The 115,524-nt window shown below is 41.4% G+C and overlaps 1 protein-coding gene and 1 long non-coding RNA gene across 3 annotated transcripts; one reads left to right on the top strand and one right to left on the bottom strand.

The window, feature by feature from the left end:
* Nucleotides 1-4,787: 4,787 nt before the first annotated feature.
* Nucleotides 4,788-101,419, bottom strand: UBASH3B (ubiquitin associated and SH3 domain containing B). 2 transcript variants are annotated; one of them, XM_072156636.1, is made up of 14 exons: nt 101,286-101,419; nt 52,074-52,127; nt 51,751-51,937; nt 44,303-44,501; nt 42,869-43,038; nt 41,187-41,395; nt 40,724-40,853; nt 34,891-35,008; nt 21,754-21,876; nt 21,465-21,557; nt 20,577-20,721; nt 19,951-20,057; nt 17,760-17,869; nt 4,788-11,834 (listed from the first exon to the last, which is right to left on the bottom strand). In XM_072156636.1, exons 1-14 carry the CDS (start codon nt 101,411-101,413, stop codon nt 11,697-11,699), a joined length of 1,911 nt encoding a protein of 636 aa, XP_072012737.1. In that variant the 5' UTR covers nt 101,414-101,419; the 3' UTR covers nt 4,788-11,696. The 2 variants fall into 2 exon arrangements, with proteins under 2 accessions (XP_072012737.1, XP_072012738.1); XM_072156637.1 differs by having other exon boundaries at nt 19,957-20,057.
* Nucleotides 30,290-101,407, top strand: LOC140135315 (uncharacterized). Its single transcript, XR_011856496.1, has 3 exons — nt 30,290-30,921; nt 55,150-55,324; nt 100,953-101,407. It is a non-coding gene; the product is annotated as an uncharacterized lncRNA (long non-coding RNA).
* Nucleotides 101,420-115,524: the final 14,105 nt, after the last annotated feature.

The following is a 115,524-nucleotide window of genomic DNA, read 5'->3' as shown; positions in this document are numbered from 1 at the left end:
GCTTTTTCTTGTTCCTTTTATGCTTTTTCCCATAAGGTATGTGTTTCTCACAGGACTTTTTCAGAATATATGAGAAAAAGTCCCATTTTTGGGGGGGGCTTTTGTCCTTGAGAGCATTATCCCAGTCTATGCCTTTAAGGTCTTCCCTTAGTTGCTGAAAATTTGCCCTCCTGAAGTTTAGAGTGTTGGTTGCCCCTTCACTAACGCTCTTAGTAAAGCGTAATACAAAATCAATGATATTATGGTCACTATTCCCCAGGTTCCCCCCAACCTGTAGTTTTGATATCCTATCAGGTCTGTTGGTAAGGATAAGGTCCAGCAGTGCCCCCCCTCTTGTTGGCTCCAGGACTAGTTGCGACAGGTAATTGTCTTTTGTTGTTGACAAGAACCTGCTACCTTTGAAGGACCTGCAGGTTTCTGCCCCCCAGTCAATATCTGGGTAATTGAAGTCCCCCATGATAAGTACTTCACCATGCTTTGAAGCCGCATCCATTTCACTTATCAGCATTTCCTCTGCTGCCTCCATTATATTTGGAGCCTTATAACAGACCCCTAGTAATATTTTATTATTCTTTTTCCCTCCTCTTATCTCCACCCATAGGGACTCCACATTTGCGTTACTGATGTCATCTCGCAAGACGGGCTTGAGGCAAGAATTCACATATAAACAAACCCCTCCCCCTTTTTTATTTATACGATCCTTTCTAAAAAGACTATAACCATCTATAGTAACAGCCCAGTCATAGCTACTGTCCAGCCATGTCTCGCTGATACCCACTATATCATATTTCCGTTCCAACATCAAGAGTTCCAGTTCCTCCATTTTGTTTGTGAGGCTTCTGGCATTTGTGTACATACACTTTATATGGTTTTCCCTGTCCCTATTCCTTTTGTCCTTATTCCCCAATCTCATTCCAGCCCCCCTTCCTCCCCCATGGACTATGACCCTTCCCAGCTCTCTATGTACACCGTCTATTTGCCCTGCACAAGTGTAATTGCCCTCCCCCCAGGTCTCTAGTTTAAACACTCCTCCAACCTTCTAGCCATTTTTTCCCCTAAAACAGCGGCCCCCTCCCCATTGAGGTGCAGCCCATCCCTACTGTAGAGCCTGTAGCCCACAGAAAAGTCATCCCAGTTCTCCATGAACCCAAACCCCTCCTTCCTACACCAACTTTTGAGCCACTTATTTACCTCCTTGATCTCCCGCTGCCTTTCTGGTGTGGCACGTGGTACAGGCAGTATTTTGGAGAAAATTACCTTTGAGGTCCTTGCCCTGAGCTTATGGCCTAAATCTCTGAAATCATTTTTAAGGACCTTCCACCTACCTGTTACTTTGTCATTAGTGCCAATGTGGACCATGACCGCTGGTTCCTCACCAGCCCCTCCCAGTAATCCGTCAACCCGATCCGCAACATGCCGAACCCGAGCACCCGGCAAACAACACACTGTTCGGTATGCACGGTCTTTGTGACAGATTGCCCTGTGTGTTCCCCTAATAATGGAATCTCCCACTACCAGCACCTGTCTGACTTTGCCTTTGCTCCCATTACCCTTCTTACTGGAGCAGACAGTCCCCTGGTTGCTAGCGGCCATGTCTTTCTGCAGCATTGCTACCCCAGAGCTGATATCCCCCTCATCCACCAGCCTGGCAAACTTATTGGGGTGCACCAGATCAGGACTAGACTCTCTACAACTCTTCCCTCTACCCCGCCTTCTACATGTTACCCAACTAGCTGCCCCCTCATTCTGCACCTCCATACTTCCCTCCCCACAACCATCTTCCCCAGAGAGTTTGTGCTCCAGGAGCAGCAAACTTCGTTCCATATTATCAATTGCCCGCAGCCTTGAAACTTGCTCATTTAGATCCAGAATCTGGGCTTCCAGATGAGCAATTTTCACACACCCCACACAGCAGTATTCCCCCTCGAACGGCTGTTCAAGGAAAGCATACATGGCACAGGATGTACACCGTGTAGCAATGCCACTTATGGAGTCCATAATTCTAATGGGGATTACAATATAAATATGCACAGAAAGAAGAATTTACAGTCAAAGTAACACAAAACACAGAAGTTACCTACTAAAGCCCCTCAAACTTAAGTCCCTTAAACCTAAGTCACACTTATGACACTGCACACACTTGGGATCAGTGCACACTCGCTGCCAAGCTCACACACTCGCTTTGCTAATGCTTTTTTTTTAAAGTTATCGGCCACAAAAATCTGCAGAGCTCACTGCACAAGATCTGGCTGCAAAACCCAATGCGATTAATGCGGTGAGTGGATTAAGAAATTATTTGCTGGTGAATGCAATCAATTTTATCTTTAAAGTAGATGGCCAGACCTTCAGCCCCAAGGACTGTGACAGGTGACTGCACCTTTGGTGTAAGTAATGAGTGAAGAATATCGAAGAGCCTTCTGGGATTGTTATAGAGAGAGGATATGATATTGGTGAAATAAACCTGTTTAACAAAGTGAATGGCAGAGTTATAGGTTTTGAGTATAAATTTGAAGTGTATAAAGTCTGGAGATGTGTGCGATTTTCTCCACCGACATTTGGCACTCCTGGAGCACTGCCGAAGGGAACAGGTTTTGTCCGTTTGCCAAGGTTGTCTGCGTCTGTATTGAAGATTTCCATATCATCCCAACTTGGAGGATGCCACTTGACCTCTATAGGGACAGGAAGAAGAGAGGTTAAAAGCCTTTCTTCCTCCAGTGTTCTACAGCAGTCAAGTCAAGAGAGGATCTTTGTCCTCCTAGTGAAGGGGGGGGGGGGGCGATGTGTCTGCTTACTTGGGTTATGCTGTTCCAACTGGACGAAATTCCCCACTGGACGGGGTCCTCATTAGACTTAGGAACTCCCTGCTCCCTCCAAACTCCAGATTAATCTGTTCCTGGAGCGATTTGTCCCAAGCAGGGCGCGACTGGAAGTGACATAGAAATCACACGGAGCAAGCCAGAATGCCATTGCTGAGCCTACTGCAAGGGGGATGGGCTCCCCAATAAGGTTGGGTCAACAGTGTGGTCACATTGACCTGCGGTCTCAGTTGGTGTATGCAGTGTTCCATGCCATCCCAGACAAGATCAGAGGGTTCCGATAAAGCTAGCAGTTTAACACTGCTACATCTGATGTAGGAGCTGCTTACCGAGTCTTGGTGTAAAGAACGTAACCTCTTTATTCAATTCCAGGGGAAGAACAGAGGGAACAAGGCGTCCAAGATGACCATAGCAAGATGGCAAAAGACAACAATTACTTCTTGGTACACTGAACCGGGTAAGCCAGTTCCCTCTAACTTAAAAGTACACTCAACATGTGCCATGTCTACCTTATGGGCAGAAAAAATGGTGGAGCAGATTTGTAGGGCAGCAACTAAATCCTCGCCATCCACCTTTACGAAACACTACCACCTGGCAAAATGATCACTAGTAGGGTGAGCCAGGAGGATGGTATACTACAGCTACAAGAGAGAATTGGCGAAAAGCCAGAGCAAGTGGACCTCAAAAGATGGGAAAGTGAGGCAGGGTACAGGAGGAAGGACCTGGAAAGTGCACCATGGAGAGAGGAGTATGCCTACCCCTCCCACATTTATCTCTGCTTCCAGGTGTGAATAGCATATTCTATGGATGTCCAACACTTCTAACTCTACTCTTAGGTTAAGGAACATGCACTTAGGGGCTGTAGTCCCAAGGATCTGAAGCAGCATCATCCCTCAGATGTCATCCAGCATATATCTGGTGATCTATACATAGTTGCAGTTCTCGGGAGTAAATGAGAACAGACCGGTTCTAGTGTTATCTGCTTTATACTATTTATATATCTCTAGTATGATATCTACTTTCAAGTGTCATACATTGTGTGATCAATCCTCTACCAAAACTTTACATAGCCAGGATCTTTATCTTAGCAAAATGTTCATTTCCTGGAGTTCTCATGCAGCATGGCTTTTTCACCCTTAAGATAATTGTATTGCTTCAAAACTATACAAGGATAGTTCTTATCCTTATATAAGCAGTCCAGTGGGGATTGATTGATTTAATTGATGATTACTTACTGAATAGCATCCACCAATTTGTATTTGTGGTGCTTGAGTACTCCAGATAAATTTTCATTCCTTTCATAGATATGGTAAAGAACCAAATTTCCTCTATAGGTATGGTTACAGAAACAAGTTTCCTATGTTTACGGTGACCAAACCAAACTTAATATTTAGCAATGGTAATAGAACCAAGATTACTTTTTTCCTGGATCTACCAAAACCAACTATTACCTCAGGTGGTTTTATAGACAGATCTCATCTGTATTATCACATTTATACTGTGCGTCTGTGATGGCTATAACTACTGAACACTTGTGTCTGCCTATTATTACCTGGACCAGGCTTCAATGGTAACTCATTACCTGGTAATGATCAATCCAAAAGAAGGGTCTGTCTGAGTTTTGACAAAATGTGGCATTTTTGTTGTAAAAATTATAATTATAATTGATGTCCACCTGTCACAGACTTAAGGGGGATAATGGGATTCTAGTGTATATACATTTTGTAGAGGGCTCCATCTAGTGGTGACTGTAAGTAGCTAGTATTGTATCCAGTAACTATAGACAATATATGCATTTCTGTAGTAAGAAAAAAATAGCTGAGACCCTATGTACTTCTCTACAACTGGGGTGGCAGATGTGGAAGGACAAGTTTACAGTATCCCAACTACAAAGTTTGGACTCAATGTCCTGATTCTCCCAGTATCCCATCATTATTTCTGGATGTACCATAAATTATAAGGGCTACAGCCTTCGAGACACATTGTCACATTTATTTCAGGAGTCCAAAGCATTAATGACACAATACAGAAGTGGCACATAAACTGAAAAAGGGAAGATTTTAATGTCTTTTCCTTTCAGTGGTTGCAGATTGTTCACGTCCCCTTCCCCCATTAATGCTTTGAAGATCTTCCAAGCAGATTAGCAGCCGGCAAAGCGTAAAAAGTGCAACATTTAAAAAGGCGCTCTCCGGTCGCAGTGATGTTGAATGGGTCCACAGTAATGTTCCTGAATCAGTTGAGATATTTTTCACTGTTTTTTTTTTTAATATATAATCTTCCAACCATGTCCATTGGTATTTAAAGGGAAATGTCCTTGTTCCGCTCTCTGAGACCTTCCAGGAGGCAGTTACTCTACTGCAGTGTTAACAATCCATCTCAATATTTATTACAGAGACCTCACTGGGGTAAAACACTGAGAACATAAAACATCATAAAATAATAAACACATTGTCCTCCCCGATTGACCAGCATTAAGCAATGTAAAATCAAGGTAATGTCTAAGGCAGAACCTTAAGACAACTTGCTGTTCTTTCAGGCAACTTTTACATTTACATATAACCAGAAACTTTTCAAACACTTTGATTAACTTTCTTCTCCTGAAGGAAAATTGGACTAAAACAGATCTAAATCCTTATAGGATATTTAGTAATTGTTTGCATACAATTACTGGTGTAAACTACTGATTAAATACTGGCATGTGAAATCTGCCTACTACATGATGCACTACCCAAAGGCCACTGGTAAAATATATTTAACCAATTGCATCCGAAAAAGCAAAGGGGTATTTCCATTGTTTGTATAATCAAAATTTCTACACTTTCCCAATTAACTTTCAATATCAATTTCTAACAGTTTTCTAGATTTCTGCTTGCTGTCATTATATAAGTAGCTTCTATGTTTGCTACCAATGGACAGATATCTGACCACGGTCACACAGGTGCACACAGCTCTTATTACTCTCTGTGATACAACTAGCCCTGCACCTGTGTGACCATAGTCAGATTTCTGTCCACTGGAAGGAAACATTTTTATAGAATGACAGCAAGCAGAGATCTAGAAAACCATCAGGAATTGATAATGAAAGTTTATTGGAAAATTGAATAAATTTTCATCAAACAAACAATAACATTAATTTGCTAAAATGGGAATACCCCTTTAATTTCATTTATATTCAAACAAAAAAAATTGAAAATGCAGAGTAAAAAGGATAGCACCTAATAAAATATATCAAATGTTACTCAATGTTCACCTGATAGATCTTTTAGAAAGAAAAATATTATTTTGATATTATAATCAATTGAAGTATTTACCGCCCAATAGGCACATATAGGAAATGATGTCTGGTAAAAGTTACAGAAAGATTTTCACAGAATAGAAGTCAAAGTTGTCTGAAGGTTGATTGTCCCACTGATCACATTGCAGCAGTTACTGTACAATAATCTGATAGACATCAAAACATTATACATATTTCACATTATACATAAGTCAGAATTTTTGGTTTTTGATTGTCATCCTTTAAATAAAAAATATATCATAATACTCTGTAATACAGTGCAATAGTAATAAGCAACGTGTGGGAAATTTCCTATGGTGGAAACTGTGAGGAGTTATCTTCCATAGGTGCTAGCCACTGTTTTCTTATGGCCTGGGCTACACATCAACCCCAAGGGGTGGCACCAAAAGCGACACAGTGACCAGGGCACCTTCTGTTGATGTGCAGTGTAGGTCCGAAATTGCTCTGACTGGATTTTTTTTGCAGGTAGGTAAGTATAATATGTGCAAACTGACATATAGACAAATAGTTTACTTACTATCACAAAGAGCAATGTTAATTCTTGTATATTCACCACCTAACTGCATAAGTAACCTGTTCTATACCTGTGTCTTCTGTGGTGCCCCTTATATTTACCCCTACAGTCGTCTCTATACATCCCATTGTAGCCCTTCTGAAGTTCACTTGAGGCCTACTGTATGGCCCCATACTGAGAAGACTGATATAACATAGGTCGACATGTGAAGCTGCGGTGCGGCTGTGCAACTTTTAAAGAACAGTAGTTCTTTCCCCTTCCCTGCAATAGATCACAATGAAGAAACTACATATAAATGGAACCTGTCAGTAGAAATTGACCTAATAAACCGCTAGCAGTATGTCATCTAGCACCTAAACACCTTCCAGATCATATCTATTTCATGGCCCAGCGCGTTGGCATGGTGCAAAAAATCAACTTTGAAGTGAGATGCAATTTAGTTGTCTAAAGTCAAGGAGGAGGAGAGTATAACACTGAGGTCTAGCTTTTCTAACTTCAGAAAGCCCTCTGCACTCTAATTGATGGTCCAGCATCTAGACACATGACTCCTTCATTGTGAGGTGAGGAAAGCTTGACTTCAATGCTGAGCTCTCCGCCTCCATGACTTTATACACCCAATTTACATCTCACTTCATAGTTGATTTTCTGAATGATGCCACAACACTGGACCATGAAAGAAACATGATCAGGAAGGTGTTAATCTGCTTCACAACATAATGGTAATTGTTAATTAGGTCAAATTCTGATGACGGGTTCCCTGTAAAGACTTCTATTTGCATCTCACCATTATGACAGACTAGTGAAGTAGGTACATACCCTGTCTATCAACACTTAAGGGGTTTGAAAGATAGGGGCCTAGTATTGTCTATGTCTGCCCCTGAAACAATTCTTGTTATATGAAAGTCTGATTAATACTGTTTGCTATGCAATTGACCTAAAATAATAAGATTCCCACTTATTCTGCTGCCCATTATTAACATTATGGTGCAACAAAAATTTCCACAAGAGACAACCAATATGGCTGCAAATAAAGCTTCACTTATAGCTTCAAGCACTAAGTGAAAAATCTGCATACTGATGCAATAATATACATAAATATGAGTGTAAATATAATTACCACCCAGGTTTCCAAGGAACAGATATCAACATTAGTGAATGAACAGAATGCCAGCCACAGAAGATTATCTTTAAGTTTATATATTCTTATGTTCTTCTAATACTTAAAGGAAATCTAGTGTCAGGATTCTATTTACTAGATCGAGACAGTAGTTTTCCCAAATAAGGCTAATCCCTATTCACCTTTTACTATTTTTAAATAATACTTTATTTAAATAAAAGCATCTATTTTATTTATCTGCTAATTAGGGGCGTGGAGAAGCATGTGTGAGCTCCTGGGTCTACTGTTACTAAAGTAGCCTTAGCCCCTTGGGAGCTCACAGAGGCTAATCCATGCCTCTAGTAGCCTCTGCAGCTAATGAGCATATACAGAAAATAAAGTATTTAAACAGGCTATGTTTTAGAAAATGGTAAAAGGTGTATAGGGATGAGTTAGAATTGGGGAATCTACCATCAGAACATACTAGGCAAGTAGATTTCCTTTAAAGGTAATCTGTCACCACAATTTACCTACCTGAACTAACTGCTATATACATGTCATCCATACCTTTGTTTTAATTGTTTAGCTGCTCCTTCCTTGCCAAATGTTCACTTTAGAAATATGAAAATTAGGCTGAAGTGCTTTGGCAGAGCACCTCAGGACTTTGACTCCCCATCTCACTGGACCCTGGAGTGAAGTAGCTGAAGGTAAATTGTGGTGACGGATTCCCTTTAATTAATCAGTTTACTGCAATCACCCACAGTGTTTTTGTGATTATTGCTAAAAATAATCATCAAAATCAGGATTATTATCATTATCATAAAACAAGCCAATGTGAACCCACGGGTTACTGAATCTGTGAGAATTTAGTATACCAATGTATTTATGTAACATTGGAATACAAACATGTATGAGGGCTATTGCTGATTACCCTTAGCTGCCACTTACAGAAGACGACTCCACTAATTGTACCGTATCATCAGACTGTTACATTATTTTACCCTGCAACAACTATGGTTGTCACAAGGCAGTAGTTTGAAGGTATTCATTTCATTAAAGGGCATCTACCACCAGGATGAAAGACTCTATGCAAATGAACCTGAGGGGATCCAGGATACATGGATGTTAATGGAACCTGGAGCCCCTCAAACTCATTTGCATTGAGTCTTTCATCCGGGTGTTAGATGTCCTTTAAAGGAGTTTTCCAGAGGTTGCAGGTATTGAAACTTGGTTCCATTCATCTACATGCAGAGTGTAACACCAGGACAAACCATGGTCAGGAGTGGTACTGTTTTTGGAAGAAAGCAGCCATGTTTTTCAACCTCTAGACAACCCCTTTTAAGAAGTTATTAATTTCCCAATATAATGCTATTATTTATACTGCTCCATTTTTAAGGTGTCTGATTTTTTTAGGGCTAAGGAATTAAAATAGACTGCTTAGATGTTATACACACGACCATAATGGGGGCTGTAATCTTTGTCCACAATTTGTGGCCAGGACACAACCCCAATAGAGGTCTATGACAACCGATCACGTTTCAGTGAACACACTGTGACCTGGCCAGGCCACTCGGCTTACTATGGAGAGGGGATGGGTGAGGAGCGCTCACCCCCCTTTCTTCCGCATGGCCATGTGCAGCACTCAGTTAGCAGCCCGGCTGAGGAGCCATGCTATAATCTATTAATTATCTGGCACCTCAATCATACTGTCCTATGTCTGCATACTAGATGAACAGATGGAAGTCTAGCAATGTCCTACAGGAGTATATTGAGCAAGTACAAATGGATTATAATGCAGCATTGGAATTGCAAAAAGAAGGGGTTGTAAACTTAAGGAATCGCCTTCAGCTATTAGCCACAACTTTCTCAAACGCAATGGTGGCCACAGATAGGCCACTTAAGCAACACCATGAAAAGGCCTTCAGACTAGTAATACTGCCAGGATTTTGGTGTGGTGTGGTATAATGCACAGCAGCTGGACCCCTCTAGCCTTCAAGCAGCCAGTGAGACCTAAATATGTCACCATGGCCTGCAGCTTTTCCAGATCTGTTTGACTCGAACACATCTGAGACTTCTCTGATTGGCAAACACAAAGGGAGTAGTAAATTTTGATGAATTTCTTATTCGAGTGCATTCAGCGTAGCAAAACATTCTTACAACCATATATAACATCACCAATAACAAACCAAAGCAAGAAAGTGCATGTATTCAATGTTTGACGCTCATGCTCGATGCTGAATAGATTAAGAGGTTCTGAATATTTTGTTTTGCATAATCACTACTTGTCTATGGATCTTATTTTCCATAACTCTTAATTTCCAGTCTCCTGTGACTAGGAACATACTGCAGGAGTTGCTGAGTTTTGTGCCACCTCCCTTTTTAATGCAACTCTGCTCCAGCATAGCTTAACCGCACTGATGGATCCTGCAAGATGACGCTGAAATGTAATGTAAATATGTCTTTTCAATGGCTCAACAATGGAAATGTAACATATAAAGTGAGTAGTTATAGCTCATCTCACTGGCTGGATGGTTATCTATACTGCAAATTTTTTTTTTTCAGAATTCTGTATAACCCCTCGAGGTCTGGGGAAGGTTCCATAAAAAAGGAAAATTACCCTGCAATGGCTCCTTAGTCCATTGGCTCACTGGCACTTCCAGGATAGATTAATGACCTCATGGTCCATCAGCATCCTGGGCATGGTGTAAAGGGTGACGTTATTGGGGTCTGCTGTGGTCACAGATTCACTTCACTGGTCCTTGACACTTTTGGCCCAGCTGGAAATGTCAATGAACCAGTAAGAGTTGCAATCCTGGAACTTTGAGATAGAATACTGTAAGTATACTTATTTTTTACTGTTTTACTGGGGTTTCATCCAAATCTCCAGTGGGAGAGTGGTTTAAGTTGGTCAATAAAATTTACATATAAAATTTGGGATTTTCTGGTCAAATTTATAGAAGGTGCAAATATAGACTAGAAAGTTTTAAACTATGCGAGGAACTATGCCCCTTTCAGATTGCCGTAGTGGAGATGTATATCCGACCGTGAGCATGTCCCCATAGATGCCCTGCAGCAGTACGGTGCCGTGCATGGGGACAGCGTACATCGCTCCATGCATCGCTGTGGAGAGAGCAGCACTCACCCCTCCTCCTCTCCAGTGCACTGCAGTTTGCTCACCCAGGCTATGGCAACATGTCATTTCATTGCTATGGCTCGCAGTGAAGAAATCCACCCTTACAATGCAAAGGTTGATCTCTATATCCCTGCCATAGCAAAGTTGCTGCACAAAACACGTCAGCTAATTTGACTGGTTTGTGATAATTACAGAATGGCTGTGGAAAAACCACAGCAGTAAATTCCACCGCCATTCCACAACATGTGCAGTTGGCCCAATGGTGGAGGATGAACATACATGTAAATTTCAGCATCTCTGGAGAGGATCATCCTGAGTGATATGTTTCAGAATGCTCTATAAACCAGTAAAAATATTTTGTCACTCTGCCATACAGGTACTGGTGCTGAACTATACTAAACCATAGTAAGCTCTACAGCTAGGAAGCCACAAATGAGAAATGGACACATCACAGAACGGAATGAAGACTAGGAAGACGGTAAATGTCTATCAGTTCAATGCCAGGAAGCTCCACGTACAGGACATAAGCTGCATACTGACTCATAGACTTTGTGTTGAGGTTATACCTTTATAAAGTGGCTGCAGATTCATGCCCTATTGTACTCCCAACAAATAGATATCAGTTTAATATACAGATCTATCACTTTGACCTGGTAAATATTAATTCTCAACAAAAATATCTATTAGAAACCTCACATAAATTTATATTTATATATATATATATAGTAGGCAAAACGTAGAATGCATTGGTATATTTGGGATGCATCTGACAATTTGCCTGCATTTGCATCCCGAGGCGATATGTTCTACAGTTTCATAAATAGCTTGGTCCATCCAACTTCTTATTCTTGGAGTAAAGTCTCTCTCCAGTTAAATCCACCAGTTGGTCCATGAGTTAAAGGAAGTATTGGAGGATCATTCAATTGCCAAAGACCAGACTCTCCTAGTTCTTCACAACAGCAGAATCCAAGGTAGGGGATCTGCAAAAAGGGAGACAGGAGATTGGAGTATAATGTTACTTGTGATCATAAATATACCTCTAGGTCAGTGGTGGCGAACCTATGGCACGCGTGCCAGAGAGGGCACGCAGAGCCCTCTCTGCTGGCACGCGTACCATCTCCCCAATCCCATCAAAGTGGGCACCGACACCTGCTGGGTACCTGCGCTCCGATACCTGCGCGGCCCCGTTGCACTCCGATGCCTGCCGGGTCACAGCGCTCTACTGCCTGCGCGGCCCCGGCATCCCGCTGCCTGCTCGTTCACGGCGCGCTGCCTGTGGAGTCCCGTGGTCGCAGCGCGCCGATGTCTGCGCGGCCCCGGACCGCTGCCTGTGGAGTCGCGGGGTCCCAGTGCGCCGATGTCTGCGCGGCCCCGGACCGCTGCCTGTGGAGTCGCGGCGTCCCAGTGCGCCGATGTCTGCGCGGCCCCGGACCGCTGCCTGTGGAGTCGTGGGGTCCCAGTGCGCTGATGTGTGCACAGCCCCGTCCCACTGCATGCGGAGTTGCGGGGCCCAGCGCGCCGACATCTACTTAGCCGGGGTCCCGGCGCCCGATGCCTGCTCCTGTGCTGTGGCGGTGATGTCACCGCATCCTCAGCGGCACTTGGTAAGGCCCTCTGTGTTTGTCTGTCTATATTGGGGTGAAGGGTGAGGCCCTATTTCTATACTGAGGTGGGGGTGATGCCCTGTCTATATACTGGCTACTGGAGGGACTGGGTATTACCCCTAAACTCACAATGCTGCAGCATTTCTCCAGTGTTGTGTATGTTATTTTCGGAGAAAATAAAACTTTTACTTAAAGAGCTACAGCCACAGTACACAGCCATACACGGAGCGACAGCCGCAGTACACAGCCATACATGGAGCTACAGCCGCAGTACACAGACTTACACGGAGCTACAGCCGCAGTACACAGCCATACACGGAGCTACAGCCGCAGTACACAGCCATACACGGAGCTACAGCCGCAGTACACAGCCATACACGGAGCTACAGCCGCAGTACACAGCCATACACGGAGCTACAGCCGCAGTACACAGCCATACACGGAGCTACAGCCGCAGTACACAGCCATACACGGAGCTACAGCCGCAGTACACAGCCATACACGGAGCTACAGCCGCAGTACACAGCCATACACGGAGCTACAGCCGCAGTACACAGCCATACACGGAGCTACAGCCGCAGTACACAGCCATACACGGAGCTACAGCCGCAGTACACAGCCATACACGGAGCTACAGGAGCCCCCCAAAATTTTTCTCTGGTGGGCCCAAGGTACACCAGTCCGACAGTGATGGCAGTAATACAGTATTCATCACTATATCAGCTTCTAGTATAGTGTTATTATTGGTAATGTTGACCTTTCTATAGTGGTCTTTATAACCAGAATTCTGCTATTTATGTGGTTGTAATGGTGGCCTCATGATGTCACAATGTTATTTGTCTCTTGTATAGTGGTATTGTGGCGCTATTGGGCTAAATTGCTGTGTTGGCACCTTGCACTAGAAACGTCGCCTTTGGTTTGCAGTTTGGGCACTCGGCCTCTTAAAGGTTCGCCATCACTGCTCTAGGTGCTCCATAGATCCTTATAATCAGTGTTGGCTGCATAAGAGCACGACTATGATCAGTTAAAGTGCATTGCATATCTCCCAACATTTGGGCGAGAGAAAGATGGACAAAAAGTTCCTCCCCTTTTTTTTCTAAACCATGTCCATTGCCCCGCCTGCAAACATAGTATAATAGACCTTAGCATATATAGACCTTAAAGGCCCAAACATATTAAAATACCCCCTTACTGTGGCTAAACACCCTATGGAACTATATAATGCCCCCACGTTAATTTTATCCTCCCTCTATATTTGGTACTCCACTTTTATTTACCTCCCCAAACTTATCATGCCCAAGCTTTCTGTGCTCCTACCCCCACCCCTCCTCACATGGTGTGGCACCTGTCTTCCATCCCACCCATATTGTGGGCTCTTATCCTCTATCCTACCCCATGTCCTCCATCCTCCCTCATATTGTGGCCTCCTGTCCTTCATCCTCCTTCATATTGTGGCCTTCTGTCCTCCATCCTCCCTCATATTGTAGACCCCTGTCCTCCATCCTCCCTCATATTGTGGACCCCTGTCCTTCATCCTCCCTCATATTGTGGACCCCTGTCCTTCATCCTCCCTCATATTGTGGCCTTCTGTCCTCCATCCTCCCTCATATTGTAGACCCCTGTCCTCCATCCTCCCTCATATTGTGGACCCCTGTCCTTCATCCTCCCTCATATTGTGGCCCCTGTCCTATATCCTCCTCATACTGTGGCCTCGTGTCCTCCATTACCCTCATTGGGTGGCCTCCTGTACTCCATCCTCCTCTTACTGTGGCCCCCTGTCCTCCATCCTCCTAATATTGAGGCCTTGTCTCTCGCATCCTCCTCATATCGGTATCCTCTACAGGGGAGGAGCTACCTCCACACATGAGTCCTACATATATGTGAGGAGGTAGCAGGGAGCTGCAGCTGTAATGTATAGGACCAGGAGGAGGCGGGACAAACCAGGGCAGAGAGCCTGGGACATTCTCTCAACTGCCCGGGATGGCTGGACAGCAGTACTGGGTGGCCACCTTGATGGATTCACACTAGGAGGATAACATTGCTTCCTTAATTCCACCATAAAGCCAGAGAGAAAAATGAGGGAGTACAAGTGCATTCTGGTGGAGGTACTCGTAGCAAATCAGTCTCGATCGTGGCAGCTAAGGAGAGAGAAAGAGGGAACATGGCCACTCCCCTGGTACCCCTCAGTGCAATCTGGGGGTTGCCATGTCAGCCGGAGGTCTGACAAAGACCTCTGTGTCTGCCATGTACAGTGGCCTATTAGGCCCAGTCCAAGACTCTAAAACACTGACATATACAATACATTGCAGTACAGAAGTAAAAATTTAATATTTTTTAAATGAAAAAAACACACCTTTTCCTTATATATAATTATATGTTGTGCAAAAAAATAAATAACACCCACACACACAAAATTGGTATTGTCGCATCCTTAACCACCTTGGCCATGCAGCTATTAAATTATTATAGTCCTTCTGTCAGGGGTATAAAAAATACAAATAAAAAAACTAATTAACTAAATTAACCCATTGGAAATACAAATCTTACCCCAAAAAACAAGCCTTCATATACAGATGTCAGATAAAAAAAAAAGGGTTACGTCTTTTTAAATTTGAGCACGGAAAAAAAGGTCCTGACAACAATTTTAGACTGTGTCCTTAAAGCGGTATTCCCACAAATTAATTTTATTGTTTGTATGACGAAAAATAATACAGTTTTTCAATATACTTTTGGTATCAGTTCCTCACGTTTTTTTTAACTACTCTGCTTGCTGTCCTTCTATAGAAAGCACGGCTTGTTATATCACATGGAATAATCAGAGCTGTGAGATATAACAGGCTGTGCACCTGTGTGACCATGGTCAGATTTCTGTGAAGTAAACATAGAAGCTTTCTTTAGCAGGACAGCAAGCAGAGACCTTTAAAATAAAACAGTGAGGAATTGATACAGAAAGTATATTGGAAAATGGTATAACTTTTCATTATTCAAACAATATCCATTACTTGTTTAAATCAGAACACCCCTTTAAGGTGTTAGGCCCCTTTCACACTTGCGGTTTTCACGCGCGTTTTCTGCGCGTGCTTTTGACGCGCAAAACTTGCATTGCACTCTGACCCATTGTAATCAATGGGTCTTTTCAGACTTGCATTTTTTTTCACGCACACACGCGCGTTTTTTTTAACGCACGTTTAAATCTCGACATGCTCTACTTTTGCAAGTCACGCGCGTGAAAAGCGCACCATACAAGTCTATGGAGATGCATCAAAAACGCATTGCACTCTGAGACACTTGCAAGTGCAATGCAAGTGCAATGCGTTTTTCACGCATCAATTGCCATAGAAAAGATAGAGCTCAACCCTGAGTCCATTTCACGCGCATTTTCTGCGCGTGAAAAATGCATTGAAATTGCATTGAAATTGCATCAAAAACACGCGTGAAAAACTGAGACACTGAACAAACTCTGACTGAAAACTGATTGCACTCTGATGCAAAATGTGCGTTTTTCACTGACCAAAAACTGATCGCACCCTGATCAAACTCTGACGTGATCTGCAACGCAAGTGTGGAAGGGGCCTTAAAGTACTTTCCCTAGCCATTGTTGCATGAGAATTGCCTGTGGCCCTCTATCCCTTACTACACCTATTTTTGGTCACAAAAGTTGGATTTATTAGGGATTCAATTCAATTCAAATCAGGGTCACAAAACCAAACTTTTTTCAGAGCGTGGAAGAACTTGTCAAACCCAAACTTTGAGGGGTTGGCTCAACATGAATTATAAGTCAGAACTCACGAATATGCATTGCTAAAAACCTATACTTTCATTAAAAAAAACAGTTTGTCAGTGATCTAAGGGGGGCTGAGAAGTTTATTTTCCATAGCAGTAAGTAATTCTTTTAGGCTACATTCACATGATGTATGCCCGCCGTACCATAGTACTGCGGGCATACATCGGCGCTGCGGAGAGGAGCAGGGGATGAGCGCAGCTCACCCCCGCCCCTCTCCATAGGAAGATACAGAGCAGGGCGCCGTATCACGGGAAAAGATAGGACATGTCCTATCTTTTCCCGGGCTAAGGAGCGCTACGGTGCCGCACGTGTACCGTACACGTGTACCGTACCGCTCCCGTACAGGGCCGTGAGCCCATAGAGTGGTAGGGGGGGACGTATATCGGCTGTATATACGTCCCCCATACATGTGTGTGAATGTAGCCTTACTATGTAAAATGAACAGATCTGTAGGTGTTGGGAACACAGTATGCCCCAGGCTCTAAGGCAGTGATGGCGGACCTTTTTGAGACCGAGTGCCCAGACTACAACCAAAACCCACGCACTTATCACAAAGTGCCAATATAAGCAGTAATTTGTTTATTTGTTGAACTGTTCTCCTAACATACCAGCCTATGGAGGACACAGATACAATTGAAAGCAGGAGGGCAAATGCGGACTATCACTGTAGCTTCTCTCCAGATTCCCACTGTACAGGAAGAGTTGTGGGGCCAGCAGGAGGACTTTCAAAGATATTCTGGTCCTCTCTGCACCTTCTCGCTTTTCCTTCAGTCCCAAGCTGCCAAGAGATTCTAGGTGCCAGGGATCTAAAGTTATGGCTCCTATTTTCCAGGATGTATCTCATACATGCGTGGCCACTGAGGTGCCACCCTGTGAGGACATATGAGATACTTCCTTAAGGGTTAAACTTGACTTGTGTGGAACTGCAGTTAGATTCTTTGAGTCCTGTCTGGTGAACTCTGTGCTGAGCTTAAGTGCCCACAGAGAGCAGTCTGAGTGCCACCTCTGGCACCCGTGCCATAGGTTCGCCACCACTGACCTAAGGAATAGAGTATAACCATGTGACTCTTATAACACAATGCATAACAACTACTCATATTGACACATTTACAATGTTGAATGTGATATTCAGGCTTTAAAGCCCACTTTGTAGCCCTTTGTTTTTGGACTGTCATGTTCCTAGGGGTCCAGTCAGTTGGCTAACGCTTGATATGTACATGCTGAATATCTGCAAGAAGTATAGTGTGTATTCTGCCATGAACAAATCCCTGTATGAGAGCTAGTGATCCATTGGAGAATTCACCTGTTCACCACTGAGTAGAACCAAGGGATGAATTAAGGCTTACAATGATTAAGCAAAAAAGAATAAGAATAACCCTTTAATCCCTGAGCTTGTTCTGTAGCTGCTTTTTGTTGTAGCCCGTTCCAGCTCTTCCAGTAAGATCACATCTCGTGCTGTAAATGATATTGTCCTGGCATGGAAGTAAATTTGTGAATGTTACCCCTCTGGTGATTACCTTTCTGACAACCTGCACAAAGTCCTTGGAGTTCTGTGGTGTGAGGCCCTGTAGCTGCCGGGTACAGGCTTCCAGGGAAGAGGCATGGGCAACAATAAGGATGTTATTACCTGAAGAAAAAGAGATTTATTTCTCTAAACATGATGATAACACATAAGTATAATTAAAACTCATCATAGACTGTAAGCTCTTGAAAGCAGGACCCTCAATCCTTTTGTTCCATCTGACCAAGTCATTATTCTGTAATATATTATTTTATTTATACAAGTACCCCATCATCTGTTAAGTGCTGTGATATATGATGGTTCTATTTATATAAAGATTTACTATTAACCAAAATCATTGTTTCACCAGAATTAAAAAGTCATGTGCCATTGAAAGCAACTCATAAACAGAATACATGATCTATTACTGCTGACCAGCCTCTAAATCATGGTGTCCAAAACAAGGCCTTTTGTTATCTGGTCTGTCTCCCTGTTCCTATGCTGTGCTAGTCAGGAGAGCAGCATAGGGGCTAGGGTTAAAAAAAAAACTCACCTTGCTCCACTGAAGCAGCACCAGTCTCCTCTCTTCTCCTCTGTGCAGCTGCTGTTCGTGGCACTGAAGATGGCAGACATGATGATGTCATCACGTTGCATTGCCAGCTACAGAAGCACCGTACAGAGAAGAAGAAAAGATGAATGCTGCTGCATGAGTAGAAAGGTGTTTTTTTTCTACATTGGCACATAAATCAGAGAGGGGAGCAGGGGAGTGTACACACAGAGCCATTACACTCACCGGCCACTTTATTAGGTACACCATGCTAGTAACGGGTTGGACCCCCTTTTGCCTTCAGAATTGCCTCAATTCTTCGTGGCATAGATTCAACAAGGTGCTGGAAGCATTCCTCAGAGATTTTGGTCCATATTGACATGATGGCATCACACAGTTGCCGCAGATTTGTCGGCTGCACATCCATGATGCGAATCTCCCGTTCCACCACATCCCAAAGATGCTCTATTGGATTGAGATCTGGTGACTGTGGAGGCCATTTGAGTACAGTGAACTCATTGTCATGTTCAAGAAACCAGTCTGAGATGATTCCAGCTTTATGACATGGCGCATTATCCTGCTGAAAGTAGCCATCAGATGTTGGGTACATTGTGGTCATAAAGGGATGGACATGGTCAGCAACAATACTCAGGTAGGCTGTGGCGTTGCAACGATGCTCAATTGGTACCAAGGGGCCCAAAGAGACTCATCAGACCAGGCAACGTTTGTCCAATCTTCTACTGTCCAATTTCGATGAGCTTGTGCAAATTGTAGCCTCAGTTTCCTGTTCCTAGCTGAAAGGAGTGGCATCCGGTGTGGTCTTCTGCTGCTGTAGCCTATCTGCCTCAAAGTTCGACGTACTGTGCGTTCAGAGATGCTCTTCTGTCTACCTTGGTTGTAACGGGTGGCGATTTGAGTCTCTGTTGCCTCTCTATCAGCTCGAACCAGTCTGCCCATTCTCCTCTGACCTCTGGCATCAACAAGGCATTTCCGCCCACAGAACTGCCGCTCACTGGATGTTTTTTCTTTTTCGGACCATTCTCTGTAAATGGTTGTGCATGAAAATCCCAGTAGATCAGCAGTTTCTGAAATACTCAGACCAGCCCTTCTGGCACCAACAACCATGCCACGTTCAAAGGCACTCAAATCACCTTTCTTCCCCATACTGATGCTCGGTTTGAACTGCAGGAGATTGTCTTGACCATGTCTACATGCCTAAATGCACTGAGTTGGCTGATTAGAAATTAAGTGTTAACGAGCAGTTGGACAGGTGTACTTAATAAAGTGGCCGGTGAGTGTATATGTGATGGGAATAAAGAAAAGGGACATTACAATGTCCCCCACCAGCTGTGACTATTGGCGACCGGGCACAATGGACTATTAGCTGAAACTGCAACTATTTATTAAAGCTGTGGTAGGTACTGTGACTATTTGCCACTGTAGGAACACATACTGGCCATGCTGTTGTCTCTGGTTATTTAACAATATGATAATTAATGGTAACTGCTTGAGTATATACATTTAAGGCAACCTAAGGCCCATTTGATACCCCCTACTCTAAATCATGAATCATGAGTTGTCAGAGCCCTGCCCCCTGTTACTGACCACACTGAATGTAATAGTTATAATATTACATTGTGATCAGACATATTGATCTTACCCTTACTTCTACATTCCCCCAGAATGTCCTTGGTCACTTGGTAGCTGCGGTTCATATATGTTTCATAGGTTTCTGACACCACCAGCTTACTGATCGGTATGTGAGGTCTGTAAAAGATACATTACAAAAACAACTAGTAAGTAATTTTTTTAGTTATCCTTGTATCAGTCTTCACTATATCTCATATACTTTTTAGGTCTGTTTTGTATTTTGGTTATAAGTGGGATTTGCTTAGATGTGGGAGCAAACTAATTTTCAAGGATGGTTGGCTGGTATTCGTTGGCTTAAGAGAACATTTTGTTATTGCAGGCATTATTGAAGTGAATATGTAACAGAACACATGATATTGTAAATAGAGCTGTCAGACAATTATTTTCCTAACAATATACCTAAGGGCATATTCAGACCTCCATATTAATAATAAAAAATGTAACATAAGCAACAATGGGAATTATTTTGTGTGTTGGTGCTGTGCATCTATGGATGAGGTTACTGGGAGGATGCTGGAGATAATGGTGTCCAGTTGTCTCCCGGTCATTCACAGCATACATGCATCATACTACAAAACGTACAACAAGACCTGTTCATAGCTGCTTACAATCTTGGATTTTTGGTCAGTATTTTACCTGTATGTTGTATCAACACTGAGATTTGCAGACGCTAATTCGGCAGGGGTGAGCCAGGCGGGCAAGGTAGTGCCAGATACCCACTTTGTCCATTCAAATAAACCCGGCTCAATGCGAATTTTGCTTTTATTATCTTGTTTGAGCCCTGGGGAATGTGATTTGTATAGGTCAGTGATGACATTTTTGTGAACTATAAGCACATACAATGTCATACATACTGCTTGTAAGTCTCATTATATTTACTCTAGTCACATCCAAAAAATATATATATTTGTTTTGTATTAGCTCTAGGGCTTTGTTCAAATTTAGCTTTTTGGACCTGTTCAGCCTAAATGCCAGGAAAGATCCCAGAGTATACTCTGAACACTATTCATATATGTTATCTTTATGCCTAGTAGTTATCCTCTCTGCACTCTGCATCTGTTATTTGCAGTTTCTCTTACCTAGCTACTGGGACTCACTCCTCCTATATGATACCTATGCAGAGGATAGGGCATAACTTATCACTAAGACCCTGACCGATCAGCAGGTTATACCCTATCCTGTGGATAGGGCTTAACTTGATTTGTGGGAAAACCGCCAGAGCAGAGAGTTTGGTATACACTATTATAGTTATTCAAGGGGTTGGCTGGTAAGAACATCCCTTTTAGTTACAGTATAATACATATATTATTAATGTAAATAAGCTTGAAAGGCTTCTTCAAGAAAAAAAAGGCTGTTGAAAATGTCAACCGTTAAGGTGCAGTAGGGTGCCATTTCATCTCCTGTAGATGTGAACCTAAGCTTGTACTTTGACCACACCCACCTGTCAGTCAATGTAACAGATAGAAAGGGCTATAAGAAGCTACAAAGGAGAAGAATGTCTGTGGCTGTCTCTGTGCAACTCACCTTTGAGAATGTTGTGTGCAGTTTGGACACAGCGCAACGATGGAGAACAATATACAAAATCTACAGCAGTGTTACTTTCCAGCAAAGCTTCTCCTGTAATACAGATAATTGCCATCAGAAAAAGTAAAGCAAAACAATTGAACTGCTAGGAAACAAGTGCAGAATACGCATTGTGCCGACGCAATTCTATAGGCACATGTGCGTCCTACGTGTCTCTTGGGTATCTACTGCAAACACACTACAAGCTTTATAAAAATTTACAATGTAAAAACAAATCCCTATAACTTACCAACTAATTTTGCTTGTGTGCATCCAAAGACAGTTATGGGCGCATCCTTCTCATAGTCTCTATATCCGCCACTTCTCTGCGGTAAGCTAGGGGGCATATTTAGGTTTGTTCTGATGTAGCGACCTGTAACAGCACAGAACAAGGTAAGGATCCTACAAGTTTTGCTTATTTTATAAAAGCTCTGTGAAGGATTGTTATATGTTTAAAGGGGTTATGCCACGAAACAATTGACTGCAAAAAGCTGTTAAAGGTTAAAATATTTCAAAAATCTATTGGTAATGGTTACCTGGAAGTAAAAATACATTTCTATTTGTTATTATGATGCTTTTTTTTAAAAAAAAGTTTTTAATATTTCAACACACTATAACAATAGGAGTACACTTCATTCCATCAGGTGCAAATTCTTTTTACATTTTCCATATACACCTATTATAAGAATCCTTAACAGCTCATTATGAAGATACATTATTAATCTTTCACAAATACATATAAATATATACATTTTTTAATTATTATATCCCACTACTTCTCCCTCCCCCCCTCCCCAACGACTGGCGAAACCTAGTTAGCCCCTGTCTATACTCTCTTTCCCTAATTCCTCTATTCCTATATACACTTCTTATTTCTCCAGAGCTTCCTCAGCATCAAGTGTTCTCATATGATCCATTCTAGTTCGCCACACTTGAGACCTAGGTGGGTCTTTGTTTTTCCAATTATACAATATCACTTTACGTGCCATTAACAGCCCTTCCAGGGCCTCTCGTTTGCCCTTCCTTGTACCACTTAGCCCAATTTCTGTTCCCAAGATACAATTTTTAGCACTATATGGGACACTGCAACCACTGAGCATTCTTATGCCCTCTATTATGGTTTCCCAGTATCGTTCTAATTTTGGGCACCTCCATATCATATGTATTAAATCTGCATCCACAAGCTCACACCTTGGGCATCTCTCTTTCCTCGATTTACAAAATTTATTTAACAACTTTGGTGTATAGTGCACCCTATGCACCAAAAATATTTGAGATATCCTATATGACAGATTTTTGGTTGAGCGCTTTATCATACACAATGAGTCATTCCATTCCTCTATTGATAGATCCGGCAAGTCCTTTTTCCATTTCTCATAACAATATAGTGCATTTCCCTCTATTTTATCGCTGTCCAAACCCTTACATAATTTTGATACCAAACCTTTAGAGTTTTTTTGCAACCTCACCGTGTGCAAGATCGGATGTCGTGTCTCCCTAAAGCTTACTCTTGTTAAGGACGAACTGAAGGCAGACCTAAGTTGGGCATATCGTAGCCAATCCCTATCCTCCAGCTCGAATTCCTGTGTCATTTCTGCTAATGTTTTAAATCTATTTTCGTGTATTATCTGGTGCACATATTTCACCCCTTTTTCACCCCAAAATCTTGACCCATCCAGTGGGGCTAGTGTCCATTCCCCATTTCCCCATAATGGGGTTTCTTTTATAAAACTCTCCCATCCTAAATCTAACTTAATTTTTTCCCATACCCAGTGCATCAGTGTGAACAGTGGATATTGTTCTTTAAATTCTTCCTTCGCCAACACTCTTGACTCTAGCACACTCCATATATTATATCCCTCCAAAAAATCATACTCCCTACCAAGTGTGTGCCTAATTTTCATAATATCACAATCCATAATATTTTGTAATTGTGTAGCAATAAAATATTTATTAAATTCGGGAAGGGCCAATCCCCCTCTCTCAATTGGTGCGTATAGTTTCTTAAGACTAATTCGTGCCCGTTTTCCCCCCCAAACCAGATCCCTCAAAAGATTCTCGAGCAGCCTAGAGCCTTTTTTCATTATTACTATTGGGCTATTCTGATAAACAAACAATACCTGAGGCAATATTACCATTTTACAGATAACCAGCCTAGCTGCCAGTGGCAAGTTCATTTTCTTCCATATTTCTATTTTTTGTCTTATTTTATTCAACATGGGCCACACATTCAATTTAAGATAGTCCTTCAAGTTCTTACTAATCACTATGCCGAGGTACTTCATTTCATAGACCCTGTTCAGTTGCGCAGTTTTGAGAATTTCCCCCTCAGTGTCATCCAACAAGAGATATGAGGATTTGCTCCAATTAATGGCTATACCAGATAAAGTACCGTGCTCACCAATAAGGTCAGTTACGGTCTGGAGCATGTTTCCTGAGTGATCCAAAAACAGGAGCATGTCATCCGCATATAGATTCAATCTATCTTCATTCGGGCCTCTAACGAACCCTCTTAACACCCCCTTGTCTCTTAGTTTACAAGCCAGGGGCTCCAGTGCCACCGCGAACAACAAGGGGGACAGGGGGCACCCTTGCCTTGTTCCCCTATGTAGACTCAGTGGAGCTGAGGCCCTCCCATTAATACTTACTCTCGCTACGGCCCCGCTATATAAAACTCTGACCCATCTAATATACTGAGGGCCAAATCCCATCCTTTTAAGGACAGCCCAGATGTACTCCCATTCGACGCGGTCAAAAGCTTTGACCGCGTCCAATGAGACCAACATCCTCCTGCCCTTTCTCTCACATGGAGTCTGTATATTCCACCAAGTTTTTAAGATGTTATTTCGAACCGATCTCCCTGCCATAAACCCTGTCTGATCTTCATGCACCACACCCGGTATTACCTTCTGTAACCGATTAGCTAAAATTTTTGCCAATAGCTTATAATCAGTATTCAGCAGGGAGATCGGTCGATATGCTTCAAGCTCCTGGGCATTTTTCCCCTCTTTCAAGATCAGGGTGATAAGGGCCTCTCTCATTGAGTCTGGTAGCCTATTTTTTTTATGGGAGATATTAAATACCTCCAACAGGGCCGGCAAGAGCAGATCAGAGAATTGCATATACACCTCTGGGGGGATTCCATCTGACCCCACCGCTTTACCCTTAGATAAGTTATTTAGTGCACCCCTTAGTTCAGAGAGAGAGATTGGGCCGTCCAGCATCGCTGCCTCTTCCAGTGTTATATTTGGCATTGGGATATTAGCCAGCTCCTCTTCAATTTTATCTTCCCCTATACTAAGTTCGGATGAATATACCTCCTTAAAATACTCCATAAATTCATTTCGAATATCTGCTTGAGTTCTTAGTAATTTCCCATCTCTTGCCTTTATGGTACTGATTATTTGTTTAGGGGTCTGATTTTTAATTAGGGATGCCACTCTCTTCATTGAGGTGTATTTGCCCCCTATCATTCTCCGAGTTTGTCCTTTTAATATCAATGATGCCTTTTCCATACATAATAGTCTCAAATATTCCTGAGCCTCTAACCATTGGTTATTGTTTTCTTCAGTAGGGTCTGCTAAAAAATTTTTCTCCATTTCCTGCACCCTTAATTCAGCCTGGGCAAGATTTACCTTTCCCTTTTTTTTAAAATAATTCACACAGCCCTGTACCGAGCCCCTCAAGTATGCCTTCAGTGCGTCCCAACTTACTCTTTGATCTTGCTCCCCCTTCCAGTTCTTCAAAAAGATCTCTATATCCTCACGTATTTTACTTTCCCCCTTGACCAAGTCAAACAGAAAAGGTTTAATTTTATAAAATGTAATCCCGGTATTATCACCATTAGTCAACAGCAATGACATGGGGGAATGGTCTGACAATCCCCTTGCTCCTATATCCACCTTATCAATAAGACCATATCCCCTCTCATTTACTAGAATTAGATCAATTCTTGAGAGAGTGCTGTGTGTTTTAGAGTAGCATGTATAGCACTGTCTAGTCGGGAATCTCTCCCTCCATACATCCCGCAGGCCTAACTCTTCTATTGTTCTACCAAATTTTGTAATATGACTATCACGCTGGTTAGATCCTTTTTGTACTCGATCGTTCTCATTCATCACCTTATTAAAGTCGCCCATCCAGTATATTGGAATATTATTAAGCTCATCAATCTGGTTCCATACTTCAATAAGTACATCCACAGGGGCAGATGGAGGCAGGTAAATTCCCACTACCACTACTTCCTGCCCGTTCAGTAAGCAATGCAAAATTACATATCTGCCCTGTGGATCCACTTTTGACCAAAATTCATGGAACCCTGCTCGTTTATTTATCATTAAACTAACTCCTCGTGCATAGGCAGAGAAGGTTGAGTGAAAATAATGACTCAGCCAGGCCCTCTTTACCTTATATGTTGTTTCCTTCAGTAAGTGAGTCTCCTGAATACATATAACATCCGGTTGGTACGATGCACACAGGTCAAATACTGCTCTATTTTTAGTCCTATTATTCAGGCCTCGCACATTCCACGAGAGTAGCTTGGTCATAGGAGCATAGGATCATATAACATTACACTAGGTTCTAGGTTCACCAGTCGTTTCCCTCCCTTCCCACCCCTGTTTCCCCTCCCCCAATACCCAGGACTTTTTCTTCCTGAGTTCATCCCAGAGCACTACCTCTGCCGGACCAGAGCTACTAATGGGCCGCCTCTCCTAATATTAAATTTTAAGGACTCTCTCTGCCCATTCATTAGCCTCCATCGGGTTCTCAAAAAAAAAGGTTTTTCCTTCGTGAATGACCTTGAGTTTTGCCGGATACATCAAGGAGTAGAGGACCCCTCTACTCCTCAACCTCTTTTTAAGGTCTACATAGGTGGCCCTTTTTTTCTGAATTTCTTGAGGATAGTCTGGGAATATCATGATTGGGGATGAATTGTATTCCAATTTCCCTACTTTCCTCAAGCTCTTGAGAATATTATCCCGATCCCTTGGGGATAGGAGACGCACCAGGATACTCCTAGGAGGCCCACCCACTACTCGCATCTGAAAGGGCACTCTATGTGCTCTATCTACCATGAATGCCCTGGTACGTATCTCCTCCGAGAAATTTTTTTCCAGCCATTTGGACACAAAGTCCACCACCTCCTCTCCTTCTACCCCTTCCGGGAACCCAACTATTCTTAGGTTGTTTCTCCTTGATCTATTCTCAAGATCTAACAGCTTTTGTTGAACTAACTGTTCTGCTTTCTCCAGTTTTTTAACCCTTTTTCCCATTTCAACAACTGTATCTTCTACACTGCTTATTCTAGTTTCTGCCTCACCTATTCTGCCGTTAAGTGCACTTATTTCAGTGCCAATGTCATCTATTTTGGTTTTCATACCCCCTATCTCCTTCAGTACCTCGCCTACTGCCAATGTACATTGTGCTATCTGGGCTGAGATATCCTTGAGAGACAGGGGCTCTTCACCACCTATCGAATCCTCTACACCAGTTGATTCCTGGCCTGACATAGATTTAGCTTGAGGATTTTCCGAGGGACCCCCACTTTTCCATTTTTCTTCCATCTTATTCCCTTTATCTTTCGTTACCCCAGGAGATTGCAGGAATTTATCTAACTTCCCCTCTTTTGATTTAGCTCCCGGGGAAAGTCCCCCTTCTGATAATCTGCTCTTCATTCCTGCTTTATTTTGTCTTTTACTTCCCATATTCACCTAGGGAGTTTTACACATACAAGATGTCTCAGTTCTCAGTAGGGCAATCCTCAGATTAGTGGGCTTGAACACTACACAGTGAAGCTAGTTTAGGCAATTTAAACAGTTATATAGGAAGGGTTGCAGCAGCCAGGCGTTATTAGTACCGACCAATACAACACAGTATAATCACCTAGCATATGATACATATGATAATGCAAAATGTCTCAGTTCTCAGAAAAGCAGTTCTCGAGTTTGTGAGGTTAAACGCACTCTTGCAATGATATCACAATATAACACGATTTCTATAACAGAGCGGAGCAGGATTCAGCAGGCACGCAGTATAGAAAACAGCAGTTATCGATAGGCCATCCAGGTTAATACGATTTAAGCAACAAACAGTGTAGCCAGGTTAGCCGGTTATGCAGCAGGATTACAACATCAGGGTGTTTTCAATTCAGTACGGCACCGTATATCCACCGACCATACCATGCAGCATGTCTCAGTTCTCAATAAGACAGTTCTCGGGTTAGTGGGATTAAGCAGCACACAGTATATCCAAGTTAAATAGTTATGTAGAGAGATTGCGGCAGCCAAGCGTTGTTAGTACAGACCCCTACAGCATAGCATACCCATTGAGCATAACATATAGAAATGACTCAATTCTCAATAGGGCAGTTCTCGGGTTAGTGGTTTTGAACAACACACGATGTAGCCAGATTAGACAATTATGTAGACGAGTTGCGGCAGCGTTGTTAGCGTTGTTAATGCAAGCCAGTACAGCACGGCATATCCACCAAATACACCATAAAAAATGTCTCGGATCACACCAGGACAGTTCTCAGATTAGTGGGATTAAGCACACTGTGACAATGATGTCACAATAAAGCGGGGTTAGAGTGTTGTGTAATAGAGCGGAGCAGGGGAGCACATTAGCATCTCATGATCTTACCACTCCTGGAGCCGTAAAAACGCAATTCAGGCCATCCTTATGGTGATGTCTATCCCTGGAGGCTTACCATGAGCACTTCCAATTGTTGTGTTTGACCTCGGCGATTCCACTGTGAGGGAGACACTATGCACTTAAGCACAGCTCTCCCCTGACAGAACGCAGAATGTTTTTCCTCGCCCGGTCCGGCCTCCAACCTATCCACATCACTTTCAATCACCTGGCGTTTCTCCTTCAACGAGGGCTCCAACGCTTCCACCGCGCATCAGCAGCAGTTTGTGCCCGCTACTCCGTCCTCACAACGCTCCTCAAATAGCTCGCAGTACCCGGCACAAGTTGCTGTGGTCCCAGCTCATCCGGTGTCGGCCATCCGCAACGGAGAGGCGATGTTCCAGCCCACCGTAAGCCCTTAGTCCGGCGTCGTTGCCTCGTGCATCAGCACGTCGCACACGTCATGCTCCTCCTACCAACACCACACTCCTCTTGTTATTATGATGCTTGTTCAGCCTCTATTCTGCTCCACACAGAAGCAGATGTGGGAGGAGCCTAGCCAGGCACATGCACAGCACTGACAGCGGCAGTTATTGCACATCTCAGTGCTATAGAGCGCTCAGCCTTCAGAGTCTCCTTCCACCTGCTGTGCTCAAATAGTCCCTGCATTTACTGATCCAATAGAAGTCCAATAGAAATGTGTCATACGCCCCATGTTAAAAGTGCACCAAAAAAAGTTGGTGCAGTCTGTCAAAGCAGTGCAGGGGGCACCAGATTCATGAAGAACGTGCACCAAAAATCCGGAATCTGGCGCCCCCTGCACAATATACAGGACACTGCACATAGTACACATGTACTATGTATTCTCACAGCATCATGGTCGGTCAGGCTGAAGTCTAGGTGGGTGCAGGGGAGGCAAACCCCACGTGTATCGTCACTCCAAAGTGCCACTTACCCCTGAGACCTAGCATGATGCTGTGAGAATACATTGAATTGCAACTAAATCACTAGATAGATATTTATGAGATAGAAAGATATGAGATGGATAGATAGATGACAGATGATAGGACTTGGATAGATAAATAGGTGACAGCTTCTCACATGTTACTGATCTTTAGCCCTGTCAGGGACAGGGGCCCCTTTGCAGGACAGCATGGAGAGACAGTGAATGGTGGAGAGTACAGGAGGAGGACTGCATCAGGAGAGGTCAGAGCTCAGCCTGTTACTTGTGTATCTTACTTGTGACCTGACTAATGGTGGAGGGAGGAGAGGGCTGCTACATTGCTATGATCCATGTTAGGCGAGGACTCCTCTGTGCAGAAGATAGTCATGTCTGTCTGCAGTTACCTTGTATCTGCTGCTGTAGGCTCCTGTGTGACCTGACTAATGGTGGAGGGAGGAGAGGGCTGCTATATTGCTATGATCCATGTTAGGTGAGGACTCCTCTGTGCAGAAGATAGTCATGTCTGTCTGCAGTTACCTTGTATCTGCTGCTGCAGCCTCCTGTGGAGCTGGTAAGCAGAGGACATCACAGCACAATCTCTGCCCCTCCTCCTCTCTCACTTCCTATTGGCTGCAGTGTGTCAGCTGATCTCTCAGTGTGGAGAGGAGTAGTGCAGAGCAGCTGCTGACTCCTTGAGTGCAGACTCGGCCAGATCAGCTGTTGCTCAGGGACACAGCTACCACTAGAGGGCGCCAGCAACCAGGACAAAAGGAGTTATCTCAGTAAGGCTGCAGATTTTGTAATAAGTGTAAATGGTGAAAGTACTTGTCACAATGCATTGGACCCAATTACAGCCATTTGCTATGGTGACACAACCCCTTTAATGAAAATGTTTTTATTTTTTATATGCTTGTTGAATGCTGAAACTAAGGGGACGTTTGACTATGGATGAAGCTGATTAAACCAAGGAATGCCAGACTCCCTGGGCCAATGTTTACATATGTCACAAGTGATTTACAATCAGAGATCGTAATAGACGCTTGGGAATTATCCCCTGTAGTGCATGGCTGAGCTGGGCAGGAATCATATACAGGGCATTAGAATGGCAGTGCGCAGGCCGGCACTGCTCAGTACACACTACATCATAGAATGGAGATGCTCCGGGTAGTAGTGATGTCAAGGGAGGGGCGGAGCCTCCGGGAAAGGGGTGTGTCTTTCTACACAGTATCCTCACAGTGCAGGAAGTAGAGCTGTAATGGCTGCCTGTCATTAGCCCCAAATCGCATAGAGAAGGGGCTGGGGACTGTAGGGGATCTCCGGTGATAGTGCAGAAGGTGGCTAAAAAGGCGATAGGCGGTCTCAAAAAGGGGCTGGATTGGGCAGGCATATTGGGGCCCGCCCAGTGGTTTTAAAAGCATTGGGGGCACGTGGAGGGGCCTCTTTCCTTCTGCCCTCAGGACCGAGCGATGTGAAGTCTTGATCTCCCCCTCTGTGCCCTCTTTTTGCCTACCCTCACTATGGAATCCCTGGAGTCCAGGTGCTGGAAAGAGTGGCAGCTGAGGGGTCTATATGGCTCAATGCTCTGCTACAGAGCCGCGCAGATGCATAAGCCCTCCCTCCTGTAGCGTGCCCCAGAGGCCCCCACATCTGAAGTGCCGGCCAACATCATCATCATCATTATCAACATCATCAGCAGCAGCCGGCTCGGTACCCGGTCCCTCCAGCCTACCCAGTGCTCCTCACCTCATCAGCAGACGGCCCAGCACAGAGGAAGACTGAATCCCCGGCGCTGCGTCCAGAAGAACAGAGCGGTACAGCGCGGGACAGGACCCAACGCTTCCCAGGGTAAGCGGCACAGCGATGCTCCACATGCCCTCACCCCCCCCCCCTTATTTCCCCAGCAATGCACCAATTTACCCCTGCCCACCTCCCTCCGACCTACTGTTCCCCAACAGGCCTCGATTATCGCCCCCTCCCCATTATGCCATGCGCGGCGCTCCGCCATTGCCTTGTGCCCGATCACCCCTGTATAATCCAAGCAGGCCTCAGGCCTATGGCAGGCCTCGATTAGGCCCCAGACCCCTCTCCCCCTCACTCCACGCACAGCGCCACCCCCCATGTCCCTCTCCACCCCCTCTCTCTCTCTTCCCCCCCTGTCCCTCTCTCCCCCCCCCCCCTGTCCCTCTCTCCCCCCCCCCCCCTGTCCCTCTCCCCCCCACCACTCTGCGTCAGTTCCAGGTCCTCCTGGGATTGTTTAACTTTGCTTGTAAAGTCAACTCTACGCACCGCGCGTTCTCACACTGATATATCCCTAGACAAAAAGGCACACTGAATGTAGCCCTGTGGCTACTATTCCCGCTAGTGATAGCTCTTGAACTTTGGGGACCCCTTCTATGCTACTTGTAAGATCCGTTTCTGGTCAGACAATATCTCGGTGTTGCCGCTGATTCTACACTTGGTGCTGTGCTACCCGTATTTCAACATTTGGCAGATAGCAAGACATGTTTCTGACACTGTGAATGACATGGCCAATGCCCTGTCTCGTTCCCAGTTCCAGATATTCTAGAGATCCACATACTTATGGAATCTGGTCGGGAATGCCCTAGTTATGGAATCTGGTCGGGAATGCCCTAGTTATGGAATGTGGTCGGGAATTCCCACACTATTTATGGAATCTGGTCAGGAATATCTAGAGCACCTGATGAATAATTCATTATCGGAGTCAAGGTGGTGGAAATATGCAGCAGCATGGAACTAATGGTTAATTTTCTCTGGTGGTACCAAACCCATGGAGATGTCTTCTATCTTTATTTACACCCTAGATGGGCTATTCTCTAATAAAAGGCTTTTTCTTATCACTGGGCAAAAAGCTAGAGTAGCAGGATTAGCCTTTAAATCAAATGGTAAAAGGGTTGGGAAGTCTTGCACCACACTCCAGATTCCCGTAGACCATTGGTTTTGCGTTTGTCATCCCCATTTAAAGCGGTTTTTCCATAGCCTTTTTCGGTCTCTCCGCATTGCCGGATTAGTCCCTTTAGCAGGTTAACTCGGGCGGATTTTTGCACGGATATCATCCAATCCTCGGTAAAGTCCATATCAGATACTTCAGACCCGATGTTTTGGGAAGGTCACCTGTCGGTATGTCCTGCCAACGGTTTTTAACCCAGCCCAGTGTTCCAGGTCCGGTGTCCCATGTCGGTTACGACTCGCGGCTTCTCCCAGTGGGTAATAATTTCTTCATGCATGAGTCAGGCACCTCTTATGCATTTCCAGTTCAATTAAGAACCCTACCTTATTAGGTTATAATCCACAGGAATTGTAACCCAATCCTTCTTCATTGGTGCAGCGACCACCGCCTACTCTTATACCACCACGGTATAAAATCTCCTGGTCAAATGGAAGTCCGATTGTTTTAATCTTTCAGTAGGCCAGACCTTAACCCCGTAATTTAATTTAACTTCCCCTCCTTTCCCATAGTTTTACTTTCTAATTTTCAGCATGTTTGGTTAGTTGGGTTTTTTCTTGTTATACTGGGCGTTGCGGTAAATGTCTGTTCGGCCATACGGACTGAACTTATAACTGTCAATACGCACGGGTGCATTGGTGCGGTATACACATAATAAGATGGTACCAGGTCCTGGCAGAAATAGTGTAGATCAGTCAAATCGGGCAAGAACACTCGGTTGGGATAATTTTGCTGGGGGTAACAACCTCAGTCGGCCAAATAAGGGGGATCTACTCCAAGTAGGAAGTTCTCTCGTTTTACAACATTTGAGGTCGATGTCACATGGTCTGCAGTTTTGGTGAGGAGTCAGAGATCATAAGGCAATCGGAAGAGCTCATAGTATTCTTTATATAAGAATCTCTACACATGTGGCTTCTATAGGCAGAGAAAGGGACAACTGTTATCCCTTAATGGTGGTTGGAGTTAATATGGACACGATTGGCTTAGACATCATTTTGCTTGGTTTTCTGGAATGTGGGTGAGGAAGGCATCGCCTTGGGCTGTGTGGGGGGTTGCAGCCGGTGTTAATTTTAAGGGGCTGCTCCATGGCGGATTTTCACATGCCCGAAGGTGAGATGAAGGTGCCCACATGACGTCTGATGCCATTCGGGTGAAAGATTTTTGCTCAAGAAGAAGCAAAAGGCCCAGATGGGCATGAAATTTATTCCAACTATTTTGCATTTTTTCTATTGGTTATTTAATTAATTAATTGTTTCTCTAAAAATAAATGCTGTGCCCCCCCCCCCCCCCACATACCCACAACAAAAAACATGGTGAGGTGTCCATTGATGGCTGGTTTAATTTTGGAGGATTTAAAATGTCTGGGTCAAGAGCCTGAATATTTTGGGATAAGTTTACAAGTCCCTACAGTCCTAGTAGAACTCGTAGGGGGACTGTGTGTATACATGTGTATGGAGGTGAGGGGGCTCCACAGGAGTGAATATGAAGGTTGTAGCAAGGTGAGGGAAGAAATGTATGTTACATGGGACTGTATGTCAGGCAGGTGCTCAGGTGGCATGAGTTGTATGTTACATAGGACTGCATGTCTGGCAGGGGTTGAGGTGGCATGAGGTGTATGTTACATGAGACTGCATGTCTGTCAGGGGTTGAGGTGGTAACAGATGACATCCAGTGATCGCATTAACGCCTGTACATACATTAGCAACGCTTGTATATGCAGTTTTACTCTTTAAAAAAAACTGTCAGGTGTATAAATCCGCTTGAGAGTTTTCTCCTCTCCCCTCCAATCCTGCCTGCGGAGCTGCAGTGGATTCCTGCAGCCTGTGGCCTCAGCGAGAAGGTCATCTGACTAGAGCACTGATAACAGTGATCCTATGGGATCACCATAAGATCACTGTTATATGTGATCTTCACAAACAGTATCTAAAAACACGTAATATATTACAAAAATTCAAAAACGCCCCCCCCCCCCACACACACACACACCAAAAAAAATTTAATTAAATTTCTTTTTTAAAAAAGCTTTTTACAAAGCAACCATCATGGATTTGCAGTGTCAGCTACAGTATGGCCACTGGGGGGAATACAGTGTATGTTAGCCGCAGTCTGGCGCAGGGGGGGGAAATAGTGTGCGTTAGCCGCAGTCTGGACATTTGGTGTCAGTGGCATTAGCCACAGTCTGGTGGTGGGGGGTTTCGCCGGCCGCAGTGTGGGTAGGGGGTTGGTGGCGTCAGCTCCAGTCTGGGCAATGCATGATGTAACATCACTATAACTGCCTCAGTTTGCTACTTAAACACAGAAGATACTGACAAATGATGTATATAATGTTGATACACGCTATTTATATCATCTATAAATTATATACTTGTATCATACTCCCCCTTGGCTAAAAATACTCCTCAAAAATAGTAAGAGGAGTATTATTACCCTTCTAGAAAAATGTTAGTTTGCGATACTACCTATTCCAAGGAAAGCGATGTCTAGGCTTGCATGGCATCACTTCTCCACAGAGATTGAGATCTTATACCATATTTCAGTCTGTGATTTCTTTGAGCTCACTCAGTGGATTTTATTAACAATTAGAGATCATGAGGTTGTGTAAACAGGGGCAGAACTTAACAGCTCTTTCTGCTGAGCTGAAATAATCTGACAATGTCAGTACTTGGTTTACATACATTTAGCTTTGCCATTCTACATTGGTTACAAATTCTGCAAGGTTACCAGCTTTCTGTAGGCCCTGTATGTTGTATACATAATGTATGATTGTAATACAATCCCCATTGCTACATCATTGTGTAGAAGGAAAATGCCTATAAATATAAATATCAGCTATAATTGATTGCATTTACCTTTAGCATCAAAGCACTGTGATAGCCAGTATTTCCCGAACACCACGTCCATTCGTTCACCATGCCGACACACAAACAGGCAACGTTTCTTGGGGCCTGGCTGATTAATTCGCAGGGGCTAGAAGAGGCAATAGATATGTTGGTTACAAACTATAGGAGGACTCTTGAATGAGATCAGTCCTGTAATGTACCAGAACATGCATTTTTCTTTAGAAATTACACCAAACATTTCCCCTTCTGCACTATACCTTTGCCCCATCTGATAGCATTTAGTTCCTACAAAGTGTGGTTGATGAGACTTATGATACTGAACCAAAAGCAAATATAACAACTAAACTATTTTTTCACTAAATCTTCCAAATATAAACATGAAAAAGAAGCACACTTTATCAGTTGTGATTTTATGACCGGAAGGTTCCTCATAGATGAATATCATTAGGTTTCCACTTGCTTACATGAGACACCCAGTTACCACATCTGTCTTTTATCTCAATTGTCGCCCACATGTTGGTATTAAGTGTTATTTCCTCTCCACCCTCACATGTCTCCTGACCTGCAACGCCTGGCAGAGGGGATCAAAGGGACCTCACTGCCTCACAAATAAGTGACTTGAAATCACCATTACTGGCAATAACCAGCATCTACTTAAGAAGACATGGACTTCATTATTTGCCTATTGTAGAGGAGCAAACCTATAACACAACATTAACTTAGCAAAGGCCCTTAAATCATAACTCAACTTTTAAAAAGTTTTTCATTAATTATTTCATGAATCCACAGTATAGGTGTCAATAATAAACTTTGTAATGTATAGAAATTTTTTAAAAATGCTTCTTTGTCCATTTTTTTCCCCCTCCATTAATGCTTTTCAGTGTAGCTTAGCTGAAAGTAGTCTGTAGACAAAAGGGGACAAATAAGGAGGAAAGACTAGATTTAGTGGTGTTCCTATAAATAGCATTTAGAAATCAGGGGATATGCGACTATCAAGACTCTTGTTATTGAGTGGGAAATTGCAGGTCCCCTTTTGCTGCCCTGTGATGCCGACTTCTGGCATCAACTTGTTGTTTTGCCATACATACCATGTACATCAGTGAAGCACATGGCAAAGTGGATAGGTGATAAATGTTGTTTATGGAAGAACCCCATTAACTTCTCACAGTATTTTTGATCTATCTGTGTAGAGTTGTGTTTATTAAGAGAATAACTATCCTGGGCTGTAAGGAGTCAAGTTTTTAGAAAATTTAGCAACTTCACCTTATCTGTTTGTTCTCTGTGTAGGACACCTGCAGTTTATTTGCTAAACCATTTTCTGCACTGTACTGACTAGATGCAATCACGATGAAACAGCGTATACAGTTGGGAATCTTTTCCTTTTGGAAAAGATATACCGGTTTGACTTTTATTCCACATCATTTCATTAGGCTTTCTGAAAAAGTCATGCTTGATGTGAAGGGGGCAGCTTTACAAGGTAGTTAAGAGGTTTTCCTTATCCCATCCTGGAAAAGATATATGCATATCGCCCAGAATCCCCAGTGGAGCCCCAGTGGAGGCAGCCTTAAAGGAGTTGTCCGGGCTTAATCAAAAACATATAACTGGCCGGGGGGGTCTAGAAAACAAAAAAGAGCTTATACTTACCTTCGTAGGCACTCCCGTTTTCCTGCGCTGCCTCCCATCGGTGCAGACTCTTCGAACTGTCATACAGGTAGGTTGATTAGAAAGTGAGCCCCATTGGGGACAGGTACTGATTTGGCAAAGCTTTGTGCAGCGCTACGTAATTTGTGTGCGCTATATAAATAAAGGAATTATTATTAAATGTCCATAAGGAGTTTTCTTACTTCCCTGATGCAGTTATTTTTAGACACAGTGAAAAGTATGTAGGAGGGGGTGGAGGAAGGAAAAAGCTTATTACCTTAATAGAATGTAGCATCCGCTAGTTTTGTGGCATAAAAGATTACTAAGTGCATGCATCTTATCATGAATTATGCACCTGATTGTGGGGTATCATGCTATGGGAGCAGTGATGACACAGGGACTAGCTGTCTAGCTAGCAGATAACCAGTTACAAAACTGAATGGAACAAAGAATGTTTATTATAAAAGAATATTGATCATTAATATTAAACACCCTATGGGAATCTGTAATCACGTCAACATGTGAAATTCCGATAACTTTATCTATGCAGATAGAGTTGAAAATAATGGTAAAGCAGGAAGCCTCAAGCTCCATCATTCATTGTACCTCTACCACAGCAGTGAAGTCAAAAGTGCAGATGACTGTTGCAATGGAATGTAGAAAGTTTCAGTTTTCACAGAAAAAGGAAAAAAAAGGTGGTTAGGGGTCTAACACAAAAGGGAGCATAAAACACAAAAGTCTACAAAAATGAAGAGAAAAGGGGACATTTTAAATGGGAGGCATTATATATTATGGGGGACACTAAGAGGGACATTATATAGTGAGTTACGGACAGGGTTTGTGAAAATTTTCTGCAGTGCACGCCACATCTTTTGTCCCTCTTTCACCATCCCAAAAGTTGGGAGGTATGAACATAGCTAAATGATAGTATTTTCTAATTCTAGCATAGTAAAGTAATGGTATGTTGTGGATGTCAACATTGCATAAAGACCACTATTCCCCCAATTTACAAAGTTGCAAAGAAAACGCCTGGTCCTGGGATTTAATTCATTGATTAGAGCCACTAGATGGCACTAATTTACAACTGAAAAATAAATAAATGTCCTAACTCACAACCACTGTACTAAGTCATCTGTAATGGGCGATAAAGAAGTGATGAATGCACATAATGGAATGTCCAATGACGTGCAAGAGAGCGCAAACCTCAGAGTTACACAATTAGCTGGATACAGACCGCATGCTGCAGAACACAATGGAACTCATGGAGCTAAATGAGAACCAGAACTAATTTAGAGAAGTGCAGGGTAACATGGAGGAAAGGTCACTTCCAGCTTGCAGGTCATTTTTAACTTGTTAAAATTTCAACAATTAGTTTCAGTCACATTCAGATCCTGGTTATAAATAACTAAAACGGAAGAGAAGGTGTCCTGGAAAATTTTCCCATCTGAGTCTGTGCTAGAGACAGAAATAGATTATATGTATATACAAATAAATACACATAAGGCAGTCCCCAGGTTATGTAGAAGATAGGTTCTGTATTATTTTCATTACTGTGACTGTAGGATTCTCATAGTTTTGTGCTGTCATTGGAACAAGGATTAACAATACAGTTTCATTGGATACATATTTGATAACTTTTATCTTGATAATTGCAGACTGGGGTTCAAGTTCAAGTTGATTCAAGTAAATTACCAGTATCCAAAGAGCTTCACCAGAGGTCACAGTGGGCACAAAGGTCTGTTTGTAACTAGGGGTCATCAGTTAGCCTGTATATACAATCATTATTAATGAATGAGAAGACTTGTAAGGATGCCTTGGATGACAGCACTGTAAGGGTCATTAGGAATGCAATGTGTCACATGACAGAAGCAGTCCAAAGAAAAGCCCTGGGTCCAATAGCGGCTGTAGTGTATATGAATATAAAGAAAAACATGACAGAGTCTGTCAAGAGCATTACGATAACACACTGCTTATAGGAAAACATTGGGTCAGACACAAGCATGGAAAATGTAAGATCCTAATCACCCAATGGGGGTCACTTAACTTAGTTTTTCTATTATTTTTTTTCTTTCCTTGCACCTTTTTGGTTGTTTTGTGCCTTATTTGAGCCTTTTCTGTGCCAATAATAATAATTTTTATTTATATAGCGGCATCATAGAATGTAGCACTTTACATATTATGGGGGGACACATACAAATCAAATAAGGCTTTAAAGAGTAAAAACATTGTCATATGAAACAATTGGAATTGGACTCTGCTCGCAAGAGCTTACAATCTATGAGGAGGAATGGGGGACACATGCGGTATAAGACTTTGTACAATGGTTCAGACATTCTTTAATGGCTATTAAGCAACCTATTCCATAAGAATTCTATTCATCTAAACAGGGCAGATGTGCTTGTTTGATTTGCACCTTCTTTGGCGCATATCGTCTGAATTGTGATGAAAAAGGTTGCAAAAAGGCAGAAATTGCACCATAAAAAGGCAAGAACAGAAAAGTGAATTGACAGATGTAACACAGTAAAAAAAAACTTATGGTAAGCAACACAAAAAAAAATAAGAACAAAGAAATCTAACTATGATAAATGATCCCCAATGAGTTGTATGACTAGTGATACAACTTGCATGACCACACAACAAAAATCTGTGCTTGTCATCAACATAAAAGATGAGATCCAGAAAACACTTCCAAAAGGATATACATTAATATTTAACTCTACCCAGAACAACATGATGTTTGACAGTAGTGCATAAAAAACCACAAAATATTATGCACCACCTTAATTGCCGATGGAGAACTTGGGAATGTTATGGGGTGGAATTTGGAAATAGTATTGTTACGCGTCAGCATTTTGACAAAAAATAACTTCTAACATGAAGCCATTCTGTAACAACCTCTTAGTCATAGTATGGAGGCCTGTTGTCAGCAGTAATAGATAGGATCTTAAGTTACCATTGTATGCAGTGATTTCAGAATAAGAAGGTGAAAGTACATACATTAATAAACATAATAGTTGTGACTGTAACTGGAAAATGAGAAAATAAATGGGAAACCGGTAAAGTATGTAGTATTCTACATCATACATCTCATAGTTTAACCATGAAGTGCATGGTAGGTTTGTAACTTTATATTGCCAGCTGTTTTATTACGAGTTATTATATTGTCGCTTATGTCGTCACCGGTACTTACATTACTAGTTACAATATCACATGCTATGATGTCATATCACAGGAAGGGAATATAGTGACTCACAGCTGTGCAAAGTAACATGGTGACAATGGCTGAGGGCACCAACTCCTCAGCTGATAACTGTGCCATTATATCTCACCTGTAATTATCTGCCGCTTACACTTCATTTAGCTGTTTCCTTCCACATTGTCTCAGACTCTCCTTCTACAGTACTGTATACTACTGTATTTCTGGGGTTATACATTAATGTGTTTAGCAGCAGGAAGACGGCGGCTAGAGGATTTAACTCCTCAGGGCCCTATATTCAGCATGGCCAAGGTCTAACCACACAAGAGGCTGCAGATGTTCAAATTGAGCATGTACACCATATTAACATAGGAGGGCCTCTTCCCACACGGAGGAGTGGATAATATACTTTTCTCCTGACATCCTCTGTGCTACTGAATTCCCCCTATACACACACAGGAGCATTACACTGCTCTTCATACTTATTCTGTTCTGTGGGAAATGCATCTAACAGTCTGTGAACCATCCACTCAATCAGCTCTTATTTCTTTTTTCACTACTGTCTGTCCTTGATCTTCCTAAAAATCAACATACGCTCCTCTGAAATACTCGGTTCTGCTGGCAAAGTCATATGTGGTTCTTTCTTCTCTCTAGAGATTCATAGATGTCTCCTGCACACCAGATATTTTCATAGACTACTATCAGACCCCACATAAGAAGGAGAGTGCTACATAAAGCACCGGTGACTACGTTATGTATATAGAAGGATATTCTTATTGACGTGTTAGGATGCATTCACACAAATGTATGCCCACCTGGCACACATCGGGCGTACTGCTCACCCCTCCCCTGTCCATAGAATATAGAGCCGCACGACTGTTCTTACGGACAAAGATAGAGCATGTTCTATCTTTTTTGTGGCCATGGCAAATTTGCGGCCGTATATATGTCCCCCATACATTTATGTGAAAGCAGCCTTACATTGTAATATTCTGCAGGACTCACCTGCATGGGTGGGCAGATAATGGTGAGTGAAGCAGTGTCCACAAGGCCCTGGTCATCTTGTCGCCTGTCAAGTAGTCCATCGCTAATAGGGTATGACATGGTGCTCGCCATATTAAGCAGAGAATATGACCTGCAAAATACAAGGGGCATTTATCATTCACTTTTGGCCTGTCTTTTGTTGCTGCGCCTTTTGCACAATATTTAATATATGATTTCGCTTTCAACGCTCATTATTATTTTTTTCGCTCAATTTGGGCACAGCTTTTGAATCCCAAAACTTTTCCAACACTTCTCATTTCCGGATCCTTTTTTTTGGCACATAATGAAACCAACAAAAAGCAAGTCTGCCAACTTCTAAACCCCTTCATGAATGTACTTTCACATTTCTGAGGCTCATCTGTTTATCTTACAGTGCGCCACAATATACATCACAGAGCAAATCACCACTAAAATCAGACCTTACCCATGAAATACCCAGGTGCTACATTCATCAGCCTTTGTGACATAGTTTTCAGGTAAGAGGCCTGAACATCCAGTGGCAAGGGATGATCCATAAATCCAACCTTCACTGGTATTGGTCTGTTCTCCAGGGGACATGAAAATGAAATCTCCAGGCGCCAGTTCAAGTTCATCATCATTTTGCGGAAGATACGGATACAAAACCTGCAATGTCTGAACACAAAAGAACACAATCTGCTGAGTGAAGGAAAAGGAAGGAAGGAAGCCAAAAATCAGTAAAGACCCAATATTACTTACATTTGAGGTTTTGTAACAATTGTATCCCGCCTAAGCAAACCACTGTAAACTAAACATCCTAAGCAAAGATCTATACATTTACCTGCACTCATACTGTGCAACAAACAGCACAAAAATTGGATTTATACTGCTGATCTGTGTACTCCACAAAGATGGGGCATATACAATTTATTATTAGTTTTTTGGTGGACTTTTTCGTTTCTGCTCCTCGTGCTCTTTAACACAATTTAGCCATTTTTCCAACAATCACGCCTGTTATTTGGTCAATTTAGGTGCAGCTCTTCTATCTCGACATTTTTCCTACACTTTTTTGCACATTTTTGGTGCATAATTATACCAACAAAAAGTAGGTCTACCAGCTTCTAAACCCCTTCATTATGGATCACAATATATTACGGTGTGCCACAATACAACATCACTTTGCAAATCACCTATAAAATCAGAAGCAAAAAACTTGCCCCAAAAATAATGAATGCCTCCAACTATGTCTAGCCTGCATTTATTGTACCAACCCTAAGCTGCGAGACGTATTTGGTCTTCATTTATTGCAAGGGATGTTACCATCATGAGCAAAATCTTTGCAATGTAGCAGAATGTAAACACAGGGGCACATGCATCTTAAGTCTTTGTGAGCCTTGTTGCAAATAAGCATCTTTGAAGATTCTGACAATTCTTAGAAATTTTGTAGACAGAAAAATAAAATATCTTCAATTATATATCCCCCATAGTGCTTAATTTATCATATAACAAAGGACTGAGGTGAGTGTTCTTTTTTTTTTTCTTTTTTTACTAGTCAGATTTAGTCCATGGGAGGTAAGAGGGCTGCATATAATTATTCTATGGGGAGAGGGGGATGCATATAATTCATCCATGGGGGAAGAGGGGGCTGCATATAATTACCGTATATATACTCGAGTATAAGCCGACCCAAGTATAAGCCGAGGCCCCTAATTTTACCACAAAAACCTGGTAAAAACCTAGATTTTTTTTACTTGCATATAAGCTGAGTGGTTTTCATCACATACTCGAGTATATATGGTAATCCATGGGGGAAGAGGGGTTGCATATAATCCATGGGTGGGGGCCTGGGCATTATATAATGAATCTGTGGGGATAAGAGGGGCTGCATATAATACATCCATGCCGCTATGTGAGTTTACTGCAAAGGGGCCCACTGGGGCTCAAAGGCCACCTGAAACCTGGAGCCGCCCTGAGAAAAAACTGGAAGGTCTGTATTACATTTCTTCAGGACAAGTTTCAGACGAGTTTCAGATTCTAGAGCATAAATTTACTTGGTAATGTAGAATCTTATGGGATATGTAAAGCCACATTGTTTTTCATCCATCTTTCTTAGACATAGTAATACACAAAATGTTTTTTTTATCTTACTTCATGATTGATATATCGGATGTCTCTGGAAAATATTGTTGCCACCCAATCACATCCCAGGTTTAAGTCGATGTTCTGTGCTAGTTTTTCAAGAGTGGGCAGGTGATTGGATTGGAAGTGATATGCCAGTGTCACATGTAACTGCTTCTTGTGCGGCTCCACCCGAACATCTGAAAACACACAGGATGCAGACGATCATTCCCAATTATAAAATTATCCATAACTTTACCATACCCTCTCCGTAAGTAGAGTAGGAATACAGGCGGTCCCCTACTTAAGAACACTCGACTTACATACGACCCCTAGTTACAAACGGACCTCTGTATGTTGGTAATTTACTGTACTTTAGCCCTAGGCTACAATAAACAGCTGTAACAGTTATCAAAGGTGTCTGTAATGAAGCTTTATTGTTAATTCTGGTTCTTATGACAACCCAACATTTTTAAAATCCAATTGTCACAGAGACCAAAAAAGTTCTGGCTGGGTTTATAATGATAAAATATACAGTTCCGACTTACATACAAATTCAACTTAAGAACAAACCTACAGACCCTATCTTGTATGTAACCCGGGGACTGCCTGTACTCCTTTAATTAATCGGGTATTTATAGTAATTAATTTTTTTCTATAAAAACATATCTATGACTTATAATCTATATGATCTATAATTTATTTTTAATCATAATCTATTATTATTAGACAATTCTGTCTTGGAATATTAGATTGCAGTAATAAAGGAAAATCATACTATTTCTATGAGGCTTAAAAGGGTTGTGGAGAATCATTCAGGAACAACGCTAAATTGGTATCTTTATGATGGTACCTAGCACCTGCATCTGCTATATAGAACTGAGAAACCACACCAGAGGAAAAAAAATGTTTAGGATAAGGGTTAAGGCATCGGAGACTGGCATTAGGGACACTTATGGAGAAGTATGTAATATGACCTGGAAACACAATATATGAAATTACCTGCATTGACCTAGCTATATGAAACAGTTCAAACTATGGTGGAAATACTGCACATAACTAACCTTGTAGGTAGGTGGTCCACAGCTGAGTGGATCCTGAACTGGCAGCCCAAGCTGGTCTTGGAGTTCACAGGATGTACTTCCTAATTTAGTGGGGCTATTAATGTTCATAGGTTAATCCCCAAAATATGTTGAAAAAATGTCAAAAAGTTTATTTAAAAAGCCCCAGACAGCAGCTAATATTTGCTGCTGACCAATAGCTTTATTCCTCAGGTAGAGTCTTTATCCCACTATAGTGGGCCACCTACCTACAGGTAAGTTACGTGCAGTAGTTCTGTAATTCCACATTTTCGTGAACCATGTGCACTGTTTTTAACTAACAGGAGGAACTCCATCTTACTTATACTGGGGCACCTTCCTGGCTGCACAACCCAAAATCACAAACGCAACATGTTCCCCTCACCCGTTTTCATCAATGCTTCTTCAGCGAAATCTGCTGCAAATTTCTTGAGAACCTCGGCGCAGTCTTCGTTAACAAAAAGGCCGATGAAATTTGACGATGTGTACAGCTCCAAGGGCAAGGGATTAGGGAATTTGGATTTCCAGCGGGAGACTGTTGTCTGTAAAGCTTCACACAGTGCGTCCACGCTCTTATCTTCACACTGGACAGAAACAAAGAACAAATATCAGCGCAATGTAATCGTATTATATGCTACTGGATATTTTAGATTCAATTACCGAAACCAGAGATCAATGGAAACCAGTGGCATTTCTTAAAGGAACAAGGCTGCAATGTACAGAACCTACTATACATGAATAAGTCCCACTAGCCATGCCAGTTTAGAGTAGTTTTCTGTCTTTTGTTCTAGTTTGTTCTTATGTGTAATATTTGTGAGCCCTTAATTGAATGTAGAGCGCCATAGACGGTGCACTATTTAAGTGGTTCACACAGACAGAAAAGCACTATATACACCTATACCAGTGATGGCAAACCTTTAAGAGACCGAGTGCCCAAACTACAACAAAGACCCGCTTATTTATCGCAAAGTGCCAACACAAAAATTTAATTTGTGATTTATACTTCCTTCTCTGTCACAGTTTTCATTGATACCGGCACCTGAGGACACCAATAAAGCAGAAAATAGTCCCAGGTAGTCCTGTCACTTTAAAATACCTCTGTGCACAGCAAGTCCTGGGCTGTCTGGGACTGCAGGAAGATACCTGGAGTCATCTCTGGTGATGGCCTGAGTGCCCGCAGAAAGGGCTCTGAGTGCCACCTCTGGCACCAGTGCCATAGGTTAGCCATCACTGACCTATACAGTGGGACACTTTGTGCAGGGATCCCCACTCTCCCCTGAATGTGGAGGGTGGAGTGTACAGCCGGGCCGGCGATTGTCACATGGACAGTGACATCACCAGGTCTCCCCTCCTGCCGACTGACGTAAGTGTATGTGTAGGGAGAGTTGCAATTTGCTGCATCCACTCCCCATAGCTGTCCATTGCCTCCGTTGAGCCCATACTGTACATCGTTCAGGTGGAGGTTGCAGGATGAAAAAACGTTGCTTGCCACATCTTTTCAGCCTGATTTTTTTGGTGGACAGATTGTATAGTGACCAGAAGGTGGCAACAACTATCCCTCGGTCTCCCACTACTTATCAATGTATACGCTAAGCGCACACGACGGGTGCTTTCCGACGTATAAGCGCATACATAAAACATGGTGTGAACTTAGCCTAACCTAAAGCAAGCAACAAAATGTGTCAGTGCCTTTCTGTCTTGCCAAATACTACTGGTATTTCCTGCACACTGAGCACCACTCCAGGTACTACAAAGTTGTGTTATAGCTGACCGCACTTGAGTGATGAGAGGAGATGAAATGATTGATGCAAGAGCATAAGGGGTAGCAGCCATCTGTATCTGAGGATAAAACTAAGTGGAGCAGTTCTACCATGCCACAAAATCTTAGGATGTCACATCCCAGTCTTAAGAAAGAAAGAGTATAATGCACAATGATGCATTATACTGAAAGGTTATATTACTTTAAATACACTGTCGCACATTAGCATCAGATACAGTGATGTTATAGGAATCCACACTACATCTCATTAGGTCTGGATGGCTTTGTGGTCAGCCACGTTTTCCATGGGCTATATATCATTGTAGAAATAAGCAAACCTATTAGCTTGTTCAATTTGGTACCAATCTCTCAATTTTCAAGCACCAAATAGAATCTGAATCGTTTCTGCTTTGCAGAAATGAAGTTTTGTGGAGCGAACACAGTCATCCTCAAAGGGATGGTTCAGTCTCGTGTCAAAGACTTTGCCCTCCATCTCGGTAGCTTTCTCTATTTCTATGATTGTATTGTGCCTATTATGGGCTTTAATAAAATGTTTATTAAAGTTTTATTTTGTGAAAACTATTATCTTGATGTGAAAGCTATTAAAAACAATACAGCAAAAGTAAACCTAATAGCAAAAAGTTTTTAGTTCATTATATCATACAATGCAATAGAAAAAAGAATAACCCCAGGGTATACTTAGAGGCACACAGTCTTTCAGTTAAACAATGTATAATACAATGTTCTGCATCTTTCCCATTTACTCTTATATTTGGCTTCTCCATTCGCTGCCAGTGGTTTGGGAACCATGTATCAGCACAGGTAAAAACTAATAGTCTAGGGGAGGAAAGAAGTTTGTAGTGCAGCTTTGTTTAGTTCATAGTGTAAACTAATGCATTGTAACACCGCACCCACAGATAAATTGCTGTATTATGACTTTATTTATGATCTTTAAAGACTTTAATTTAGTTTGAATAGAATAAAGAAATGCAATTCAAGTGCAGTGTGGAGAAGCCTCTCCTGATGGCAGACGCATTGGGGCAGATTTACTAATGGCTTTGCAAGGCACTTTAGTCGGACTGTGCACGTTCTGCATGGCTAAAACGGCTTGCACAGCTATTTAAGAAGTGTCGCACGCAGCCCTTTTGTGGTGCAGCTGAGCTGGCTTCCATGCGTCACAAATTAGGGAGTGGCTGTCGGACGGTCTGACTGATCGGGACCGAGCGCCATATTTAACTTTCAAATTGTGTTGCACGCCCTATGTTAAAGATGCACCACAAAAAAGATGGTGAATTCTGTCGGACCAGTGCGGGGAAGCAACACACTCATGATTTCAGGCGCACAATCTCAGAGAATTGCCGCACGCTGCATTATAGACGGACAATGCACTGGTAAGTAAATGTGCCCCAGTGTGTGAATGCTTCCTAAAGATCTATTGAAGTATATTTTATCTACGTGTAGGCCTCACCACAATATACATCAGCTGTTAGAAGCATTCAGATAACTGCTGTGACTTCCTCATAATCTACCAAGGATAGCACCATGCATTGTATAGTGAGCCCATTCACATGACAGGAACTGAGTTACAAACAGGTCATGTGACAAATGGGTGTAATACACAGACCTATGAAGAGGAAGCAAAATCCGAAAGCTGTGGCTGCTTCAAACCGCTTATCAGTATTTGGGTACATTCACACGGACATGTGTTCGCCCAACCGCAGGGCGTCAGTGTGCTGAAGAGGAGGAGGGATGAGCACTACAATAGCTTCAATATAGGACATGTCCTATATTCCTCCATGTGCAGTCAGGGTGCTAAGACAACGTGTGTTCACCGCACCCTGACCAGACACCCCGGGCGTCAATGGGAACTATGTCGGCCGCAAATGGTGTGGCCCGATATCGGTCCCCCTCATGTTTGTGTGAATGAGCCCTGAGGTGTCAAACACCTACATTGAGATTTGAATGACTTATCAAAAGAAAAAAGAATCCTGCAATACCCCTTTAATTAATGTATTGGTTCAGTTATTAGACCTCATTTGGACAGTGTCTCAAATAATAAAAATCAATATTTATTTGACTGCCCATGTAAGGTCCAGAAACTGGACAGAACCATCAAATCAAGCATGATAGACACTTGCTCATAGCTCCAGGCACTGTCACTGTGGTACTCATCTTATATTTGTTATCAATGACCACCTTCCTTCTAAAATCTACTTTTATAATTATGCTAATGAGTCTGAAGAGCTCTGGGGTCGTTACCAAAGCCCCTAAGTGCTGCAGACATACAGGCTGTTGCAGTTTGCATGCAGCACTTCCTCCACTGTGTGCTGAAATTTCCTCTGCTGCAGTGAGATTACATCAGGCAGCAGGAGGGGGGAAAGTTTTAGGGAGCAAAGGGGGAGGGGGAGACAGTCAAACTGTATATGAAGCTGCAGTACTGAGGGCTTGTGTAAACCCCCTCAGATCCCTTCAGGCTCATTAGCATAATTAATTACTACAGTCACAGTGCCTGGATCTATGAGTAAGTGTCCCTGTTTTATCGTGATGGATTCTGATTTGCTTCAGTGTTTTTGGACAACGTTCGATTATGCAATGGTACTTGGGCATTAGAAGCATATGAAGTGTCACATAACCAGTTTACAACACCTGAAAAATCCACTTGACCAGATGCAGGGGAGAGCAATTAAGTGTGTGTTCACAAACTGCATTTCAACTGCATTGTAATCAGTTCTGATGTAGATTAAAATGTAGTTTTTTTAATTTAACAGGTGAAAAACCTGAACTTGTGAATCTGATTTTGAACTTAATGGCCCAAATTTAATATGCAGTATGTGCCAGAATTCTGGCATACACTGTACATAAAGTGGCTGCTACAGGGCCCGCAAAGCGGGAGGGCCCGCTCAGGCCACTCAGTGTCCGCAAACCTGCAGCAGTAGGGAAGAGGCTGTGCGATCGCTAGATAGTAAGTGTCAATAAGTGTCTGTCTGTGTGCACGGCACAGTACTATGATGTAGGAGAGTCCCTGCATGCAGCCAGCCACTTACCTACAGGTACCATCTGCTGTAGCTTGGCCTCTGCAAGTTGCATCCTCCTCCGGAGAACTTTCACAACAAACCCTGCCCCCTCACAAGCAGCTTCCTGCAAAGTGAGGTGCTGGGCTGAAGTGAGTTGCTGGGCTGAAGCGAGAGCGTCCCCCAACCCCCACTGCACAGAGCTGTGACGTGCTGGAGTCGGAGGAGGGAGAGATCAAGCAGCCAGACACAGAAAGCAGCAGGATGAGACGTGAAATGAAACCCCTGCTTTCTGACCCCTAAGAAATGGCTTATAATGTGCCTCAAGCTACTTTACTGTGCCCTGCTCCCCTTCCCGCATCAGTTACCCCAACACTTCTCTCCTGCTGAAAGATAGATATTTGAGGGTTCTTACACACGTTCTGCTTACAATGCGCTTTGAAATAATTTCAAATGGACAGGGAGGGGCTTGTGTAAATTGCATCTGCGTTTCAGAAGAAATGTATGTGATCAGTAGCATGCACCACATGTTTTGGATTTCTTACATACAAAACACATGGTACTTGATACCGCTTGCATGTGTTTCCTCTGAAACGCAGATGCAATTGGCACAAGCCCCTCCCTGTTCCATTTGAAATTATTTCAAACGGCATTGCAAGCAGAACGTGTGTCTGCACCCAAAGGCGATGAGGGGGATTATATTTTATGGCCACAGTAAGGGATGGGGGGCCCTACCAATATTTTGCTATGGGACCCAATCAAATCTAGTTACTCATGCACATAAATACACTGGTTGCACATGTATTTATGAAGTGTTTGCTATAGAATTATGTCACGGCTGCACTATGTACACCGCAACACAATCCTGTGCATAGACGGGGGCGTTCCGATGCACACAGTTACTGCACTTTGGGCACCAAGGCCACATTCGTGTATACATCATATATACATTCCACATAGGCCGGCAATGGGTGCACGGCGCCGTAGGGAGCGGGACTGTGCAGCACACGTGCGACACCATACCGCTCCGTACCCGGGAGAAACACATGTTCATGTGAATATAGCCTTGAGGGATGGGGGGGACTCCGGGACAGTATATTTTAATAATGGGGTGCAGGGTTACATATACATTAATGTATAGTTAATATTACATTAACTGCATTGCTAAATATTGATGAATGGGAACAAACACACTGGAGCAGATTTATCAAGCTGTCTGAAAGTCAGAATATTTCTAGTTGCTCATGGCAACCAATCACAGCTCAGCTTTCATTACACCATTGCTCATGAATATTTTAAAGGGGAGCTGTGATTGGTTGCCATGGGCAAATAGAAATATTCTGACTTTCAGACAGCTTGATAAATCTGCTCCACTGTACAAGCCAAGTTTTTGAGCACAAAAAATTTGCTGAAAAACCTCACCTCGGCCTATACACGTGTCAATAAAAATAATATATTTACATACTCACCTTACGCCGCCCCTGAAGCTCGGCACGGCTCCTCTTCTGTTCTCTTTGCAATGCTCCGGTCCCCGTGGCTCCTCTTCTGTCTTCTGCCTGCCATAACACTATGACGTCATCAGCGCCCGCATTATAGTGTGCGCCAGCCGGCAGAGCTCGTGGCCGCGTCTCTGCCAGCTGTTACAGCAGGCAGAAGACAGAAGAGGAGCCGTGTCGAGCATCAGGCCGCTCCGAACATTGGGACCACCCGAAGGTGAGTATGTAAATTTATTTTACTGGGAAATCTGGGGGAAATTGGTGTGGGGATATATATTTTTGTGCACCTATTTTTGAGTATTTCTTATATATGGAGGGTGTGTATTTGTATGTGTAGCATATATATAGTGTATGTAGAATATATATGGTGCGGTGTTTATTTATGTGTGTTATCCATATATAGTGTATGTATGCATATGTCTGTGGAGTGTATATATGATATATGTCTATTCTGAAGTATTACATATGGTATGGGGAGGGCAGCGATCATTTAGGTACATGGGGGGCCCCAATTCTAAGTTCGCACTGGGGCCCACTGGGGTCTTGTTATGCCACTGTGGGGAAGTATTTTAGAACATTGCAGTACTTCTTATTTTACAAAGAAAAAAACTGATAGGCATAGGTCTAGGTTCAAAGATGTAACTTGAAACTGCTGGGCCCCATTGCAAAAAGTTTACTAGGCACGCAACTATAATGTATTGTTATAGTACTGAAGATGTGAAGGGAGAAATCTCAAGGTTATGCTTAGTAGATTGCTTGTGTGCACAAAATACATTTATTAAACTCACATCATGTGATCAGATAACTGTCTACAATTATTGTGAAATTATCTGGTTCTAAATATGGCGTCTGTGTCTGAGGCTGCACCCAAAGATGGCATCGGCATCTGAGATAAGACTGGAATGTGGCCACTCTGAAGCCTTGGTCATTTTGGATCTTCCTATCAAGAAGAGACACAGAACAAAGCTGGCAACACCTACTGTTGTTTCTATATTTCTATTGTGTACTTCTTTAAATTTAGCAGAATTGCCTTTGCCTCTGACTAAGAGGGCGTTATACCGGAATACTTTTTCTGTCTGGTGTAATCCTTGGTATAAATCTGAACAGGAGCAACAACTCATATAAAAAGGGAGTCTCCTCATAAGGAGATTATCCACCTTAACAAAGAGACCCCTTGTGGTCCCCCTAAGGTTACTGGGCCTGGCTGCAAAAACAACCTCTGCCTCACATTGCAACCCTGTCTGAATTGCTTGGGTAGATTGTTCTTTACAAACCAGGGAGCTATCAGACCCTTATGGTCCACTTGATTATCTGAAGCTTGGCTCAATTAGTAATCATTGCAAATGATCACTTGTTATGGCCACTTTGGGTCCAATTTCTATGTTTTGCTATGAGACCCTATACCCTTAATCTTCCTTAGTAAAAGAAGATTAGGGAGATTTATGGTCCCCATTCAGTAGACTGTAGGAAGTCCCAGTGGTTAGATCTAAGCATCAGACAATTATCCTGTTGATATGGGATAAATAGGAAAACCCCTTCAATTGTTGTGTTTCTGCATATGGCTTACCACAAAAAACTGGCAGAGCGTAATGTGTGGGAATATGTTGTGTGCCTTGTTTTTTCCGCACAGCTGCTTGGATTGTTGCCAGAAGTCTGACAGTTTCTGGGCAAGGGGGCCCATAGGTCGCAGGTACAAGACATATTCACGAGGCAATGGGTCATCTAAGAAGGGATCGTCTACATGTGAAAATAACCTGGAAAACAAGATTATGACAATGACCAACACAATCCACGTAATAAGCCACCAAGGAGGTGGGACTGAAAAAGTTGAGGAGGAGCTTAGATTTGTTGGAGGTTGAGTACAAACTTGTTTATTAATCTTATACCCACCAATCACAAGCAGCTTGGACACTTCTCCCTCCAGTGGATGCGAGTGCTTTCAGCCTAGAAAATACAAATATGTGCAATCAAATAATGGTAAAAACTGCAGCAAAAACTATAAAAAAATAAGACAAAATTAAAGGGACAATATTAGAAAATTATGGCTGTTTATGTCCAGATCTGACAAAGGCTTGTGTCCGGTACTCAGCTCTACAGAAGTGAATATGGCTGAGAAGGAATAGCAAACACAATGGGGGTGATGTATTAATGTGTCGGTCTTTAGACCAGTGCAAAATAGAACTAGACACTTGTAGAAGTAGAACTGCGCCAGATGTGTCTGATGTAAGTATGTGAGATATTGAGGAATAAATGATAAATAGTGTAAATTATAGTAAGGAAATTTTGTGCTTAACCCTTTAATGTCTATCTGCTACATGACACCTTTAAATTCCTACTGACTGAGACTCATTATTTTCTCTCCCACTTACTTATGGATCAGTAACCTTACTCATTGTACACCACATATAGCTCTTCTTTTTTTCTCATAAACTGTATGCTTTTTTAGTCAAGACCTTTAGTCAGACTGCACTTCTTGTATGTACCGCCATTCCTTACAGATTTTAATCACCTTTGTATCATGACACACACATGTTTTTTACAACAGTTCAAGTTTATTTTAGGAAAACTTGCAGCTTGTTTTATGAACACACTCATAATCATAACATCAATGGACCTGCTGGTCATAATGTTTAAACCATATGAATCTCTGCTTAAAAACAAAATCTACCATCAAAACTTGATAACCAAAGAAATCTATCCGTAGGTCCAGGCACTGTGACTGAGGTAATCTTCTTGTATATTTTATCCATGGCCTCCTTCCTCTGCAATCTGTGATCTAGCTTTACTGGCTGTTGCAGTGTCTAACCTTCACCCCGAGAAACAAAAGGGGCGGGACTAGCACTACTTAAATATATATGGTCAGGGTCAAAAGTCATACACAAACAAACCAATAATATATTCAAAAGAAGAAAGAAGTATACTGTAAGACCCAAATTCAAAATATAAACAAATTTATTTGTACCGTGGTACACCACAACACAAAAACACATATAAAAACAATTAAAAAGTGTGAAAAACACACAAACACAATGCAGCAGGAAGACCTAGCATATGGTGATGCTGGTCCTCCTGACAGCCACCAGCTCCCCCTACTCTCAGCGACCTCTCCTAACTACGTGTATATCATAACAGTATAAACTGAAAAATGATGGCAATACATAAAACCAAGATAGCAAAACCCAAACAAACAACTGTATGAAGGTATAGAGTACTCAATTCACAATAGAGCCAAATCGCTATTTGAAAATAAATAATATGAAAAAATGCTGATAGGTCAATGAGGGTATCTACCTGTCATGTAAAGGATCCAAACCAAGGAGAGGTGAGGGGAAGCTGGGGCACAAAGCCTAACGCGTATCGCCAACCAACTGGCTTCCTCCACAACCTTCATTCCTGCTTCCTTAGCACTTGTACAGTGAGCACTTCCTGTTCACTACACAAGTGCTGAGGGAGCAGGAGGAGGATGAGACAGTGTAAAAGCCTGTAAAGCCAGATAACAGAGGGGCTAGGATAGGCCTCAGGTTCATTAGTATAATTTAAAAGCCTATTTTTAGAAGGAAGGAGGCCATGAAGATATAAGAAGATTACCACAGTCATCGTGCCTGGATAATGACTTTTACTTTACTTGCCCTTATTCTTTATAGAGTGGTAGATCCTACTGGTTATGACTCTTATTTACATTAATTTCCTCCTAGTCCTTTTATCTTTCACTTACTACTCATATATTACAAATTTCTATGGGTCAGGAATAGAGATGAGCGGACCCGAAGTTTCCGTTCAGGTTCGGGTGTGTCCCGCGCATCTGCTCATCTCTAGTCAGGAATCTTATATCTCATGTATGTAAACTTTTTTATTATACAGTGGAAGATGCTTCTGTTCTAACACCTCATCCAATAGGTTGGGCATAATAGACTTCATGATAACTATGATACTATTACTATGATCCATGCATTTATTCCTACACCAAGTTCAGCTTCAGTAACAACCATAAACCATCTTGTATTCCTCACATCACCACCTATTGCGCTTCTGTGACTTCCTACAATCTCTAAAATAATCCAGTTGTTAAATATTCTACAGGCTAAGGACATTATCCTGTCGGGCAGTAAAATAATTCACTGGGAAACTAGGTCAAGCAGAACTGCTCTACAAATTAATATGTGAGACTGAAAATATTGAGAGACACAGAAGTGAAAGCACAAGTGAAGACCTGGCCCTAGTGAGACCGGCATAAAAAATCATGTGAAATAGGAAATATTTGTGGAATAACATGTGTTCTCTGACTACAAGTAAAATAAAATGTTACATGGCTAACTTCTGCATCACTAAAGGAAGTATATATTTTACTTACAGATTGTGTAGCACAGAATCAACTGTCTACCCCTATAGTAAAAACCTATGGAGCTATTTATTAGTGTTTTGAATTGCTTTTGTTGTCCAGACCAACCAATCAGAGGGCAGCTTAAGAACACTTAAAATAAAAGTTGTGTTGTGATTGGTTACTATGGCCAACAAAGATGTTTCTTTTAACCAGATTCCAATTTTCCTTCTTCTTCCTGGTTCATGTGAGTGCTTGATCTTGTGACACAATTTTGTTTTTAAATTCTGCGGTTTGTCTGAATCCATCGGGTTGTCTGGCAGCACGCCCCCCGATTTCTGTCGCATGCAAGCTGGTGCCGATCTGCCACAATCCAATCGCGTGAGGCAAAAACCTGGGGCAATTCGGCGCAAAAAGGGAAACCCGACGGAATCACGGTCCGCGGACCGCCCCAATGTTGTGATATTATTGTCACAACCAAAACACAGATTGCTATTTTGTGTTAACATTTTGTATGGCAATTTAGGAGTGTCGTTTTAGTTAGGTGTGCAGAATAGGAGGAGCGCTCAGGAGTCTGAGATGGAAGTGATGGTGTCTATCCACCATATGAAGAAAGTTGTTTCATAAATATTTTGTTATATTTTGTAGATCTTGTACAGATTTTGCATTGGGGCCAATCAGTTACAGTAAAGTCATTTGCTATGGATACAGTGGGATACAATGGATGGATACAAAGGTGGTACCAAGACCTGGTGCCTGAAGGGTCTCGGCATCATGAGAAGATACAGGCACAATGCTTACAACTGATATATCAATCTCAAAAGTAAGTAACTTAGAAGTTTATGAAACGCAATGTTCATATTTCCAGGTTATTTATTGTGAGAAAGTAAGAGGTATTGTGTGGGAAAACCGCTATCTGTCCTACAGGCAGATGAAATGCATGTGGTAAAAGCCCTGGGTTTGTCTGCAGTAACCCAAGGGTTAATGCAGACATGATAAGCAGGATTAGTCTGTTTTGTCTGTGTTGGCCTAGCTAACACAGACACATTTGTAATGTCCGTACTGGGCCTGCTTATTATGGAGTAGGGGTAGGCTGGTAGTGGGACTCCTACTCCACCCGGGCTTCGGTCCTGGGTTTGTGAATTGCCCACAGGTGCGGGTCACAGGCCTCGTTAGGGCCTGATTTAGTCTGCAGGCCAGAAGCAGTAGGAGAGGCCCTACCTGGAGAGCTGAAAGCGAGATTGCATTCTCACAGCAAAGGTAACTGAGGGTCTCCTGTCTTACTGCTGGCCAAGAGCGGGTGCCAGGCAGCCTGGTACCCGGATAGCTAGGGTCCTCCAAATGTATTAGACAGCACCTAGCCGGGCAGGAATTACTTTTATAATATTTTTTGCATGTGCCTAAGCCAAGGCTGAAGTTGTGTTCTGTTTTGCAAGTGTGAATAAACACTTAAATTGGACTTTAAACCTGCGTGTGTCACTGCTTCCTGCACTGCTACCAGTCAACTACCAGAGCAATTCCCCACATTATCTATCTGTTGTCACTGAGTGCCTGACAGAATGCAAAACGGAAATTTAGGCCTGTCACATGAGTCTGTTCCTAACAATACATTGATCTGCGGTGGAGGAGATGTTGATTTTATCTGCGGCTCAGGTCACATGACAATGAATGGCTCTTTCATAGCCACCCCATGGCATGTGACTACCGGTTGACAGAGCGGTGTGTGTGCTTCATATTAGCACAGCTTGTGTTGTATAAGCAAGAAACACTGCAGGACACAGACTTTTCTTATTCCTTCATTGCAAAAATAACACATGTTTCATTGTGTGCAATAGACGACAGCTGCTCAGACGTGCTGGCCCCAATTCAATTAGTTGTTGTGACAAGCTATATCTCACTGCAATATGTGAGCAGCAGTGTGAGGTTTATCATTTACACAAGCCAAATACATTGGGGCACATTTACTTACCTGGTACAGCGCGTTCCCCGATCCGGAGTGTCCTACGCATGAAAGGCGGTGCCAATGCGCCAAAATCCGATGGCGTGCGACACAATCCCGTTCTATTTCCCCCGAAAACGTTGGAAAACCCGATGGAAATGAGGCCGCGGGACCCTAAGTAAATAAGCCCCATTGTCTTCATTCACTTGTATGTATCAGGCCTGGGGACATCACTCTTCTTCACATAATTACATCAATACAACTGATGACATCAGCGGTATAAGTTTGTTCTACCACTCATAGCAGGGAGGCTCGAGTATGTTGGGTTGCTATGTAGCTGTCCCAGCCACATGGAGAATCACCATAACCTTTAACAGTAGGTGTCGTGGGCATTTGGATTTAAGCAAATAGTAATGATCTGGTTCCAGGGTTGGACTGGTAAATCCACTGTTGGGCCCCTAGCGCTATGGCAGAGGCCTCCATCTGTACTCAATGCACCAGCCGACACATTCAATATCATCTGTGGTTTTAAGACGCAGATACTATTGGCCCCAGTGAGTGCAACACAGTGCCACCTGCTGTTTGTATATATATATATATATATATATATATATATATATATACAGGCGGTCCCCTACTTAAGAACACTCGACTTACATACGACCCCTAGTTACAAACGGACCACCTCTGGATATTGGTAATTTATTGTACTTTAGCCTTAGGCTACAATAAACAGCTGTAACAGTTATCACAGGTGTCTGTAATGAAGCTTTATTGTTAATCCTGGTTCTTATGACAACCCAACATTTTTAAAATCCAATTGTCTCAGAGACCAAAAAAGTTCTGGCTGGGATTACAATGATAAAATATACAGTTTCGACTTACATACAAATTCAACTTAAGAACAAACCTACAGACCCTATCTTGTATGTAAACCGGGGACTGCCTTGTATATATGTTTTATTAATTTAAAAATAATAACGATTTCTCATTTTACTGATATCGTCATCCTCTGGTTTCAGATACAATAGTTAACATATCTATAGTGTTGGACATGTGTATCCGACATTCAGCATACACATCACAAAGAGCTTGGTATATGGGGTATATGGTGTTTGCCGGATAACTGATGAGGGGAGTACACAGGATGGGTTAGTAAAGAGAGAGTTGAAGTTTCATGCAGTTACGTAATGTGATAGGCTTGCCTAAAAGATGGGTTGTAAGAGCATGTTTGAAGATTTTGTCCTACAAATCATCACACTGGTCCTATACAAGGTGAGCATGGTTGTCACCTCTGGCATTGGTCATAAGGGCCAGTGTCTGCACATGGTCTGTACACATATACTCTGCACTAAGCACTTAGAAATATATTTCAACATTGTGACACTTTCCTTCCTTGTGGGCCGCTGAGCGGTTACTAGACAATGCAGAAATAGAACATTATCTGAGTTATCAGCCAAGTCTATATGTCACTCACACAGACTGTGGTCTAACAGACAAACCCAGAGTTTGGTGTAGCCTAATAAGACTAATTGGTGCAGACATATTTGTTGTAAGAACTTTAATTAATCTGATATTTCTTTGCAATCCTAATGGGATTGTTTGGTGACTAAAAGTTTCCTTCATATAATCCATCGGTAAACATCATACTTTTATGCAATTTGAATAGGAATGTGGGCCCACTCTGGTCAAGCATATGTTTAGTATGTTCCATCACCAACATTCTCCCACTTCTGAGAATCCCCTCCCCCAACAGGATCCTCCGTACCTGCCATATGCAGAATGGCAGAGCCGTCGTCAGTGATAAATATACAATGGAAAATGCATAAAAAGAGAGTAACAGCGTCAACAACACCTCGAAAAACCTCTGAAACTACTTTGCCTCCCACACAGTGGAAACACATTACAGACATATACTCTCTAAACTGCTATGAATGTCCTCAAAGCCGCTGCTAAACATTCACGTCCTTGTCATATTTCCCAGTAAAATGTTACACCATTTCCAGATGATTCAATGTCCAACCTCAAGATTACAATGCATGATATAGAAACAGACAGTGAGATGGCCTTGTTCGGAGAACTTCTTTTATGTGTTCCATTACTGCATTCAAAGAGGGGACACTGACAATCCGGGAAAGCCAAAATCCTGTCTCCTACCAGCACAGAGTATTTCAGGATAGAAGTGCGCTTAGTAAGGACAGACCTAACTGCACCTTTAATACCTAGGGTAGCTTTCACATGTTTTCTGGACTCTGTAGAAAGGGAAGTGGCATGGCTGTAAGGATCACCCTGGGGAACTCCCAGCTGGTAACTGTTTGGGGCTAATGATAAAGCAGGTAGTGAAGACAGTTGATTCCAACTTACAGTTCTTTATTCAGCAGCAGGAAAAACGGTTGAATCTGCCAGGTAGCAGGCGGGCTGAGGTAGAACTGGCTACTTGTGGGCTGTGGCTCAGGCATGGATTAATCCCTTTTGTTGAGGGCTGTAGATCACAACATATCCTCTGTAGGCTGGGTCTCTCAGTCTCCAGTACAGAACAAGCTCCACTCTCTTCATCTCTCTTCTTACTCTCCTTAGCCTCTATTAAAAAAGTCATGCTTGATGTCAAGGGAGCTGCCTTACAATGTATCTAAAAGAGGTGTGGTTTTCCTTATCCCAGCCTGGAAAACTTTGCATATTTTCCCAGAATCCCCTAGTGGAGCATCCATATCTATAAGATGGCCTTAATTGGCAGTCTCTGTAAGGAGAACTCTTACTTCCTGACCCTAGTCACTACTAACACAGACCACCAGAACCAGAGAGGAATCACTTTTAATATCTCTGGTATCTCTCATAGAAAGTTCCTAATGATCAGCCAATTAGAGTGCCTGGCTGCTACCATATCACAGTATAACATTATTATAACAGTACATAGGATCATACATATTTAATTAAACATAGTACAAATAAAGGCCACATTGCTCACTCTGTTAAAGGCTTAATACATACATGCTAGGCTTTTAATGACAGGATTACCCAGATAGAACTTGTTAGGACCCAACTCTGGGCCACTACAATTGAGGAGATTGATGTTTCCTAATGTTATATGAACACTTAATAACAGTACTGTAACATTGTAGTCAAGAGGACTGTCAGAGATGACCAAATAAAGCAAATAGCTGTTTGTAAGTCCAATAGAGTTAAATGTAACAGTAGAGCATCTGTTTTACCAATGCTCAATTCAGGCAGGGGTACAAGGGACTCATATTATCATCAACACGGAGTCTTATTGGTCACCAATCTACAACTAGAAGGGTATAACTAATTTTTATGGAAAAACCCATTATACAATGTTCCATGTTTCGTGAACATCAATACTAATGTGTATATCCAGTGAACATCTCTATGTGATTATACACTTAGTGATTAATTGTCACATATGACATTCTCCTATACACTGGCCAAGTTTTTAAAACTTTAAAACATCAACAATGTATGAATACATGTGTTCAGCTATTTTAGCATCACGTGACATGAAGATGCTACTACTTTGACTCATTACTTTGACTCATTACAAAGACATTGTACAGACAATCATCTGTAATTTTAAAGTGCTTAGGCTTTCACTGAATGTTTACTAAGACTGTAAATAAATAATTGTCTGGAACCCCCAGACTAATTGGATATGTACAGTGTTTACCTGAATGCTACTGTTCCATTTTGGCATTAGGATGCCCATACACCATGCTACCCAGGCAGGATAATTCCATGTATTTACTACTGTCAAGCTGTACCAGTACTTCTATCTATTAAATGTATGTGTTGTTCATCCGGGTTGCAGGCCTAGGGGGGCAGTGGTACACATTCAGAAACAAGCAGCAGGTGCCCTTAGAGTTGCATTGATCAGTTGGCCACTACAGTATAAAATGGTCGCTTGTAAATCAGATAAGCCACCAATCTGTACTGCAGGGATGCGGTTGAGGTGCCAGTGACCAGTGGGATGAGTCTTGTATACCCTGCTCATATTGGCTGCTGGTGGCAGTGGTCTCCTGATATAATATGGTAAATCAGGGCACTCATGATAGTAATAAAGGCGAAAAGAGGCTGCTAACTTTCTAAAATAAAGGTACACTTTACTTCACAGTCCTTTGACACCTTTTTTATAGTCACCATCTAAAGAGTAGAACACAACTTAAATATTTAGAGGTAACCTAGCAGCAGAAAATAACCCAATAAATCACTATGAGTACCTAATAAGGTAGAATAACATCTTTCAGATCTTATTCCTGTTATGGTGAGTAGGTATGCAAACTAGTTGTACTGGGATAGTAAATAACGGCTCTTATCTATAACAAAAAAGAAATAAAAATATTTTATCTGTCACTGACTGTCATTCCCTTTCACAGCCTGTCTGTCAGTCAGTCCCTGTCACGGTCTGTCTGTCAGTCCCTGTCACAGCCTGTCCATCATTCCTTGTAACACATCCTATCTGTCAGTCCCTGTCACACCCTGTCTGTCTGTCAATCCCTCTCACAGCCTGTCTGTAAGTCCATGTCACAGCCTGTCTCAGTCCCTGTCACAGCTTGTCTCAGTCCCTGTCACAGCCTGTCTGTCGGTCCCTGCCATTGCTTCTCTGTCAGTCCCTGTCACTGACTGTCTGTCTCTTTGTCTCTATCCATCTTACCTCACACAAAAGCTCACACATAAGTTGTCTTATACTCATTGCCTATAGTAACCAATCACAGCTCAGAGCTCATATTAATTACTTGTGGCAGAACAGCAACCAATCAGCTTACAACTGCCACTGCAGCAGACAGTGGCTCCTGTATATGGGGGGTAATATGTGGATTTTGGAAAGCGCGGGGTGAAGATTTCGGCTTAAAACCAAGTCTATGACGTTCCCTTGGTCACAGAGAGTGGATGTGCAAAATTTGTTGACTGTAAACGCAACGGTGCAGATTTCTTTAGCCTACATACATATATACATATATATGCAACATCCCCCACCGGGGCCTAGCCTTTTCTTGGGGCCTGGAGGCAGCCGGTGCCCAGGATACCGGAGTGGCTGGCGGTTGATATAGAGGGAGAGGCTGATGTACTGGTTCTCCCTGGGGCAACCCTTATCGTCTGTAGTATGTGTCCCTGGATGGAGGATGAGGGAGCCCTTGATGGTGATACAGCCATAGCGGGGAATAGACGGAGGCAATGTTGTGCATAAAAGTAACTTACAGTTCTTTATTCGAACCAACAGCAGCAACAGGACAAACCCTTCTGCACAAAGGCAGATTACTGGGAGTGAGCTTGGAGAGGGAACCTCCAGAGTTTGGTCACCAGCCTGGTTGCAGATACAAGCTGGGATGTAGCTGTGTCCAATGCTGGAAGCTGCAGCTTTAATCCTGGTTGTTCTATGTGAGCTCACTTGGTGTGTGAGGCACACGCTGTCTCTGTCACTCAGTGTGTAGTTGATATGCTGAGGCCTGTAGCAAGAGCTTGTGCTCTGAGGTGATGCTCCTGTCATGAGCTGGGCCTGAAGAGCTCCTCATGTGTTGAGAGCTGGGCCTAAAACCTAACTCCCCCCCCGGACCAAGGGTTTTGTTAATCCTTGGTCAGGTGATCTCACTCTCCAATCACACTCCAGTTACAATGGTGGAACAGCATTGGATGATAACATTAAATAAGATTAACCCTTGCCTATCCAGGCAGTATCTACCGCTGCATAGTTACCTCTATATGTACTGAATGGTACAAGGGGCTTATTCGCAACTACTCCTCTGCCATGCGCATTGGCAGGGACGTTGCATATGCATACACTCAGCTTTATATATTAGATATGGAAGGTGTTTATTTGCATTATAAGGAACTGAAAGTGGTTTGCTAGGTTAATTTCTGCTGACAGATACCTAGCCTAGCCAACAATTCTGCCTCCACTGATCTGTCTCTACAAAAAAAGGATCACAATTCACAATAGATTGTAAGCTCTTGTGAGTAGGGCCCTTATTGCTATTGTTTTATCTAACCATGTTATTACACTGTAATGTCTTATCCATGATGTCCTGCAGAATATGATGGCTCTATAAAAGAATTAGTATTATTTTTTATTATCTAATTCACTACAGGGTAATGGAACATTCTGATTTGTAAATCTACTCCACTATCTGTATGAGCATTAAACAACTTACAATCATTTTAAACTTTAATCAGTGTACTTTAACACCTTGGTGTGCATTAACATGAAACCGACAAATGATTAAGAAGCAAAGGGTTAAATAGAGAAGTCCAGTGCGGACACTAATGTTTCCATGGAAACCACAAGAATATAAAACCCTGGAGTTTCAATCTTAAATGTTTAATAAGCAAAATACTTTTACATGTGGACAGCAACATGTACAGATATCGTGAGAGATGCTCCAAACCAGCGCCGTTGCCGAGGTGATACTGCGCTGCAGATGGAAGGTCACCCACCCAGAGGGCTGACTATTGTAGGTGACTGTCTGCAAAACTCACTGGGGGATGGGGACAAAGCTAAACTAAAGCAAAATGAATAGTAAAAGCAAAACATTAACCTTTATGCATTGGTATCATCTATACCCCCAGCAAGCTTCAAGATCCATGCAAAATAATACAAATGCAAAGATTAATGTTATATTACCAACATATACAGATAAATATGTGTCACCTGGCAACTGAAAAAAAATTCAACATTGCCAGATATTGGATAAATATGGATGATTTAAACATGGTGCTATTTCTTCTAAAAGTGTAAATCAGTAGTCCAGCTGCCTCCCCAGCCCCATCCATTCATCCCCATGACCATACTGTATCTCTGAGCTCTGCTGAGTAAGTGAAGGCAAATGTTTCCTCCCATCACCCGATGCTCTCACAATAAGATCTGATTTCATTATGGCTCAGAGGCGGCAGGAAGCTTTGTGCTCCCAGACATAAAACCACCAATAAATCATCCACAAAAGATGAGATTGTGCAATAATGTGCAGATAAACGTACAGGATGGAAATGCAGCAATAAGCAGAAGGCCATAATAAGACGGCTACACTGGGTAACTAACCTACAGGTGAAATGATCAACCATAACCACCCCATACTTCCTTCATACACTCTCTGTCCACATCACTGATAAAATATTATAAAGTATCTATGAAAGTATATTAAGTGTCCAATGTCCAGCTCCCCTACAAATAAAATGTCCATTGACCTCCAAGAACACTACTACCACCATCATCGTGTGTTTGTAGCAATTCTGCTTTTAATTCTTTCCTTCTCTCTTATATATAAAAAGAACAATAAAGGGTTAAAAGAGCACCATCACCGCCTAAACTACAACAGCCCCAACACACATCAGTAGGCACATGTCATCAGCATGGAATCAACATTCCATCAGTAGGCACATGTCATGTATATTAGACTAATTGTATTTCCCATTAAATAAAAATTTTGGTCCATCCTGTCCATTAATTTTGGTCCATCTGGAACACACCTATTTGACAAATGGAGTGGTAACAATCATTTTCTTCTTATAACAATACAGAGCATTATGAGTATCACAGTGCAAAGTTCTGCAGTGTAGCTCGGGACATACTAAAAAGAATCAAGAAAAGGAATGAAGAAAAAGAATGAACATTAAAATGAATAAATCAAAAAAATAAAGAGAAAGTTAATGAATTCCCATGCTTCCATGAGATTACAGTGGAATGAACATATATTACACATATTTAGCTGTGGACAGAATTCCCTGAGCGTCCTATATGGGGAATGAACATGTTGTATGTGTTCAGCCTCACTTGGGATGTAGTTTGTTTCTAGCAATCTCCATATGTTAAAAATCCTTCTATTCATACCTATAGCCTTAGCAGTAAACAGCAGTAATGTCACTGCTCTTGCTCCTGTGACTGCTAAATAAGTATCATTTAATTATTTTTAAAGTGAACACACACTTTATAATGCATTATAGTCGGACAATGCACTTTCTGTGAACTCCAGTGGCTGGGTAACTAAATGTGCCCTTATTAGTTTATTGTTCCACATTGCTGTCTCCACGTGTGATCCCTGGATGCTTCCATTACAACCACTGCCTCCCCTTCACCACCTGCCCCGGAATCAATCACTACATGTAAACTGGGGGAGGTCCCAGGGGGAACCCTCCATTACATTGTGGCCTCCCTCGGTTATTGCATCCCCTCGTTGACCCTGACGAGCGTTTACGAAGCCTGTTCACCTGAAACAAGCCACCCGTAACACAGTTGTAGCTACAAGCCAGCCTCTCAGGCACCAGGGAACTAAGAATTGCAGTCAGGCTGAATAGTTAGCTCCCTGCTTCACCACTGTATTCCTCAGGAGATACAGAATTGAAGTGTGAACAAAGCTCCTGCCACCCAAGACATTGGGATAGCACCTGACATCCAAGACTGTCCTGTTAAATACAGATGAACACAGAAGCACATTTACAACCTCTATGGCCTCTGCATAAGAAGCTAAAAGAAGAGCAGATCCTGCCAGGGAGGGCGTACACCAGTATGTCAGTGTGCTTGGGTTACAATCCTTGATCTGGTGATAGATGTCCTTTAAATGAGATTCAAAATAAATTTATGCTATATCATTCCATAATGTATATATTGCAACAGAGAAACAACTGACTTAATTCACAAGCAATAATACATCAGGATTTGGAGACACCGTGATGAAGAGACCACGTGATCCCTCCCTCAGAAGATCTGCTTCATTGTAACCACAGGGATTTCCCAGCAGCACCTTTATTACTAGTATGGTACTGACAGAATGGTGACCTCATAGCATCAACTGGAGAAGCCATCACAATCTTACCACATCCTGCAGCTTTCATTTCACTTCTGACTAATCCATTGTTTGCTACAAAGACAGGAGAATACACCAAGCAATCAGTTGGGATACTACTCATATGACACATCTCTACATGCAGAATAACAAGCATGGCTCTGGTGTATAAAAAGGGTGCAAGTCATAGGTAAAGAAGCACACGATGCAAAAAAGGTGCAACATATACCAAAGGTATGACATTAACATCGACATTACAAAGACAGTTTTCTAGTTTGTCAAGCAGAGCATCATCTACAAGGCACCACTCAAGGAGGGGAAAGGCATCCCCAACATTCCCACTTTGCTCTGGGTTGCTTTTGGTTGTGACTGTGTTCCCCGGTCCCTAAGGACTGCCTCAAGTTCCCGGGGGAACACAGTAGTCTGTGTCCCGCTACTTTCTCCTGCCTCTTTGGCATAAGCTGGGGAGGGACAAGTGGGACAGTTCCTTCCTTTTCAACTGGAACGATCCCTGGTACTATGCCGGGGTTGTGGACCCCGTTAGGGATCACCATCTGGAGGGACCTAAACCGGACTTGTGGAAGCTCAAGACAATTGACAAGCTCATCAGAGCTAAGGACACAACAGAGCAGCTTCCAGGGGTCACCCCTGACACGGCAGAGACTGTCTGGACCAACGTGTCATAGGACCGACTTTCCAAAAAACACAAGGCCTTATCGAGGATGGCCATCAAGGGGGGACTGCCCCTGAGTGCCTTCATGTATGCCTGGAGGCTGAGCAAGACTTGCTTCTGTCCGAGGTGCCCCAGGAGGGTGGAAACCCCCATGCACTTATTTTGTGAGTGCCCTTTTGCTAAGCGTTTGTGTAGTGACTGCACTATGCACAACACAATACTGTGCACAGATAAGGGCCGTTCCATTGCACATCAGCACCTGCCACCACATTTATGTTGGAAGTTCGACATAAATGTGTCTCACACCCCTTAAACTGAGTGCACCACAAAAAACTGGTGCAGTTCATGCACTTTGGGCGCCTGCAACGTGCGCCAGATTCACGCACTGGTCTCCATGAATCTGCTGCACGCTGCTCTATATTAGCTGTGCTAATGATTTAGATTCACAGTATACAGACTGTACCACATGTGATAGGCTTAGATACACAGCCCAGCAGACTGTATCTCACATTATAATAAATTGTGTGTAATATTTAGCTTTAAACTGTATTGACCCATAATTATGTGAGATAAACAGGGAGAACCTCTCCAATAACATGTTATCCACTGCTGTCTCATTAGCCGCATCATCAATAAACAGCGCTGGGTAATTAGCAGGAGGGCGATGTAATTAGTGCTTTCCGGCGTCTACTGGAGGAGGGATCACCTAACAAGAAAACTAGAATTTCTTCCTGCATCAGGAACACATTCTGATGAAGAATGAAGAAAATTCAACATTAATAAATGTGAGAGACAACTATTCTCTGTAAAAAGGAATATTTACATCCACAAGATCATGAATGTCATTTTCCTTGACAACAAAATCGAATCCAATATTCCTTTTTACCCATGTGTCCGCTGAGTTGTGACACCACCAAGCATAAAATAGTTGGACACTACCACAAAGTAGATAGATTTAGCTGCCTCTTAACCCCTTACCGACATGTGACGTAATACTACATCACATGCCAGGTACGGGTGCATGGGGAAAAATTTTTGTACAGGTGGTTTTAATTTTTGTAAATGTATGAAAACATTATAAAACCTATACAAATTTGTTATCCCCGTCATCGTAGCGACCCAAAGAATAAAATAGATGCGTCATTTGGTGCATACAGTGAAATCCGTAAAATCCAAGAGCACAAGAATACAGCACAAATTCGGTTTTTTACCAATTTCACTGCATTTGGAATTTTTTTCCCGCTACCCAGTACACAGCATGGAATATTAAATACCACCATTTTGAAGTATAATTTGTTACACAGAAAATAAGCCATAACACAGCTCTCTACATAGAAAAATAAAAAAAGTTATAGATTTTTGAAGGTGGGGAGTGAAAAAAGAACGCAAAAAATGAAAAAGGGCTGCGTCGTCAAGGGGTTAATACATCGGGCTATGCTTTCCGCCGTCAGAGCTCAGATGCTGACTGTCGAGGTAGCGACAGAATTAATAAATCCCCCCTATATGTTAAAGGTGCACCAAAAAAGAGTTGGTGCACTCTGTTGGGCCAATGCAAAGAGCGCCAGATTCATGAAGAACGTGCGCCACAACTCATTAATCTGGCGCACGCTGCACACTTCACAGGCTAACGGCACCTAGTACAGTTTGACTGTTTTTGATAAATGTGGGCCAATGTGTACATATATTCATTATCCAGTACTGATTCTGAGTTACAGTCTATGGGGGACATTTAGCAGAGCTTGTATACAGGTTTCTGAAATAATCACAATTCCCTCCAACAATTATGCCTCCACTTACGCCAGCAGCAGAATGGGTTGACATGGGGCAGGCATGCCCTGCGCCAGAACACTCACTATAGCCTGCTATCTCTGGGTAATGTATCTGGTGGGCCGGGGAGTTCAACATATGTATGATAAATTTCTCCCTATATCTTACTCTACAGTTCCAAAATAGTTTCTGTGGTCACAATGAAGCTATACTCTGTAGTTGGCATAACCCTTCAGATCTTGTTAAAAGCTGTTTTTTTTATATCAACAATATACTTAATTAAAGGGAACTTTGAAAGGCACTTCGCACAGCAAACCTGCGTTTTTGCTAGTTCACTGTCTGCACACACTGTGCTCTGGTTATGCATATTCTGGGAAGTTATCTTGAAACCACATCATAGTCTAGTCATCTGATGCAGTCAAAACTAACTGTCCCTTGCAATAACGGAGGTTAGCTATTAGGGCTTGTCTGATCACAAGCTTAAATGGGTACAATTGTTACTAAAACTCTATGGCTTTAGTTAGTGTTTGTTCCAAAATTTGTTTTCGGTATGTGAGTGCATAGTTATACTATTTAGGACATACTAATACATTTGGTATATACATACGTATTGTAGAACACAGGCCTTAACCTGGATCTCTCTGGTTGTTGAGGAACTACAGCTCCCAGCAATAGCAGAACCAAAGGTTGGAAAGCACTGCCACATGGTTTGCAGAACACCATCAGTTACACATATCGCCATACCTTTTGGAGTATTGCACAGTAACCAATCACAAACTATCTTTTCTTTAAACCATGAAGGTATCTGATAGGCTGCCATCAGCGATATGGTATTGATACAAATAGATCTGAGTAGCTAACAGGAAGAGGACATTCCTTAATGGGCACCCAGTACATAATTCATGAGACTAAAACAAGACTCAGGTATAATGTAACCGCCATTTCCTGCACCATTTAATGTCATTGAGGTTTCTGTCCATCATTAAGAAGTTTGTGCTGTCTGCCAATATGTAAAATAAAAACCTGTAGAACTTACGGTAATATACAAAGGACACTACTTTCCCACACATTCGGTAGGAGTAGTATTTTAGAAGTTATAGTCATGTATATAGAGGACAATATTATATAGACTATATTCTGTTTTATAAACTGCATTGACATTTTTAGACATAGATGATCAAAGCAGCTATTAATTGCTAGAGTTAATTGTATTATAATCTTGCACTTAGGAGATACAATGTTATATTTTTGTACACAGTATAATAGCAGTTACCGTATATTATTTTACATAGGATCGGTATCATAGTTGTTATCATTGTACATAGTGAGCAGTATAATAGCAGTTACCGTATATTCTTGTACATAGAAGCAGTATTATAGCAGTTGTATTCGTGTACATATAAAGCAATATTATAGTAGGTAAATTCTTCTACATAGGAGCACTTTTATAATAGTTATATTCTACTACAGTGGTGGCGAACCTATGGCACGGGTGCCAGAGGTGGCACTCAGAGCCCTTTTTATGGGCACCTGTGCCATCACCCCAGTGCAGAGTTCGCTAGACAGGACTCAAGGCCTCTTGCAGTCCCAGAACCCTAGAAGGAAGCTACAATGATAATCCAAACTTCTTCTTCTTCTTCTCCTTTTTCTACCGTATTGGTGTCCTCAGGTGCCTATACAATTTAAACATGTGACAGAGCAGGAAATAATAAGTTACTGCTTAAATTGTCGTATCGGCACTTTGCAAAAAATATGTGGGTTTTGGTTGTAGTTTGGGCACTCAGCGTCTAAAAGGTTTGCCATCACTGTTCTAGTATCTAGGGAGCTAGTATTATAGTTGTAGATAGGGGGCAGTATTATAGTAGTCAATTCTGTAGAATTACAATAGTAGGGACAGTATTATAGTGTTATAACCTTGTCAACACACAATGGTTCTATAATTAATTTTCCACAGCAAGACACTCAATAATTTCTGACACTATTATATACTTTATTGTGGTATCTTGTACATGTCGAAAAATAGTTACTGTGGGAATTTTCTGTTAGTTAACAATGTGTTTCACAATCATGACGGAGGTGCAGTCTTTGGATCCGAGCCATGTGGTTTGTTAGGTTAATGTCCACTTTTAGTAAAATAAATTCTGGCGTTAGTAATAGAGAATAAAATAATAAATACAGGTAAATTACAATTCATTATCTTTATTAAATTTATAAAACTCACATTTTTGTGAATGTTCCCTTCTTTTTTGTGATTTTGTGTGCACCTAATTCATGACCTACGTAAAGGACATCTACCACACGGATGAAGGATAGTAAACCAAGCACACTGACATGCTAGTGTGTGCCCCCTCTGGCAGGATCTGGTCTTCTTGTAGCTTCTTTTGCCCTTGTTTTTGAGAAATAAATTTTTTTTAAATATGCAAATGAGCATATTTTTTCAGAAAAACAAGGTCCTAAGAAGCTAAAATAAGAGCAGATCCTGCAGAGGGGGCACACACCAGCATGTCAGTGTGCTTGGTTTACTATCCTTCATCCGTGTGGTAGATGTCCTTTAAACCTTGTTAGGATGTACCTGCACTTTACTTGCCTTTTCAAAATCATACAAACAGTTTTATGCAAAACCACTCTGCTCCTAGAGTCACGTAAAACAAGACGACCGCAGTCAACCAACTGAGCCCATGAATCAGAAAGACACAGTAATAAAAAGTTGCAATGATAAATGCCCTAATAGAGGAAACAGATCTTCCTCCTTGAAATGATGAAATGACACATAGAAGTGGCCTACTAATGGTGTTAAGTTTCTCCTTTGGAGAAAAAGAGACAATGGCAATAGACAACTACAATCCATTCCCACAGGGGGTAGGATAGGTAAAACATAAGCCAAGGCCAGAGCGTAACTACAGCGGTAGCAGCCATAGCAGCCGCTATGGGGCCCCCAGTGTCAGGGGGCCCCGTCATCCGACCTGACAAATAAAGTATGGAGCATGTGCACCATTATGTCTATATTGTACTGCACATTGTCCAGCATAATATTTATGTAACATATACTGTGATGTATATATGCAGTATCTGTGATGTGTATAAGGTGTCTGTATACACTGTATGTGAGTATGTTGCATATGGCACTGTATGTGTGTGTATATGCTGTGTCTGCACATAAGTGTATTTATATGTGATTGCAACTCGCATATGTGAGTATACAAATATGTATATTTTTTAAGTGGGAAGGGGGGGCTCCATGCAGTAGCCTGCTAGGGGGCCCTGTCTCTCCGAGTTACGCCACTGAGCCAAGGTATAGCAAAAGTAACCTGTGGCAGCACCCAGAGTAGATGAGGTCAATATGTGTGCTGAGAACTTTGCACGTGTGGTCCTGTATCCTGCACAACACAAAGAAAATACAGATGTTGGGAAATCCCTTAAATTGCTTGAAGTGGAAGGAAGGTGAAGATTGCAAAGCGGGAAGAGGAAATGCTACGTGTCAGGGTTCCACCGTCACCCACACTGCAGCAATATATCAACAGCATGAATATATTTGCATGTAGAAAATGAATAAGTCCAAATATTCTAAAGCTTCACATGTTTCCAGGTTCTGTCTACTGACATCTAAGCATTAATATAATAATAAAGAACTAGGATCTAAGGTTCCTGGCAGATAAAGGTCTCCTAAAGCTCTTGTTGGAGCCTTAATTTCTTGAGATCTAAGGTTCACAATTGAAAAAAGTACGTCCAGTCTTTATCATTATATATTGAAAATATGTGTCATTTTCTGATCATTTTTCTTTAAATGTAAACTGACAGCAATTATAGATCTTAAAAACTGAGAATTTTGAAAGTCGAAATCTTTAGATAGATAGACAGACAATGTGTGAATACAAGTATAACCATCGGTTTGCATTTTACACCCACGCATGGCCACTGAATCTGATATTCCAGCAGTGAGAGATAACGGCTGCAGCCTATCAGTGACTCACATTTCCCCTGTACATATACTAATAGATTAATGCAGCAATAAATGTAAAAATAAAATATAAATAATTCACTGATGTTGATGGGAAGAAAAAACCTGCACATCAGAGTGGAGGTAACTTCCTGCAGACAGCGCAGAGTTAATGTGTTCTTGCTGTTTAACAGTGCCTGGTTCTACTTGAGGACAAATATTCAGCTAACTATTTGCACATGGGGGAGGGGGGCTGGATGCTTTTGTTTATAAATATTTCAGCAGTTTCCTGCTTTATTATGTTAGAAGAAAGGGCCTTTATGTCTATATTGGATGCAACAGTGTAACCAAGACAGGGATAGAGCACCAACATGGGGAGGGTGAGGGATGAGACAGAGGACAAGAGAATTATAGCAGAGAGAGAAGCAGGAGAGAAAGAAACAAAAAGAGTATGACACAGTACAGAGGGAGTTATAGGAGAGATAGAAAGGGAGACAGAGGGAGAAAAGACAGAAACAAGAAAAAATGGGAGAGCAATAAACAACATAAAGAGATAAAGAAAATAACAGAAGAGAGAAAGCTAAAGAGGGAGGGTGATAAACAAAGGACACACATGACAGTGAGAGAGAAAAAAGGAGAGAAAGAAACTGAGAAATACAGAGATACAGAATAAAATGAGAGAAAAGAAAAAGAGACATAAAGAGACCTATATATGTAGCCATCAGTGCTTATTGGGTGACAGTGGCTTCAGAAGTGTATTATAAATAGACACATAGTACATGGTAGGTGGGATCTGGATTTTATACTTGGACTCAAGGGCAACACATTTATTCAAATCTCTAGCAACAAAGGGTTCAGAAGACCCATGGTTGTTACATTTTTAACAATTGATCCTCTTGCTTTGGTAGGAAATATGCAGCCACCAGAGGTGTGTGACTATGGCCTCGTCTCTCTCTATTCACAACTTATACATGGGATGAAATAAGTATTGAACACATCACTAGTTTTCTAATGAAATATACTTATAAACGTGATATTTACATTAAATTGTTACCAGATATCGGTAACAACCCATTCAATCCACGCTGGAAAAGAAAGCAAATGTCCATATGTGTAGTAATGAGAAATAATACAGGCAAACAATACTGGACACATAATGAAAGAGAGATGCCAAAAGCCATGCAAAATCTAGACACCAGCTGAAGTCTGTCAATAAGTAGAAAGCAATCCTGACAAGTGAAAAATACTATCAGCTAGTTTAACCAAAGGCCAATAAAAAGGTCCCGCACAAGAAACATCACCAAATATTACCTTATTAAGCTACAAATACTTTTTTGTTGAGGTAGAGGATGCAGGGAGAGTGTAAACTATATCTGAGCTGAAAGATGAGATTCTTATTTTTAGTATGACACCAAAAGCATGTCTCTATGTACTAAACAACCAAATATATCATATAGTCATCATAATATACTCATTTTCACTCTGGAGGAGATTTTTTTTATTGGTAAATAGATGAGATTTCACATAAAAATACTGGTAATGAGATTAATGAGATCTCACAGAAAGAATTTGGGTTATTTGGGTAAAATACTAGATAGTATTTTAATGAGGAAATACAAGTGTGGTGTCTCAAGACCTTTGCAACCTTTTTTGTCGTTAACATACTGATAGCATTGTTTACAGAAGAATTTCTAAACTACCAAAGTGAGCACTTTAGAGATGTATTTACTTAGTCAAGCATTCAGTACTATTGTCACCTGCTGTACATGATGGGTTAACCAAATATGGATTTGTTGGGAAAAATATCTATATGCTAACCAAGTGTTCAGTCAACAGGTGAATGGGTGTCTTCAGAAGGCTGAGTGTGACATACACACCAGGGTGGCTGTTGGGCCCCCCCAGGGAGGATAATATGTATGTATATTGCACCACCATATTGCTCAGCGCTTTACCGATCATGAGATATGTAGTTTCCCATGATACTCTTCGGGTCCTCATTGAATTTTCAACTATGGCATCACCTTAGGGGAAAACTGGGCAATGTACATTTTACAGTGAAGGTAGTAAAACTTTTCCCTTTACCTGTGACACAGATGAGAGAAGCAATGTTAGGTACCATAGGATTCGGTTAAAGGGGTACTCCAGGGATAAGCATAGTTGATGTACAAAAGGTCATTCAAATATAAGCTACTATGTATTTAATTGCCAGGGCTTATCAGGATTAGGGGGCAGAGCCATCCATTGAGGAGCAGAGAAGCCTCATATCTGTGTGAGGAGTCAGTTCATGGAGGAGGAAACTGAAGGTATTTATTAGTGATGTGTCGTTCGTGAAGCCTGGTCTTGTCCGTGAACGACGTGAGCCAGCTCCCATCAGTGAGCCGATGGCCCACTACGCCCCCTTTAACCCGATACAATCGGGTTACTTGTTGGTAGATTTAAAGGTGTTGTCTTGGATTTGAAAAACATGTCTGCTTCCTTCCATAAACAGGTATTACATGGTATTGCAGCTAAGCTACATAAAATTTTCTACAGCACAAACTGTAGTGAGGTGTTGCACTGTTTATGGAAGAGAGCAGCCATGCCAAATGCCAGACAAAACTTTTAAAGGAAAGATAGTGTGCTTTTTTTTTTTAAACATGGGACTTGATGTTGGAGGGATGAGATGGTTTTTTACATGGAGCGGACTGGACCAGATGTACATGGAGGCAATCAGTACACAGCAGGTCATACTGATATAGGGAGGGATTTATCACATGCTGGTTCAGAGTTCTGTTCATTTATTTGTAGCATTATGTTTTTTGTATCAGACATTACCATTCCCGGAATAACCCTTTAACTTTTTTTCTGGCAGGTAAAATTTATCATTTGAAACTTAGTTGAGAGTTTGCGATAATTGTATACATTTTAATCTGGAACCACTGTGAGTTAAACACCAAGCATTTTATCTGCACCAGTATTGTTTCAAACCATAAGAACAGGAGAGAATTATGTCCTGCTGCTCTGTGTACCTCTGATTGTGGGGTTCCACATGCCAGGTCCCCGTTACCTGCCTGTATTTTAGACTTCTGGTTTCAGCTTGTCCTGTAAGCCACATGAGAAGTCCCATAGAAATCAATGGAACTGGTCCAATTTGTGTCCTGTGCTCTATAGATTGCAAAGTGACTTATAGTATGAATTGCTAAGAATCACAAATTCCATGTATTGTGGAGATCCATCAGATATTTATCCCTTTTCTTGAGGATAGGGAAAAATTTCATTAAAGGGGTTGTCCAAGAGTAAGAAAAAATAGCAAGGTGGCCGAGGAAGGATTGTTTAAAAAAATAAAGTTGTACTTACCTTGTCCATCCCTCCCAGTGTTGCACACTGTGTTCCCTCCATGCCGTGTCCCTGTTTGGTAACAGGGGCATGGAAGCTCTGCTCGGACAACTTCCGGACAACAGGGCATGATTATTTTTTTAAGAAGCCCTTCCGCAGCCACTTTTTCTTACTCTCGGACAACCCATTTAATCCACTGCAATGAATTTTTGGTGTATTTGTGGCTGTATGTCACAGTGTAATAAATAGTGATGAGCGAGTATACTCATCCGAGCTTGATGCTCGGTCGAGTATTAGCATACTCGGACCGGCTCGTTGCTCGGACGAGTATTTGCCCTGCTCGATAACGAGCATTTAATTTTAAAAAAAAAACTGAAGAACAGTAAAAAGATACAATTAAAACATTTAATTTAATTGTTTAATTGAAGAAAACAGTGAAAGAACACAGTGCAGAACAGATTGCAGATGTTCGGGAACATCTGCAATCTGTTCCGGAGACACGCGTGCAGAACGGTGTTCTCCGCAATAGTATTTGAAGAACAATATGTGTGAAGAACACATTACAGATGTTTGGCAACATCTGCAAGTTGTTCTCTACACATATTGTTCTTCAAATACTATTGCGGAGAACACCGTTCTGCACGCGTGTCTCCGGAGCAGATCGCAGATGTCCCGGAGACACGCGTGCAGAACGGTGTTCTCCGCAATAGTATTTGAAGAACAATATGTGTGAAGAACAACTTGCAGATGTTTCCAAACATCTGCAAGTTGTTCTTCACACATATTGTTCTTCAAATACTATTGCGGAGAACACCGTTCTGCACGCGTGTCTCCGGAACAGATTGCAGATGTTCCCGAACATCTGCAATCTGTTCTGCACTGTGTATTTTCACTGTGCTCGTTAAGTTTATAATTTTACTGAAAAATGCTCGGGTCTCCCATTGATTTCAATGGGGCTCGTTACTCGAAACGAGCACTCGAACATCTGGAAATGTTCGGCTCGAGTAACGAGCACCCGAGCATTTTAGTGCTCGCTCATCTCTAGTAATAAACAGTTGCTGCTTCATTTGTGTATGGTGTACACAGAGTAAGTGTATCCAGAGGGGAAACAGATGGAAGAAGTCTCATTATTGCTCCTCTGCACTATTATAAGCATAAATAAAAATAACAGGGATAGGAAGGATTGCCGAATTCTTGGCGCGCCGCGTTCTGTTTACAACATGAATGTTTTACAAAGAGAGGAAGCAAACACCACTCCCTTTCTGTGAAAATCAACCTTCCCTCTGTCCTCATAGACTATTCCCTCTTCACAGATCGTTCCATCCATTATCCCCTCTGTCTGCTTTCTCCTTGTAAATTGAAGCCTTTCTGCGGGATCCTACACTACAGCCCCCAAGACACAACAATATCCTGTGGTTCTAATTAGAAACACAACTGTAGTTTGTTGTCTCCATAAAATCTGCATATTCTGCAATATCAGGTCCTGTACAGAAACTAGAGTGGAATATATATAGAGAGAGAAAGAGAGAGAGATACACTGGATCAAAATGAAAAAAAAATGTATGATCACTTAATTTTTTCAGAAATAATGTAATCTCTGTTAATCAACATTTGATCAATTTTTTTGTAAGGGGTGCACCATGCCACAAAAAGAGGGGTTAACAAAAGTATATCAACATAAAAACTTTATTTGGCAAAAAAAGTGCTGATTATAATTAGAGAACAGCAATAATTGTAGCACAGAGAAAGATTATACTAACATTTTCTGAAGATTACACCAGTCACCAATCAGTAGGACGTGACCAGGTCTTTGCTTTGAATGACTTCAGAACATCTTCAGCCATAGGACATCACTAGTCTCTCACACTGCTCGGCTCTGCTTTGATTCCACTCTTCTTCCAGTTTGTTCCACAGTTCTGTGACTGTTGTGGGGGTTTTTTGGCCATAACTTTGTCACCAATGATTTTTCAAATGTTTTCTATTGGGTTTAGATCAGGACTCTGGGTTAACCATTCCATTATTTAAATGTTTTCTGTTTCAAAGAACTGCTTTACCTGTTTTGCTGTGTGACAGGGGGCAATGTCCTGCATGAAATTTGCTGGCTGACTGAGTGAAGAACACAAGGAAGGAACCGTATGTTGTTAAAGAAGGTTCTGATACACACTCTGCCATGGAGCTGTAGGGGAAGTGCCACGCTTCAGCTTTCTCAAGGTCCTGAATTTTACCATTGTTTTTTTCACCAAAACCACTCAGCTCAGAGATTAAACAAATTATGATCCTACATCCGTGTAGCTTCTTGAGGTATGTTAAGTTCAGAATGTATTAAATCAATGGTTTGGTTTTTACAAACAAGAAATTTTTGCCCTACACATGTCATTGGCTGTCATCAGTAGAGTAGGGAAGTTCACAGAATGTAAAACTCTTACTACTCTGTTCACAGGTTAAATAGAAAGAATATCTCAATAATCAATCTTCCCAGGAGCCCCCATGTGTAGGAGTTATATCCAGGATTATACGCTAAAGACATCACTATTCTGTATTCAAACATTGAATTACAAGTCTTAGTCTGTACTGATCTTCAGATATATATATATATATATATATATATATATATATATATATATATATATATATATATATATCTCATTATCATGATGTATCATTACTTATCATGCACATCCTGCATTATTCACCAGAGATGCAATAATTCTGGTGGAGTCACAGTGTTCATATATCAAATTACTTCTTCTATACTGATGCTGAATAACATCCTATGTTTTTCTATGGAGCTGAATTTTATATTATTATGAAGGAGACTATGCATTCATACTGTACATAACATTGCTTATCTTGTATCAAAGAGAAAGCTGGTCAGCTCACTGAATGGAGTCCAATCTCTATAAATAAATGACATCACTTATCCTGCACTGATCCTAAACTAAACATTAGAAATGCAGAGCTTTATTAGTCTTTGCAGTCACATCCTATATTACACTACATAGTTGCACTCACAGTTCTACTGATGGTATCACTGTGTACTTACATTACTTATCATGCACTGATTCTGAGATACATCTTCTATTATAATCATGTTTCTGCTTGAGGAGTCATTGTATACATATACTATGCTATAGTAATCGAGAGTTACATCTTGCATTATACATGGTGAGTCAGAAGACCCAGGATGCCATTTTATTTCAGAAATAAAATGGAAAATGAAAATGATCTGAAATAAAGAGTTATAGCCTATATTTTAGGTATATACAGAACATGACTGGCATATTGAAAACCGCATTATTGGATCAGGGGCAATTTTTATCCAATGGTAAAGTGGGCATGTAGCCTATCACAATGACTAGGAATTAATAGTCACAATCAGAGTTGGTTTTATGGTTTTAAAGTCATGTACACAGAGATTCTCTAAAGCTTCTAAAGAAGATTCATAGCAATTGTATCTAGAGGAAGGGTGTCAAACTCATTTAACCCGGGGCCACATCATACTCGTGGTTGACTAAAAAGGGGACTAATTGTATTACTGTATAAATGTATCTACTTGAGCTTTTCAGTAGTTACATTTATAAAACATTACCACTACAATCAACCAATTCAGGGCAGCCTCAAAGCGGAACATATTGTAAAATGCCCCCCAAAACAGTAGCCAATAGTCCACAGTGCCCACCATAATAGTCACTGTGCTGCCTCAGCTTCAGAGTTCCCCTACAGTAGCCACAATGCACCTTATAGCAGCCATAGTGCCCCCCACGGTAGCTACAGTGCTCCCATAGTAGTCCCAGTTTCTGCCACCGCTGACAGAGTTCCCCTCCTAACAGCAAGAGGGCCCCAAATAGCTTGGAGAGTGGCCCCAGAGAAGTCACTGTGTCCTCTAGTCACAGTGCCCCTCGGCAAGAACAATGCACCCCACAGCTTCCACATTGTCCCACATAGTAGCCAGCAACCTCTGCCCTTCCCCCAATGTATGTCCTGCTGTGAAAAAAAAAGAATTTACTCATGTTTCCCAGTCTTCTTTAATCATATGAACGACAGCTGTATGTGCTGGCACTAAAGCTTCAGAGCTGGAACCTACAAGCCAGTGTTCACGGGAGTGAAGAAGTCTACTGCTGCTTCGAGGAGCTGAGTAAGGTGAGTATAGTAGTTATCCTACCCCTATGCTGCGCTCCTGAGTAGTGCAGAATAGGGGCAGGAAACCAGGTTACATAAGACTAGGCGGGGGCCAGATTTGTTCTGCGGGCCTTGTGTTTGACACCTGTGATCTAGAGCATTCAGCTCTGTGTTCAGCACTGTGGTCAACACGTCAAATAGCTGTGCATAAATGGAAATGATCCAGTTGTTGTTACAACTTTCCGTGTTGATAACTTTTGAACCAAAAGAGAAATTAAAAATCTGATTGTAACAATCCATTACTGAGACAATGGGGGTTATTTAGCATTGATTTTGTCTGCCTTTTTGCTAAAAAGTCACAGAGAGCTATTTCTGTCACTTCATTAATCTGGCATAAACATAGAACTACTGTTAGTGCATCAGTGTGCAAGGCCAGATCCATGACTTCCTCCTTTTTCTGTTCCCGTATTCTAAACCTTAACATGGACAAAATAGAACGCATTAACTTTCCTCCACCTAACACATCTCTCCCACCAGACGAAACTGTCACAATTCATGTGTCCACAGTCTCCCTGGTCCCTAATGTCTGCTACCTTGGAGCTTGACTCTTCCTTATCCTTTAAGACTCACATGCAGGCACTCACTACAACCTAACACCTCCATCTCAAGAACATCTCTCGCATCTGACCCTTCCTCAACCCAGAGTCTAAAAAATTGCTAGTCCATGCCCTTATCATCTCCCGCTTGGACTACTGCACCATTCTTCTCTGTGGTCTCCCAGCTAACTCTCCAAACCATCTTAAACTCTGCTGCCCGACTAATCCATCTGTCTTCTCATTTCTCCTCTGCCTCTCCTCTCTGCCAGTCTCTCCACTGGTTACCTATTGCATAGCAAATTCAAAATACTAACCATGACCTACAAAGCTATCCACAACATGTCCCGTCCATATATCTCTGAACTCATCAGCCAATAACGTCCCACACGTAATCTTCATTCCTCACGGGGACTTTCAGCTTCAGTCTATTACTATCCGCTCTTCTGAAAACCATATCAAGGACTTCTCCCATGCAACCCCCACTCTAGAACTCTCTACCACAATGTGTCAGACTACCCCCCACTTTCCAAACCTTCAAACGTAACCTGAAAACCCACCTTACAATGCACATTAACTGCACTGCTCCCTCACGTCTCTATCCCCCCCCCCACATAGATTATTAATGTAATGTATGTGAATTCCTTGAACAGGAATTGATGGAATTAACCCCTAGGCGCACCAGGACGTTATAGTACGTCCCCGGGGCTAGATGCTTAGCGCACGGGGACGTTCTATAACGTCCTGCTTCTGGCACCGGCTCACGAACGGAGCCGGTACCAGAAGCAGCGGCTGTCAGCTGTCTAGTACAGCTGACAGCCTGCGCTAACACCCGCGATCGGAGCCGGCTCCGATCGCGGGTGTTAACCCCTTACACGCCGCGGTCAAATATGACCGCGGCGTGTAAGGGTGTTTGCGCTGTGGATCGAATCCCCCGTGCCGCTTACCGGGGGATCCGATCCACTTCTGGGCAGCTCCGAGGACTGGCATGTGCCCCGGAGCTGCCGGTCTCCATGGCAGCCAGACCCCTTCCGGGTCTGACTGTAAACTGTCTGAGCATGCGCAAGCTTGCTCAGACAGTTTACACTGCTCTACAATAAAATAGTATTGTAGAGCAGTGTATTGAACTTAAACCAGTGATCAGAGCATCACTGGTTCAAGTTCAAGTATGTATAAGTAAAAATATGCAAAAACACTTAACACTACACATTATAATAAATAAAAAATAAATACATAAAAATATAAGCCCCTAAAATGTCACTTTCCCATAAAAACACTTAATAAAGTATAAAAAACACAAAAACACAAAAAACCCCGCATATTTGGTATTGCCGCGTCCGTAACAATCTGTATAATAAAACAGAATCGTTACTGGACCCGCACGGTACACGCCGTAGAAAAAAAAACGCAAAAACGTTCCGAAAAAAAGATAATTTTTAATTAATACCCTATAAAAAAATGCTCTAAAAAGTAATTTAAAAAATTTTATGCACTACAAAATAAGCCCACTAAAAAGAACAACTCTTCTCGCAAAAAATAAGCCCCTAACCAGATTTTTCAGCCGAAAAATAAAAAAGTTATGCATATGAAAAGATGGTGATGCTAAAATGAACAAGATTTTCTCCAAATTGGTTTTTATTCAGTACAATTGAATAAAATACACAAAACCCCCACATATTTGGTATCCCTGCGTCCGTAACAATCTGCATAATAAAACAGAATCGTTATTAGATCGGCAAAGTTAACCCCATAAAAAACAAAACAAAAAAAAGCTCCAGAAAAAAGATCATTTTCAATTAATACCCTATAAAAATGCTCTAAAAAGGGATTTAAAAAATGTTATGCACTGTAAAATGAGACCACTAAAAAGAACAATCCTTCTCGCAAAAAATAAGCCCTTAAACAGATTTGTAAGGCGAAAAATAAAAAAGTTATGCATATGAAAGACGGTGATGCTAAAATTAACAACATTTTTGCCAAATTACTTTTTATGCAGTAAAAATGGGAAAAAAATAAAAAATCTATATAAATGAGGTCTTTTTGTAATCGTGGCTACCCATAGAATAAAAATAATATACTATTTTTATGGTATGGTAAACAGCCAAAAAAAAACCCCATAAAAATCTTCCTGAAAAGTGATGATTTTCATTTCCTCCACCAACAAAGAGTTAATAAAATCTCACCAATTAGCCTATAGATTCCCCCAAATTACGTACCAGAAAAGTGCATCTCATGTGGCAAAAGAAATAAGCCCCTATAGGTCCACATTAAAAAAAAGAAAAAAATTATAGCCTGTACAATGTGACATAGCAAATCTGATCTGGATGGCGCCTCCTTCCCTTCTATGCCCGGCCGTGCACCCATACAGCAGGTTACCACCACATGTAGAGTATCCGTGTACTCGGGAGAAATTGGGTAACAAACTTTGTGGAGCCTTTATTCATTTAATCCATTGTAAATGTTTAATTTTCCACCCAAAATGAGTGTATTGTGAAAAATTATTACAATTTGCAGACTGCAGCTCCATTTTGTTTTAACTCCTATAAAACACGTAAAGCGTTAACAAACTTCTTAAAAGTGGTTTTTCATACGTTGAGGTGTGTAGTTTCCACAATGGGGTAATTTATGAGTCTCACTATTATTTAGGCCTTTCAGTGTCAATTAGAAGTTGAGCAGTTCCATCTAAATACGGGTTTTGGTGATTTTACAAAAAATGTGAAAAATGATACCTAAATTCTGAGCCTCATAACATTCTAGTAAAATATGTGGAATCTTAAAAAACCATGCCAACATAAAGCAGACATTTGGGAAATGTAAGTTATGAATTTATTTGGGAGCTATGACTATCTGCATCAAAAGTAGAGAATTTAGAACGTTGAAAATAAAGAATTTTTCCAAATTTTTGCCAAATTTTGTTTTTTTTCATAACTAAACACAAAAGATATCATCCAAATTTTTAAACTAATTTGAAGTACAATGTGTCATGAGAAAACAATCTCAAAATCCCCTGGATATCTCATAGCGTTCCAAAACTATAACCACTTATAGTGATACAGGTCAGATTTGAAGAATGGGGCCGCGTCCTTAAGGCCAAAAGAGGCTGAGTCCCGTAGGGGTTAATGGTGCTCTATAAATAAATAATAATATTAAATATAATAATAATGAGCACTGGAGCTCCAAAAACAGAAATAGACAAGGAACCTGCCTAATGATACATTTCTCCTTGGAAAAACTTGCCATTATTGCGGCTTTCAAAATATTGGCCGTGTTCTGGACACAGCCTAAAAGATACACTTTCCCAGTCATTACTTGCTGGGTAATACAGATTTGTTATCCTGACTTTTGGATCACCCTGTATACTGTATTAGTATACTAAATATATTAAAGAATCACCTGATTACACATCGTACAGTGGTTGTGCTTGGTATTACAGCTCAGTCCAATCTCCTTGAATAGAAGTCAATTAAAAAAAAAGGCCATTTGATGGATGAGCATGATGAGTGTGATTGTCAGGGTGTCAGACCTAACTGATCAGATATTGATCACTCTTCCTGAGGCTGCATTCACATGTTTTGGTTGGATTGCGTTTGTAATTGGAACAGGGCGGGGCTTGGCCTGATCACATATTTAGTTTCCATTGAAACGTATATGATCAGTAATGAACACCTGGTATTTTACATTGTTTACATGCAAAACACCAGTTGTTCGTTACCGATCGCATGCTTTTCAATGGAAACACATATGTGATTGGGTAATCCTTGCCCCAGTTGGATTACATTTGGGATCGCAATCTAACTGGAACATGTAAATGCAGCCTAAGGGTAAGTATTCAATTAAAAAAAAAATCAGAATAAGCCCTAAATCTAATGTCCCCTGACCCTGATGTACACAAAAAAAACATGAACTTCCTCCAAAAGCAGCAAAGATGCATTTAGTGAATAAGCCCCTCCACCATTTTATCCAGTGTATCCCTTCCACTAATTTTGGGAGAAAACTTCACATAGTTTATGGCGACCCATGGGGTTACATTATATTTACACAAGAACACAAAGTTATCAAGAAAAGAGGAAGCAATGACACTTCCGGACTGATAGAGGGAAATGTTCCAGCAGAGTACAAACTGAAGGATCAGATGGAGAACAGCTCAACTGCTGAGTCCTCACTGTTATCAGAGAATAGAGAATTACCAGCAGCTGACAACTGCAAGACTAAACTGGAGATAGCAGAAGAAAGAGCTTCATAACCTTTAAGTGTACATAGTGGGGGTGGGTGATATTATAGTAGTTTTTATTTCTATACATACAAAGCAGTATTTTTGTAGCTGTATTCTTATAGTAGTTATATGCATATAAATAGGGGGCAGTATTATAGGAGATATATTCTTGTACATAGAAGCAGCATTATAGTAGTCATATTCTTGTACATAGGGGGCAGTATTATAGTAGTTATCTTCCTGTGCATAGGATCAGTATTATAGGAGTTATATTCTTGTACATAGGGGCAGTATTATAGTAGCTATATTCTTGTACATAGGGGCAGTATTATAGTAGCTATATTCTTGTATATAGGAGCATTATTATAGTAGTTACCGTATATTCTTGTACATAGGGGGCAGTATTATAGTAGTTATATTCTTGTACATAGGGGGCAGTATTATAGTAGTTATATTCTTGTACATAGGGGCAGTATTATAGTAGTTATCTTCCTGTGCATAGGATCAGTATTATAGGAGTTATATTCTTGTACATAGGGGCAGTAATATAGTAGCTATATTCTTGTACATAGGGGCAGTATTATAGTAGCTATATTCTTGTATATAGGAGCATTATTATAGTAGCTACCGTACAGTATATTCTTGTACATAGGGGGCAGTATTATAGTAGTTATATTCTTGTACATAGGAGTAGTATTATAGTAGTTATATTCTTGTACATAGGGGCAGCATTATAGTAGTCATATTCTTGTACATAGGGGGCAGTATTATAGTAGTTATATTCTTGTACATAGGAGTAGTATTATAGTAGTTATATTCTTGTACATAGGGGCAGTATTATAGTAGTTATATTCTTGTACATAGGAGTAGTATTATAGTAGTTATATTCTTGTACATAGGGGCAGCATTATAGTAGTCATATTCTTGTACATAGGGGGCAGTATTATAGTAGTTATATTCTTGTACATAGGGGGCAGTATTATAGTAGTTATATTCTTGTACATAGGGGGCAGTATTATAGTAGTTATATTCTTGTACATAGGGGCAGTATCATAGTAGTTATATTCTTGTACATAGGAGTAGTATTATAGTAGTTATATTCTTGTACATAGGGGGCAGTATTATAGCAGGTAAATTCTTGCATACAGTATTCACTGTATAATATTGTACATTGGGACAGGGACAGTGTGACAGTAGTTTTATTGTTGTGTACATGTGAGCATTATTTTAGTAGCTATATCCTTGCACATACGGTTTGAGATAGTATCATAGTAGCTATATTCTTGTTCGTATAAGTGTGGTACTGTATTTTAATAGTTATAGTCCTCTACATAGCGGGCAGTTGTATTCTATTATGTATCATTATATTTTTGCTGAAATCAGCTGATATGTAATATAATTAGATCTTGCTTCCCATTCATTCCCTCAGAGAATGTACATTGCAGTTTATAGAAATCTTAACACACATTGAGATTTATACAGCATCACATTGACCTATTTTTTAGCCTCATTTCAAGCCTCCCCTGATTCATCTGCAGAATCTTCCTCCGTCCTTCATTTTCTACAGTTCTGCTGACCCAAATACAACCTTTCATACACTTAAATAGCAAGATCTGTCTCCCTATACTTCCTCCCCCTCAGCGTACTTAACCCCATGTTCTACACACATAGCACTAGGCCCCGCTGAACTGACATTTGAATAAGTTCCGCTACAACTGTCAAGATGAAAAGAAGATCTTCAGTACCCAGGGTAGTGGATTAGACTCAGACAGCCATTGCTTCTATTAACCTATTGTGGGCTCTTTATATGAAATTTGAGGTACATACCGTATACAGGCAGTCCCCTACTTAAGAACACTCGACTTACATACAACCCCTAGTTACAAACGGACCTCTGTATATTGGTAATTTATTGTACTTTAGTCCTAGGCTACAATAAACAGCTATAACAGTTATCATAGGTGTCTGTAATGAAGTTTTAGTGTTAATCCTGGTTCTTATGACAACCCAACATTTTTAAAATCCAATTGTCACAGAGACCAAAAAAGTTCTGTCTGGGATTACAATGATAAAATATACAGTTCCCACTTACAACTTAAGAACAAACCTACAGACCCTGTCTTGTATGTAACCCGGGGACTGCCTGTATTGCTGTGTTCTCATACACTGGCAGTTTAAATAGTTGTTTATTGTTTATTAGGACACCAATGGGGTACAACAGACCTTTCCCAAAAAGATAGTTTTTTTTTTTTACATGTGTTTTAGTAAAATGTACCAGACCACCAACTATATTGTTATAGCATTGGTCTATTTATAAGAGAGATAGACAGACAATGGTCAGTTGGATCTCTCATCCAGCAGATCAGTTATAGCTAATGGCAGCCACCCTATGTTGTTTCTGTACCTCACATAGAGGTGAACAGGAGTTATGGAGACAGCATAAGCAGAGAAAGCGCAGTTCACGGTTTCCATAACTCCTATTCAATTCTATGGGAGTTATGGAAACGGTGTAGGAAATCTCCATTTACTATATTCAGCATCTTCCAAAAACATCTGTAAGATGGAAGACATATGCAACACCCCTGCCAACACATGGGCAGAGGAGTAGTTGCGAATTAGGCCCTCAACCCATAAAGAGGGAAAGCAGTAAGTCTCAGGTACTCAGCAGCTGTAGATTCTACCTGAACAGGCAAGGGTTAAGTGGATGGGATTCTGTCTACCAATTGTATTGCAAAATGTACACTGGAGTGTGATTGGAGAGTGAGCCACCACCTGACCAGGGTAATAAAAAAAAAACCCTGCACAGGGAGGGGCTAGGTCAGTCAGTTCCAGAAAGATCTTAGAGCACATGCTCTTACAACAGGCCTCTTAAGCTTCATCTCTCACTATAGAGCACATCCTGTCACAGAGGAGAGAAACAGTGTCTATGCACCATCAGCACTAACACTAAGCTAAACCCAGGATAAAAGCTGCAGCTTCCACAACTGGACACAGCTTCATCCCAGCCTGCATCTGCTACCAGGCTGGTGAACCAACTCCTGAGGACCCCTCTCCATGACCACTCCAGTAATCTGGAACCTCCAGTAATCCAGAACCTGTACCGAGATTGTTCTAGCCTGTTTCCTGCAGTTGTTTAATAAAGAACTGTGAGTTATTTTGTACTACGTTGCCTCCGTCTGTTGCCTGGATAAGGCTGTACCACCAAGGGCTCCCCATCCATCACCCAGGGACATATATTACAGACACTCAGGGGTTGTCCGAGGGAGAACCAGTACATTAGCCTCTCAGTCTATATTTCTTGCACACACCACCTGCTGGAGACCTGCCAGGCTGTAGGACACCATACCAAGCACTGTTACATCAGCGTGCCTAGGCCGCAACCGCCAGCCACTTCGGTATTCTGGGCCCTGGCTGCCTCCAGGCCCCAAGAAAAGGCTAGGCCCCGTTGGGGGGATGTTGCACATAAATAGTAATGAAACTGATTAAAATGATTATTGGGAGTGGGTTTTTGTTATCAATGGGGGACATTTTGTAATGCAGCATAAATGATAAATAAACATGCACATATATTTAGCATTTTCGTCCATGACTCCCACATATGGGGCGTCTCTTGTTCGCCAAGTAAAACTGGTGCTGATTAAAGTAAAAATATTGAATTACAGTAAAACAGATAAAACTACATTGAAACATGCAGATCCAAAAGGAAAACGCTAAATTTGAAATGCAAGGTCATATTGCTGATACATGGCAAAGCTGTCTGCTTAGCAGGTTTTAAAGCTTTTAATTTAATTGATGAAAAAGGATAGGTGACTAAAATTTGAATATTTTCTAAATGATTGGTGGTCAGCAATTTTCCAAACTGCACATAAAAAACATATACGAGTTAAGTTTAAGCAAGTTTTTTTAGACATAATTTTTATTAAAATTTGATGATATAGATTGTGGCATGAAAACATTTTATATTTAATCTCTTACTGACCAAGCTCATTTGTGCGTTGATAACCAAGGCCTATTCTTCCGAACTGTCATGTGTCATTGTATCCAGTAATAACTTTAGAACGCTTTTGAGACAGTTTTAACGTGGCATGATGTACTTCAAATTAATTGGAAAATTTGCTTAATGTATTTTGTATTTATGAAAAACGGGAAATTTGGCAAAATGTTTGAAAAATTTTCCATTCTAAATGTTCTATATTTCAAACACATAGCAGCAAATTTCCTTTGAACAGTGCAAATTGTACTAGGAGCAGTTTGCCTGAGTATAGTGCAGAGTGCACCAGATTCATGATAAGTGCCCATTTTTCATGAATCTGGCGCTGCTAACACAGCTCCGACAGAGTGCACCTTTAACATGGGGCATGCGTCACACTTCTGTCGGACTTTGCATGATAAATATGGCGCATGGTCCGACTGAGCATCGGAATGTCCATTTCAGTGCAGAAATTTGTGTCGCATGAAGAATAGTGCAGCTGCACCACAAAATGTTCTGAACCATTTTTGTAGTAGTTATATTCTTGTACATAGGGGGCAGTATAGGGAGCACCACAAAACCAGTGCAAGCTGTTTGCACCTAAAAGAATGTTCAAAGTCTGACAGAAAACTGGCGCACAGCCCATTAAGTAATTAAATTAGTTAATTAACTAACAATTACCCCATATCTACATTGTGCAGCAGTTGATTATAGTATAGGCAGTATGGGAGGTAGTCCAGGGCATAATCCTTCTAGGGGGCCCATGACCCAAACTACCCACCAGATTTTAAACCGAGAAGGACCTATTCTCATGAAATCCTTGTACATCTGTTCTGCTCTCAATATACATGTACACAACCTCTGAAGGATCTACAAAGGTCCTGACACAGTAGACTGAAAGCAGACAGATGAGACGCATCCTCTATTACCAAATACGTGATTCTAGTACCAAAAGTAGGAAGTGAATTCCAGAATTTTAGGGGCTATAATATTCATACAGCCCAGAGCCCATGACAGTCTTAATCTGCCCCTGGCTTTGTGTTAGTATAATTTTAGAATTGTCCTTTTGCTTTATTACTAGAAAAATTACAAATCGAACTGCATTTTTGGACATTTTTAAATTTTTGCTCCCCAACTTCATAAATCCATACATTTTTTTATATCACAAGGATACCAAAGTTATATAGGTTTTAACAGATTTTTAAAAATTAAAACTTTTTGTACAAAAAAAAAAAAATTGCTGGATGAGCTGAAGTTTTCATTGCTACCATTTTGGGGACTGTAGGAGCTTAAAATCACTTTTCATTCACCTTTATGTGTTGTGAAAGGGCAAAAAAAAGTGGAGATTTAGCCATTTGGGCAAGTTTTTTTGTTACAGGGTTCATCATCTTTTCTATATTTTTATAGATCAGTGATTTTGGGTTGCAGCGATACCAAATATGTTGTGGGTTTTATATATATATATATATATATATATATATATATATATATATATATATATATATATATATATATATATATTTATTTATTTATTTTTAATTTAATTTAATTTTTTATTTTTTTTATTTTATTTTATAGAGAATGGGGGCTTTGGGGGAATGTAATACATTTTATTATTACTTATTTTTTAAGTTTTTTTTTTTTAGTTTCTTATCCTGTGAGATCTAACAGGATAAGCAGTCCAGATTGATTCTGATCTGGACTGTTAGAACAGGCCGTCATTCTACAGCTGAGACCGATGCAACACTTAGACCAAGGCCCTAGGCTGAGGTCCCTCAGTGACCGGCGTAGAAACCCATATGAGTGGTCACTAAAGGGTTAATAAAGTGTACTAAAGAAGATAACACCTCTATGACAAACAGCACTACAGATAATAGGTGATGTCACAGCTTATCTGCACATATCACTATTGCTGCCTATAACCATGATGCTGATGTAAAGCATATTACGGTAAGTGTTGTTACCAGTGCTCAGGGAAGTTAGCAGACAAAATGAAAATTTCCAACACATTCATATGGATTTCTCCAATTTATTGCTCCTACAGTCCAGGTTGTGACGTATTGATTTGATTTGTAAAACCAGTCTGGCCACTGCTCTCCGGCAGTCCTGAGATCACTATAGACAGCGTGCATTAGAGCTTCCCCGCAGCGCCCCGGCCATGTAGACGTGCCCTGACAAGCTCTTGCTGAGCACTTAACAAGCTCTAATTGAGTCTTCCCAGAGATTTTTTTATTGCATTTGTAAATCATATTCCATCTTTACCAAATGCTGCAGAAGAAATTACCATGGAGGGAGGGGGAGGAAGTGCTACCAATGGTGACCAGTCTACTAACTGCTAGGGCCAAAGCATGGCTCTCTGCTTGGTTTTTACATCACAGTGACACACATATTATTATAATGGTGTGGGCTCATCCAAATATTAGTAGAATATTGGCAGAGATTTATACAGCCCCTATAATAAATGAGGTCTTTGATACAGAATTTTATTATGTAAGTAACTAAATGGCCCTGATATCTGAAGACTAGAACGTAGCATGTCCCACTGAATGGTACAATCTCAGTTCAGTTCAACGCAGCTTATTTTCCACTACAGACATAAGCAGTCTTCAGAGGCATAGAAATACTACTTGGAGTTGTTGTGACATCCTCGTCACTAAAACATAAGATTCATGGGTACTTGACATTATTACCTTATTACAATGGAGGAGGAACAAGTGTAAATAGAGTTCGAAAAAATGTTGCAAGAGCTGCAGCAATTCCATAACACATCAAAACTTTATTTTCATAGTAGATTAATGGTCACACTGGACTAGACCTACACGTTTCCAACCGGATGGTTCCTATTCATTGTATAGGTTAGGATAAAAGAGTTGAGCTCGTTCCAGGCAGTGATAAGGGCCCCTAAATCATTTGGAAGGACTGGAGATGACATATTTTGATGCCCATGCACTTAAATGTGAGATCTATACCACCTATGATACAATTTACATCACATTGTACACACCACTATTTATTTATACAGTCCTTTTCTCCTATGTATCTAGTCATAGGGGCAGTTCTATTTCTCAAGAGAGGTATTAATGAAGAAATACCGTAACTGGTTATCATTTGGCATCTCATGGCTCTAATAATTGCTGAGAGGTGAAAGGCATTTATAGCACCCTACTTCTGGGTACGTGAAGAGGTTATACAGTAGGTTCTAGCAGTGTCTTGCTGCAAGGGTAGTGTTTTATGTTATAGCTAATTAAGACAACTACAGTAATTGCCGCATTTCATTACTAACAGCCAATAAACAGGTATATCACATAAAGAGGACTTCAGACACGGTTCTACTTGAGAACTAATCTTGTTATATTAGGAGAATGTGAGTTCCTGGTAGAGGGTAGAAGAAATGTGAAGGCACAGCAAAGACACTATTGCCACCGACATTGATAAGAGCATCACTGGGCTCTGTAGTTTTATCTCTTATTAAAAGTAATGATGGAGAATAATTGGTTATTTTTAACAAAGTCCATTTTTCATATAAGGGATGGTGCTAAGAATCATGTTAAAGAGCACATGCTTATAAATTGGTACAGGACACCATTGGTAGTATGTCAATAAAGTTTTTGGAAAAAAACATAAAAAAAAAGTGGATTTTCCTCCCCATCATTTCTTTTCTTCTTGCTATGAAGCAATTTGCTTCAGTAAAAACATTGCCCCAATGCTCCATTTGCAGTATTGGCAGAATATATTACCGTATTTTCCGGGCCCTTAGGCGCACCGGAATGTAAGGCGCATTAGTCCGATGCGCCTTATATATGTAATAATTCCATATATAAGGCGCATCGGACTATAAGGCGCAGGGTCCGGGGGCGTGGCGGAGGTCCGGGGGCGGAGCGGAGACCCAACGAGAAGAGACGCGACGAGACCCGACGAGACGCGGCGACGCGGGGAAGGTGAGTGGGGAAGGTGAGGGGGAGGTGGAGGAGGGCAGCGGACCATACTTACATAGGTCCCCGCTACCGGAGACAGCAGATCTCCAGCGGGAACTGCAGACCACGCGGCAGAAGTTGTTCGTGCCGCGTGGTCTGCAGTTCCCGCTGGAGATCTGCTGTCTCCGGTAGCGGGGACCTATGTAAGTATGGTCCGCTGCCCTGTGCCATACATAGGGCGCACCGGACTATAAGGCGCACTTTGGATTTCCAAGGAAATCCAAGGCTTTTAAGTGCGCCTTATAGTCCGGAAAATACGGTAAGCTTCGCACCCATGTTGAGCTCTGCCTATTGTATCAACCAAAAAAAGGCTTACCGAATAGAAATCCATATGATTCCCTGTTATATTAAAATCAGCCCTTACATATCAGAATCTTTGTTAAAACTCTTTCAGTGTATAGGTGTCCGCAGACCACAGTGGATACACTTTGACAGCAGAAAGGCAGCACTAGTGAGTAATGGTAAGTAATTTATACTGGGATTTATAATTACCCATGTTTTTACTGAAACACATGAAATACCAACATGTATAAGAAAAATGAAGGAGGAGGGGATATTATACTCTGTTAGCCACTCCTGACACCATATGTATGGAGCGGCTGAAGCTTTGGTAGACTATGTCACAGGTGCAGGGCCGTCACTAGGAATTTTGGGGCCCCTGACTGGAAGATTTTTAGTGGGCAGTATAGTCCTCAAAATGGTAGCAATGAAAACGTCATCTAATCTCGCAAAAAAATAACATGTCACACAGCTCTGTACACTGAAGCATTAAAACGTTATTAGAATAACCAATTTTTGTACAGGTTTTAATATTTTAAAATGTATTAAAACACATTAATATGAATTTAGTATCCCAGTGATCCTAAAGGAGTCATTTATGGCACATAATGAAAGCCGTAAAAACCAAGCCCACAAGGAAATGGCGCAAATGTGTTTTTTCACCAATTTCACTGCATTTGGAATTTTTTCCTGCTTCTCATTACATGGAATGGAAGATTAATATCATCACTGAAAAGTGCAATTTGTTACACAGAAAACAAAGCCCCCATGGACTGGAAAAATAATAAAGTTAGAGATTTTTGAATGTGGGAAATGAAAATGAATAAAATGCAATATCCAAAAAAGGGCCTGTTGTTAAGGGGTTAAAAGCCTATTATGTGGATTTATGGCACCAGACACGTATGGTGTCCTTGATAATTTAAACAAGAAAGTTGACCTGATATACATTCAGGGAAACAAGTTATATCAAAAGATTTAAAAAACATTGGAACTTTTGCAGCAACATAAGGTTTTTGTACAATATACACACAAGAAAACCCCTCCTCATGATTTTATTATATACACTCTACAGCCACACACTGTATATTTAAAGTTGAAAACTGTGAGTAATGGAGAAAAAAGTGAGAAAGGGAAATGAACAACTGACATGAAATACAACACATTTCTAAAAAAAAAATAAAAAATAAAAAAAAAAGAAGAAATGGAAAAAACACCTTTTTGTGAAAATGGGTTAAAATAGTAACCTTGTGGAGGGTGCTAAATACAACTAAATATAGCTCTTTCCATTTATTGGACCCAACTGGCCAGTTTTGCTGTAATTGTTGGTAAAAAGCAGGGGTGCACAATAAAAAAGCTGCATGTTACAAGTTGCCCCCACTGCTTGTACAAACCACTAAGCACTTCCCATCAGACAGTAGAGGAGTCCCATGAAACAAGTAGTCCCCGCTCCTTGATGGTCTCCTGCTTACCATCCCTGCTCTGTGTAGGGCCCTGCTGCTGCTGGAATTATCACTACCACTTGGCATTGCAGCAGAAGAGAATTAAAAAGAGGTATTTATTTTTCATCTGGTCTAGGGTCTGTACTAATGATTATTACCTGGAATCAAAATTATTGATCATTACCTAGTCTTTGGTCTGTATTCATTTTATTGTCTGGTCTGCAGACTGCATTGTTTTAATCATCTGGTTTGGTGGCCTGTATTATTTTACTGGTCTAGGGTCTGAATTATTAGATATTAGGGCACATTTACTTACCCGGTCCATTCGCGATCCAGCGGCGGCTTCTCCGACGAGCGTTCGTGTCTTCCGGCGATTCGTGAAGGTTCTGCGCCCGATGTCCGCCGAGGTGCCCCGGAGTTCATCGTCTTCATCGTGGTGCATGTGAGTATGGCCCGTGCGACCAATTTTTTTTTTAAAATGCGGTGGTTTTTCCGAATCCGTTGGGTTATCGTTCAGCCACGCCCCCCCCCCCGATTTCTGTCGCGTGCATGCCAGCGCCGATGCGCCACAAACCGATCGCGTGCGTCAAAATCCCAGGGCAATTCAGGGGAAATCGGCGCAAATTGGAAATATTCGGGTAACACGTCATTAAAACGCAAATCGGGCCCTTAGTAAATGACCCCCATTGTGTGTATTTTTATTAATTGTATGGTCTGACTGGTCTGTACTATTAATTATAACCTTGTCCGAGGTCTGCATTATTTATCGTGTGTCGTTCCTGGAGTGCAGTTTGGGCCGCATTGCAGAATTTGGTTGACATTGAAGGGGAGTTATAGTGTATAGTATTGGGTTATTTTACTGTTAGCAGCATTATATTATATCAGACACAATAATGGTTGCATGACCATTTGCTAGTTTGGTAGTAAATTTATACTTGGGAAGGTGGGGGCTTCTTAAGTTTTTAGGGTGTTGCATTATCAGAAATATTCTGTTATGTTTCCAAAACAGTACTTAAAAACTTTGGGTAGTGTAAATATATAAGGCAATAACTCATAAAGCTATTTAATATAATAATGACAAGGATGACATGCATTTGCTGCTTCCTTTATACTTCATATCTGCTTACCGTACATAATTATCAGTCTTTACTGCGATTCTTGTATTCTTTTCAAGAGACATCACAACAAGGATGACCGGTACTTTATGTACCTTCCAGGGAGTAGGATTACTTAGCTGTATCCAACAGACCTCAACGTGCCACTGCAATTCACAATAGCAACTGTCTCACCAGATCAACCTGTTTTCTTTGCTGGGATATTTCACAACTTGGCCATGAGGGGGGTAAATATCAGATTCTGCTCATTGTGTGGCCATTACAGTGGAACATTTAGCTGTAGAAGGGATGACGCAACCACAGTGGAGTCGCTGATCAATACTGTAAAGGTCAGAGGGAGCGAGCAGAAGAACACGAGACACAAGCTTCTCACAGGTTGTGGTTTACATGGAGAAGATGAACCAAGGTCACTCATCAAGGTGAATGTGTTACAGTATTAATAGAGTGAGCCTCTAGGTGGCTCCACTGATCCAAAGTCATTAGGCAACAACCTAGGTTAGACTCAGAGGACAGGCAATTGAGCAGCACCCTAGAGCACCTGACCAGTTCTGAACCACTTAAGTGCTCCATACAAAGACTAGTGCCAAAACATGATGTCACACAGGTCAGCCAGATCCTAGATAGGCTCTAGTGGCCTGAAGAATGACTTCAAAATGTACATAAATGCCAGTATTGCATGTCCAGAGAATCAAGTTTTAGGTTTTTACATTATTTTGTTTTTAACAAAAAAAATGAAATAAAATATTTTCTTATTCCTTAATTTTTCTCATATTGCTTCAAAGAAGGATATTCAGTGTGTGAATTATGAACATTATGTTGACACTTCCCTGGGTCATGATCTCACTGAATCATAGTCATTTTATGATGCTATAACTCATTTCCTGTGGGACTGTTGCCCCATACTGGTAAGTTTAGTGAGATGCTCTATGGATTACGCAAATCAGGCCTAAACATAGTTTACAAGTCACAGACTGAATACAATTAGTTGAAGACTTAGAAATATATATGGTGAAACCTTTAACTTTAAGAAGAAAAGTGGAATTGCCTTGAAGAGTTATTCACCACTAATGTGATGGATAAATTGCTGCTCTCACACAGCTCTTCATGCATTTAGCTTGTGTTTACACATAATAACCAGCCTGAACCAGCAGAGCTTCAGTGTAAAGTATGGAGGAGAGAGCATCTAAAGAGATGTTTCTGCATCGTTTTTACCTCAGTTTATTTGGAAGCAATAGACATCAAATATAGAACCAAGTACACTGGCAGTAGACACCAGGAAAAGAACCAGTGCACTGGCAGCAGACAATACACACTGGCAGCAGACACTAAACAAAGAACCAGTACACTAGCAGCCGGCACCAGGCAAAGAATCAGTACACTGGCAGCAGGTACCCCGCAAAGTACCAGTACACATGGCAGCAGGCACCCCGCAAAGTACCAGTACACTGACTGCAGGCACCCCGCAAAGAACCAGTACACTGGCAGCAGGCATCTGGAAAAGAACCAGTATACTGGCAGGAGGCAGCAGGTACCTGGTAAAGAACCAGTACACTGGCAGTAGGCATCTGGCAAAGAACCACACACTGGCAGCAGACACCAGGCAAAGAACCAGTACACTGGCAGTAGACACCAGGCAAAGAACCCAGTATACTGGCAGTAGACACCAGACAAAGAACCAGTACACTGGCAGTAGACACCAAGCAAAGAACCCAGTATACTGGCAGTAGACACCAGGCAAAGAACCAGTACACTGGCAGTAGGCACCAGGCAAAGTACCAGTACACTGGCAGTAGACACCAAGCAAAGAACCAGTACACTAGCAACAGACAAAAGATGAACAATCCTTGAAGATGACCAATTTGAGATTGGTGGAACTCCTACCAATTGGCTGCCCAAGTGCTTTTTAGGATTGAAGAAACGACTATGTTTTATTTTAATGTTTTCAGCATTATTCGGGACAGCTGGCAAGTAAATACTGTATAGTTTGGCTTTTCTTCACCTTGACAAAAAAAACATAAAAGCAGCTTCTTGGTGCCCACCGCTCCTCCCCACCACCAGTTTGTTTGACTGGAAGTGAATAGACTTAAGTACATGCGTATGCTTGTTCTTCTCTTCAGTTTATTTGGAAAAACGCTTCTTGACCCAGGCTTCTTACTTTTTGGAACATTTCAATGAAACCCCATTAAGACATTCAAATCCATAAAATGGTGGCAACTGAAGGGTCATGCGATCTTATCTGTCAACGAACAATCGCCCTGCCATGACCTTATGATAGTATTCATGAATATACGATCAAGGTCCTGACTGGGTGATTGTTAAAGGGGTGTTCCCATTTTAGCAAATGATTTTAAGATGATTAATGATTTTAAGATAAAAAGTTATACAATTTTCCAATATACTTTCTGTATCAATTCCTGGTGGTTTTCTAAATCTCTGCTTGCTGTCATTCTATAGAAAGCTTCTAAGTTTACTCGCCATGGACAGAAATCTGACCATGGTCACACAGGTGCACGTCTCGTTAGTATCATAAAGAGTAATCAGAGGTGTGTGATAGCAAGCAGAGATCTAGAAAAAAAATGAGGAATTCATACAGAAATTATATAGAAAAACTGTATAATTTTTTAAATTATATGATAAAATTAATTGGACAGATAGAGACCACATGACCCTCCATCTGCTGCCATTTTATGGGTAGGAATGGAAAAAAAACAGTAGAACTTGTAAGAGATGTATATTGGTAAATTACCTTATATCCTGCTCCCTACACTAACACACCCTTCACGAAAAAAACATGAGGTATAACATGGTTATATTATGCTCTGACGATGTACAGCTGTATCTCTTAGTTAAGACCCATTTTTTAAATCTTTTTATCATTTTATTGGCTTCTGCTTTTTTATAACACATGTATATTTTTAGATTCTTTATTTGGTGCTGTGAAGATTTCTCATTTAGGAGGTTTCTAGTTTGTAGGAGAGTCAGTCTTTTTATTTCAGGTCAAAGCTACTTATCTACTGGGATTAATTTTTTTCATAGTTTGGGTCGACTATATGTTATAGGTGGTTTACTATGACTAGAGTTATGGCTAGGTTTTCCTTCATCTGGGACCCTTTTTCAACATTTAAAGGAAACCTACCACTTCTGATGGTAGGTATTAGATGTAAACACCGCTCACCAGGGTGAGCTGGTGCCGGAGCTTACCTTAGCTAGTGTTTTAAACCGCTATATCGCGGTTTAAACACATTTTGATTTACAGCCCCAAGGTAGCTTCGGCGCAGCTGGTGCCCGGTGTTTACATCTAATACCTAGCATCAGAAGTGGTATGTTTCCTTTATATGCATAAAAGTGCAACAACCAGCACATCATCCCCTTCCTTAGCAAATGTTGAGGTGCATCAACCACATGTTTAATTTCCCTACAGTGCTACCATAAGACTAATTAGGAATTACAACTTAAATGTGTCATTGTAATGCATGGATGAATTTGGTTCTCCTGAGCAGAATTCACTCTCTGTTGTCCACAATATATTTAAGTAAGGTTTTCACAAGTAATAGGGACATATACAAGATAAATCAATATTAATTAATTAATTTTAATTAATAAAATGTTATATTCATTATCAGACAAATAATAACATGGCATAGAACCCACTCCTTGTAACATATTTTGCTAATTACGAGGGGCTCTGAACTGGGCCCTAGCTGTATGAACTCAAAATTTCCTCAAACTGCCTTATTCAACAGAATAAAAGCCTTTAATACAAAAAGGAAAATAATATGCTTTACACCAGGAAGCTGTATGTCTATTGGTACATGCCATCACCTACGGGTTACCTTTGGCCTTCAACTTGTGACTCACCTGTCCATTAGAAATCCCCAGCATTCAGACAGACAGACAGACCTCTAGTGTATAACTAGCGTGTGTTTTTAAGGCATACTTGTAAGAGCAGACAACGTCTTATAATGCACAAAAATGGGTGCTTTCTATGCCCTCAAGTAGAAAATCCTAAATTTTAAACATCGAAAGAGAAAATAACCCAAGGATGAACACTATCCAAAGATTAGTCAAGTTTATTGTACAGAAACAAAGCTAAATTTATATAACAAATCTTTTATATTTTTCTAAATGTTTACTTTTGTGTGAGGGTGCTCAACAAGTGCTCTTCTATATTAAACCTGGTGAAATTTACAATCCACTGAGAAGTGAAATTGCATAAAAAGCAAGTAGTCACAATTATAATCCAGAGTGAACAATAACCGATATTAACCTGTTGTTACTCCTGGATCGTACTCCATGCCATAATAGTATGTTATGGACACAATGACCTTCAGCTCTACGCTGGAGCTGTACCGGCATTGGGAAACATGGGGTGCCATCAGCCAAGACATCCCCATGAAACACCTGCAGTTGGAGAAAGCTCTGAACAAGGGTGTTAACCCTTTAAATGCTGCAGTCAATGCTACCACAACATTTAAATGCTTACAGGGAGCTCTATAGACCGAAAATGAAAAGAGCTATTCCACTTGATAAATGGTGATGCAAAAATTATAGAGTTTTTTCCCCCCACATTAGGTTCTATTCTACAAAATTATTAAAACGTAAGCAAAAATATAGAAATTTGGTATCACCGTAATCGTACTGACCCATAAAATAAATGTGAATGTGTAAATTTTAGGGATAAATGTACATATTACTGACAAAATTAGACCATTCTTATTTTTACCTCCATTTTGTCTTAACTACTATCAAGATCTTTTCTAAAAGCTGTTTCCGATAGTTTGATGGGTTCAGATTTGAAAATGGAGTGCTATATAGGGGGTTTCTAATATTATACTGTATATAATATCAAATCTTTATAAAAACAATAGAGATCCCCAAAAAAACCAAAGCAAAAAACCAAATATCCAAACACTTAAAAACATAAATCAGACGTATAGGAAATGTTATTTAAAAACAAATTTGGGTGGTAAAGCTATCTGTCTGAAAACAAGATCATTTTGAACATTGCAAATGGTGAATTTTTCAAAAATGTGAGATTCATTTTATAAATAAATGTAAAACCTATCAGCCAAAATTTACAGTATGTAATGAAAAAACAATCTCAAAATCACTTTGGTAAGTTGAAGTGTTCAAATGTTATACCCATGTAAAGCGACACATGTCAAATTACAAAAAATGCGGCTGAGCCCTAAACTACAAAACGGCTGCGTCCTAAAGGGGTTGTGATAGTACTTATTGAACAACCTCTGAATGTACATAAAGAAGGTGCTCCTTTGCAGACGCAAATTGGCAGATACTGCTATTGGTAAGAAAGTAAAGTATAATTGGTCACTAAACGTCATGCAACTTTTTGACAGTGAAAATTCCCTAAACTGCGTAGCTAGAGAGTTGTTTAGTTGTTCTTAGTTTCCATGTGTGAAGCTTTATAGAAAGAGCTTATTGAAATAAATGTATTTGGAGGTTCTCAGCATTAGAGATGTAGATATAGTAGTATATTAGTAGTGATCAGAGAAGTTTCTACACATCATGGAGCGTATAACGTAGGGTCGTTGCACACCATCAAGTTTATCTGGGAAACTTGGTCCGTGTCATCCAAATTCCTGATCCCAAGCCCAGTACAACTAAATACAGCATGGCAGTACAGCTGTCATGGGCCTGACACAAGGACTGGGTTTTATTGGACTGAACTTGGCCATGTGCAAAGGTTTTATTCTGGTCAGTAATATTTCATATTGTATAAATCATGTACACGCTTTCTACTAAATGTCTTTACAGTATGGCTTCACATCTGCGTTCACATCTGCGTTCCTTATTCTGTTTAATACTCCTTTTTAGGAATAACAAAAGAGCCAGTAATAACAAACCGTGGCCCAAAATATCCTTTTGACTACAATTGAGTTTGGTAGTTTTCTGGTTGCAGGCCGCCATTTTAGAGGGTGAAGAAGGTACAACACATGGGATTTTTATGGGAATAATACAGTCATATTATTATATACAGTATTTCCCTCATTTTCAGTAAAACCTGCTTTTATTTAAAAGTTGCTTAATGCCCAATTTAACGCTTCTTATTATAAAACTGTCCACTACTACAAACCCATAAAAATGGCACATTCCCCCCTTCGTGGGGCACATAAAAGGTGAAAGAGGTTACAACGGTTAATTGCTTAAATGTTTCCGTTTCAAAGAAAGTTTTTGAACGTCTCAAGTTATGCAAATGGCGCATGTTACTGTGTTACCTGCAACTGATATCTGCTATCGTATAAAAGTTACGTCATTGTGGAAATAATGGTCACACTGACCCCACTAAACAGGTATCTACTACATTTTTTTTACAGATCAGAGCAAATACAGAGGCCCAAGCATGAAGACAAACAGCTGCTGAAGAACCTCTTTAAACAAGTTTTCTTTCCTTGTCACATGCCTTTAATGTATCCCAGTATGAACCTCATATCCCTCCAGCACTGCAGCTGTATCTTATTTACACCGCAGTCTATCTGTAATGCAGAAACACTCCACAACACAGGGACACATGCCAAAACCTGGGACCCAGCAGTACCCCTACTACTCCACAAATCATGCAGGAATTGGCCTGTTCACAGAGATGATGAACAACAAAGTACCCAAGCTCCCAAACACCGCAATATATGACAGGGTAAGACATAACTTACGCCCTGGATTTTGGGAATCCCATGGAGAGTAGGATTTCAAGGGATGAACCATGCTTGATGGTCCCAGTCCGTGGCTGTCGGTTCTTCCTGGGGATGATCTTGCTGTACAGGTCGTCTTTTGCAGCCATGGTAGGAGAAGGGTTAACGTATCATCCCTCAGCATAGAGTCATGTCACAGTCAGCAGCTTGTGATAAGAGGCAGTAGTATCAGCAGCAGCAGCTTCCTGGTGCTGCAGTCACAGGCAGGGTAGGAAGTGACACATTGTATCAATAGCCCTGACACAAGAACCCCCTGTCCTCTCCTGCCACCAGGTAATAGTCATGTTTGAATGGATCAAAAAGATGTGTCTTCCAGGAACACTCCCTCTCCCCTCCTTCTTAAAGGGGCAGGGACACAATCCTATTTGTCAGCAAGAAGGAATTTGCAGCTACTGCCCATTCTATGCACATTCAGTTCTTCTGGCTCACAGTGATCCTTTCCAGATGCCTCCTTGTGGTGGAAAGTTCTTACTGCAATAAGATCAGTTCTATCAATGGGATTTTAATTCACAAAATGTCTCACACTGTCACTGCTGCTCCTAGAGCTTTGGTGAATATCAAACATATGCTTATGTAGTAATTCAGAATTGAAATGGTTGAGGGGAATATTGTAGATATTGCATGCATAGTTGCAGTGACTGTTGTAATCTTCTTATATTTGTTATCCCCTGCGAAAATAAAATTTTAAAATGATGCTAATGAGCCTGAAGGGGCATTCCCAGAGCCCCTCTGTGCTGTAGCTTCAAGGGCTGTTACAGTATATAAGGAGGACTTCTCTCTCCCATTGTGTGCTCTGCAGCTGTGAAATTACATCAGGCAGAAGGAAGGGAAAGTGTTGAGGGAGGCGGATGGGAGGGGAGTCTGCAGCAGGAAGGGACCTTCTCGCTCATTAGCATAATCTTAAACATTGATTTAAGAAGGAAGAACTGATGGAAGAGGAGGAAGTCATGCTGTGGAGCGGGAGGATGGAAGAAGGTGAATTAAGTTTTATTATTTTCATATTTTACTGGTGGGCTGTATATATTTATTAGTGGTGGCTGTATATATTTTATCTGCTGCTTTTTCTAGAAGGATCTCCAGCATTGGCCCAAATAACGATTTTCTGTCACACAGAATCACACACAGTCTATTTCTTGAGCCTACATCTCCCAACCAGTTCTTTAGCTAAAGAGCCCTTCTGGCTGAGTTAGATACGACAGTGAGTTTTAGTGCGTCGAGCTACGAAGGCGGCACACTTCTGGACATTGGATTTAGATAAGGCTAAAGTGTGTCAGGGCTGGGAGTCCGTGGACCCTCTGAACCACCACGGGAAATGGTACTAGCCGACCTGGGACCGGAGTCGAAGTGGCTCCTGGTCTTCACGCTGCAAAGCGTGATGGTCTTGCTGCAGCAGGATACCACCAGGTCGTTCCACAGGAGCAGTGGCTGCCAAGGTAGTAATACAGGAGATCGTCTGTACCCGGAGTGACGGCAGGAGAATAGCAGAGGAACGCACACTAGGATTCACGTCAGGAATCGCAGGAGCTGGTACATGGATCAAGAACGCAGGAATCACAGGAACGGACTGGCACACAGGAATGCAGGAATCACAGGAACGGACTGGCAACACAGGAATCACAGGAACGGACTGGCAACACAGGAACGCAGGAATCACAGGAGAGCTTTCTCGTCAGGGGAAGACTTGAAGATCCGGCAAGGGTCACAGGAAGAGACAGGCACTTATAGCAGGCCAGCGCCAATTATCTGCTCGCCGGCCCTTTAAATCTATGCGAGCTGGCGTGTGCATGAGAGGCCGCCGCTGGAGCCAGGGACGGTAAGAAGTGCGGAGTACCGGTGGCACACTGAGGGGCACAGGTGCGCCCGCAATCCGAGACAGGGATTGCGGGAGCACCCGTGCCAAAGTGCTACACAAGCTGCCATAATATTAGGTTTGAAAGCCAACGTAGAAGAATCGCAGGATCTTTTAAGAAAACTTTCACAATGGTGTGTTTTACGGGTTGCTTTCTGAGGCACCTCTTCCCCCTATAATTCACAGAAACAAACACCCATTAAGAAGGAATAAATATCGAAGAAATTCATTACTCACAGCCCTCCAGTAAAGTTATCAAGGCTGGGGTTCTGGGTGTTTCAGGGAGGTCACACTTGTCAGTCATGATAAACTGTACCTGCAGAGAATAGCAGCCCCTGGCCTGCCCTGCCTAGTGGGCGTGTCCATCATCTCACTTCTGGTCAGGGCGCTGGGGCTAACGAAAATACAAAAATAGAAAAGTTGACCGCTCACCTCAATTTGTCGGTTACTGTGCTGGCTGCTGCTCAGGGACCACGAGCATGGGACAAGTAGAAAACAGAAGAACGCATGCCGCACCAGATGTGGATAAAAAATATATTCCTTTAATTCCGTTTCTTTCAGTAAAAATGGTGATAACCATAAACATACAAACGAGAGCTGTAGTTGTGCATCCTGGTTGACTGTAGCAGTACCAAGAAAAAATATGAGGCAGAATAGCCTACGCGTTTCGGACGCGTCACACGTCCTTACTCATGGCTAGTTTTTGAAACACTGCGACATGGATATAAATGCTCCCGAACTCAGCCTGTACCCACGCCCATTTCCGCGTGTGTAGGAGGAGGGAGGGGATCATTATCCTAAAACAATATAATAAAACCTAAGACAAAACTGCCGTTAAACATTTAACATTTAGGTATTCCAACGATAAAGATACATGCATAAACAGAACATCCTGAGTTTGTCAGTGTTAAATCAATGGAGATTTATATGGTATATACCTTGTAGTGTGTGTGTGTGATCGCCCGGAAGTAAAGGGCTCCACCCGGAAGTATAGCTTGGCGTTGCCATGTCAACCCATGGCATCAGCACAACGGAAAACCTCCGTACCAAACGAACACAGATCGCGACCTGAACCTATGGGTAAGTATAGTTTCATGGAGATAGTAGCGACATTGACATCCAGATCTAGATTGAAAGAAAAAGGCCCGCCCCCATAAAGGAGACCGGACTCCGACATTAAATACACTTAATAATGATACATAAGTTCCCTCCTATAATTCATGCCCATGGGATAACTGGTATTTAAAACCAAAGTCCAGTAAGCTTCCCGATCAAGTAGTAATTTGTGCCTGTCCCCACCTCGTTTCGGAAGACAAACGTGTTCAATGACTAAAGTATCCAGGGTTGTTACCTCCCCCCTATGACATTCTATAAAGTGTCTTGCTGCCCCTGAGAGAGATTTTCTTTTATCTGTCTGCTGGAGGGCAGTTAGTTTGTACCAATTTTGGATGTCCCTCAAATGTTCAAGAAATCTCTGTTTGAATCTTCTAATGGTGCACCCTATATACATCTTTTCGCATGTTCTGCAGCTAATGACATAGACCGCATGGTCTGAATTACAATTAAGGTATTGTTTGATGTCATACGTTTGTGTGTTTTCTGAATTAGAAAATTTCTTTGTCAATTTTGCTAATTTGCAGGTTTTGCATGGAAATGATCCACACTTGTAAAACCCTTTATGATGTAACCAAGACGATCGATGCCTAATCCCGTTGCCAAAATAGCTAGGAGATATTTTGTTACCAATTGTAGGTGATTTTTTCGCTATAATTTTGACTCCGTCGGATAAAATTCCCGTTAGGCTCTCGTCGCTCTGTAAAATGGGTAAGTATTTCAAAAAAATATTTTTGATGTCATGAAATTGGTTAGAAAATTGAAGGGTAAGGCAAGGTGTATCAATGGTTGTGTTTGTAGAATTTCGTTTGTCCTTACGTTTGAGCATGTCCGTACGGTTTTTTCGTGCAACCGTGGCCTCGGCTCGGTCAAGCATCCATTTAGGATACTTTCTGTGGTTGAGTCGGTCCCTGATGTCGGTGAGTTCTTGTTCATAATTCAGTGTATTACTACAATTTCTTCGTGACCTGGTCATTTCACCCACGGGGACCCCTTTGACTACATGTGTTGGATGCGCACTGTGGGCATGTAAAATGGTATTGCCCGCAGTTTTCTTACGGTAGGTGGATGTGGAAATTGTCCCTGACTCGTCAACCACTATCTTAAGATCCAGGAATTCCATATGTCTCTTATTAGAGGAGAATGTGAATTTAAGATTATATACATTACTGTTGATATACTCGACGAAAGCTTGCACGGCAGACACACCCCCGCTCCACACCAAGAGCAGATCGTCTATATATCTGCCGTACCAGCATATCGCATCATTAAAGGGGTTGTGTATTGTGTAAATGAATTCCTCTTCCCACATAGCCATGACTAGATTTGCCAACGAGGGGGAAAACTTAGCCCCCATGGAGACCCCCTGTATCTGTAAATAAAAAATGTCATTAAATGTAAAGAAATTGTGGGTCATCAGGTACCAGGTAACATCCTTAAGTAAGAGTTGTAAATTGTCCTCATAACTACTATATTTGGTGAGATGTAGATCCAATGCCTGCATGGCCACTTGGTGGGGTATAGAGGTGTACAAGGAAACCACGTCGCATCCGACCCATGTGAGGTCTGGGTGCCACATGATTCCCTGCAAACCCCTAAGTACATCCCCCGTGTCCTGTAAGTACCCCGGTATCCTTTTGACTAGGGGTTGCAAGAATGTGTCGAGCCATTGGCATAACCGCTCATTCAGGGACCCTATTCCCGAGATTATAGGTCTCATCGGAGGGGGGTTAGTGCCCTTATGGATTTTCGGTAGTGCACGCATAATGGGTACAATGGGGTGTGTGTTCTTTAGATATTCTGCTTGTTTGTTTGTTAAAACCCCTAATGCCATCCCATCATCTATAATGCGGAACATTTCCTGGGAAAATTTCCTAGTCGGATCTGCCTGTAGGGTGCGATAAGCTTTTTCATCAGCTAATAAGTTCTCTACTTGTGTTTGGTAGAGATCGCGACTCATTACTACGACCGTGCCCCCCTTGTCGGCCATTTTAATGACCCTGGTGTTGTCATCACCTAGGGTTTTGAGGGCCAGACGTTGTCTGTGTGTAAGATTTGAGGGGGCACGAGAGATGGCAGAGTGGAGATTTCTGAGATCGCATTCCATCACCTCTTGGAACCTGTCCATGGCTTCCACTCTTGCCTGAATAGGATAAAAATCTGGGTTAGGTACATCAAAAATACATGACTTGGCAGTAATATTACATTTATCATCATTATTGTCGGTCATATTCGCCAATGTGACTACAGTAAGTTGGTCTGAAAAAATCATATCGCAATATTTGTTATTAAATTGTGTCCCTTGTTGGGAATTGATTTCAGATTGTGTTCCTGTAATGCTGGGAGACTCAAAGTCCCTTTGAAAATGTTTCTTCACGGTAAGACCCCTAACAAATCGATTAATGTCTTTTAAAGTGTTAAAAAGATCTAACCAAGGAGCCCGCTGCTTATCAGGGATTTCAGTCCTCCAACCTGAGGACGAAACTCACAGTGCCCAAGACTATCCTGGAGAGTCCATGAGACACCAGGGATAAGTCTTCACCATGGCGTGCCCAGGTCTCCTTCCAGGGACAGGAAACCAATACTGAGGAGGGAGAGGTGGAGCCTCTTTTTATGCTCCCTGGGGGGAAGATCCCTATCTCTCTGGGGGTGCCATATTGGTGAAGGGGAAAATGTTAACGCAAAAACGAAAAAATGCCTCGATGTTAAGGGGATAAAGCTTCTAAGGGGAATGTAGAATGCCCTGACCTTTGGAGGACCTTCAAAGGTCTTAAACTGGCTCTTGTATAGATGTGTATTGAGATCAGGAACATAAGTATGAGGATTTCATGGGTGAAGGCCCTTCTTAGTATAAAGTTTGGAGGGTGGTTTGGGGGACCATGGACCCCCTAAAAGGCTTAGGCCCTGGGCTACCACCCGAACCGCCTATATTATAATCTACTACTGGCCAGTTGCCCCTTTTGTCCTCCATCAGTGAGTAAGCCTTCCTTCCCATAGGCACTGTGTCAAGCAAGGGGCATTTCAAGTGATTCGGACCGCCTGCGACGCTTAGCAGGGGGTCCGCTGCTCTGATCGCAGCCCTGGATCTGCCAGAGCCTTGAGGCTGTGCGATCCTCTTTCCAAATGGGGTCCTGCCTCCTAGCAGAACCCAGCTGTAACACACTATAATACATATGTATTATACTATGTTATATGTGAATATGTATTATCGCTTGTTCAACCCAACCTGTAAAAGTAAAATGTTTAAAACTTAGTAAAAACATTTTTTAATAAAAAAGAATTAAAGTTAAAGTCCCCTAAACACCAACATTCCCTATACATACCAAATAAAATACAAAATACACAAAATCATGAAAAAAAACCCCAAATATTTTGTATTGCCACGTCCATAACAATCTGTACAATAAATCAGTAACATTATTGGACCCGCTCGGTGAACATTGTAAAAACAAAACCAGAAAAACTCGCCAAAAATGCAATTTTTTCATATAATGCCCTTCACAAAAATGTTACAAAAAGTGATCAAAAACATAGTACCACTGAAAATGACAACACTCAAAAAATAAGCCCTAAACCAACTCTAGCAACTGAAAAATATTGAAGTTATGTCTCTATATTATGTCCATAATGTTTTTCTCTATATTAGTATTTTTTGCAGTAAAATTGTAAAAAATATATAATATATATTTTAAAAAACTGTATAAATGAGGTATCACCGTAATCATAGTTATTTATAGAATAAAGATAATATAGTGTGTATGGCCCAAAAAATACAAAAAGAAAGGAAACCAAAAGTATTTTTAAAGTGCATATCATTGCCAAAAAATAAACACATTCATTTAGCCAAAAAAAAATGTTGATTTCAAAATTGCATCCAATTTTGTTTTAACCCCTGTAAAACAATTAAAGGGTTAACAAACTTCTTAAAAGTTGTTTTGCTTACGTTGAGGGGTGTAGTTTCTATAATGGGGTTTTACTTTTATTTAGGCCTCTTAAAGTGACTTGAAACCTGCGCAGGTCCCTCAAAAGCAGGATTTTGCGTTTATGAAAATTTAAAAAAATCGCACCTAAAGTTCAAAGCCCCATAACATCCTACAAAAATGAGAGTATGCATAAAAAACCATGACCACAACGTAGACATTCTGTGAATGTTGATAAGTTTTTTTGCTGTTATCACTATGTGTGGAAAAAGTAGAACATTTTGCATTTCGAAAATTGAGAATTTTTCCTAATTTTCACCAAAAAACGGATTTTCTCATAATTAATTGCAAAACATACCACCAAAATTTTTCAACTAACATGAAGTACAAAGTGTCACAAGAAAACAATTTCAAAATGACTTGGATATGCTAAAGCGTTCCGAAGTTATAACCACTTATAGTGACACAGGGCAGATTTGAAAAAATGGCCCGTGTTAGGAAGGTGAAAAGTGGCTTTGGCATTAAGGGGTTAAAATAGAACCTGCTTGCTCCAAATTAATTATTTGCTTACACTAGTTTTCACAATACTGAGCTAAAATAGGACAAAAACAATACCAAATTTATTAAACAAAACAAATGCAACAGCATACATAGGCTCACTTGATGAATTCAGATAAAACAGAATTGAATGGAATTGAACATGGACAACCAAGTCAAATACGAATTGTAATGATTAATTCCCCCCAGTGTTTTTCAGCAGTTCTGGGGATCTGTGTAATAATACCTTTGTGCCTGACATGTGAAACTGCACTGTGGTCTGTGCTGTGGTCAGTGAAGAGATCTCACACACCAGAGTGCTCCAAGGTCAGCTACAATGGTTGTGTGGCATATTCTAATGAATGCAGAGTAACAGATAATAGAAGTGGTGATAGGTCCACTTGTATATCTTCCAAAAATTTTCAATGCTACCATTTTAAGGACTGTATGGACTTCTATTTGATTTTTTATCATTTTCAAAATGGCCAAAAAGTGGCATTATCCACTTTGGGCCTATTTTTCGTTTCAGGGTTAAACGCCGGGAGTATTGTTTATGTGTTTGCGTGGCTTTCCTCCGGGTCTTTCCACACTCCAAAGCATACTGGTAGGTTGAATAGATTAGAAGCCCCATTGGGGACAGGGACTGATCTGGCGCTGTATAATCTGTGTGCACTTTATAAAGTAGAAGAATAATTATATTTTGATGGAACGGACATTTTGGGACATGGCAATACCTAAGAAGTTTATGATTTACGGTTTATATTTGTCAGTTCTAGGGAAATGGTGACAATTTGAATTTTTAGGTATTTAATTTATCTTTTATTTTTCAAACTCCTTAGGGTACTTTAACCCTGGTTGTCTGATTGATGCTACCATTTACTGCCATAATACAGTATGGGAGTATATGGGGATTTACCTCATCGTGCATTACAATGTACAAATCACACATTGTAATCAAATGTTTACATGCAGACAGCCTCAGGTCTTTGTATAATCCGAGGCTGTCATGTAAACAGATCGCCGCTACACAATGAGCGACCGATCTTCATCATTATGTTGGCACAATGTAAACACCCAAGAGCAGTGCTGGCACGTTCTTGGGTGTTTGCTGCAATATGCAGCAAACAACCTCCGGGTGAGCCCTCTGCAAACATTGCCAGACGACGTGTGAAGTACTAGAACCCTGGTGTCTGAAAATGAAAAATGTCATCTCATTCCCCAAAAACACCTTACACTGAAGTACAAAAATTTTTTTATTGTCCTCAGAATATGGCAATTTTTTTTCTGAAGATGTTAGTAAGTACAAATTCCTACACAGAAAACCCCTCATAGAGCTCGGTACACTAAAAAATAAAGAAATGTATGGATTTTTGAAAGTGGGGAGTAAAAAGATGACAAAAAAACCCTTAAAGGATTAAATGAGATTTTTAGGAATATTTTTAAATATATTCTGATCAATCCTTTTCATTGGTGTAGAAGCCGTCAGATGTGTTTGTATTAGTAACTATTATAATCGCCCTTGGCAGCTGGCAGCTGACTGAAGTGAAGCAGTGGATGGGAACTGGGCACAGGTTTAATAGACGTTACAGAACTTTGACTGGAGGACTGACCAAGTGACATTCTATTGTACCTAGAAACAGAACTCTGAAGAAAGACTGAGTAAGCAGCTCACTGACATGTATAATTGTTTTATTATACACACCCAACGCGGAGTTGGTTTACAACTGCTATAGCTATTTGCTATCACATGTAGTATGTAGCATCACATAGGGCATCACTTATAGGACGCTTCCTATAGAATGCAAGCAAGCAGAGTTCTAGAAAACCATGAGGAACTGATATAGAAAGAATATTGGAAGATTTTATAATTTTTCATTCAACAAATTAATATAGTTTGTCAAGTGGAAACCCCATTTAAGGGAGATCCTACATTGCCTTGCTGCAGACATCAAAAAAGCAATAGTTACTCTTAACAGTAACAATGTTTCCTCAAGCCATGACAGCACCACCGAGAGACAGTCCACCCATCAGGGACAGGAAACCCAAGTACAAAAAGGACAATCCTCCGTCCATGCATCAGTGGTTTACAGAGATTTGAAGATGACGTAGTTTACATGTCAGATACTTTAACATACATATACGAGGGCGGTTTAATAAGTATGCATGTTAGAAATGAAGACACAATCTTTTTTTTATTTTTCAACATAGCCCCCTTTTAGAAAGATACACTTCTCCCAACGTTCCTGCCATTTTTTTAACCCCTCCAAAATATAGGATTTGTCAAACTCTCCAAAACACGCCTCTGTCTTGGCGATGACTTTCTCGTTTGAGCTAAAAAAAAATTTCTGCAAGCCATTTCTTCATGTTAGGGAACAAGAAAAAGTTGCAGGGAGCCAGATCGGGTGAATACAGGGGTGCAGCAGCAATTCATAACGCAATTCATGCAGTTTGGCGGCGACAGCTCTGGATGAATGTACTGGTGCGTTATCGTGTTGAAACAGCACCTTTTTTCGCCAAATGTGGCCATGTCTCCTTCAATTTTTTTGTCGAAGCGGTCCAAACTCACTGTAGTATTGTCCAGTGATCGTTCTTTTTCTACCATGACCTTTCCAGCCGTTGGGACTGTCTTTGCCTTCTTTGGAGCAGATTCACAGGGAGAAATCCATCATTTTGATTGTTACTTAGTTTCTGGTGTGTAATGATGAATCCAGGTTTCATCAACGGTGACAACTCAACGCAAAAACTCCTCGCTTAAACGGATCTCGCTTAAATTGCTCCAAACACTGCTTCGAAGTTAACAGTAGCATCCGCTTGTCGTCCACCGTGAGAAATCGCGTCACCTTCCACAATTTTTTCATTGCCAACTTATCATGTAAAATATTAATTGCCGTTCATCGATCAGCGAGTATCATTGACTTTTTGAATAATTTCCTCGGTAACCACGTCTGTCGGGCGTCCTGGTCTCTCCTCATCAAAAATGGATGTTCACCCACATTTAAATTAGTTAATTTAATTAGTTAGTTGGTCATAGATAGCGAAGTGTCCTCATAAACAGAATCCAACTTTGCTTTTACCTCCTCACATTTTTTCCCATCCAAAAACAAAAAGCGAATTACTGAACGATACTGCTCTGTTTCCATCTTAGCAAAAATCATGAAACAAATGGCTGCCAAAACCAAACTAACCCATCAATCAGTCAATTTGTTTTGCCGTCGTTTGATAGTTGGCAGCACACGATGATAACACCAACTTCCCTCAGGAACGCCCCCTGTCGTCAAACATGGGTACTTATTTAACCGGGTACATGGGTACTTATTTAAAAAGGAGCCATAAGGATGATTCTGGACCGATCTTCTCTGAAGCCAAGCCCAAAATCCATGTCAGGACGAAAGCATTGATCGCTAGAGGTCGTTCATCCTTGTTGAGGCTACAGAAACTATTTACTTTGAAGTTTTTCTTTGTCGCACATCTACCACAGGCACGTGCCATAATCTTGTTATGGTAAAGAACATTTCTGGATTTAAGGACCATTCTCCTTGCCTTAGAGTAACTGAGAAAGTCTATTGTTGCTTTTTCTCTCAGATATGTGACGTTGATAAGGAAAGGGGATGCTCTTCTGTATAAAAAAAATATTTCAGAGGCTATGCACATCAACACAGTAATTCAAGTACCTCCCTTCATGTTTTTTTTTTTTGATCAAAACGTTTTTATTAACGGTTTTACATTTTATAACATAAATTTGCACACCGACAACACATACATATACAGCGTAGTTAACCTCCCTTCATGTTTACTGATGCCACTAATGCAATATGGTTGGAAATAAATCTACAGCTCTTACCAACAAAATGACTTTCCTTAATTCAGCAAATTCCCAATTCAGCAAATAAATGTTATTGTTTGTACAATTAAAAGTTGTACAATTTTCCAATATACTTTCTGTATCAATTCTTAACTGTTCTCTAGAACTCTGCTTGCGGTCATTCTATAGGAAGCTTTTATGTTTACTTTCAAGGGAGAGAAACCTGACCATGGTCACACAGGTGTACTGCTCGTTATATTACACAGCTCTGATTTCTTTCTGATACTAACGAGCCGTGCACCTGTGTGGCCATGGTCAGATTTCTGTACACTGGAAGTAAACATAAAAGCTTCCTATAGAATGACAGCAAACAGATCTAGAGAACAGTGAAGCATTGATACAGAAAGTATATTGGAATATTCTGTAATTTTTTTTACTGTACAAATAACAACATTAATTTACCAAAATGGGAATACCCCTTTAAGGCGTGGATAATGGCTAACACCTTCCTGGCATTTGCTAACTTTGTGCTAATCACCTGGCTCCATAAAACCCTTAAAAACTAGAATCCTCACTTAAGCACCCCTCCCATGGACGCAATCGGCAGTTATAAGTATGGTGTTTTTCTTGAACAAGTCTAAACCTATCAAAATTTGGGAGTAGCGGCCACCAAGACACATAATTTCCTAAGCAAATCCTATAGGGTTGTCTAGAGAGGCCAACACTGTAGTATGTGGTTCTGTAGGGGCCTGGAATGAAATTGTGCCCAAGGGACAGCTGGAAAGGAAGCCACCATCAGGCCTGGTAGAGACAAGGCTGGTCTCAGTGTTACCACTGAAGCTTGGCAGCCCAAAACAAACTTCCCCATTGGTAGAAAATTATAGCGGCTACTCCACGCCCCAGTAGCCTTGTTCCTCCGCCTACCATGTAATCTTCAGCGCGCAGCACCTCGTAGCTGCGCGCCCTCGTCCGAGCACCTGGCGTCTGCGCATGCGCATAACGCAGGATATTAGCACGAGGGCGCGCAGCTACGAGGAGCTGCGCGCCGAAGATTACCCGGTAGGCGGAGGAACAAGACTACTGGGGCGTGGAGTAGCCGCGACTAGTAGCCTCATGTCCGGCTACTCCACGCCCCAGTAGCCGCTTAATTAAATTAGCATATCAACTGATTAAAGTTTACAAAAGGATAGCGGGACGTAAGGATTAGCCCAAAAAGGGCTATCGTTACATCCCATTCATCCACCTACCACCCGTTCTACCTTTAGAGGTAGAATCGTGGTGGTAGGTCCCCTTTAAGTGAGGGCGAATAGGCAATGGATGCCATGTAATAGTTTTGAAAATATAGAATTAGTCTTACCGGTAATTCGGGTTCCACTAAGTGACCATGACGGCCCCCACCTGGAGGATGCTCCTTTTATCCTGTAGGGACAGGAAGTTACAAGAGATTAAAGGCTCTTCCCTAGCACCCAACACCAGTGTCTAACAAAGAACCACCTGGAAGGATGCAAGTGTATAGAAAATTCTGGACCCATTACCAAGGAGGAAGAAAGGGAGGGAAATAACAGGGGGAGGGGGGGGGGGCTCGTCATGGTCACTTAGCGGAAACCAAATTACCGTTAAGACTAATTCTATATTTTCCACCATGTTCCCATAACGGCTCCCACCTGGAGACAATATGCAAGCGGTAGTGTTTTGCAAATGTTGCAGCACAGCAGATCTGGTCTAGAGATGCACCTCTTTTTTCTGCCTATGAGGCTGCCATAGCTCTAGCGGAATGGGCTTTAATGTTTTCCGGAAGGGAAGTGTTTGCGGACTTATAGAAGAGAATGATAGTAGAATGTATCCATCTAGCTAAAGTTTCTTTAGAGGCTTTGCCCCCTTTATTTTTCCCTGCAAAATTAATTAACAAGCCTTGTGTAGCTTCTGTTTGGGGTTTAAATAGGAGGAGGGAAGAACAATCTCTTGTCTGCGGTGAAAGTCCAAGACTACTTTTGGAAGAAAGAGGGGGTCTAACTTAAGGACTATTCTATCATCTAGTATTCTCAAAAAAGGACCTTTACAAGAAAGGGCCTGGATCTCACCTAATCTCCGAGTTATGGTAATGGCAATCAAAATTTTATCTGAATCTAGAGGTTTGAAGGGAGGCCCTGTGAGATGGTTTAAAACTAGAGAAAGATCCCAAGGGGGCACCAGGTTTTATTATATATGGTCTGATACGGGAACAGCCTTTAATGAACCTCTTAACCCACTGATGGTCTGCTAGGGAGAAAAAAAAAGCTTAGTGCAGAAATTTGAGGGTACTGGGTCTGAGCCCCAGAGAAAACCCTGATTGTTAAAATTTGTGCTTGATTTGGGGCGCCCTGAGAGGGAGGGTGGTCTCCGCACCATGAGGAGAATCTCTTCCAAATCTTTAGATAGATAGCATTCGTTACAGGTTTCCTGCTTGCTTTGATAGTACTGATTACTTCATTAAAGGGGCTGCTAAGAATGTCCTCTCAGGATCCAGGCTGAGTTTTAACTGATGTATGTTCTGATGACATAACGGTCCCTGTGTAAGAAGATCCTGACAGTAGGGGAGATTAAAGGGGTTGTCTATAGACAGTCTCTGAATGACCGGAAACCAGCTTCTTCTCACCAGAATGGGGCAATAAGGATCAATAGAGACCGCTCGGTCCTCAACTTCTCCAGAAACCTGGGGATCAAAGATATAGGGCCTGATGGATGGGGTCCAGAGAAAAGAAGTGGGTCATCTTCCTTTTTTGGCGAGTTAAAAACAGATCCAATACTGGAGTCCTACAAAGAGAACAGATTTCTTTGAAGGTTTCTGGGTCAGCTCGTCCCACTGTCCCTGAAGATGCAGACCGGGAACAACTGCTCCCCAACCCTTCAGACTTGCGTCGGTACGGATTGTGAGAACTGGAGTGTTCCACCAAGCCCCTTTCCTTAGATTTTGGAAATTTCTCCACCAGGTAAGGGAAT

The sequence above is a fragment of the Engystomops pustulosus genome, chromosome 6 (genome assembly GCF_040894005.1).
Source record: "Engystomops pustulosus chromosome 6, aEngPut4.maternal, whole genome shotgun sequence".
In the NCBI taxonomy this organism is placed as follows: Eukaryota; Metazoa; Chordata; class Amphibia; order Anura; family Leptodactylidae; genus Engystomops; species Engystomops pustulosus.
The sequence above is the reverse complement of the archived record's forward strand: the minus strand, read 5'-3'. Positions and strand labels throughout refer to the sequence as shown.

Coding starts and splice junctions, on each gene's coding strand:
- UBASH3B (XM_072156636.1), bottom strand. CDS start 101,413: ATGGCTGCAAAAGACGACCTGTACAGCAAGATCATCCCCAGGAAGAAC. Junction 21,877..34,890: donor ACAGTGCTTTGATGCTAAAG/GTAAATGCAATC, acceptor GTGCTGTTACAG/GTCGCTACATCAGAACAAAC. Junction 11,835..17,759: donor TTGTGCAGGTTGTCAGAAAG/GTAATCACCAGA, acceptor CCCTTTTTGCAG/ATCCCCTACCTTGGATTCTG.